General features: G+C 34.4%; 2 protein-coding genes and 1 pseudogene across 2 annotated transcripts; 2 read left to right on the top strand and 1 right to left on the bottom strand.

Moving 5' to 3' along the window:
* Positions 1-26686: 26686 nt before the first annotated feature.
* Cep126 (centrosomal protein 126) lies at positions 26687-98093 on the bottom strand. Its single transcript, XM_026392493.2, has 11 exons — positions 97966-98093; positions 91646-91765; positions 80167-80312; positions 71505-71616; positions 63808-64006; positions 55730-57875; positions 40447-40556; positions 39593-39668; positions 37914-38132; positions 31492-31556; positions 26687-26755 (listed from the first exon to the last, which is right to left on the bottom strand). The coding sequence occupies exons 1-11, from the start codon at positions 98091-98093 to the stop codon at positions 26693-26695; spliced, it is 3384 nt and encodes a 1127-aa protein (XP_026248278.2). The 3' UTR covers positions 26687-26692.
* Positions 48485-48683, top strand: LOC113185378 (small nuclear ribonucleoprotein G pseudogene; annotated as a pseudogene).
* Positions 98094-104551: 6458 nt separating the features above from the next.
* On the top strand, positions 104552-118763 carry Angptl5 (angiopoietin like 5). The gene is made up of 8 exons (XM_026392492.2): positions 104552-104644; positions 106205-106349; positions 108617-108720; positions 109579-109672; positions 111681-111781; positions 113266-113386; positions 115370-115555; positions 118401-118763. Exons 1-8 carry the CDS (start codon positions 104552-104554, stop codon positions 118718-118720), a joined length of 1164 nt encoding a protein of 387 aa, XP_026248277.1. The 3' UTR covers positions 118721-118763.
* The last annotated feature ends 25416 nt before the right edge of the window (positions 118764-144179 follow it).

The raw sequence follows: 144179 nt of genomic DNA, 5'->3' as shown, positions 1-144179 counted from the left end.
CTTTGACTACTTTCCCCCCTTTACTGTCCTACCTCCCATTGTTGGTTTTCAATGTTGTTTTCCATTTCCTCTTCCTGTAATGTTTTGCCAAGGATTTTTTGAAGAGATGGTTTTCTAGCTGCGAATTCTTTTAACTTTTGTTTATTGTGGAAGGTTTTAATTTCATCTTCTAACCTGAAGCTTAATTTCGCCGGATACACGATTCTTGGTTGGAGCCCATTGTCTTTCAGTGTTTGAAATATGTTATTCCAGGATCTTCTAGCTTTCAGAGTCTGTGTTGAGAGATCAGCTGTTATCCTGATTGGTTTACCCCTAAATGTAATCTGCTTTCTTTCTCTTGCAGCTTTTAAAATTCTCTCCTTATTCTGTATGTTGGACATCTTCATTATAATGTGTCTAGGTGTGGATCTCTTATGATTTTGCACATTCGGCGTCCTGTAGGCTTCTAGGATTTGGGATTCTGTCTCAATCTTCAATTCTGGGAAGTTTTCTCGTATTATTTCACTGAATAGACTGTTTATTCCTTTGGAATGGAGCTCTGTGCCTTCCTGTATCCCAATGACTCTTAAATTTGGTCTTTTGATATTGTCCCATATTTCTTGGATGTTCTGCTCATGGTTTCTTAGCAGACTTGCTGAGCTGTCTATGTTCTTTTCCAGTTGAAATACTTTGTCTTCATTGTCTGATGTTCTCTCTTCTAAGTGATCTACTCTGCTGGTAGTATTCTCAATTGAGTTTTTAAGTTGGTTTATTGTATCCTGCATTTCTAGAATTTCAATTTGTTTGTTTTTTATTACCTCTATCTCCCTGTGAAATTGATCTTTTACTTCCTGGATTTGTTTGTCAATGTGATCTTTCATTGTCTGATTTTGCTGTCTCATGTCTTCCTTAAGACTCCAGATCATCTGAAGCATATATATCCTGAACTCTTTATCTGATATTCCATCTGTTGTAGCTATTACCTCTTCTAAAGTTGAGTTGAACTGCATTGCTTGTGGTCCTTTCTTTCCTTGTCTTTTCATACTGCTCGCGTTTCTTTCTGCTTGGTGCAACTGTTGTGTTTTGAAATTCACCCCCTATTTATTTATGTTGCTCTTGTATACTTGAAAAGTCTCCCTTGCAGGTGCGGACGGCGGCTGTGCCCCTACTCCAATTGGGGTGACGTGTCTACCACGCTGGCGGCTCTCTGGGCCTGTTCCGGGAGTGGAAGGCGGCTCTGCTCTGTCCCTATTCCGATTGGGGTGTCGTGACTACAATGCTGGCAGGTCGCTGGGCCTGTTCCGGGCGTGGGCGGTGGGCTTGGCTGGCGGGATTCCACCTAATGGCAGTCCCTAACCTCCCTGCTTGCTAATTAATGGCTTCTCTGAGGCGCCACGCCTTCTGTAGCTGCGGGGCAGGCCGCGCGAATCAGTTGGCCTGGATCTCCGGGGTCCTGCTGCTGGCTGTTTTGATGTTGCAAGCTGTTGAAGAGTGGTGGTGTATTCTTCAGCTTTCCCGGATGGTGGCCGCTGACTGCCTGGATGGAGTGTCCGCTTTTTTGATGTTGCACTCTGAAGGAGAGTGGCGGTGTATCCTTCAGCTTTCCCGGATGGTGGCCGCTGACTGCCTCGGCGGAGTGTCCGCTGTGGGGGATGGGACTGTACCGCTTCCTTCCCCTTCTGAGAACCCGTGCTCGGCCCAAGGGTCCGTGTGGGCTTGGCTGGTGGGATTCCACCTAATGGCCTTCCCTACCCTCCCTGCTTGCCAATTAATGGCTTCACTGAGGCGCCACGCCTTCTGTAGCCGCAGGGCAGGCCACGCGAATCAGTTGGCCTGGATCTCCGGGCCCTGCTGCAGGCTGCTGGGATCCCTGGCACTCTATCACTTTGATTTTTTCTGCTTGCCCCTCCCCCAGCGCTGGCTAGCCAGGTTTCCTTTTGGCTGCTACTGGGAGGAGGGGTTGGAGGTCAGGTGTCTCTGGTTTCCCCCTAGCCTGTATGGAGGCTCAGCTTGATACTCCCTCTCCCGGCAAGCCTAGGAGAGATTTTATGCGAATTCCCGCTGTCTGGGGGGTGAGCTGAATGACACCGACCTGTTTTGATGTCGCACTCTGAAGGAGAGTGGCGGTGTATCCTTCAGCTTTCCCGGATGGTGGCCGCTGACTGCCTTGGTGGAGTGTCCGCTGTGGGGGATGGGACTGTACCGCTTCCTTCCCCTTCTGAGAACCCGTGCTCGGCCCAAGGGTCCGTGTGGGCTTGGCTGGTGGGATTCCACCTAATGGCCTTCCCTAACCTCCCTGCTTGCCAATTAATGGCTTCACTGAGGCGCCACGCCTTCTGTAGCCGCAGGGCAGGCCACGCGAATCAGTTGGCCTGGATCTCCGGGCCCTGCTGCAGGCTGCTGGGATCTATGATTTTTTTTTAAATAGAGAATTTATTTATTTATTTTTTAGTTTTTCGGCGGACACAATATCTGTTTGTATGTGGTGCTGAGGATTGAACCCCGGGCCGCACGCATGCCAGGCAAGCGCGCTACCGCTTGAGCCACATCCCCAGCCCCGACATAGGCTTTCTTTAATGCCGGAAATTACTCCTTCCTCTTCCATCTTTGGAATGAACATATATTATATATATATATAAGTAAATACCTGAGGATATGGCTCAGTAGTTAAGCAATACTAGGTTCAATACCTAGTACAAAAAACAAATAAAACAACAACAAAAAAACTCTTAAAAATTCTATTATTTAAACTTTTAAAAATATTTAGGCATTATAAACATCTCTAGAAGAAAGGCTTTACTATAGTTACTATGTGAACAATAAAATATAAAAAATGGAAGATGTTTTAAAGAATTTTTTAGGTGTTTTACAGATATCATGTAGGCCATGATCCAAATTTTGAAACTATAAGCAACAATAATAATCAACTTAGCTATTTAGTATTGTAATTTATATATATATATATATATATATATATATATATATATATATGTAGTATCTATTAGAACACTACTCTAACAGTGCTTTCATAACCTTGTTTTCAAAAGTACTAGCCAGTGGAAGGAAAGTCTGACCAATGCACTATGGGAAAGCTCTTGAAGAGTTGGTTTATACTGACAGTCATGTGTGAGAAAAAATAAAGCAAATTTATGCTCAGTTACTCATATTCTGATTCTGGTGGTCAAGGAGGGCCTTTTAGGAATAACTGTGGATCAGAAATACCCTGGGAGATGCTGTTGTGACAAGCAAACTTGTCCTCCAATGTGGAAAATCTGTTACAGCAACTGAAATTCAGGTTCATAGGACATCTTGGAAGGCAAATTTAGAGGGATATTCTTCCTTTTCTCATATACACACTTTTATCAAAAGAGATAATCTCATTTGCTCTTTTTTTTTTTTTTTTTTTTTTTTTGGTACTGGGGATAGAACTTCGAGCACTCGACCACTGAGCCACATCCCCAACCCTATTTTTTGTATTTTATTTAGAGACAGGGTCTCATTGAGTTGCTTAGCACCTTGCTTTTGCTGAGGTTGGCTTTGAATTTGTGATCCTCCTACCTCAGCCTCCAGAGCCACTGGGATTACAGGCGTGTGCCTCTGTATGTGGCCTTATTTGCTCTTAATAATGTATTTTGGACTTCTCTATTTAAAAAAATTGTACATATACAATGTGGAAAGTACAGAAAAATTCATTAAGAAAAAATTTAAATCACCTGAAATCCTACTATTGAGGAACCACCATTGCTAATAGTCTTTTAAATTAATTTCCTACCTTTTTTGACATTTGTTTCTTCCAACAGTTGAGAGGCTATAGTTGCCTCTTTTCCACTTAATATGAATCATTGCTTCTCTTTCATTACATATTTTTCAAAAACATGATTTTAATGGTTGCATACTGGTTCTGTAATTTAGCAATTTCTCTTTTGTCATGTAGTATTTTATTAAATATTTTCCTATTATAATGATAAGCTTTATTACATATCTTTATATCTTTTTTGTTATGCTTGAGGAAACTGGGTCTTTAACTTTGAAGAAAAACACAAACAAGTTTTTGTAGAGACTCATTTACAATAATATATGTGAATTTAGGAAAGAATATATTTGGTAATTAGGTAAGTTTTTTATTAGTGTATATTAATTAGACAGAATAATGAGCTTCATTGTGGCATGTTTGTAACATACATACTACATATTTTGATCATATATACCTTATTATTAGAGAAGAAGAAGGGGATTTCTCTTCTTTCCCCTGGTTCCTTTTCTCTTTTCTAATAGTCTCCCTTTTCCTTGGATAAATTTTGTTATTAAAAAGTTTGGAAGCTACCAATTGGTCCATAGAAGAGTTTATTGTGTTAGAACCACTAGAGGGCAGTAAATTATGAGTTTAAAAAAAAAAATCTCAATGCAAGTCGACTTAGTTTTATGGCTGTTTATGATAGACATAACATCACAACTTGTTGTTATGGTTTCCATAACTTATTGTTACTTGAGTACTTGCTACATAATGCACATGGAGTTAGGGATTCATTGGTGAATAAGATGTGTTCTATAGTTTAGAAGGGACAAGGGCAGTCACTTTTTTCCCTTCAGTTGTTTGCCTTTCCAACCTGGCTTCCTGCCCCTCCCCAGCTTGCAACCTGAACTGAAGTTCTGCTGAGCTACTTTTTAGTTAATTTGCATTCAATGTTCTCTCTTCTGGAATATTGTCTCCCTCTACCCGGTGACCCCCAACTTAAACCTCAAACCCCTATATCCTGACAGAGTAAAGTGCAAGTATCGGCTTTCTCTGCTGCACTCCTTTGGGGTAAAATTCAATCCTACTACAGTTAGTTACTTATGTCTTTTTTTTTCCCTAGGAAACTGAACTACAGGAGGGCAGGCATATGTTCTTCTCTTCTATTTCTCTAGCTATGGATTGGTGCCTGGCACACAGCTTAAAATATGTATTTAGTAGACGAACAAATGAAAATGTTACAGAGATGCTGTAATGAGGGCATTTCCTATGTGGTCTCTTCATTGATCTTTCTGTCCTCTCATTTTGTAAATATCACTTAAATTCTTAATTTTTTTTTTTTTTAGTTGTAAGTGGACAGAATGCGTTTGTTTATTTTTATGTGGTGCTGGGATCGAACTCAGTGCCTCACGCATGCTAGGCAAGTACTTTACCACTGAGCCACAACCCCAGCCCCCACTTTAAAAAAAAAATTCTTAAAAATTTTTTTTTTTAGTTGTAAGTGGACAGAATGTGTTTATTTTGTTTATTTTTATGTGTATATCACTTAAAAGTACCATTCAATCTTCAAAGCAAACCAAGACAGACTGGTTTGATGATGGTAAGGAAGAGTTAGGCTTTACTAAATGTGAAAGGGAGAGGGAATCTGGGATGATAATTTAGGTTTCCCTAATATTTCTCCCATGATACCTTGGAGGATGCCTTTCATTTTTGAAATATAGCAGCTCAGACTAAATGACATTTCTTATATCCCTTCCTCACACTAACAATATTTACTTAGGTGAAGAGATTTTGTTTGCCATTTGACCAGCAGGTAATGACTCTGATACCTTTGATATTAAGAAGACAGGATGTCTAGTACATTCCACCTGTGGTCATAAAAGCTTAAAGGATTTAGAGTCAAGTTTCAACATGTTCTAAGTACTCATAAGGCAAATTAAACAATTCTCCAGCCAAGTGGCATGTGCATTTGTTTATATTTTTTGTTATATGTTCACCTTAGTCATATTTGTAAAAAGTTAAAAAATATTTTATTCTTATTCTAAACTTATACATATACTAATACTCACAATCATCTACAAAATTCTGCTCTGTAGAGAGAATTTGGTTTTACATATAGGGGTTGATTCAGCTCTATCCAGGTTTGATTCTTGGATATGTCTTTTCCTACTTTAGTGACCTTGGAGAAATTACTTAATCTAGTTCCTTCTAGTTCCTTCTTTTTAAATATGGATACAGCAATAATATGTAGCTCATTGGGTTGCTATGGGGGATTAGACCACATTCTACATATAAGGAGCTTTGCACAAGATGTGGTATATTATAAGCTTTCAAAAAATGTTAGCTGTTATTGTAAGATAAAGGTCTTTATTGAAAGATAAAAGCATTTCATTTTTCTTAGCATATAGGCTATTTTTTTTTCTTTCAAATATCCAGAACTTGAAGTATTTTATTCTCCCTGACAGTAGAGTCTTTTTTTTTAAAAAAAATCATTTCATAACACACAAGTCCTAAGGAAATAAAGGCTTGCAACCATGAAAACCTTGGCAGTAAGGCCTTTCTTGTGGGATGCTGTAGTCCAGGGAGGTCTCTGGGCACCCCCAGAAAACTCTCAAAGTGTTTTCCTGTCTGCATGTTCTTACTTTTGATGCTGCTGCTCATGCAGTAGGAAACGCTGCTGTGTTATGAAGCACCTTCACACTCTTTCACTATTTTGGTGAGAGACTTTGGTGTCTGTGATATTTAGCTTGGAATGAGGTTTTAAATGATAACTTCTGTGGGCAAGAACATTACTTTGTTCAATCTATATCAAATGCAAGATATGCATAAGTGCTTAATACATTTTTAACAAACAATTAAATGTTATGATTTTATATTTTATATGATTGTAGGGACATTTGTTTTGAACCCAAAATTGGGACATATGATATAAGGAAAGATTTCAAACATTTTGATAATTTTAAAAAATTGTAACTTTTTACTTGAAAATAATTTTAGACCCTGTTATGGTTTGAATCTGGAATGTCCCCCAAAAGTTATATGTTGAAGACTTGGTCCCCAGTGCAGCAATGTCTAAAGGTAGGGCTTTGGGAAAGGAATTGGGTCATGAGAGCTTTGATCTCCCTCATCAGTGGATTCAAATCCATTTGATGGTTTAATAATTTGAATGGACTACTGGGAGGAGGTGGAAACTCTAGGTAGGTGGGGCATGGTTGGAGGAAATTAAGTCACTGAGGGCTTGTCCTTAGGGACTCTATCTTGTTCCTGACTGTTTCCTCTCTCTCTCTCTTTTTCTCTTTCTGCTTCCTGGCTGCCATTAGTGGAGCAATTCTCCTCTTTTCTGCTATGATGTTCTGCTTCACCTCAAACCCAGAGCAATGAAATAGGCTGACTATGGACTGAAACCTCTGGACCCATGAGCCCAAATAAACCTTCTCCTCCAAGTTGTTTCTATCAGGTATTTTTTTTTTTTTTTTTTTTTTTTTTGTGAGAGAGGAGAGAGAGAGAGAGAGAATTTTTAATATTTTTTATTTTTTTTTTAGTTCTCGGCGGACACAACATCTTTGTTGGTATGTGGTGCTGAGGATCGAACCCGGGCCGCACGCATGCCAGGCGAGCGCGCTACCACTTGAGCCACATCCCCAGCCCCTCTATCAGGTATTTTGGTCACAGTAATAAAAAGCTAACACAGACCCACAGAGGTGATATCCATTACCCATCTTTCCCTAATGTTAATATCTTATAAACCATGGTACACTTAACAAAACTAAGAAACATTTGTATAATATTAAAAATTATGGACTTTATTAGGATTTCACAAGTTTTCTTTTTAAAGAGACAGGGTCTTGCTATATTGCCCAGACTGATCCAAAACTGCTGGGATCAAGTGATCCCCTTGCATTAGTCTTTCAAGTTTTTGAGCCTACAGGTATGTGACACAGCACATGGCTCACCCCTCCCCTACCAATATTCTTATTCTGTTTATTTATTTATTTTTAAACTTATTTATTTATTTATTTTTGCATTACGATTTTTTTTATTTTTATTTTTATTTGTTTTAATTAGTTATACATGACAGTACAATGATCTTGACATATCACACATTTGAATCAGATAGGGTATAATTTCTCATTTTTCTGAATGTATAGGTTGCAGAATCACCTTGGTCATATAGTCACGTATATACATACAGCAATAATAGTGTCTATTTTATTCTGCTGTCAATTCTTAATACACCATTATAACCATAATTTATCATATCTCTGATTATATATAAGGTATGTTGACACCAAATTCACATAATGATGAGGGTCTCCTTTCACCATCCATGCTATTCTTATTCTGTTTTGAGGTTCAATTCAAAAGGCTATGTTTTATTTTCATGTACTTTAGTGTCTTCTAATCTGTGTTGGTCTTTATTTTCATAACCTTGATGCTTTTAGAATATCCTTCAATTCATGTGTGATGCTTTTCTCTTCATTAAGTTGAGGTTATAGAGTTTTGAGAATATCGCAGAAATGATGTCATCTCAGTGCATTGTATTAGGGTGTACAAAATGATATGATGTATCTTCTTTTTGATCATTTTAAACTTTGTCACTTGGTTTAGGTGATAGCTGCCTGGTTTCTGTACTATAAAATTACTTTCTCCTTTATAATCATGGATCTTGCTTGCAACAGTTCTGTGGTTTTCTAATGGTAATTTTAACATATTTCCCTTCTTTCACATTCATTAATTGGAATTCTTCTAGAAATTCTTCTAGTTGTTTCTTCTCTATTTGTTCAATCACTATTTGTGTCAGTATAAACTCATGTTTGTTTTATTCTTTGGGTTATAATCTAATATTATCATTATTTATTTTGTTGATCAGATTGTTCCAAATTGTTCTCATTGGCTCTTGTGTTCTTTTGGAATGTTTCTATTTTTATTTAGGATGTCATTACTTTTTATTTTATTTTATTTTATTATTAGTTGTTCAAAACATTACAAAGCTCTTGACATATCATATTTCATACATTTGATTCAAGCAGATTATGAACTCCCATTTTTACCCCATATACATATTGCAGATTCACATCGGTTACACATCCACTTTCTTACATACTGCCATACTAGTGTCTGTTGTATTCTGCTGCCCTTTCTATCCTCTACTATCCCCTCTCCCCTCCCCTCCCCTTACTTTAGACATATATTGTATTTTTCCTCTTTCAGTCCTGAAATCAATCATTGCTCTAAAATCCTTGGTTCCTTTTATTAGAGGAATAATACTTAGAAACCAAGATCTGAATGTTGGATTCTCTCAGTAGACAGAATAAATATATATATACACTAACCCATGTAGATATATTTATTTTTACTTATATACATTTATCTATATATATATTATTAAAAAGTATGAGTTAAAGAAGATACTCCAGGAAAACCAAGATGGCGATGAGGATGAAGGCACAAATGAGTCTCAGATCCAGGGAGATGAGTCAGATAATGAAATCCAGGAATTACCAGGAAATTTTAATAGATTATGTCTAGCAGGACCTGCTCCAGCTATTTAGAATCAGCTGCTTCCAGTTGGGAGAACTGATATTTAACAGAAATTGCAAGGAGATCCTTGCTTGAGGCAGAGAGCACGAGGAGCCATCCCAGAGCTTGGTTTAAAGGAAGCAACCAGATTTGGGGTAGAACTCTTCCCAGGGAAGGAAGAAATAATATGAGACATGCAAAGCTCACTGCCAGCCCTTCATATGACAGACCACAGTATTTCCCAACCCGTCCAAATGACACCCTGTTGGTCTCCCAGGATCATGGATAAGTTAAGAGTCTCTTCAAACACTAGAATATCCTCTGAAGACATGTTATGAAGAAAGTTTAAAATTGTTTTTCATAAGTGTCACCTGGGGAGAAAGTTTTCAGCAGTGTCCTCAGCTCCCCCAGCCTGCACAACCATTGCTGCTGCTGGCACAGTGATAATTGCAGGTCCCAGGGGAGGTGAGGTCATAGAGTCACAGACCCATATTTCAGAAGCTGGCCGCCTCCCTGCAGCACACATCTTGGTCAGAGAGGCCTCTGCCCTGAGGTCACCAGCCTGGCAGAGAAGAAGAGCCTGGTGAGTGACTCAGTGTGAGTCTGAGAGCAGCATCTATGAGAAGAGACCCATTAAGAGTCTGGTCAGCCAGGTTCAAGACCCCTCTGTACACCTGATCAGAGTATGAATCTGGACAGAGACTTAACATCTATGTGCACAAGTTCTGGTCATCAGCAAAGTCATCTCAGCACCTGCCTCATGTCATGAAGATGAATCACCATGTGCTGGCTTCACAACAGGGATTTATACACACTTCCTGCCTTGACTAGTCATACAAACCTCATTAAAACCTGCCAGTGAAAATAAAATCTTAGGGTGGGCAGGGGTATGTCCATTGGCAGCACCTGCCACCTGAGTGTCTTCCAGGCCATGAAGATTAGTGCTGAGAATTCCAGCTGTTCAGAGCTTAAAGTGAAAGTTCCTAAGTACATTGGCTTCTCCATATACCTGAGCTGGATTCTGTACCTGTTTATAAATATTATTATTATTTCATTTATGACTGGAAAAAAGAGCAACAATAATGCCACAAGCCTGAGACATCCTGGATACTGTTTTGCTGTTGATTCTGACATAATCTTATGATCTTTGCATGCAGCATTGGTAACAGTTCTAGATTTCCTGTGTGTGTGGCTCATGCTCTGGGCCAGCAGCTCCATGGTGCTCATCCTGCACAGGGACCAGCAGAGAATGCAGCACCTTCATAAGAACAGTTCCCTCAAGTCCTCCCCTGAGTCCAGAACCACTAAAACCATCCTCCTCCTGGTGAGCACCTTTGTATTTTTTTTGCACACTTTCCTGCATTTTTCAGATTTGTGAGACTGTTATTTATAATCCCCACTGGCTCTTGGTAAAGGTTGGTGCAATGGTTGCTGGGTGTTTCCCAGCTCTCTGCCCCTTTCTGCTCATGAGCAGAGACTCCAGTGCATCCAGCCACTATCTCTATTGGATAACGAATAGGAAAACCCTTGATGTCAGGAAGAACGTGTAAATTGTAGGCTTTTGCACAATTCTTACATGTTTCTCCATTGTCACTCCCAAATTGAAAGAAGAGTGATATAGTCACATCTCAGGAGAATGAGAATCAACACACACATATATTCTTTATTATAGTGTGAGTATGTGTGTGTGTATGTGCGCATGCAGATCACTAAGATTCGTCTTATTCTCCATCCAACAATATTTCTGAAAAATTAGATGTAACATACAAATTTCACATTTAATATACCAATTACAACAAGAGCAAAAATTTTCAGCATAAAATCTGCTTTCATTATTTTCCTGCTATTATGGAATGTAGTTTTTCTGTCTACTCTTTATGGTTTTGTCTAGCTGTGTCATTTGAAAGAAATATCAAACTGAACAGTCTCAAAACATTTTTCTTTTGCAATGAAATGAGACATGTTTCATGTGATCTTGGACATGATGGGAAACAAAGTTCACTGATGCTTTTTATTAAACAGTGTATATCAAAAAAAAAAAAAGAAGAAGAAGATACTCTAACTTCAATCCAGTCTCACAGGTTTGTTTATTAGGTTATTTATTTATTTATGTAGAGCTGGAGATCAAACCCAGGGCTTGCACATGTTAGGCAAGGGCTCTGCTAAGAGCTCAGTATCCACAGATTTTATTTCCGCAGTTTCTTTTCCTGGAAAAGACAAAACTTTAGACACAAAACCCAGATCAGTTGGGCTCAGGAATGTACAAGTTGATATGCAACTCAATGTACTTGTCAGCACTCAGAGAATTGTATTACACAAAGAGGGGATTTTATTGTATGCAAATAAAAATATCTACCAGGTTGTTGGAGAAATCCAACATGGAATGAAGATTAGATAAATGAATCTGGTTGTATAAAAATTAGTGATTAAAGTCATACTGAAGGAGGTAGTGAAGAAGAAGGTGAACTTGGTAATTTTGGTTCTTTTTTTGGGGGGGTGCTGGGGTTTGAATCCAGGGCTTTGTGCATGCAAGACAAGCACAACAGTGTATTGACTGAATTAACTTGGCTAGAATCAAGAAAAATGACAATATAACATGGTACTTTTGCTAGTAAATTTGATTCTCATAGATATATGGCTGAAGCAATTTTGAAACAACTTTTCATGTATCTGTATTAAAATTAAGCAAATTAGTACATGTATTGTGGCGAATAAGAGCTAGTTTTCTTAAGGTCAAAACAGATACAAATACACATTTTTTGGAGTTTTAATTGTAAAAAAGTGATATAAAAATTAAACCATACTTAATTACACATTTAATGAGTGATTTTTATTGAAAATGATAAAATTACATGAAATTGACAAAATCTAGTAATATACTAATATGTCACAATACAAATGTGTGTGTATACTTATATATAGTCCCACCCCCCACAATGCCTTATTGTATGGGTCTTATACAGACTTTAGCAATTTTGAAACAACTTTAAAATATATATATAATGTATATATATATATATATATATATATATATATATGTGTGTGTGTGTGTGTGTGTGTGTGTGTGTGTGTGTGCGCATTTTATTGACAACATGGATATAAAATGAGGCCATGTTAAAATCATTCCAGGTGCCAATTTTAAAGGTGAAGTTTGTTTTTCTCATCAGTTATTAAAATCTCTGCTTCTCACAAATGAGTCTAAACTTTTTCCCATTATCTGATATCTTTTGCCCATGAGATTACTATTTTATAATGAGTTTTATAAGTATATCAATTGGGGAAAGTGATATTTTCTTTGATTTCCTCTAAATTTACCTCTTCAAATTGGAAAGAGGACTCTATTTCTTAGAACTTGAAGATTAAGTGTATAAACCCATTTTTCCTTCTTATGTATGTACATTTAATTACATTCTCAGTTTTCACTTTTTTGAAATTTGAATTTATTTTTAGCTGATACATTGAAACAAACATTATACATATTAGCGGGGTAATGTGTAAGGTTTTGATGTATGTATTCATTGCATAATGTTCAAATTAAGTTATATCTATCCCTTCAAATATTTATAATTTCTTTATGGATAAAACTTTCAAAGTCCTTTCTTTTAGTTGTTTGAGATGTACAGTACAATATGGTTATCTACGTTATCTACAGTTATCCTACTGTGTAACAGCACACATACTACTTGCTCCTATCTGTGACTTAGTACCTATGGATCAACCTCTCCTTATCCTTCCCTCCCTCCTACTCTTTCCATTCTCTGGTAACCACCATTCTACTTTCAATTTTTATGACATCAGCTTTTTAAGAGAGATATTAGGTGGTACTTGTTTTCTATGACTGGCTGATTTCACAATGTTCTCTGGTTTCATCCATATTGTTGTAAATAACGGGGTTTCATTTTTTGACTGGATGGTATTTCATTGTGTATGTGTAGCACATTTTAATTATCTATTCATCATTTGGTGAACACTTAGGCTGTTTCCAGTTCTTGACTATTGTGAACAGTGCACTGAATTGAACATGGCAGGTGCAGGTATTTCTTTGACATACTGATTTAATTTCTTTAGAATATATACATAATAGTGAGATTGCAGGAAAACACAATTTTATTTTAATTTTTTGAGGACATTCCATATTGTTTTCCATAATGACTGCACTAATTTACATTCCTGTTCACAGTGTGCAAAAGTTCAGTATGTGCTGCTTCTTCTCTTCCTTCTTCTTGTGCTGGCGATTAAATCCAGGGCCTCACACATGCCAGGCAAGCACTCTCCCACTGAACTACACACCCCTCTTTTTTCAATTTTATTTTGAGATAGAGTCTCATTAAATTGCCAAAGCTATCTTCGAACTTGTGATCTTCCTGTCTCAGCCTTCTAAGTTGCTGGGAATGTAGGCGTGTACCATCACACCTGGCTTCATCTCTGGTTTTATTTGAGTCTTCTCTTTTTCTTGGTTATTCTAGGTAGGGGTTTATCTATCTTATCAAAGAACCAATTTTTTGTTTTGTTGATATTTTGTGTGTGTTTTAGTCTCCATTTCACTTAATTCTGCTCTGATGTTTATTTTTTTCCTCCTTCCTATGAGTTTTGGGTTTGGTTTGTTATTGTTTTCCTGGTCCTTGTAATATAGTGATAGGTTGTTTGAATTTTTTTTTTTGGTATTAGGGATTAAATGAAGTGCACCCTACCACCAAGCAAGATCCCCAGCCCTTTTTATTTTATTTTATTTTTTTTTAAATTTTGGGACAGTGTTTTGCTAAGTTGTACAGGCTGGCCTTGAACTTGTGATCCTCTTGCCTCAGCCTCCTGAGTCACTGAAATTACAGGTGCTTGCCAGCTCACCTGACTCTGCTTTTTTTTTTTTTATTTTTTCATTTGTTTTAATTAGTTACACATGACAGTAGAATGCACTTATATACTTTGATGTATCATAAACAGATGGGATGTGATTTCTCATTTTTCTGAGAATACATATTGTAGAATCATATTGGTCATACAGTCACATTTATACATAAATAATGTCTGTTTCATTCTCTTATCTTTCTTATCCCCACATCCCCTGCCTTCCCCTCCTTTCACTTCCCTCTACCTAATTTAAGATAATGCTATTCTTTTTTTGCCTTTATACATGTACTTTTTTTTGCATTACAATTCTTAATACATATATGTATCACAATTTTTGTATCTGTTTGTATATAAAGTATGTTGACACCCAATTCATGCCTTCATACATATACTTTGTATAATGATGTCCATCACATTCCACATCCTTGCTAATCCCCTGCCCCCTCCCCTTTCCTTCCCACCCCTCTTCTCTTTCTAGAATTCATCTATTCCTCCCACGTTCCCCCTCCCTACCCCACTAAGAGTCAACCTCCTTATATCAGAGAAAACTTTCAGCATTTGTTTTCTTGAGATTGGCTAACTTCACTTAGCATTATCTTCTCCAAGGCCATCCATTTACCTGCAAATGCCATGGTTTTGTTTTTTTTAATGCTGAGTAAAATTCCACTGTGTATATATGCCACATTTTTTTTTATTCATTCATCCACTAAAGGACATCTAGGTTGGCCCCACAGTTTAGCTATTGTGCTTCTATAAACATTGATGTGGCTGTGTCCCTGTAGTATGCTGTTTTTATGTCCTTTGGGTAAAGTCCGAGGAGAGGAATAGCTGGGTCAAATGGTGGTTCCATTCCCACATTTCCAAGGATTCTCCATACTGCTTTCCATATTGGCTGCACCAATTTGCAGTCCCATCAGCAGTGTATGAGTGTACCTTTTCTCCCACATCCTCGCCAACACTTAATTGTTGTTTGTCTTCATAATAGCTGCCATTCTGACTAGAGTGAGATGATGTCTTAGAATGGGTTTGATTTGCATTTCTCTGATTGCTAGAGACAATGAGCATTTTTTCATATATTTGTTGATTGATTGTATATCCTCTTCTGAGAAGTACCTGTTCAGGTCCTTGGCCCATTTGTTGTTTAGGTTATTTGTTTTTTCGGTGTTTAGCTTTTTGAGTTCTTTATATATCCTAGAGATTAGTCCTCTATCTGATGTGTGAGGGGTAAAAACTTGCTCCCAGGATGTAAGCTCTCTCTGTTCACTCACAGATTGTTTCTTTTGCTGAAAAGAAACTTTTTAGTTTGATTCCATCACATTTATTGATTCTTGGTTTTAATTCTTGTGCTATAGGAATCTTATTAAGGAAGTTGGGGCCTAATCCTACATGATGAAGATTATGGCCTACTTTTTCTTCTATTACATGCAATGACTCTGCTTTTTATTGATATGGACATTGGTTAATATAAACTTCCCTCTTAGTACCATAGGTTTTGGTATATTTTATGTCCATTTTCATTTGGTTTAAAACATTAAAAAATTTCCATCTTGATTTCTTTCTTGAACCATTGTTCAAAAGTAAGTTATTTAATTTTCATATGTTTTTGTAGTTTCCAAGTTTTTGTTGTTATTGAATTGTAGTTTTATTTCACTGTGGCAAAATTTCCCCCTCCTTCCTTCTTCAATAGCCTTTTCATTTGGTTATACTAAAAGTAGATATTTTACTTGATTTCCTTAACTCTTGTGAATGAAGATTGGTGTACATGTGGAGAGAGGATCACCAGAGGCTCCTAGCCACTATCTATCTTGCTCTGCCTCCCAGTTTTCACTTTAATAGCAAACAAAATGCTGTTCTTTTCCAGAATTTCTGTTCTTTGTCTTCCCACTTTTGTCATTTTTAATGAACACATTTTGGATCACACATTCTAATATCTTTCTCTGGAGGGGTTCTGGACAATATTTCCCAAGAATTCTGGTTATAACATAGTTTCACAAAAGGACAATATCATAATATACAAGTATGATAAAATATAAATATTGCTTTGTTTTACTAGTTACTAGAATTTTTGGTTTTGGCTTTAACTGACTTTGGATTTAACTATCTTTTGTAAAGGCATTCTTTAATATACAAGTAAAAGATGTGGAAGTTAGGGATTATTAACTGTGAAGTTGGTTTGGCATGCAGAATCCTGCTTGCGTATATTTGCACTAGTGAATAAGTACAAATACTTTTTTTTTTTTTTAAATAAGTGAGTGCTTATCTGAGGTGCTGAAATGTTTTACAAACAACATGGCACAGTGCTTTTGGCCTGCTTATTCCCATTGAAATGTCATTTTATAAATTATATTTTAAAACCTTTTCTTTTAAAAAATTTTTATTCTAGTTTGTTATATATGACAGAATGTATTACAATTCATATTACACATATAGAGCACAATTTTTCATATCTTTGGTTATATACAGAGTATAGTCACACCATTTATGTCTTCATACATGTACTTAGGGTAATGGTGTTCATCTCATTCCACCATATTTTTTACCCCCTTTCCCCCTCCTTTCCCCACTCTCCCCTTTGCCCTATGTAGAATTTGTCTAATCTTCCCATGCTCCCCCTCCCAACCCCACTATGAATCAGCCTCCTTATATCAGAGAAAACATTTTGCATTTGTTTTTTGGGATTGGCTAACTTCGCTTAGCATGATATTCTCCAACTCCATCCATTAACCTGCAAATGCCATGATCTTGTTCTTTTTTATTGTTGAGTAATATTCTATGGTGTATATACACCACATTTTATTTATCCATTAATGTACTGAATGGCATCTAGGTTGGTTCCACAGTTTAGCTATTGTGAATTGTGCTGCTATAAACATTGATGTGGCTGTGTCTCTATAGTATGCTATTTTTAAGTCCTTTGGGTATAGATCGAGGACTGGGATAGCTGGGTCAAAAGGTGGTTCCAAGGAATCATTTCCAAGGAATCTCCATATTGCTTTCCATATTGTCTGTACCCTTTTACAGTCTCATCAGCAATGTATGAGTGTGCCTTTTTTTCCACATTCTCGCCAACACTTATTGTTGTTTATATTCTTAATAGCTGCCATTATGACTAGAGATGAAATCTTAAGATGAAATCTTAAGAGTAATTTTGATTTGCATTTCTCTAATTGCTAGAGATGTTGATTTTTTTTTTATATATTTGTTGATTGTATATCCTCTTCTGAGAACTGTCTGTTTAGCTCCTTGGCTCATCTATTGATTGGATTATTTCTTTTTTTGGTGTTTAGCTTTTTGAGTTCTTTACATACCCTAGAGATTAGTGCTCTGTTTGATGTGCTTCCAAGCTGTAGGCTCTCTATTCACCTCACTGGTTGTTTATTTTGCTAAGAAGCTTTTTAGTTTGAATCCATCCCATTTATTATTCTTGATATTCTTATGTTATAGGAGTCTCTGTGTCTTCTGTACCATTGGTCTACATGTCTATTTTGTGACAATACCATACTGTTTTTGTTACTATCTTTGTTGTATAGTTTAAGGTCTGGTATTGTCATGCCTCCTGCTTCAGTCTTCTTGCTAAGACTATTTATATAAGAAATGATGACAGGATTTTAATTGGAATCACATTAAGTGTATAGCACTTTGGGTAGTATGGCCATTTTGACAAAATTAATTTTGCCTATTCAAAAGCGTGGGAGATCTTTCCATCTTCTCAGGTCTTCTTCAATTTCTTTCTTTGGTTTTCATTGTAGAGGCCTTTCACCTCTTTTGTTGATTCCCAAGTATTTTTTTTTTTGAGGCTCTTGTAAATGGGGATAGTTTTCCTAATTTCTCTTTCAGAGTATTCATCACTGATATACAGAAATGCATTTGATTTATGGGTATTGATTTTATATCCCTCTACTTTGCTGAATTCATTAATTAATTTTAGAAGTTTTATGGCATGTGGAGTTTTTTGGATCCTCTAAGTATAGGATCATGTCATCAGCAAATAATGATAATTTGAGTTCTTCTTTTCCTATTCAGATCTCTTTAATTTCTTTCATCTGTCTAATTGCTCTGATTAGGGTTTCAAGGACGATGTTTAATAGAAATGGTGAAAGAGGGCATTCCCTATCTTGGTCCAGTTTTTATTGAGAATACTTCCAATTTTTCTCCACTTAGAATGACGTTGGCCTTGGGTACATTTTTGGAGTAAATTTTTGCCACACGCACAACAGATAGAGCACTAATCTCCAGGATATACAGAGAACTCAAAACAATTAACATCAAAAACACAAACAACCCTGTCATAAATGGGCTAAGGAGCTAAACAGACACTTATCAGAAGATATACATTTGATTAAAAAATACAAAAAAAAGTTCTACATCTCTAGCAATTAGAGAAATGCAAATCAAAATTATTCTAAGATTTCATCTCACACCAGTCAGAATGGCAGTTATCAAGAATGCAGACAACAATAAGTGCTGATGAGGATGTGAGGGATAAGGCACACTCATTCGTTGCTGGTGGGACTGCAAATTGGTGCAACTAATCTGGAAAGCAGTATAGAGATTCCTTAGAAAACTTGGAATGGAACAACCATTTGTTCCAGCTATCCCACTCCTCAGTTTATACCCAAAGGACTTAAAATTAGCATACTACATGATACAGCCACATCAATGTTTATAGCAGATCAATTCACAATAGATAAATTGTGGAACCAACCTAGATGCCCTTCAGTAGATGAATGGATAAAGAAAATGTGGTATATATACACAATAGAATATCACTCAGCATTAAGGAAGAATTATGGCATTTGCAGATAAATGGATGGTGCCGAAGTCTGGCTGGGCACAATTCAGGAGCCACTTGTCAAAAGAAACAAACTTTATTTTTAGAACCACACACGCCAAACAAAACAGCTCCTCAGGAAAACCTTCAGAGCCCAACTGCCACCACCGGCTTCCCACAAGCCTCTCCACCTCCCCCACTCCTCCTGCTCTTGAGGCCGATTGGCTGGGTCACGTGGGTGGAGCCAAAAAAAGTCCCCCAATGAGCAGCTCTGTAGTCTGAAAGGGTAGGGAAACAGCCCAATGAGCATCACCACAGAGGAGCCAATCAGCTAGACGTTGCTGGGGCCGCTGTGAGCCAATCATCAGCTGGCAGTCTGAAAGTTTGCTGGGGCCCCTTCGGCTGTGGCTCTCAACAGATGGAGTTGGAGAATATCATTCTAAGTGAAGTAAGCCAAACCCCCAAAACCAAAGGCTGAATATTCTCTCTGATAAGTGGATGCTAATCCATAATGGGGGGGGATGGGAAAAATGGAAGAACTTGATGGGGCAAAGGAGTGGGAGGAGTGGGGAGGAGGTCATGGGGGTAGGAAAGATGGTGGAATGAGATGGACATCATTACCCTAGGTACATGTATGACTGCACATATGGTGTGATGCTACATCGTGTACAACCATAGATATGTAAAGTTGTACTGCAATTATGTACAATGAATCAAAATGCATTCTACTGTCATATATACCTTATTAAGATAAAAAATAAAAAAAATTTAGAATTTACCTTATTTCCTATATACTCATATGATTGGGAAAGTTAACACTTCACACTAATTTATAAGTGAGTGCTTCATTTTGTGTCACCTACATCAGAATATATTGGTCAGGAAAAACAAGCCATTAAAAGAGTTATGGGACTAAGGTATTTACTATAGGAATTATATTTTACTAAATATAAGAAGATCTGGGAGTATGGCCTGGAAAGGGAGAACTGGTGCATTAGCATGGGGTAAGGAATGAAAATCTAGTCTTCTCTACTGAGGAATGTCAGTCAGGATCAGAGAAACAATTACCAAGGAGGTTGCATGAATAACTTGTGTGGGTAGGCAAATCAGACCTTGTAGAGAAATTTGATCACCAAAGCATGCCTCACTTAAGTGAAACCATGAAGAGAGAGCTTGCTGGAGAAATCCATGGAAACTGCTACATGTGAGAAAATTCTGCTTTTGTGAATCTCTTGTTTTTGTGAGTCTGAGGCCTAGTACCTAGTGATGGGTTACTGGGTCCACAGTCAGGAAGCTGCTGTAGAGTGGATAAGTGTGAGGGCAAGCTGGGAAATGCGGGCCATCTCTGTGTCTATCCATCACTGTGACTAGCCGTGGTGGTCTTGCAAGAATTATGACTCTGCCCACTTCCACCTTCCTCTTTTGACCAACTCTAACCTGGAAATGTGGATCCGAGCCTTAGCAATGTTGACTATTTTATCCTTATGAATGTATTATTGGAAGTAGCAAAGCTTTTGGCATATAGATAGTACTTAATATTTTGTGAATGAAAGGAATGGGAAGACTATTTACATAATGCAAATGAGAAGCAAAACAAAATATGTTCCAGAAATATACTTGACTATAAATAACCATTAAATATTATGTAGCACTGCTATTTTATTGTTAGATTTGTGACTAAAAGGAGTTCAGGAAAAGAATGTCCAAAGAAGAAACTGCCTATAATTTCCAGCATTATCAGTGGGAGAGGATTTTAGATCTACAACTTTACAGGCATTCCTCACCACTGCAGGCTAGAACTTGATCCATGTTTTGGGGGAAGTACAAGGGATTGAACTCAGGGGCACTGAACTACTGAGCTACATCCCAGCCCTATTTTGTATTTTATTTAGATACAGGGTCTCACTGAGTTGCTTAGAGCCTCGCAGTTGCTGAGGCTGGCTTTGAACTCGAGATCCTCCAGCCTTATCCTCCCAACCCTCTGGGATTACAGGTGTGTGATACCACTCCCTGCTAGACCTTGATCCTCTTTAACCATCTATTTGTAATTCCTCCTCAGTGCTTCTATGTAAGTCCAACTTTTCTCCTTGCACTAGAGCCCCATTACCTACACAAAGACTTTGGTTCTGTAGATAGTTTTATATAATTTTCTATAATTATGCTGTGTGTAATAAAGCATCTGATTCCACTTAGATTTTATTTTATTTTTTTGTAGTACCAGGGATTGAATTCAGGGTCTTGTGTGTGCTAAGCATGCATTCTAACACTGGGCTATATTCTTAGCTTTGACTCCATTTTTCTGTTTGTTTTTGGTGCGGGGGCCTGATTCTACTTTTTGATGTTTTAACCGTTGATAGCTGTTTTAACCTTTGATAGCTTTTAAGCCTCACCCCTTTATTCCCCCTTCTGTTCCACATCTGGGCATACTGATAAGAGAGCCCAAATGCTTTTTCCTTTGTCTCTGCAGAAAATTCAAACAAGTAGATTCTTCAGCTTGCATATGGGAACTCTCATTCTGGCTACACCCTCTAATCACAATTAAAAACTCCAAGCCAGATTTCTTTCTTTGATCTCCTAAGCCATTTCAGAGCTGCTTGGGAAGCCTGATCTGCTGCCCTAGAGATTTGAATTATGTATGTAAATAACATTTTTCATATGTTAACATTTTTTTATGTGTGTGTATGTGATATCAACAGCCTCCACATCTGAACTAATTTTGGGTGGGAGTTCATCTATTGCTAAAGAATGGTTACAACATTATAATATCTCCCACTTTATTTTTCCCCACAGAATTTTTATTTTTATGTTAAATGATTGAAATAAAAAACAATAAAAAGAACCACTTGTTCTTGCCTATCTTGTCCCTCTCCTTAGGCTTGAATGTAGCCTCCAGTTGCCCTTACATTAAGAGCAGGGTTTCTGGGCTGGGGTTGTGGCTCAGCGGTAGAGAGTTGGCCTAGTATGTGTGAGGCCCTGCGTTTGATTCTCAGCACTGCATATAAATAAATAAAATAAAGGTTCATTGACAACTAAAAATATTAAAATTAAAAAAGTGCAGAGTTTCTGAAGACATCTGTTGATCACAGTATTATTTAAGAGGGCATGACATATTATTACAAAAGACATTTGACCTTTGACCTGTTGGTAATGTTCTTCTTGTATGGCAGCCAGCACTTTGCAGGGATAGTGGTCAATTCCAGCTACCAGGGAATGACTTTTGAGGTGGCATGAAGTGCAATCATCAATGTCAGAATAGCATCTGTTCAGGACTAGTTCTGCTTTTCCTGGGTTTCATGAACTTTCCCATTTCAAAAGAAAACACCTAGACCTAAAGCAGAAGGAAAGCATACTAATCAGAGTTATTTAGAACAACACAATCAATAGATTGTGTGTGTGTGTGTGTATATATATATATATATATATATATATATATATATATATAGTGTGTGTGTATATATATATATGTATATATGTATATGTATATATATATAAATTTTTTTAACAATATTCTTTAAAAAATTTTTTTTGTAGTTGTAGATGGACAGAATACCTTTATTTTAATTGTTTACTTATTTATTTATGTGGTGCTGAGAACCGAACCCAGTGCCTCATGCATGCTAGGGAAGCACTCTACCACTGAACTATAGCCTCAGCCCCTAGATTATATATATATAATATGTATACATATTATATATATATAATATATATATATATATATATATAGAGAGAGAGAGAGAGAGAGAGAGAGAGAAACTTTTTAAACATTTTTCAGTTTTCGGTGGACACAACATCTCTATTTTATTTTTATGTGGTACTGAGGATCGAACCCAGCACCCGTGCATGCCAGGCGAGCGAAGAGGATCAATAGTTCACAATGGCCATCTGCAGGCTGGAGAGCCAGGAAAATCAATAGCTGTTCAGTTGAAGAATCTGGAGCATCAGCACAAGGACAAAGAATGATGCAGCCCCAGTCCAAGGCTGAAGGCCTAGAAGCCAATTGGAGGATTGCTGGTGTAGTTCCACATTTAAAAGTTGAATAATCTGGAGTCTAATGTTCATGGGGGATGGTGACAGCAGCAAAAACGCATCTGCTTAAGAAGAATTGAGCATGTGTGGAACTTCCCCTTTCTTCTGCCTTTGGTTTCAGCCAGGCCCCATGCCTATGCAATGGCACCACTCCTGTTCAGGTGAGTCTTCACTCAGTTCACTGACCCACATGCCTGTTATCTCTGGAAACATCTTCATAGACATACCCAGAACTGTGATTTGCTAATTTTTTAGGTGTTCCTCAATCTAGTCAGGTTGATGACTAAGAATAACATCACAGGAAGGAAGGGCCTATCTCCCACTTTTAAAGAGTATGTTAACTAGGATTTAAGTTAGGCTTTTTCAACAGGATTTAAAATAACAGTAGCTAAATAAATTAGACATTTATGTTTTGTTCACATAAAAGTTGACTGTTATGTAATGCTGTCATGGGCCCAGGTTTCTCTCAGTTTGCTTTCCATGAAATTTAACAATGAGCTGTGTCTGCATGCTACAGTGATACACATTGAAGTCTGCATTCCAGCTAGCATAGAGAAGGAAGAGACAAAAAGAGGAAAAGGAGTGTTTACCCCTTCTCTTTAGAGGCACAGTTTCAAACTTAGTCATATAGCCATCGTTAGTCGCAGGAGAGCTGGGTAACACTGTTTTTATCCTGGTGGCTACATATCTGTAAAACAGATTTTATTACTAAGGAAAAAAGGGGAAACCGAAAAAAATGGGGCCAGCACAACTAGCAATCTCTGTCCCTCAATATCCCTTTGATTTTATATCCCTGTGGTAGGCAGAATAATGACCCCCTCACCCCCAGAACCTGTGAATATGTTAGGTTACTTGGCAAAAGGGAATATAGGTTGCCGATGAAATTAAGTTTGCTAATCAGTTGATACTAAGACAGATACCGAGATATCCAGAGGGGCCCAATGTAATTAGAAAAGGGGGACAGGAATGTAGCTCAGTATAACCACCACTAAACACATACACACACCCAGAAGGAGGAAGCAGGGAGGTCAAGAGATGTGATATGTGGTTTTCATCTTAGATTTGAAGATAGAGGAAGAGAGTCATAAATCAAAAGAATGTGGGTGACCTCTAATAAAAGTTAGAAAAGACAAGGAAGTGGATTCTCCCCCTAGAGCTTCCAGAAAGTAGCATATGGCTATATACACTTTGATTTTAGTCCAGGGAAACCAGTGTCAGACTTCTAACCTTCAGAATTATAATACATTTGTATGTGTGTTATTTATTTTTTACTTTTGTTTGTTTTTGTAGTGCTGGGGATAGAACCCAGGGCCTTGTGCATGATAGGCAAGTAATGTACCTTTGAGCTATATCTTAGTCCTCATGTATGTTTTAAAAGCAAATAAATTTGTGGCCATAAGACACTAACAACAGAATTTTTACTGGAAATGGAGTGCTGCTGTAAATCAATACCTAAGAATGAGAAAGTGACTTTGGAATTGGGCTGTGGGCAGAAGCTAGAAGAATTTTAAGTAGCTTGGTGCCAAAAACCTAGGTTGATTTGAACAGACTATTAGTAGAAATATGAATGTTAAGGATGCTGCTGGTAAAGCTCAAGAGGAAAGGAGAAACATGTTATTGGAAACTAGAGAAAAGGGGATATTTGTTATAAAGTGGCAGAAAATGTAGGGGAATTGTGTTTTGCAATTATGTGGAAAGCAAAACTAAGAACAATGAAACTGGACATTAACTGTGGATATTTGTGGATATTTCCAAACAAAATGTGTCTTATAATAAAATGCCATAGGAAAGAGCTAGATTGAGAGAGAGAAAAAGATAAAGAAAAGGGAAGTATGACTTGATGATTGCAGGATTGCAAATGATGCTAAAATTGAGATTCACTGTCAGGATAGAAAAAACTATGGATGAGGTTGTAAAACATTTTATTAATACCACAGAAAGAACAAAAGGTCAGAATATTTAGTCACAAAAAGGCTATAAAGAGATTAAGTATATGACTCAGATGTCCTCAATTATCTCTTCAGAAGCTGAAAATAGGGGAGTGACTATTTAAGAGAAACCTCTTGTCTAAGAGCAAATTCTCTGACAACCAGGGGAGACCCCATAAGGTTCATGAGAATTTTATATAAGCAGAAACTTTCAGCCTGGAATGAAAAGGAAAATATGAAATGAAATGAAAAAGAGAATATGAAATAAAAAATGCTGTGCAAATGCAAAATTCTACAGGCAAGTAACAGGCTGATAAAACCACTCCTTTACAAACATGTGTTACCTTTTATAAAAAAGAATGGAGAGATCCAGAGGGGAGAGTCCTGAAAGGGAGGATTATTTCTGGACTTTGAAACTTAATGGATTTGTGTGGGTGTATTTTGAATTTTGAGGGGGGAAGAGTGATTCCTTTTTTTTCCCATCCATTATACCTCTTTTTGAGGGGTAGAAAGTGGAATTTTGAATGACTGAATATTTTCTCCTTCATTTGTTATTTTGACCTGCCATTATGTTCCCTATTTTAATTCCTAAGAACATACAAGTGAATGACAGTGTCTGTGTTCCAGGAGCTCTTGCGTTAGGAGAACAGGTGATATGTATGCAAATAAGGTCAGTTCAGGGTACAAGAATAAAATTTGTATAGAAGAGGTGGTAGATAGGATTATTAGGGCAAAATGGAGAAAGTTCAACCTGAACAGTATGAATAAAAATTTACTGGGTAGATTAAGTAGGGCACAAGGGGAAGTCAGTTCAAGCTGAGAGTATAGCATATGTGTAGGCAGAGACGTATGAAATAGTAGGTTTTATTTGGGGACCTATAGGTGGTTTGGTAAAACTGGTATGGTGGGAAAGATGTTAAAAAAGTATGGAAAACTTGGAATATAAAGAGTCTTAGATATCATGCTAAGGAATGAAAATTCTTCCATTAGTGGGAGGGGAGACTTTTAAGATGGAATTGATATGATTAATTCTCACTCTGGACATTTCATTCTCACTTTAGATATGTTATCAGAAAAGTAAAAAAATTAGTTTGATATAATTCAGATGAGAACCTGAAGTAAAAATAGTTGAGGGAAAATAAAACGATGGAGGGATTATTATATCATACAAATTTTGGCTGTTTCATATTTAAAAAGAGCAAACTTCTAATATAAATTGTGTTTCCTAAATAGAAATTCTGTATTTGGAAAAAATATACTGACTAGGAAATTCAAGTTAGTTGGTTGGAATTGCAATTTATTTTTCATGTTTACCATTTGATCCCTCTGAGATTTTAAAAGTATGGTCAAATTTTAAAGACTAATTACCCCTAGAAAAGATGATAATATCAATTGCTGAACATGCAGAGTTGATAAAACACCTATTTGTAACATCTTCAAAGTATAGAGATCCTGTAATGTCTTAAACAAATAGCTATATTATTTATGTAAGATGTTATCAATCGTAGACTTTTTATACCACCATACAAATTTAATAGAATTTATTAGGAATTTCAGAAAACAAAGCTTCATAACTACAACTAATGCATAATTGGAATAACAAAATAGCCTCTTTTTTATTTTTAAATAGAATTAATTTATATCCAGTAGCATGCTTGTTGAAAACAATGAAATATTTCCATTCATTAAAAATGTATTCATCAATAAAATACATAATAAAGTATAATTTATAGCATAAACGTAAACTGATCAATTTATCTCCATTACCTATATTATACTTCATTTTTATGATTATAGTGTTTTGAATCATTAATAAATGCAGAAATATATATTTACAGGATATTCTCAAAAATAATGATTTCATTAAATAGTTACTGTCACACTTCATCAATATTTTCTTTGCAATCTGGATCCAACATCAGGAGATGGTCGAGGTCTTGGCAGGCTGTTCTGTAACAAAGTTTCAGAATATTCCTTTACTAAAGTATTCACCTTTGACAAGTAAATCTCTTTATAGATTACAGATTTTAATAAGACTACGGTCATAATTCAAATTCTAAATGCCATTTACACATCATTTGCAATAAAACAGAGTAATTACATAAGGCATCATATTAATTATAATAATCCATGATCTTCATACTTTGCTACTGGTAACATTTATTTAAGAAGTGCTTAATATAATCTGCTGTGAAAATGGTTAAAGTTTGGGGCTGGGGATGTGGCTCAAGCGATAATGCCCTTGCCTGGCATGCGCGGGGCGCTGAATTTGATCCTCAGCACCACATAAAAATAAAATAAAGATATTGTGTCCACTGAAAACTAAAAAATAAATATTAAAAAATTTTCTCTCTCTCTTTAAAAAAAAAAGAAATAAAATGGTCAAAGTTTAACAATTGTATTTTCTACAGGAAGCAAGTGCTATACCACTGAGTATACTTGCAGCCTTCCTTAAACTTAGAAGATTTTCATTAACACATAACATTTATACATATTTAAGAGACATTGTGTGTTATTTCAATATATGTTGCAATGTAATGATCAATACAAGGTGATATTTCCATCTTCTTATTATTACTTTGTTTTTGGAACCTTCCAGTTCTTCTATTGTTCATAAAGTATGTTATTGTGAACATGATAAATTCTTAAACCAGTACACTGTCACATTTGGAAAGAACTGAATATATTTGAGGTATATTTAGTGAATATGATTAGAAATACTTAAAGACTTTGGGTAATGGAGAATGAGAAGCCTGGTTAGACAAATATTTATGTCTGGGAAATTTGATGGAAGATGATATCATTAATTGAAATAAGGATTATATAAAAAAAAACTAGAACAGATTTTGTGGGAAAGAGAGACAAGTTTAATTCCTGGCTCTGTTACTGAACATCTCTGGGACCTTGGGAAAACTACCTGATGTCTGTAGCTCATTTGATTCAGAATAAGGGGGAAACAATGTAGCATAGCACTTTTCAATGGTAGAAACCCAGTAAGTTAAGTTTCCTTTACTCTAATTATATCTCAACAATATCCACTTGCCACTAAATAGTATTGATCTATTAAACACTAGCACTCATTAAAGAATTTTGGAGTTGGGTGCAGTGGCTCATACTTTTAATCCCAGCAACCTAGGAGGCTGAGGAAAGAGGACTGAAAATTTGAGGCCAGAGTCAGCAATTTAATGAAGCCCTGCCTCAGAATAAAAAATAAAAAATACTGGGAGAGCACTCCTGGATTTAATCCCTAGTACTTGAAAAAAAATGATATTTTATATGGAGTATAAACTCTGCTTCAGACTATTAGAAAAAAATATTCCAACTTCAAGTAAATCACTGCATTTTACTGAAATCTAAAGAAAGGAGATAATTTATCTATTCATAAAAATCATAAAAAGTCAACCAATATTTTCTAAATATTTCATATATGCTTGTTTCTATAAAGCATTTAGGGAAGTGGAAAACAATTTAGGCTTCAAGAACACAGTTCCAAAGAAGATTATTCACTTAGAAAAGCAACTAATAAAAATGCCTGTGTAGTTTAAATACAAGATTTGAGATGCTGTATTGATAAGTTCAGAGGAGTGAGAGAGGATCATAAACTAGAATGATTATGGAAGGTCTCATGAGGGAAGTGACATATGTTTGTTCTTAGATAAGTTGAATTTGCAAAGGTGAGAAAACAAATCTAAAATACTAAAGTGCAGTTAGAAATTGGGCATAAACATATGTAAATCATGAGAAAAACATAGAGACACAACAGGATATTGCAAACGTGATGGACAAAATATTAAACGTGCCCGGCTGTAATGGAAGATTCATAGTGTAGTGAGAAGGACAAGGAAAAGAAGGGGGAACTACAAATGTTGTTAGAATTATTCCAATTTTTACAAGAAAAAGTTATGCTTTCACTTTAATACTTTCACTAAAATACTCACATATGTAACTACTTAAATTTCACTCAAGTGCTATCAGGAATTTTACTTTTTTGGGGGGTGATTTAAACAAGTAAGGTGATCAGAATAATGTCAATAATACTACCAAACACCTATTTAGCATGTTCTATGTTACCGGCACTGTTTTCTCTGTGGGGTAGCTGCTATTACTATTAGAATGATTATGAGTATCATTGAACGGGAGAAGGTGGGTTGCAATTATTATTATTCCAATATCTCAGACTTGCATTTGCTCTAAGCAATGGTAGGGTATGCTACAGGAGATACTGAGGAGATTCTCCCATTAAAAATATTTTCCTAACCTAAGTGTTAGTGTCTGATATTCTACAATTAGAAATTTGTTGTTATTATTTCCATTTATTGTTTTAAAAATTATTTAAATATTTAAAAATGATTTTTAGAATGATAATTTAAAAATTTATCCTAAATACTGTGTCACGAATGACAGTTCATTTCTTTCCCTAAGAGAAGAAACCCAAAATCAATACTACTTAGAACTATAGAGGAGGGGGGAAGAAACTAAAGAATGATAAAATGGGAGAGATAGGCCTCTACCCATGAAATAAGTGTGCATATGTTGGGGTGATGGTGAATATCCTGGGTTTGATCATGGATTAGAAAAATAAAATGGCCACAGAGGAGATTTTATTCAAATAACTGGGATATTTTGAATCTGGAATGTATCAGATAATACTATTGTAATCAACATTAGATTTCTTGGGTATAATAACAATATTGTGGTTTTGTAGGAGAATGTCTTTTTACTTAACAGAACATGTATGCCAAAGTATTTAGAGGGGAAGTATCATTATGTCTGCAGTCTACTTTTAGAAGTCATAAAAATGTATCTTTCTGTGTGTATATTCTACTTATTTATCCATCCATCCATCCATTTTATAAAGCAAGTATGGAAAAATGTCAATAATTTGGTGAATCTAGGTGAAGAGTAAAGTTAAATTAAAATAAGGAAAAGGGAAGACAAGAATAAAATATCCAAATCCCCAAGCAAGATATGACAAACCAAGCAAATTTGGTGTAGCTGTTTAAACAGGTAGTTAACCATTCTTTAGTTTTGTATAATTTTCCCTGAAAATAAATTGTTAATGCTGTTGTTAAAATGAAGGAGAGAAAAATATTTGTCAATAAAGACTGAAGAAAGTTAGTGATTATCAATTGTCATGAAGACTGAAAAAGATGTAAGATAAAAATGATTTTGGGCTGGGGTTGTAGCTCAGTGGTAGAATGCTCACCTCGCATGTGGAAGGCACTGGGTTGGATCCTCAGCACCATATAAAAATAAAATGAAGGTATTGTGTCCATCTACAACTAAAAAAATTAAAAGAGTGATTTCAAGTCTACCAGTGTTCCCCAATGCACAACATTAACTTTTCAGTTATTACATATTTTAGCAATATAATAACAAAGTGAATTAAAATGTATAACAGGGTAATTTTCTGATTAGACAACTTTCTCTCCCTATTGAAGAGTATCTTACTATTCATACTCTGTGGTTAGTACACGGCTTTCAAGTTGAGTTGAAGTGCACAAAAGAGTGATCTCAGTCATTAAAGTGAAATAAGAATCATTATCATAAATAATAACTGTGTCAGAACTGATTAAAAAATGTCCCAAATCTCAGGCACATAAAAATTACCATCATAAACATCACCAAATTGCTGGATATGAAAAATTTAGAGAAAAACTAAGATAGTATGTAAAAAGTAGCCATGGGAAAAAACAATCTATCAGAAGTTAAAGTGACTATTGACAAGAGAGTTATGTCCAAAAATCACAACTCAAAAATGCCAAAAGCCACTTTGAAAAATTACATTCTTAGAGGTAAATGATAAGTTTCAAGAGGGCAGAGATAGCTTCTTTCTTACTATCATTCACTATCATAGCCAGAGCACAACAACACTCTAAAACATGGATAAGAAATATTTAACTTTACTTGCATAATCTTATTTTTCCTGTTAAGATTTCAGAACTGAAGGGGTGTGATGAAGAGTAATTAGATAAGCATCCAATTAATTCTCTAACGAACATTATTTTAATGAATACCTAAATTGAGAATTGTGAAAGTACAAATAATATCTTAGTTTGAGGACACCCTTTGTATAGAACTTAATGTCTCCCAATTACTTCTAGCTAGACATACTTTCCTTCTTCGGTTTCTTAAATTTGTAGTTTTGTATCATAGTTATTTGTATATATATAAATATATGTCTTTCCCCGTTTGACTGGAAATTCTTGAATGTAGGGACTATTTTTTATTTACATATTTTTCTTTACCAGAGTCTAGTGCCAAGGTAAAAAAAAAAAAAGATTCAAGATAGTAATGTTTAGTTTTGAACTCTGAGGACATGGAAGGGATATGGGCCAGGACACAGATCATTACTAAGGTAATCTTAGTAATTTTTCAATTAGGTTACACAACTAACTAAAATTACTTGATGATTGGTGCACTAATGCTTGTTTCTGATCTCATGACTGATAAAATACTCTGTATATAAAAATACTTACATTTTGATTTTCAAAATGAAAGAATATTTGCTTGATTGTAATGAAACATGATAAAAAGAGTTGGTTGGGAGAGTAAAGCTCTAAAAATCAGTATCAAGAAAAACTGATACTAGCAAAGGATTCTTACCTTTATTGATGGGCACATGAAAATCATGACATTTCCTAAAATAAGAAAAAAAAAAAAAGAAAGCTTCTTCAAATACTTACCAGAAGTGGTATTATTTGTAGAGTGTTTTTGATGGATGGATTTTGGCAAATGGTTTCTTGCATATCTGAAAAATTATACCATAACACAAAAATAATTTGTTTACATATACTGATAGAAAAGAATGACTAGAATCAAATATTATGAAAAAGAATCAAATATTACATTCCCAAATGTCAAAATGTTCAAAATTGAGTAAGACTTTTCTTTCCTGTTGACCCTCAATCTTTATTGAGATATTATGTCTTCTTTCTTTTTTTAAACCAAAACAGGAGTTTCATCCTTGGAAACTTTTTTTTTTCCTCAGGAAAAAATATATGTTTATTTAGCTATTGAAGCACAAAAATTTGAGTAATTTTATCAATTCTGGTTTTTTCAATCTTTAGGCTTTGGTAAATACACTAGGAAGAATCTGGGTAAAAGAAAACAATTTATGTAGAATCTTTTATGTGAAGCATTTAAATATAGGAGTACCTAATAGAAATAAAACCTCCAAGTTATTGACTTGAGTTTTTTATTCTTTATCTGCATAATTTTACATCTTAAAGGGATAGCCTTAGTTCTGTGTTTCTTTTGTGTTTTAGTTTTCTGCTTTCTATATCATTTTAAAATTGTTTTAATTTTGAAGTTAACATGCAGAGTATATAAAACATATGCATATTTTAATTAATAATAATAAAGTTAATGTCTGTGTAACTACCTTGAATTTATCATTACTTTAGATAACTTCCTTGGGCTGGGGTTGTGGCTTAGCAGTAGAGAGCTCACCTAGCACGTGCAAGGCCCTGGGTTCGATCCTTAGCACCACATAAAAATAAATAAAGGTATTGTGTTCAACTATAACTAAAAAATAAAAAAAAAATTTAAAGGAAACTTCCTGGAGCTCTCTGCCCCCATACTACTCTATACTGAGTTTCTTGCTTTGTTGTTTTAGCACGTGTATGCATCCCCCAAACAACAATTTACTTTTAACTATTTTTGTAATGGATTTCTTCTTTTTTTTTTTACTCAAAATTATATATTTTAAGATTCACCAGGATGATGTGTGTAGCTATAATTTGTATATCTTTCTTGCTGAATAATATTTCTATCATAAATATACTTTAATTTTTTTTATTTTTGAATTTTATAAATAATGATCTCCACATTCTTATTCATATATCTCCTGACAGGCATGTGCAGGATTTTCTCTAGAGCATACACATCTAGAAGTGAAATTGCTGGGCTGTAAGGTATGTTCATGTTTAACTTAGATGGTGACAAAACTTCCTAAAAGGATTGCACCAGTTTACCCTCCCACAGTATTACATGAGAGCTGCTATTGCTGCACATCTCTCCCAATACATAGGATTCTCAGTTTTTTAACCTTCAGTCTTTTTGATGAATATGTATCTAGAATGCATCGTTTTAATTTGCATTTCTCTATTAATAGTGAAATTGAGCATTAAAATCAATGTTTATTGTTATTTGCATTTCCTTTGTTGTGAAGTTCCCAATCAAAATCTTTTTTGGTTCCATTTTTCTACTGGGTCTGTAAACAAGTCAGGATGGCGTCTGGCATTTTGCCAGAGGGAGTGGTTTGTGAAGTAACGCCAGCGAGCCATTAAGTGTGAAGATTCCTTATTGGTTGACTGCTGTATCTAGTTTATGTTAATTAAGATAAGCTGTGTGGAATGTATATATACCCCTCCTGTCCTACAATAAATGGCTCCCACTCCTGCTGTATCAATGTACACAAGTTGCTCGTCACCCCCTGGTTATTTTGCCCAGCCAGCCGGGCTACGGCACTGGGTTGTCTTTTTTTCCTCATTAACTTATAGGCATTCTTCACATAGTTTAAATGAGTCCTTTATTCTCTGTTATATTTTCTATCACTTTGTGGCTTTTTCATTCTTTTAATTGTATTTTGATATGAGGTTTGTGATTTTAATATAGTCAGATTTATTTTTTTCTTTTATAGATTATATTTCTTGTGCTTAAGAAATCCTTCCTTATATTGAGGTTAGAAATATTTTCTTATCTCTTAAAAACTTTATTTTCTTTTATATTTAATATTTAATTACCTGGAACTGATTTTTATGTCTAGTACACATTTAATTTCTTGCTGTTTAGTGTTATTACACACAATGTTTTTGAAAATAATCCCAGAATTTCTTCATATCTTTTCTGGCAATATGATATCTGGAATTCAAAAGCAGATTTTTACCTTAAGTGAGGGGGACTGTATCTAAATCCAATTTCCTTTGCAATTAGTAGTTCTTCTTTCCAACAAAAAAGGATGTAACTTTTAACATTGGGATTCTAATTGTATGTTCTCAGTCATAGGGTATTTTTGCCATCCAGGGGACATTTGGTAATGTCTGGAGACACTTGGTTGTCATGACTGGGAGGTGCTATGGCATGTAATGGGTAGAGACCAGATAAGCTGCTAAACACTTTATAATGCATAAGATACCCCCTACAATAAAGAATTATCCATTCCTTAGGCTGGGGATGTAACTCAGTGATAAAGTGTTTGCCTAGCATGTATGAGGCCCTAGGTTTGATTCCCAGCACCATTAAAAAACAACCAGAATTACTGAATCCAAAATGTCAATGGTGCGTAGGTAAAGAGGTCCTGATAAAAACATATACTCACAAATATTTTTTATTCTTGTTCACATGTAAATATTTTGTAATTTTTATTATGTATATATATTTTTTGAGAATAAAAAAAATGTGTTTCTTGCCAGGAGTGGTGCTACATGCCTATAATCTTAGCAACTAGGGAGGCTGAGGCACGAGGGCAAGTTTGAGGCCAACCTCAGCAACTTAGCAAGAGCCTTTTTGAAAATAAGAAATAAAAAGGACTGGGAAATAGCTCCATGGTAAAGCATCCTGGATTCAATCTCCAGTACTGGGGGAAAAATGTTTCTTAATGGTAATCTTTTTGTTATTAATGGTTCACTTTTGTTATTAGATTTTATCTAAATTGTATTGCAGCCAGGATATAGCTTGCCTGACTCTAATCCTTTGAATCATATATGATTTATATTATAAATATTCTGTGTGTGCTTATGAAAAATGTGTCTTTCTGATCAAATTTGTTAATTATGTTCAATTCTTTCACATCTATTGTACTTTTTCTATTTGTTCTATTCAAGTACTGACAATGATAGGTTAAAATTTACTACCATTGTAAATATTTCATTTGTTTTTTGGTGCTGGGGATTGAACCCAGAACTTCATGCTTGCTAAATATGCATGGTAAATACATACTCCAACACCAAGCTATACCTCCAGCCTTAAAACATATTTGAGGCTACATTCTTTTTTTATTAAATTATTTATTTATTCTAATTTGTTATACATGATGGCAGAATGCAATTCATTTCATATTACACATATAGAGCACAATTTTTCAAGTCAAGATTGTACACAAAGTACTTTCACACCATTCGTGTCTTCATACATATACTTAGGGTAAGGATGTCTAACTTATTCCACCATCATTCCTACCTCCTTATTCCCTTCTCTCCCCTCCCTCCCCTTTGCTCTATCTATATAGAGTGCCTCCATTCCTCCCTTGCTCCCTGCCCCATCACCATTATGAGTCAGCATCCTCATATCAAAGAAAACATTTGGCCATTGGCTTTTTGGGATTGGCTTGCTTCACTTAGCATTATATGCTCCAACTTCATCCATTTACCTGCAAATGCCATGATTTTATTCTCTTTTAATGCTGAGTAATATTCCATTGTGTATGTATACCAAAGTTTCCCTATCCATTCATTTACTGGAGGGCATCGAGGTTGGTTCTATAATTTAGATATTGTGAATTGTGCTGCTGAGGCTATATTCTTAAATTCATATAAAACATATCATGTATTTCTCCTGTATTAAAACTTTAATCATCATGAAGTAACATGTCTATTTAGCTTTCTACTGTCTGATAATATTACATTTAAACTAGCTTTTCTATATTCTTATGTTTTGAATATGTGGTTTAGAAATAGAATATAATTTTATCATAAAATTCCATTTGACAAATTTTGTCTTTTAAGTGTAGTATTTAATCCATTTACATATATTGTGAATATATTTGTACATACCATCTTATAGGATAGTATTTCCATTTGTTCTACCTCTTCTATGTTTTTCTTTTCTTTCTTGTTTTATTTTGGATTAATATAGTATTTTTTGAATGCCACTTTCCCTTCCTTACTAGTTTGAAAGTTGTATATTATATTTCTAGTCTTTTAGATGTGACTCTAATAATTACTAGAGGTATATTTCAATTATCAGCATTTAAACTTAATCCGTATCTTTACCCTATTCCTTATCAAGAATCCTAGTGTATGTTACCTCTATTTGTTTTCCCAACTTATGTATATTTATAGGTATTTGAATTCTAAATCTTTAAACACATGATGCTTTGTTATACTTTTTAAATAAAATGTTTGTTCAAATTAACTCAGATTAATTTCTATCTGCTAAAGTGCATTTGTTAGAATTTCCTTAGTGTCTATTAACTAAGTTTTTGTCTGAACATATTTTTAATTTGCTCTGATTTTTGAGAGACATTTTCACCTTGAAAGATTTTAAGTTTAGTAAATTGAACACATTGTTCAATACCTTCTGATATCTTTAATGTTTTCTGCCATCTTTGTTACTGATTAAAATTTAAAATGTGTCTTGGTGAGAATTTCTTTTCTTTGTGCTGGGCTCTGAAACCATACATACAAGGGGATTTCTTTTTATTTACTCTGAAATGTGTTAGGTTTTTGAATTTGTAGGTTGGTATTGTTCATCAGATTGGAAAAATTGCCAGCTGTTATTACTTCAGATATTGCTTGTGGTCTACTTCAGACTTTCTTATTCCTTTGTCTTTTAAACTCTTTCAAAATTTCCATCTCTTTGTGTCTTTGTACTTTATTCTGGATAAGTTTATTTGATTTATATTCCAGTTTACTAATTCACTCTTCAGATGTCTGTAATCTGCTGAATTTTGAATTTCAATTATTATATTTTCCATTTCTAGGCATTCTGTTTGGCCCATTGTTTTTTCAAATCTGCTTGGTCATTCTTTATAATAGTTTATTATTCTCTGACTGGATTTTTAAACATAGTTCTGATTACTTTAAAACATATAAATGTAGTTATAGCCTGTGTCTGGTAATATCATTATCTAAAACACTGTTTGGGTCTGTTTATTTGGTCTTGTGGTTTCTTTTGATTTTTTAATGGTGCCTTTTTCTTTGTGGATCAAGTTATTTTATCTTATTTTTATTTTTTTTTAAATTGTGGGCTGCTTATTTTCCTTTGTGAAAATTCTTTAAAAACTAAAATATGAGTATGTTTCTACAGAAGGGACATAAATTTACTTTTTTTCAGATATTTTGGGCTGTTACTAGATTGAGGTCATTCTAAATTAAATTCTTTGTTTGAGACTTTAAAGACTACTCAAGTAGTGTGAATATGGGTTGTAAATTTGTGTGGTAGTTATACTACATGGTGGTTCTAAATTCTCATGGATTTCTCTCTGACCCCTCATCTGCTCAATACTGAAGTTCAAAAATTACAAGTTTCTTTCTCTTTCTTTTCTTTTTTTACCTTTCCCTCCTTTCTGTGTATGTGCAATGCATAGATCCTTGTACGGTACGGCTTTATGTGGGAGGCTCTTTTATGAGACTACTAATCTTCAGTGGGCCCTGGGTTTCATCTTCTGTCCCCTCTATGTTGTTTTTATACTCTCTGAGTCTTACTGTGGGCTGCCCCTTTTCCTTGGATTTCACTTGTGAAATGAAAATATCCTGAGTTAAATATGCTCAGAATATAAGCTAACTGTAGCATTCTCCTTCTCTTTCTGAGTTCTTACAAATTTCTGAGTCTTAAAAATTTGTTATATTCTTGCTAGCTCATTGCTATATTTAGATTTTAAAATACTTAATCAAGAATTTATAGTTGTTTTCATGGATGGTCAATATAGGTACCCTGCCTGTCCATGTTCATATGTTTCTCAAACACAGTAAGGCTTTTGGTATCATCATAAATGATGTCATAAATGATATGGTATACTTGAAGCAGTATGATTTCATTCAGATAAATTCTTAATTTGTGTATACTCCATTAATCTAGATAGATGTTGTATTTTTATTTTTTATTTTATTTTTGGTACCAGGGATTTAACCCAGGGGCAGCTGACTACTGAGCCACATCCCCAGCCCTATTTTGTATTTTATTTAGAGATGAGTCTCATTGAGTTGCTTAGTTGCTTTTCCTGAGGCTGGCTTTGAATTTGCAATCTTCTTGCCACATCCTCCCAAGCCTCTAGGATTATAGGTGTGTGCCACTTTGATTTTTTAAAATTAAATTAAGATTAAAATGAAAATAGTCTAATTTCAAAACACCACATTTTCCACAAAGGATATTCTTTCACACTTACAGCGTAACCTTCCATTCAGATGATTAAGGGATTGTAGGATCTTTTGTTCCTCAGCTGATAGTGTACAGATGTTGAATTGCTGGGCCTTACTTAAATTCAGATTTGATTTCTGTAGTTGCTTGTTATTCATGACAGTTAGAATTTCATCCTCAGGTACTGAAGCTTTCACTAGGTTTTCAGCTGTCAAAAACTCAGAAGTACTGTCTGAAACCACAGAAACTTTATATCAATTATTCTTTGATCCCTTTATGTTTTTGGAATCAGCCCTTATACGTACTAGGATGAATTATGTGTGTATACATTATTTCACAAATAGAAATACAGTAAATATTCTATTACTTTGCATTTTATATGTTAGGATCCTCAGTATGAGCATTTTCCTATCCTTAATTTAAAAAATCCAAAATAATAGAAATGAGGCAATAGAAATCCCTAGAGTATTACTTAAATAAAAGAATAAAATACACTAGGTTTAGATAATTTTTGTGTTATTTTTTTACTCATTGATGGTACAAAGACAATATAAAGGAAATTGTCTTTTTAGTAGCAGTTAAATTAACTATAAACAAAAGAATAAGAGAAAAGGAACTTAGAAGAGAAACAGAATTGATAGCCTAGAAACAGACCCAATTAGATTAAGAGTATATGATCAAAGAAGCATTAAAGACTTGAGAGAAGGGAAAGATGACTCAATAAATTAGTTTGATGCTCAATAAAGAGCTTAATTTAGAGTTTCATTTGCCACTATTCATCTAAGAAATTCCAGTAATTGAAGAGTTAAATTTAAGGAATCAAACTATTAAAACAACCTATATGAAAAGGAAATATCTGTAAATTTCTGTACTGGGAAGTTTCTTTGAATTTAAAAATAATGGAGAAATCCTTAAGAAAAGGTTAACACATGTTTTTCTAAGGTTGGGCCAATCCCTGACATTCTAGAGGGCAAGGCTATTGTATGTTTTGTTCATGACTTTATAACCTAATATTTACTTGTAAGCAGAAAATTAGCTCTCAATAATCATTTATTGAATGAACAAATGAAAATTAATACTTACATATGTAAAAATACAAAATAAGTGTAATATAGTAAAAATAACCAAGCAATGAAAACATTTTATTCAAGAATTTGTAAAAATTATCTAATACATATGGAAAAATAAGATGAAGAGACAATTTACCAATTTACCAAAAAATACATAAAAAATTTAGCATATTATTAATAAAATATAAAATAAAAACTAATATAACACTGTTTCCTTGCCTATCATATAAGCATGATTAGAAGTGACTCTTTAAATTGACATATACCACTGAGAGAATTTCTAAAGGTAATACTTTTTTGGAAATACTTTAGCAATATATATGAAAAGCTATATCAATACATCTGTCCTTTGATCCAGTATCATTACATGCCAGATACTGTAATTTTAATTCTAGGAATCTATCCTACAGAAATAATTGACAAGTCAGGAAATAATTTGCTGTAGAAAAGATGATCAATGCATTGTTATTATGAATGAAGAAAAACTGGCAATGAACTGAGTGTGTAGGGATGAGGAAAAGTTCAGGTTCTAAATGGTATTTTAGCATTCACATAAAATGTAAGCAACTGAGAAAATCCATATAAGAAAAGAAAATTGTTGGAAACAAAGCTCTGAAGAAAATGTACGGACCAATACCTTCTCCATCATTAGAAGTACCCCTTGTAGTTAGTTTTGGCTCATTTGAACTTAGCTGGGCACTTTGTCCAAAATTCTATAAAAATAGAATAGTAAATCAGAACATGATTCCACATTTAAAATTTATGACATATAATGAACTTAAAAATTTTAAAATTGCTGCCTATATTTTCAGCTGTCATTATTCAATAACAAAATCATCACCAATATCCCTTGAAAATTATAAAGCTCATTTGATTTTCCTTTTTGCCATGTCTTCCAGGAAGCTCAGATTCAAGTAGGATGTTCAATCAGATAGGACTGTCTTAGTCTTTATGATTAAAATACATGCTTCCTTTATTCATGATTCTAGTTTTCCTTCCTTCCTTCCTTCCTTCCCTCCCTCCCTCCCTCCCTCCCTCCTTCCTTCCTTCCTTCCTTCCTTCCTTCCTTCCTTCCTTCCTTCCCTCTCTCTTTCCCTTTCCCTTCTTTCTTCCTACTTTCCTCTCATCTTTTCTACCTCCTTTTCTTTTTCTTCTGTATATTTCAAAAACTTTGTTGAATTTTGTTGTGCATGACCTAAGTTTTTTCCAGAATTCGTTATAAACAATAACAGATAAAATAACAATAGTGATTTCTTAAAAGTTGATTTAAAACCTTTATTGGTAACAGATCATATAGGCTAATTACAGGACAGAAAATAAGTACAGTACAAAAGCTTAGTGTAAGATTCTAAGACTGCATCACAAATGACTTTGGCTATATTTATATTTATGTTGTGGTATATAGTTTACAGCAAGCACTGTAACAGCATTCTGTTTCCCACACAATTTTTTTCGCTATTATATAGAAATTTTTACTAATGCTGTACTTACATTTATTTGCTCACTGTACTTCTGTCCTACAGATCCAGGGTTTTTTCTTTTCTGCTCTAAAGGACTTCTCCTCTTATTTTCAATTTGCTTTCTTCTTCTAACAGTAGAATCTTAAACAAATGCCAGCACAATGTCAGAAATTATACAAGGTGAGTATACTATATCAATGCAAACTTTCCAATTACCTTGGAACATCACAGAAAACTTATTTATTTCATCTATAAATTTCATTGAGTTTTATGTTCTTTGAATGGTAAAATTACAAGGATAAATTCAACACAATTCCTGCTTTTGAGGGACTTATGCTTTGGATCAGTGACTTCTGACACTTGGTGCTAGAACACCAGGAAGGTATGTAAAATAAGCCATTGGTGTGCAGGAAGAACATATTAGAATTCTAATTTATGCTTTTTTAAAAATTAGAAATTAAACTTTACTCATGCAATAAATGGTTGACACTGATAATCTAGTTAGTTTGCAAGATAGATTGTTATATATTGCACATAGTAATCTTGGTTATCTTGAAGGAATGAAAGTTACAAATGAAACAAAAATCAACTTAAAGTATATTAAAGACATAAGAATTAGAAAAGAAACATTGGAACCGCTAAAAGAAAATTTAAGTTTAACACTTCAAGATATTGGCACAGGTCACCAACTTTCTGACAAGGCTTCTAAAACTCAAGAAATAAAACCAAGAATCAATAAGTCAGAAGGATTCAAATGAATAATCTTTTGTGCAGCAAAGGAAACAAGAGTATGAAGAGAGAATCTATAGAATGGGAGAAAATCTTTGCCAGCTACTCTTCTGATGGAGGTTAATAACCAGGTTATATGTATAACACAAAAAACTTAACATCAAAACACAAATAATTAATTAATGTGAATATGAACAACATATATCTCAAAAGAAGAAATGCAAATGGCCAAGAAATATATGAAAAAAATGTTCAATATCCTTAGCAATCAAGGAAATGTAAATCCAAACTACACATAGATTTCCTCTCACTCCAGTTAGAATGGCAATCATAAAAAATACAAGTAATAAGTGCTGTGAGAAAAATAAAACAATAATAACATTGAATGTAAATGGCCTAAGCTCATCAAACAAAAGACATAGACTGGCAGATTGGATTAAAAAACACGACCCAACAATATGATGTCCTCAAGAGACTCACCTCATAGACAAAGACATCCACAGACTGAATGTAAAAGGATGGGATAAAACTTACTCACATGATCTTATCCACAAGCAGGGTTTCTATACTCATATCAGATAAAGTTGGCTTTAAGCCAAAGTTAATCAGAAGGGTCCAAGAAGGGCCATTTCACACTGCTTAAGGGAATTATACATAAACAGGACATAACAATCATAAATATTCATGCCCCATTCGGTGGAGCATCTACATACATCAAACAAACCCTTCACAATTTCAAGAATCAAATAGACCACAAAACAATAATACTGAGTGACTTCAACACACCTCTCTCATTACTAGATAGATCCTCCAAATGAAAACTAAATAAAGAAGCTATAGAATTAAAAAAATGCAATTAATAATTTAGACCGAGCAGACATATGTAGAAAATGTCATCCATCAAGGACTGAATACACTTTCTTCTTAGAAGCACATGGATTCTTCTCTAAAACACATCATATCTTAGGCCACAAAGCAACTCTTAGCAAATACAAAAAAATAGAGATAATACCTTCCATTCTATCAGATCATAATGGAATGAAATTAGAAATCAACAATAAAATAAAAAATAGAAGCTACTCTAACATGGTATTAAATGACCAATGCATAGTAGAAGAAATCATGGATGAAATAAAAAATACTTAAAAAAATACTTAAAGGTAAATGAGAATTGTGATACAACTTATGAAAATCTCTGGGACAGTATGAAGGCAGATCTGAAAGGAAAGTTCACTGCATTGAGTACATTCTTTAAAAGATAGAAAGTCACCGAATAAATAATCTAACATTACATCTCAAAGCCCTAGAAAAAGAACAAAAAATCAGGAAATAATTAAAATAAAAGCCAAAAATCAATAAAATTAAAACCAAAAATTCAAAAAATAGATGAAACTAAAATTTTGTTCTTTGAATAAGTAAATAAATTGATAAACCCTTAGCCAAACTAATGAAGAAAAAAAGAGAGAAAACTCAAATCACTAAAATTTGTGATGAAAAAGGAAGTATATGACCTATCCAAATTGCAACAGCAAGACATAGAAAATTTAAGCCTACCAACTAAGAAAAGACCAGGACAATGACACATCAAGAAAAGAAGGTTTTAGAATATCCCTGATGAATACAGATGCAAAAATTCTCAGTAAAATTCTGGCAAATCACATACAAAAACATATTAAAAAGATAGTGCACCATAATCAAGTGGGATTCAGGGTTGCATGGTTGGTTCAACATATGGGAATAAATAAGTCACATCAACAGACCTAAAGACAAGAACCACATTATTATATCAATAGATGTAGAAAAAGCATTTGACAAAATTCAGCATCAATTCATGCTCAAAACCCTAGAGAAACTAGTGATTGTAGGAATGTACCTCAACATTATAAAAGCTGTATACACCAAACCGAAGGCCAGTATCATTCTAAATGGAGAAAAATTCTACAGATTAGAACAAGACAGGGATGTCCTCTTTCACCACTTTTATTCAACAAAGTCCTTGAAACCCTAGCCATAGCAACTAGACAAAGGAAGAAATTAAAGAGATACAAATAGGAAAAGGGCACTTACACTATCACTATTTGCTGGTGACATGATTCTATATTTAGAAGACCCCAAAAATCCACCAGAAAACTTCTTGAACTCATAAATTAATTCAGCAAAGTAGCAGGATATGAAATTAACATCCATAAATCAGCTGCATTCCTGTACATCAACGATGAATTAGCTGAAAGAGAAATTAGGAAAACTACCCCATTCATAATAGCCTCAAATAAACAAACAAACAAACTTGGGAATCAATCTAACAAAAGAAGTGAAAGACCTCAATAATGAATACTACAGAACACTAAAGAAGGAAATTAAAGAAGACCTTAAAAGATGGAAAGATCTCCTATGTTCTTGGATAGGCAGAACATGTCAAAAATGGCTACACTACCAAAAGCACTATACAGATTTAATGTAATTCCTATAAAGGTTCTGAAGACATTCTTCATAGAAATATAAAAAGCAGTCATGAAGTTAAATTTGAAAAATTAAGAGACCCCAAATAGTCAAAGCAATCCTTAGTGAGAAAAGTCATGTAGGTGATATTATAATACTAGACCTTAAATTATACTATAGAGCTCTAGTAACAAAAAATGGCATGATACTGGCACAAAAATAGATATGAAGACCAATGGTACAGAATAGAAGACACAGAAACAAAGCAACATAAATTCAGTTATCTCATACTAAACAAAGTTTCCAAAACCATATACTAGAGAAAACATAGCCCTTTTAACATATGGCGCTGGGAAAACTGGAAATTCTTATGTAGTAATTGAAATTGAACCACTATATCTAACCCTGCACAAAAATCAACTCAAATTGGATCAAGAACCTATGCATTAGACCAAAGACCCTGCACTACTAGAAGAAAAAGTAGGCCCAAATCTCTATAATGTCAGTTTAGGAGCTGAATTCCTCAATAGGACTCCTAAAGTGCACAGGGTAAAACCAAGAAATAAAAGTAATTGTATCAAGCTGAAAATCTTCTTCACAGCAAAGGAAACATTCAAGAGTGTGAAAACAGAGCCTACAGAATGGGAAAAATTCTTTACTACCAGCACCTCAGATAGGAGCATTAATCTCCAGGATATATAAAGAACACAAAAAACTTAACATCAACCCCCCCCCCCCCAAATAACCCAATCAATAAATAGGCAAAGGAGCTAAACAGACACTTCACAGAAGAATAAATACAAATGCCCACCAATTATATAAAAAATGTTCAACATCTCTAGCAATTAGAGAAATGCAAATTAAAACTACACTGGGATTCCATGTCACTCCAATCAGAATGGCAATTAACAAGAATACAAGTAATAATAAATATTGGCAGGGATGTGGGAAAAAAGGTAGGCTCATATATTGTTTGTGGGACTGCAAATTGGTTCAACTACTCTGGAAAGCAGTATGGAGATTCCTCAGAAAACTTTGAATGGAACTACCATTTGCAAGCTATCCCACTCCTAGGTTTATACCCAAAGGACTTAAAATCAGCATACTACAGGGATGCAACCACTTCAATGTTTATAGCAACTCAATTCACAAAAGCCAAACAATGGAACCAATTTAGGTACTCTTCAACAGATAAATGAATAAAGAAACTGTGGTATATGTACACAATGGAATATTACTCAGCATTAAAGAAGAATGAAATTATGGCATTTGCAGGTAAATGGATGGAGCTGGAAAACATCATGCTAAGCAAAGCCAAACCCAAAAAATCAAAGGCAGAATTTTCTCTCAGATAAGTGGAGGCTGATCCATAATGGAGGCAGCATGGGAAGAATAGAGGAACTTTGGATTGGGCAAAGGGAAATTGGGAATGGGAGGGGGCATGGGGATAGGTAAGATGGTGGAATGAGACTGACATCATTACCCTAGGTGCATGTATGATTGTATAAATGGTGCAACTTTGCATTGTGTACAACCAGATAAATGAAAAGGTTTTCTCCATTTGCATACAATGAAACAAATTGCATTCTGCTGTCATGTATAATTAGAAAAAAAAATGTTGTGTTCTGATTAAGGTTCATATGCACATGTTAGTATAGTAATACATATGTACAGCATATATATTTCTCAAAATTTTATTAATAGTGATAATATTTGATGCTGTTGGTTTAGAAGGATGGATACAAAGTTAAATGGATTATTGCAGTAAAGTGCTTAAATTGCATGTAGAATTATAGACAGAACTAAATGAAAGCCCAGAGGATTAGAATGAATTAAAAAATTAAGAAAGCTTTCATAGAGAATATTATATCTGAGCTTGATGTTAAAAGGAGTAGTGGATTCACAAGTAAAAAGGTGTTTTGAGACAGGAAGAACATTATGTGCAAAGACAAAGTTATTGTGGTATATACTTAGGTTTTTAGGGGCTAAGGAGTAGAAAATTTACTTAGTCTGGGGCATAGAATATGAATATTTATGTAAACATATAAATGTCTTGGGGAAGTACATGGAAGTATGAACATATGTTATATTAAGAGTCAGAAAGAAGAACAAAATTAAAGTATTTTGAGCTCTGAGATTAAATTATATACTGGAGAACATGGGTTTGAATATTAAATTTAATTGATGTTAATTATGATCCTATAGCTAATACACATACATATGCACAAATTTATGCAAATGATATATAAATATAAGTATAAAACAACAGACACAAAGAAGCCACCAATTTTCAGGAAAATTGTCCAGGACCTGAACATCTGAATTTTGAGAATCAGAAATAACATAATACTAGTTAATATTTACTTAGCATTTATAAATTTCCAGATATTGTTCTAAGGGCTATAGGTACGATTACTACCACCATCTTTACAGATAAAGAAATTTAGGCACAGGAGATGATAAATAACTTGTCCAAATTTGTAGAGCCAGTAAGGGGTAAAGCTGAGATTCAGCTCCACTTAGTTGGGCTCAAAACTCTAAAATTCTAGCTCTTATACATTATGCTAGTAACTTTCATGCTGATTTGATTGTGTCTCAGAAAAATAAACATATTTGTCATAGTGACCCAGTATATACACGTAGCTTTAGAAAACACATTCTTATAACATACGATGCCCACTGGTAGTTTCTATTCTAGAACATTCCAGCTCTAAAGTTAGACTTTATTTTAAAAATATCGGCTACCAGTCATTAAGTTGATTTCTCAGCACGCTAATGACTTAACCTCTAATCCATATATCTAAATTACAAGTAGACATTCAACCTATGCTTGAATGGTATAGTGATAGGGACCAAATGGGGCATCATCCATCTATCATTGTTGACAAGCTTGAATCCTGCCCCTTGCAACTTTATCCTTTCATTTAGTTTTATTTAGTTCTTTTAAAGCATAATAAACCTTCAAATATTTGTACAGAACTATTATATCTCTTAGGCTGTGTTCCTTTAATTGATCTTTAGATCTCCTCTCTAGTTCTGAGTCTCTAAAGTTTTTCGCATAGCCCTTTCTCTACATTCTTTATGAAGACAGAGTACAGCATTTACATCTAAATTTGGTTATTACTGAAAATAATTCTGAAATTATTGTAAAAAATTTTATTGACTTTGTAACAGTAATAGCAAACTTTTATTTTTGTCTTTGGTCCTTTACATATGTGTTAGTTTGGTGGGTTGGAGATTATTTATCCCAAGAACAGATACAGCATATACTTAAAACTGTTTATGTATTATTTCATTCACATATGTGCACCTAAATAATACCTAATAATTATTATAATAGCCAATAGCTTGGTCTCTTCTTTTCTTTTTTCTCGCCCCCCCCAACCGATGATTTTCTTGTCAATATTGAGGACTGAACCCAGGGGAGCTTTATCACTGAAATCCATCCCCTGCCCATTTTAATATTTTGAGAGACAGTCTTACTAAATTGTGTAGGGTCTTGCTAAGTTGACAAGGCTGGCCTTGAACTTGTGATTCCTCTTGTTTCAGCATCCCAAGTTGCTGGGATTACAAGTGTGTAGCACTGTGTCTGCCTAATTCTGGCATTAGGGTAAGTAATAAAACTTACCCTGGTATCTCTGGCCAAATTTCTAGTGTCATATGAAAATTCTAAATGTGATAGTATCACTACCCAGCTGTCTTTGTGGTTTTCTCAAAGAACAGCTGCCAAAACAGATACCTTCTTCCTTAGAATTGTAAAATGATTAAAAATATATTTTTGTGTTAATATTATATCAACACTAATATAATAAATATAAGGAATTCCTACCCATAATAAAAGATATAAAAATGTACAAAGACAATAGATATTTCAAAAAAGCAAAGCAAAGCACACATAATTATATGAAAATGTTCAAAATGCTCAATTCATTTATACTTAGGGTAATGCAAATTAGCATAATTAGAAACTATTTTACATCCTAATGATTAAAAACATTAGAAAGGGAGTCAGAGCTTTGGTGAGGACATAATAAAACAATTCAGATTACCTAGTAAAGGTGAAAACATACATACCCTAAGACCCAGCAACTTCAGAATCAGTAATGTTCAAAACTGTTCTTAGGGTCATTATTCATAAAAGCAAGAAATTAGAAGTAACCTAAATGTTTAATGATAGAATTAATTTTTTTTGTACATTCATATATAGTAAATATGAAGAAAGTAGAGGTAAATTAATCAATCTGAAAAAAATATTGATTGAAAAAAGAAAACCCCAGAAGAATAGAGATGACATAATTTCATTTATAAAATGCTTCAAAACTAGGTGAATCTAAACAATATTTTTTGGATACATTCATATGATGGTAAAATTATAAAGAAAAGCATGGAATAATTAACATAAAGTTCTGTATGGTGTCTGCTTCTGTCAGGAAAGAAAGGGAAGCAACTTGGAGAAGCATATGGAGTGATTTTCTATTTCTGAAACTGAGCAGTAAATACAGGACTCTTGTTCTTAGTCCCTGTTCTTATAGATAATATACATAATTTTGTATGTAAGATATATTTCACAATTTTAAAAAATCAAATGAATGGTTTGAGAGTTTTCTTGCTCAACCTAACTTCTTTGGTCTTGGTTTATCAGTTCAGTTGATCAGGATGATTTTGAATCTTGTTTCCACCTCTATTTCACTAATGACTTTGTTGTTTTGTGCCATCCACAAATTGAATAGATTGATGTGCTTTTTTTCCATGTATGTTATGGAAAAATCTGTTGTTATTTGGAGAGGTTTTAGAAAACAGTATATAGTAGCTAAGTGGTAAAGAACACAGACTTGTATTTCAAAGCAACTCAGAGACCATGATGTAGACACTGTGAATAAAGCTCTTGTTCCTGAGTTGAAAAATTTATGGATAAGATGTTAACATTGTCATTAAATGGTGGTAGACATGCCCAAAGAATATTGTGGGGATTTGATCCCTTATGAATGCATGATGATAACTACTGGATAACAGAACAATATTGGAATGGTGGTAATAGGAGGAAATATTATCATCATGTTAGAAGCCTTGGAACAAGTATACATAATGACTGTCCAGTAGAGAAATCCATGTCCCCTCTACAAAGAACCTATTTTATTTTACTATGATGTAAAAATTGGGTCATGTACATTTTCATCTTAAACTTTAAGTTAAATAAGCTTTTGTAATTAGTCCAAAAACAACACAAAACACAAGACTCTAGAGATAGAATGCTTTAATCCTGGGCCTCACTTATATTAGCTATGAAAATTATACAAGTTTGTTATCTCTATGTACCTCAGTTTTAATTTTATTTTTTATTAAATTTTTTGGTACTGGGGATTGAACCCAGCTATGTTTTACCATTGAGCTACATCCTCAGCCCTTTTATTTTTATTTTGATACAGGGTCTCAGGCTGTCCTAGAACTTGTGATCCTCCTGCTTCAATTTCCTGAGTTATTGGAATTATGGGCACACACCACTGTGCTTCTCAGTTTTAATTTTAAAACAAGGATAATGATATTATTTACTTCACATTCTTATTGGAGAATTAAACTTGTTTCCATTTGTAAAGTGCTTAGAATAGCACTTAGAATAGTGCTTCAAATGGACACAGAACAAATGCTATCTAATTTTTACACAACAATTTGTTTCTATGTTTCTGATCAAATTTCTGGTCTCATAAAAACTATTTATTCTAGGGTAAAAACGCTGGAGCTACAATTCAGAATTCTAGTTCTCCTTCGAATTTTTAAAAACTGAGTATAACGTACATAGAATAGTGCACAATTATAAGTAAACAGATTCTATTCACAAACCCAGATCACGAGTACTAAAAAACTCCTTTTACCTATTCCCATTTTATTCCCCACCATAGGTTTACCTGCTTTTGATATAAATGGAATATAATTTCCATTTTTATTGTCCAATTTTCTTTTGTAAAACAGTATGGTGTGAAATTCATTTGTTATTTTTTTAGCAATAGCTTATTCATTTTCACTGTGGTATGTCATTAAATGAATGCTTGAATTTCACTTAATTCGTACTATGTAGTTAATATAGATAATTCCCAGTTCTGATTATAAAGGTGCTAAGAAAGTTTTTGAACATGTCTTCTGGTTTCCACATGAATCAATCTCTCTCTGTCTCTTTAACACACATATATACAATTTATTGCTAGGTCATAGAGCATACACATATATTCAACTTTTGTAGATATGAGAATTTCCAGTTGATATACATCTTTATCAATCCTTGGTTTTGTGTCTTTCCAATTTTAGCTATTCTGATGTAGTTGTATCTAATTTTTTAAATGTGCATTTTCCTAATGACTAGTGAAGTTCAGACTTTTGAATATGTTTATTGACCATTTGGATATTCTCCTTTATGAGAAACATATTCCAAACATATTCCATTTTTAATAGAGGGTTGATCTTTTTGATGTGTTACCTAGACTAGTTATTCAGTCAAACACTAATGTTGCTATTGCTCTGATAGTACTATTAGTTATTTCTGCAACTGTATTTTGTAGATATTATTAAAGTCTCATAACCAGTTTCCTTTAAGGATGGTAGATCAATCAAGATATTATAGGTGGTCTTGATTAAACCAATTAAAAGGATTTAAAATCAACTTTAAATAAGTCTTCCTTGAGAAAATAAATTTTTTTTCCTGTGGAGAGTCATGTTAGCCATGCCTATAATTTGTAGCCTGCCTTACCAATTTTGGATTTACCTAGACAGGCCCCATATTAATATATACCAATATCTTGCAATAAATCTCTTTGTAGCTCTTTACTGACACTGCTTTTCTAATTTAATTCTGGCTGATACAATTGGGTTGTCTTTTTCTTAATTCTTCTTTAATTGTAGTTCTTATTTATTGCAGTTCTGGTTAGGAGCTCTTTGTCAGTATTACACAATCCAAATATTTTCTGCCACCCTGGGTGTGCCTTCTCAATCCCCCCTTTTTTTTTTGGATGAAAAACATCTGTAATTTTTTTTTTTGGTCCTGAGGATTGAACCAAGGACACCTCATGCATGCCAGAAAATTGCTCTCCTATTGAGTCACACCCCCCAGACCAAAAGGTTCTAATTTTATTGTACAAATTGTTAATATTCTTCCTCACAGTCTTTGCTTTTTTAATACTGTGTAAGAAATCTTTGACCATCCTAAAATCATAAACATATTCCCTATATCATATTTAGGAGAATCTTATTATAAAAATTTTTTTTATAATAAGAAAAAGATTCTTTACATATTTAGATCTATAGTTCACTTTGATTTTTTTTTGTGTACAGAATGAGGTCAGGATCATTTTCACTAATTTCATATAGTCTTCCATCTGATGAATAATAAGATGAACCTTTATTATCTGCTATCCACTGCCACCTTTACCAAAAATTAAACAGTTGAAAATGTGGGTTCATTTCTATACTCCATATTCTATTCTATTGGTCTAAATATCCTTATGCAAATGCCATATTATACTAATTACTGTATCTTTTATACAATATGTAGTAGTATAAGTTTTACAACTTTATTCACTGAGATTATTTCAGCTATTATTGGCCGCTGCATTTTCACATAAATGTTACAAAGAATTTGTCAATTTTAACAAAAATTCTGCTGAAACTTTAATTGAGATTGTACTACAGTTATAGATTAGCTTTAGGAGAACTGGCTTCTTTATAATACTGACTCTTCTAAGGCATGAACATTTTGCAGGTCTTTATTTCTCTCAATAGTGTTTTATAGCCTTCCATGAAAGGAGCCAGGCAAAACTTTTTATATTTATCCACTTAGGTGTGTGTGTGTGTGTGTGTGTGTGTGTGTGTGTGTGTGTATATATATATATATATATATATATATATAACTTTATTTATTTATTTTTATGTGGTGCTGAGGATCAAACCCAGTGCAGTGCCTCACCCATGCTAGGCAAGCACTCTACCACTGAGCTACAGCTTCAGTCCTCCATAGGTTTATATTTTTAAATGTTATTTAAAAAGTATCATTGTTCAATTTCTCGGGTCTTCCTATATTTATCAATTAGTTTAATTTATTTTCAATTCCCCATACCCATCCAATTACATATTTAGTATGGAATCTGTCTTATTTCTGGAGTAAAACATATTAATATTCATTTTTTCTGTCAGTGTCATATTTCTATAAAATTTCTCTCAAATGATACCTTTTCTCCTTAAGTTTATTCTTTAGTCAAAAAAAGTTTCACAGTCTCTATTCTTTACAAAACTCACTCTTTAATCATGTTCATATACTGTATCCAATCTCCTAATATTTAACTGATGAAACAGAGGCCATCCAAACTCAGTTCTTTCCTTAGCCACTCTAAATATCTCTTCTTTAATTTGCCTTATAGGCTAAAGTTTATCTCAAAGGAAAGAAATATGAAGAGTTATAAAAAATGCTAGAGTAGAATGTCATAGGAAATTAGACATTGAATCAAGAATATTAAAAGAGGATTTGCTCTTAAAAGTTGAATCCATGAATTGTTTCTTCTATTTCTTTCATGCTTTTAACTTTTTTCCTGTTAAGATTATTGATCTATACTAATCCTTCCATAAAAATGTTTCATAATGTACCTATTCAAGTCACTGTCATAGACATTATTATACATGGCTAAAACTGCTTTGGAAGAATGGCTTATATTAATTTAACCCTGCATCCTCACTGCTCATTCTGGATTATTATTTTTTTTTTCATTTGAAATATTATATAGAGCATAGTAAAGAACAGATATTGAACAAACATAATTGAAGTTCCCTGTGTATCAAGGTTGCCTCATGCTCTAATATGAATGGTGCTGTTTGGAGTTTTGCAATTTATAACCTGAACAACTACAATGCAATTGTGCTATTATAGACACTTGTTCTTCTTCCCTCCCTAGAGATAATTTCTATTCTAAATTTATGTTTATCATTAATATGTCTGCTACAATTTTACTACCCATGGATATGTCTAAAAGCCACGTAGTATCATTTTATATTCTTATAAAAATTTATTAACGTATTCTAACTCTACAATTTTCCTCTCATTTGGGATATTTATTCCTATTAATATGTGGTGTGGGAAAAACTAGTAGATGAATATTGGATGAGAAAGGAGAAATGGGGATATTGGATATTTGAGGAGAACAAGGGTTTGAAATAGCTATTGTAAAAGATGGAGAGTGAATTTACCAGAGAAATAGTCAGATTAATGGGTAAAGTTGATAATTAGGGGCTGATGATCATGAATCTACAGTGTAATCAATATACTTGGTACATTGTGTACATTCTCTCTGCTACTTAGAAGCAAACTGAAAGTAGATTAAGTTTTTTTCTTGGAAGATGGAGGGTTGCCTGACTGGTGCAAAGGAGCAAAGAGTTTAAGATATTGGCAGAAGAATTATTAAAATGATGGACTATTAAAACTAAGCTAGATAAGTAGTAGAAAATAGCTGATGGAATGAAATACGAAAGCAGAGAAAATAATGAACTACAGATCTGTGAGATAAAAGAATGGTAGGAGTAAGAAGAGAAAGAATAAGAGTCTGTAGTCATAGTAGATAATGTGATCGAGTTACTGATTATAGAAGTAGAGAAGTTATAATCATGGTAAGGGCCAAGATATCACAAAAAGGAGGAGAATTTATGGATGTTGGCAAGGTTCAGGATGGAGCAAGGGGAATGCGTAGTTGAGGCAGAATGTTATAGAACATCATTTTTTTTTAAAGAGAGAGAGAGAGAGAGAGAGAGAGAGAGAGAGAGAGAAAGAGAATTTTTAATATTTATTTTTTTAGTTTTCAGCAAACAAAACATCTTTGTTTGTATGTGGTGCTGAGGATCGAACCCGGGCTGCACGCATGCCAGGTGAGCTAGCTACTGCTTGAGCCACATCCTCAGCCCCTATAGATTGTCATTAGTAATGAAAAAGGATTGAGGAAGGTCAACATGTTAAGATTGTTCATCCATGTTTATGTTGAATTATCTAGTACGATGGCAAAAACTTTGCAATAGAAAGGAATACTGTGAACCAGATGACATGGTTATCTTTAGGGAGGAAATTACTTGAGACATTGGAGGGGATTATAGCTGAATGTCTTAGACCTCATGGGGATAGTTTTTTTCCTAGAGGACTGTGGAAGATTTAATAAAGAGCAAGATATCATCCAGAATTGTCAACTCTAGGCACATAAGAATGTGAAAACAGAAATGACCTGGCAAATAGGAGTGGGAAAATGAAAATGAATAAATTCTCACTGAACTATAATTTGTTATTACCATAGAAGTAACTTAAAATGTTAGACATTTAGTTTTGAAAAAAATCTTGAATGACTGCTAAGTATTTGGTTTTGTTAGAATTTTTAGATTTTCTAATTATTGTAGTAAGAGGTATAGATATATACAACAGTTTGAATATTTTTACATCTATCAAAATGTGGCTAAAATTCTTTATGTTTCCAGTGTTTCTTATATTCCTGAGAGAAGTACCTCCTTTCATTAAATATCAGGAAAATAGTAGTTTCTCCAGTTGAAAATACATATCCCATTCTTTTATCAGAGAATGAGGATTCTAGTAGGCTACCCTTTATTATATAAGCTATTTGGGAAACTCAGTTTCCAATTATTTTTTCTGATAGCTCAGAGTCTGATACATGATATATGTTTAGTAACTATATTTATTGTATGGTTTTAGTAGAAAAAAAGCACAGGTCTTAGAGCCATAGAAATCTGGATTTCTATGTTCTGTTATTTATTAGTTCTTGCCATAGGGCATTTCTGTTTCCTTCTTTGCAAAATGGGATTTTTAAAAATGTTTATTTTTCAGGGTTACTATAAAGTTTAGTAAGATAATAAATTTAAAGTCCTTAATCCTGTAATTAAAAGAAAATAGAAATTAGAAATAGATAAACATCATTATTTATTTATTATTTATTATTATTACATAATCTGTATGAGACTTTTATTTTTGAAGTATTAAATTAAAGTTATATTGTGAAATAACTGGGTAAAAAAAGAAACTCTAATGAGAGAAAAAAAAATTTAAATTTAGATCTTTGTATACAAGCACTGAAGACTTTTATATTGCAGTCTTTGCATTTAATTTTCTATCTGGCAATGTGTTTGTGCCCGCCCAATTCACAGAAAAGTTGGGGTGCCTATGAATTGTCAGGCACCGTTAGGGCCTGGAGACACAGTGATGAAATACAGAAAAAGTTTATTTTCCCTAAAAGTTTACGGTCTAATTGAAGAAGACTTTGAATATTAAATTTTAAATTAACTCTCTCTTTAATTATAATATTTATTTATACCTTTGGAAAAAGAAGTGTTGCTTTTCTGGATTATTTTCTGGATTTCTCTCTCTCTCTCCCCGCCCTGCCCCCCAGTCCTATTTCTCCATAAGCAACCAGTTCCTACTAGCAAGAAATATGGGCTCTTAGTTCATTCCCTCAGAAGAGGAAAAGTAGCTCATGAGGAGTCAACCAGTTGCTATGGGCAATGACAGTCTATATAGAAGTAATTTTTTAAAAAAAACTTAAGGCAATGGTATCATTCTTTTCCTTCTGTGAAAGTCAATATTTGTAGCAGATAAATGCAGAGCTATCACACTTTTGAAAAGAAATGGTAGGATTTGGTACATATTATTAACATATACAGTTCAATTTAATAGTTTTAAAGAAAAATAAAGGAATTTGTTATAATTACATTTTCTCAACTATTTATGATAATTTAAACAATTATATTCACTGTGCTTAACTTGACAGAAAATATGACTCCAATATTAATGACAGAATAATGTGGGAAAAGAATCAGATCCTATTTCTTACCTACTCTCTTCTAAATTAACAAGAGAAATCATGAAAAACATAAAACACTGGCAATACTTTCTAAGTTTACTTGAGCGTAGGTTGGGTCACTCAAAAGCTTCAGCTACTAGATCAAGTTAAAATATAAAGTAAGGTAAGTTATTTCTATAAGGCTAATTTATAATTGAATATCAACATTTAATCACAATGAAATGTACATTGTAGTGTATATTGCTATGTCTCAATAAGGAAAATTTCATATGAATTTAAAAAGTCGTACATTTTATGTATAAAAAGATATGAATTTATTCTTACCAGCGGCCCTCTCATTTTGGCTCAGAATGTTATTCCCTCTTTTCCACAAGGGAGCTGATTCTTCTTCAGTAGTTCTAAGAGTCACAGACTGAGGGCTTTCTTCACAAACAGGACTTCTTTGGGTGCAATATAATGTCCCATCTTGCTGTGTAACCATTTGAGTATCATTTGAATGATTTGTTTTTGCTAAAGTTTGGCACTCAGAAGAATAATAAGATGGTAAAGATGTAATCATAGTGACCAGGTCAGAACGAGGATCTGAGAGTAGAGGACTACTTTCTTGATTCCACTGATTTAAACTGTGTTCTGTTGGAAGCATGCATTTTGAATTAAAACAGTTATACGTAATAATGTTTTGAGAATTTTCAGTTATGATTGATTGACACTTAGATACATGTATATTTTTACCACTTCTAATATTTGATGTAGGTTTAGGAGGAGGATGAGGTATAATGAATTTACTCTGAGTTTGTAGAAATGTGTTGGCTTTACTTGCAGACCGTGGTTGAATGACAGTGCCTTTTCTGTTGGTATACATAAAGCTGGATTGGACTTTTGCAGATCCTGTTCTTCTGATTACTTTTGTTCCACTTCTATGTGGATTACCTTTCGGTGTTCTAGAATTACCATTACGCATAGTGATTTTATTTTCCTCTTTTTTGGAGGCCAGCCAGGCTTGTTTAGTAAAGTTATAACTTGAAGGTATAAAGCAGTTTAAAGGTGCATGGTCTGTTCCAGGACCTCCTAAAGCAGTGACATTTTCAGAGAGAGAGTCATCCTTGGACTTCTTTCTATTAGAATTTACAGCACAAGCAGGAACACTAGTTAAACTATTGCCAGCACCACTTTTAATGTGGAGTTCTTGAGACCATGGTTGAGTCATTCTTGTTCTATTCTTTAGTGAATGACTGTCTTCAGTGTTGTTTTCTATGTCACCAGTTTCATCAAACCACCTCAATTTTTTGGTAATCTTTGGGATTTCTGCACTTTTTTCCTTTGTTAATTCAATACTATCTCTAATAGCTGCTGCTTTTTGATTTCTGAACTTAAAGCCTTGATTTATAATTAGTGCCTTAAAATAATCATGTTCGTATTTAGATTCCTTCTTTAAAATACTTTTAAGAAACCTCACACCATTTCGCTCATGAATGTTGTATTTTATTTTCTTATGCTCATCAAGTAAATCATAACTAGAAGCTACATTAGACAATGATGTTGATGATTCATACAGTTTTTGTTTTTTATCTTTTGAATCAGAATTTTGAGGTAAATAGGTGGTTTGAACATTGTCTGAAAATAAAGGAAACTCTTTTTTGTTAAAATTGAAATATTTTATCCTTTCATCTTTAACATCTTTTAATTCTTCTAACTTATCAGAACACTGCACTGGGTCAATTTCTTTTATGTGAATATTGTTCTTTGCTAAAGGCCTAGCTGATTGTGTATTAGATGGCAAGACTAAAGGTGTTGCTGTTGGCATGAATGAAGCAGGAATTGAAGTACCTCTATTTTCTTGAGTTAATTTAGAGTATGTTTCTTGGTTGGAAAATGTAGCCACTTCCTGGTTTAGAAAATCTGGAGCTGTCCAGGCTTTGCTGAATTTAAATGTTGGACTCTTAGTAACCAATGGCCTCTCCGTTTTAAGTGCTGCCAAAGTAGAGTCACTTGTCCTCATAGTGCTGGCTTCAGAGGTTTCTTCACTTTTTTTATCTAGTTCAACTATGGGTGGACTATATAAAAAGGCTACTGAATTATTATTAGCAGTACTTGTGACTCTTTGCACAGTTCTATTCAAAGTGGATGGATTTTGTTCTTTATTATTAAAAGCTTCCCACACAGGTAGAACATTAGATTTACTTAACATATCTGAGAAACATGTGACAGATTGAGTCTTTTGAGCATCTAAATTCGTAAGCCAATTATTGATATGCTGAGTTTTAGAGACCAACAGTTTATCTTCATCAAAGCAGTTTATATTAGTTGATTGAAGATTTGCTAGTTTGAGGGAAACAGAATTCTGCTGGATTGATGTAGAAGGCTCCTTATTAAGTGTCAAGTATACTTCTTCATGCTGCCCAGTCTCAAGACTGTCTATACTTGAGAGTGTTTCAGAATTGGTTATACGATTAACTTCATCACAAAAGTTCTGAGAATAAAAAAAAAAAAGAAAAGAAAAAAAGAAAATTTTAAATTGTGAAGGTAATGTCTCGCAACATTATTACTGAGTCCAGTTTTCATTGGCATGTAAAATAGAGCACAATTTAAACAGACCAATATCAAGTGAGGAAATAGAAGAAGCCATCAAAAGCTTACCAACCAAGAAAAGCCCAGGACCAGATGGATACATAGCGGAGTTATAAAAGAACTTTAAGAAGAACTAATACCAATAATCTTCAGTTTATTTCAGGAAACAGAAAAAGAGGCAGTAATTCCAAACTCATTCCATGAGGCCAATATCACCCTGATCCCCAAACCAGGCAAAGACACATCAAAGAAAGAAAATTTCAGACCAATATTTTTAATGAACATAGATGCAAAAATTCTCAATAAAATTCTGGAAAATTGAGCACAAAAATATATCAAAAAGATTGTGCACCATGATCAAGTGGGATTCATCCCAGGGATGCAAGGTTGGTTCAACATACGGAAATCCATAAATGTAATTCATCACATCAATAGACTTAAAGATAAGAATCATATGATCATCTCAATAGACACAGAAAAAGCATTTGACAAAAATACAGCACCTCTTTATGTTCAAAACACTAGAAAAACTAGGGATAACAGGAACATATCTCAACATTGTAAAGGCTATCTATGCTAAGCCTCAGGCCAACATCATTCTAAACAAAGAAAAATTGAAGGCATTCCCTCTAAAAACTGGAACAAGACAGGGATGCCTTCTTTCACCACTTCTATTCAACATAGTTCTTGAAACCCTGGACAGAGCAATTAGACAAAAGAAATCAAAGGTATATATATAGGAAAAGAAGAATTTAAATTAGCACTATTTGCTGATGATATGATTCTATACCTAGAAGGCCCAAAAAACCTCCACCAGAAAACTTCTAAAACTAGTAAATGAATTCAGCAAAGTAGCAGGATATAAAATAAACACCCATAAATCAAAGGCATTTCTGTATATCAGTGACAAAGCCTCTGAGAAGGAAATGAGGAAAAATTACCCCATTCACAATAACCTCAAAAAAATATTTGGGAATCAATGAAAGAGGAGAAAGATCTCTATAATAAAAACTACAAAACCCTAAAGACAGAAATCAAAGTATGTCTATAAAAAATATAAGGGTATAAGTAATCTATATTTCTGAAGTAGTCCTCAATGTAAAACAATAGGAAGATAACAAAGATTTATAATCTGATTGCCTTAATTTCAAACTCCTAAGGTAATTATTTAATTACTCTAGTCACAATTATAGTTTCAAAGGTCTCATAAGGGAAGTGAAATCCTATAAAACAGTTATTTACAAATTGAATTCTTTTTCTGAAACCCTTACTGGACTTGAATGAGGCTTCTAGTAGCTCTGTGACCTTAATATGAACTTCCTGTTGGCAGGGGATACATGCTTTTTATAAAAGTTTATCTTGTGGTCTATAGTAAAGTTTTTAACTCTGGCTGCATCTTAGAAGTCACATAAGGAATTGTCTATTCAGGTTCTTGGCCCATTTATTGATTGGGTTATTTGTTTTTTTGCTGCTTAGCTTTTTGAGTTCTTTATATACCCTAGAGATTAGTGCTCTATCTGATGTGTGAGGGGTAAAGATTTGCTCCCAATATGTAGCTCTCTATTGACCTCACAGATTGTTTCTTTTGGTGAGAAGAAACTTTTTAGTTTGAGTCCATTCCATTTATTGATTCTTGATTTAATTCTTGTGCCAAAGGAGTCTAATTAAGGAAGTTTGGGCCTAATCCCACATGATGGAGATTAGGGCTTCTTTTTCTTCTATTAGATGCAGGGTCTCTGGTTTTATTCCTAAGTCCTTGATCCATTTTCAGCTGAGTTTGGTGCATGGTGAGAGATAGGAGTCTCATTTCATTTTGTTGCATATGGATTTCCAGTTTTCCCAGCACCATTTATTGAAGATGCTTTATTTTCTCTAGTGCATGTTTTTGGCACCTTTGTCTAATATGAGTTAATTATAATTTTGTGGGTTAGTCTCTGTGTCCTCTATATATCAATCAAGAAATATATGAAAAAATGTTTATCATCACTAGCAATTAGAGAAATGCAAATGAAAACTACTCTAAGATTTCATCTCACTCCAGTCAGAATGGCAGCTATTATGAATACAAACAACAATAAGTGTTGGAGAGGATACACAGCTGGTGGGGCTGCAAATTGGTGCAGCCAATATGGAAAGCAGTATGGAGATTCCTTGGAAATGTGCGAATGGAACCACCATTTGATCCAGCTATCCCTTCTCCTTGGTCTATACCCAAAACAGCATACTTCTGGGACAGAGCCACATCAATGTTTATAGCAGCACAATTCACAATAGTTGAACTGTGGAACCAACCTAGATACTCTTCAATAGATGAATGGAAATGTGGCGTATATACAATGGAATATTACTCAGCAATAAAAGAGAATAAAATCATGGCATTTGCAGGTAAATGGATGGAGTTAGAGAAGATAATGCTAAGTGAAGTTAGCCAATCCCAAAAAAACAAATGCTGAATGTTTTATCTGATATAAGGAGGCTGATTCATAGTGGGGTAGGGAGGAGGAGCATTGGAGGAATAGACAAATGCTAGATAGGGCAGAGGGGTGAGAGGGGAAGGGAGGGAGTATAGGGTTAGAAACGATGGTGGAATATGATGAACATTATTATCCAAAGTACATGTAGAAAGACACAAATTGGTTGAATATACTTTGTATACAACCAGAAATATGAAAAATTGTGCTTTTTGTGTAATAAGAATTGTAATGCATTCTGCTGTCATATATAAATAAAAAAATAAAAAAAGTTCCATCTTGGTAAAAAATTCTATTCCTGGGTCCTGTTAATTTAATATATGTATGGGGGTGCTGAGGTTGTGGCTCAGTGGTAGAGCACTTGCCTAGCATATGTGAGGCACTGGGTTAAATTCTCAGCATCACATATAAATAAATAAAGGTCCATTGACAACTAAAAAAAATTTAAAAAAAATACTTGTATGGGTTCATCCATTGGTATTATTCTTATTTTAAAATTTCTTAGGTAATTATAATATGGGTTTAGGTTCATGAACTATTGACTTTGTAAAATGATTCCTTTTGGGAGATGTAGGACAATAATTTTCATAAGTTCCAGCTATTTCACTAAAATTTCCATGGAATTTATCAATCTTTACTTAAAATTTTATGATTACTTAATAATATGTTAAATGTTTAAAAGTATATCTGATTTTTCACATATATCCAGAATGCATTAATCTATATTGGATATCTAGCAATAAATTTTAAGATGCTGAATTATAAATCTAGTAAAAAAACCCTGAATGAATTAAAAAGTAAAGTAGTGTATCTTAAGATTACAAATTTCATAAAATTTAGATATTCTGCTATGAAACAAAAATAATTTTTTGTAGCCCAGAAAGTAAACCAAGAAATCAAGGAAATAAATTATAGGATAAAATATTTTAGTTTATATAGTTAATTCTTTTGATATATTAGTGTGAAATAGGTTTTAAATATTATTCATAAAAGTTTTATATTACTAGTGTTTATCCCTTGTACATAATATGTTTGGAATACTTTGTGTACTGATAGTCACTTAACCAAATCAGAAGAATAAAACAAAGGACAGCTACTTCACTGTTTGGTTTTGGGATTAAATTATTTCAATTGATAACAGTAAGGAAACTAAGGTTGGATGGCTTCCTGTGACACTGAATCCAGTGAGATACAGAAGTCTGGATTAGAAGGTAGAAGGTAGATGGAACTGTGCTATCTAGGCCTCTAAGATTTCTGTTTGCATTAAGTCTGTGATATTCTTATCTCCAAAAGCACCTCTAAAGGTGTCTGGCAAATTTCTTTTGTTTTTGTTTCTTTTTGGTATCAGGGATTGAACCCAAGGGCACTTTACCATTGAGCCGCATGGCCAGCCTCTTTTTTATATTTTGAGACAGGGTCTTACTGAATTGCTTAGGGCCTCCCTAATTTGCTGAGGCTGGCTTTGAACTCAAATCCTCTTGCCTCAGCCTGTGGAGCTGCTGGGATTACAAGCATGCACCCTGAGGTGTCTGGAAAATTTACGATTTCATAAACTGTACATTTTTCCCTACCATTGAAAAATGAAACATTTGTATCAGCTTTTCAAGTTTTGTTCATAAGTTATACTAATTGTCCTCTTGTCTTTGTTCTCCTGCAATGTAAACATATCTATTTTTCCTCTGGGTTAATTTGATTTTTATGTGCCTTTGTTTGGTGTGTATATGTGTTTGAGTGTGTGTATGTGTGTGTATGTAGACTTCTTGGAGTTTGTTGAGTTTCTTGAATCTGTGGATTTATAATTTCATCAAATTTGAAATTCCTCATTGTGGAATTTTAATTATTGTTTTTTTCTGTTGAATGTTGTTTTACAAGCCACTAATGCTATTAATTTTTTCTAATATTTTTTCTCCCAATGCTTCAGTTTGGATAATTTCTATTGATTGCTATGTCTTCAAGTCTGAGGATTTTTTTTTCTGTAATAACTGAATTGTTAAGTCTATTCAGTGAAATTTTCAATTCAGATATATTTGATTCTTTAAAAATATATTTCTTAATTATATTTATTGTATTTTAATTCTTTGAATATATTTATAAAATGATTTTGTTTATTAATTCCATTATCTCTGCCATTTCTGTGCCTGATTATATTCACTAACTTTCTTCTAGGTTATGTGTCATATTTACCTGCTTCTTCACATGTCTAGTAAATTCGGATTGAATTGACATTATGAGCATTATGCTATTGCATGTATACATTTTAAAGTCTTTAAGAGTGTTAAGGTCTTTTTTTTTGACAGGAAGTTGGGTTACTTGTTGGTTTTTTTGAGGTTTATTTAGACTATCTAGGTTAAAAGCCCATATCATCATAAAATTTAGCTAATTCTTTTTTTTAAAGATATTATCCTGTACTGCCTGTTATCCAGTATATAAAAACAGTTGTTTCATATATTTTATTCATAATTATGATTGTTTATAGCAGGAAGGCATATTATCATCGCCAGCAGAAATCTCCTGTTTTGTTTTCTTAGCCTTGACCACAATTGATTAATTGTTGGATAAATCAGACCAATTTAATCTTGATATTGATCTATTAAGATTCTCATAAATGTGTGTAATTCTTCATGAAAGATAAAGTACATGGGGTTGGGAATGTAGCTCAGAGGTAGAGCACATGTCCTGTATGCATGAGACCTTCAGTTCAATCCCCAGTGCCACAAAAGTCAATAAAAAATAAAGTGCAGGAACATTTTGTAAAAATTAGATGCAATCTACATTAATTTATAAAATATGTAACCAAGTAAATTTCTTACTAGGGGTTAGACTAGAAACATCGTTTCTAGATAATTCTGCCATATTTCACATAATCTTGAAAAATAGTGATCCATTACACTTTCAAATAGCTTGCTTGTATCTATCTATTTATTTATTTATTTATACGTGCTGGGAATGGAACTTGGGACACTCTACCACTGCGATACATCCCCAGCACTTTTTATTTTTATTTTGAGATAGATTTTGCTAAATTGCCCAGGCTGGCCTTGAACTTCAGATCCTCCTGCCTCAGCCTCCCAAGTCTCTGAGATTATTAAGACATGCCACTGTGCCTGACCTATAAAGCATGTCTTTTGAAATAGGAGGTGGAAAAAAAGAAAAGACGTGGCAGAGAGAAAAATGAGGAAGAGGTGAGGAAAAATTAAAAAAGCCTTTTCTTCTAGCATCTGTGATGCTTTCTTGCTGATTCATCCACACTTTCTTTTATGGCCTACTCTTAGCTAGTGGCATACATTTCTTTAGCGGAGAAATGAAAAGTAGGATCAAAATATTACTAGAAATTAGAATTTTAATAACATTATAGTTTCATACTTGCAAACTGCTTAAATGCTGATCTTCCAGGAGTTTCTGAGTTTCCTCCAGTTTAAGCTGGAACACATTTTTGTTAGCAGCTAGGTTTGCCATGCTGTTTTCCTTTATTTCTTTATCACAACTGATTTTGGATAAGAGATGTTTCTGATTCTTATGGTCATTTTTTGACAATGTTGAAGGCAAGGAAGAATCTATAGCTCTGTGAACCAGACATAAAAAAACAAAACAAAACATTGAGTACCCTTGAATAAAATTAACTTATTTCTATAAGTATATAAAATATACATTTGTATAATATGTGTGTATGTGTCCAGATAATCACATATAAGGATATTGGAGAAGTATATAGATATATTAGAATGGGAATTTAAAGCAGTCAATAGTAAAATAAAAATGATTATGAGACTATAGTGCTGATTAAACAACTCTTTCATGTAGGAATGCCCAATTACCCATGACTTTATTATATCCCATTCTGACAGGGGTAAAAGTAATTCCTGGAAATGTGTAGAGTTAGTTCTCAGTTCCTTTAAGAGCATTCCTATATGGATAACATTATTCTGCATTACCCTTTGTTCTGAGTTGACGTCATGGCTAATAGGTATTTCTATAACCCTAAGAGAGTTGGTTGAAGATTTAAGCAGATGGAAACTAGGAAAACTGCTTGTCAGGGTAGGCAGGAATTTCCTCTCTACTTAATTAGGTTTGGGAGTGTGGCTCTTAAGGAAGAGTGTACACATTTTTTTTTTCAGTTTGTTTCAGGAATATAAGCATGTTTTTCATGCTACAGAAGGAGTATCTTTAACATAGAGTCTACTTTTAGTATGCCAAAGTGCTACCCCAAAATTATTAATGCATGACATCTTCTATTAGAATTTTGTATCATCTGGAAATGGATAGCATGTTACATTTCAGCATGCATACTGAAGTGAAAAGCAAAGAACTGAGGAAGATTTGTGGGGAAGGACAGGTGGGGATGAGGATGTCAAATAGATGACTGACTGCCTGCTGTACTAGGGCTGGTAATGTGAATTCCAAGGGTATTTATTCCAATTCAGTTAAATTACTCTCAACTAAATGAGCATAAAAATGTTTTGGAAAGTGCCATGGCCACATGTGGCATATACCTATCTCCAATACCCATACATATCTTATTTGGACAGACTGGAATAATCAAGATCAATGATCATTGAATTCCTAATTATCCCTTTATTATCATAGAGAGATCAGAGAGAGCAAGAAAGTATTTAACACAAGTTCCTGAACTTTGAGGGTATGTATCTGCCTCTTCCTTTTACACTTTCCTGTGCTTACATAATCTTTCCCCTTTGGTCACCCTTCCCAAACGGAATAAAGCTAAATCTACAAAGGATCTAATAAACTCAATTGATTTACCTTTAAAGTTGTCGTCTCTCAACTTTTTCTTCTCTATTCCTTTCTTCTCTACTCCACTTTCTTCTCTTCTCTTCTCTACTTTCTTCCCCCAGGGAGGAGGATTGAAGGGATGGATAGGAATAAAAGGAGATGGGGAGGTAGAAATGGAGGAAGAGTGAAGCATGGGGGGAAAGGAAGAAGAGATCATAAAGGAAGGAGAAACAGGAGAAACTGGAGAGGGAAAAGCTAAATAAGTTGGAGGCAAACAAGGAGAAGGAGATGGATGCAAAGGAGAGGGCAAAAGAGGAATAGGTGAAGGAGGTAAGGATGGAGAAGTAGACGAGGAAGGTGAAGGAGGGGACAGAATAGATGAAGAGGAAGAAAACACTGAAGAAGAGGATGTGGAAGTAGAAGGAGATGGAGGCAAAGAAGAGGATGAAGAATGACAGGGAGGTGTGTGGGAGAGAACTGAGGAAGGTGGATGGCCTACAAAGGCCTGGGGCTGATTTGACAACGTGGCTTGTGGAACAGATTGCTGAACTGACTGCAAAGTATCCAATCTAGCAGGATATTCAGGAAATGGAGTGATATGAGAAAGAGCGGGGACTTGTTGATGAGGGGGATGACTGGATAAACAGGAAGGCTTCAAAACTGGGAGAACTTCCAAAGGGGCTGGGGAAACAACCAATCGAGCTGGAAGGGAACGACGAATAAGTGCAGGCATTAGAGTAGCAGGGGTAGAATGCTGTGGTGGGAGGAAATGTTTAGATCTGGAAGTTCTGTAAAATAACTTGTTCTGTGAGTCAGGATCTGAAATGATTGGAGAACTTCGGGATGGGTGAGGTAGATGGTCAGGTGGACCACATGGAATGGGGGTTGGTAAATGAGGGAAACTGCTAGAAAAGCTGGAAGTAACAGGAGCTGGAGGGCGAGGAAGATATTTGATTGGGTAAGACAATGGGGCTGGTATAAAGGTCTTTGGGAGAGTAGAGGGGACAGATGGCAGGGTATGGGACTGGGAGGTGGAAGAAACATTTGGGTAACTAGGAAGAATTAGGGAATGGTGAGATAGTAATGGAGCCCGTGAAGTAGAAAGCTGATCAGATAAGTAGGGATCAGGTGTGGAGACAGCTGGATAGGCAGGAATGGATCTGCACAGGTGGAAAAGCATTTGGACAGGCAGGTATAAAGAGCCTTATTAAGATTTTTTTTTTTTAAATTGGGCTGCCTCTAGGCTTTTTGATTCATGTCACTTTTTTGTCCTTTGGGTCCATGCATGATCTTCCATTGATCAACCAGGGTCTTCTCACAATTGACTGAGAAATGTACATAGCTTATTCAGGTTCCCCTTCTTACTGCTTGCCCCTATTTTCAGAAGTCTGTTAAGTCATTCAGACACATGAATAGGGGCTGAAAGAAGCACTGATAAAAAGGGCAAATAGAAGTCAAATAGACAACTTCTCAGCTCTGGCCAAACTTCTCAGGGTAGCATGTGGTTTAGAATCAGCTGTCTCACTATGAATACATGGATATTGGAGATAGATATCTAACAACAATATTATTTTATTCAAGAATATTCAATATGGCAAAGAATATGTCCTCTTTTACCCTACACCTGCCAGAAGGGTCAAGTCAATGAGCTTTGTGATAAAGATATGGTTGTGATCAAAGTCTGATTACTTCTCTACTACTAACATTTTCTACATAAGAATAATCCTTTATGTGTACTGAAATATTTATGCTTCTTTGGAAACTATTTTCTTGGCTTTATTTTATTCTTTAACATATTTTAGGTTTATATTATACTAAAAATGTATTTTTAATGTCATAATATTTGTAGCTTAATTATATTTATTTGCTTCAAATATTTTCATTAACCTCACACCTGATCCTTAATATTCTGATATCTCATATTTATATAGCATTTAGTTTAGGAAGCACTTTCATATATATTATTGAGTACTATTAGTTATATGTGGAAAGAAGTTGGACTTATTAATAAGTAAACCATAGAGTCCTCTCTAAGGATTATATACATTTGTTATTTTCTAAATACATAACATTTATGTGATATGTGTATATATATATATATATGTGTGTGTGTGTGTGTGTGTGTGTGTATGTGTGTGTGTGTGTATGTATATAAACACACAGATATATACATACCATGAAGTCAGAATCATAATAATATGTTGCAATAACATGAAAACTAATCATTCTAATGTAGGCTGAAGATCATTTTTCATAAAACAAAGATGTGTGATATTTACTTATCTTAGCACAAATTTGCTGTAATAACTATGAGTTTGCTTCAGAGCAATCAAAGTTATTCTGACAGTTTAACTCTTCCATGACTTCAAATTGTTGAATAAGAAAAATATCTATGCTTTCATTTATTGTGCAAAAGAGGTGTTTTTAAAATTGAAAACATCTAATTAACACAAGGACAACTGCTATATAGAAATAAAAACTTGAAAGTGAAGAATCCCTGTATAAAAAATGCATAGTTCTTCCATATTAAATGGTTTAGACATTTTTTAAAGGAATCTAATTTTCTGTCATCTTTATTCCGATGTGACTTTCCTTAGAGAACTCTAATTGTTTTCACTGTTTCAACTTCCATTTGTTTCTTATCACATTGCTATCTGATTCCACTTTGCCATTTCAGTGTATTGCTTTGTTTGTGATTAACTAATTGACCAAATAATTGTAAAAATAGACACTTGACCGTTCACTTCAATGACTTTAATCTCCTTGGTTTCTATTCATCATGTTTTCCTACTTCTCAGATTGTTCTTTCTCAGGATTTTTCTTGGGTTCCTCTTGGCTTGTCCTTTACATGCTGGGATTTTTGAGAGTTATGTGACCCTCTTCCTTTTTTAATATATCAATACTCTCTTTGTAACCTTACTTATACTATCTGTAATCTTATCTGTATCTGTAACTGTGGATGAGTAAAGGACTAACAAAATCCCATCTCCTTCTATATGGACCAATTCAATATTGGTTTACTTTCTAAGTCTGTATCCAGGTTTTTGGTCCACCCACTGTGATCTCACTTTCTTACAGAGGAGCTGTAATTTGTGGAAGCTAGGGACATGACAAAGACTATATGCTTTGGGGCCTGCCCTGAGGATTCTTTTCATTGAAGAATGTTGCCTTTTTTGCAGTGTTTTCTGTTCTCTAGTTAAAGCCAAACATGGTCTACTGTATTTATGGGAGTTTGCTTATTTAGCTCAACTCAAGACACCACTGGTAGATATTGAGCCATGTATCTTTTATTTATCCATTTATTGATGACTGTCACATCTATTCTCATAGCCCAGATTTCTTACCATGAGAAATGATCTCCTGAATATCCCACATCTCAAGCTCACAACTTACCATCCTCCTTTCATTTACTTCCTCTCCTAAAACTATTTATTTCTCCTTCAGAGTCATTAAAACATTTATTTTTAAATTGTGGCAAGAACTTATAACATGAGAGAATCCTGTTATCCTCATAGTCCTTATTTTGATAAATGACTTCACCATCCATTCCCTAAATCCAATCCCTGGAGTCATCCTTGATTCTTCCCTATTACCTTCCAGCTATCTCCTAAATGGCTTTTAAGAATTCATCATATATTTTGCCAGATTTTCCCATTCTTTGCATTCTGGCAATATTTATAAAATATATAAAATGCTGTATGCTTGTTTCAAATCTTTTGGCAACTGTTTGTAGAACACATTCCTTAACAAGGCTCTTCAATGTTTAATTCATGTCTCCCTTTCTAATCCATTTGCCCATAACTCTTGCCACTGTACTCACTAGCAAATTGAACTACATGAAGACTCATTAACATAATATGACCTTTTATACCTTTATACTCAATAATTATTCCTTCTATCTGAAGTTTCCTCCCAGTTTTTGTCTCTGATGAGTACCCTTTTTAGCTATTAAATGCCAGGCAAAGTTTATACCTTCTCTGTTATTTATGGAATACATTCCATATGAGTAGCATTAAACTAAGTGCTAGAGGGAATAATTCCATGTAAAAAATTTAACTACTGTTCCTAATATTACAGTCTAGATGGGGAAACAAAATTACACATACAAATTACACAACTTTTCAGGGAGTGGGAGAAGGGGAGGGAGGTAGGAAGTGTTGGAGAGTGATATTGGCCAAATTATATTGTTATATTGTGTGCATGTATGAATATTTAACAATAAATCCCATCATATGTACAACTATAATGCGCCAATAAAAATATGGAAAGAAAAAAACCCAAAATGTTTTTTCAAATCTATTAACTTTATATAACTTTCAAATCTATTTCTATAGCCTTGCCCTCTTACCTCATCTTTGAGTTTTTTTTGTTTTTTTGTTTTTTTGGTACCAGGGATTGAATTCAGGGGCACTCAACCACTAAGCCACATCCCCAGCCCAATTTTGTATTTTTATTAGAGACAGGGTCTCACTGAATTGCTTAGCACCTTGCTGTTGCTGAGGTTGGCTTTGAACTAGTGATCTTCCTGTCTCAGCCTCCCAAATCCCTGGGATTACAGGCATGCACCCCTGTGTCTGGCCTCTTTGGCCAGTTTTAAAAAACACATTCCCACTCAGATATCTATCCTCTCAATTCAAAGACTCAGATGAAACTTTTTAAAAAATCAACAAATTCTCTTAATAAGACTTGAGATTTCAGTCTCTTTCTTGTATGTGTATGTGTGTTTGTTTTTCTCATTCTCTTTAACCTATCATATAACAACCTTATAATCTTTTCATGAAATATCTTTTTCTTGTGCCTTTCTTACTTCACCACTACCCTTGTAACATAAATCCTTTTAAACTCATGAATGGACACCTTCCTCCTACTATTTTCTCTAAACTCTAATTTTATATTTCTAATTGGTCAATATCCTTAAATTCTTATTTCTTTATGTCACTTCTCTTTCTCTGCATTGTGAAAATGCATTATTTTTATTCTTCTCTTTCATCCTCACCACTCAAATCTATTTCTTCTTTTTATTTCTTCTTCTTTTTCTTAGTGCTGGCACTCAAACTGAGGGATTTGTGCATGATGGGCAAGTGTTCTGTCGCTGAGTGACAACTCCAGCCTTATCTTTTCATTCTTATCAGATATATTCTTTATACATATATATCCTTTATTCCCTGTACAAAACAGTGCTGTTTTAGACTAGGCAGCAATGATTTATCTATTGGATTATCTGAACAATTTTCTCCCTGGTCTCCTCCAAATTTAGCTAATTTACTCTCCATCATTTACATCATTTATCTTTCTAAAAGAATAAAGAGGATGTTATCCTTCCTTGCTTAAAAACCTCCACTTAGCTGGGCATGGTGGTACATGCCTGTAATCCCAGAGACGGGGGAGGCTGAGGCAGGAGGATTGTAAGTTCAAGGCCAGCCTCAGCAACTCAGTTTGGCCCTAAGAAACTTAGTGAGACCCTGTCTCAAAATGAAAAATAAAAAGGTTGGGGATGTGGCTCAGTAGTAAAGCACCCTTAGGATCTATTTCTAGTCCTCAAAACAAAAAGAAAACAAAAAAAAACAGAAAACAACAACAAAAAAACCTCCACTGGATTTCCACTAGTTATAGGATAGAGTTCCAAATCTTTAGCTGGACATAATTTTGCAATCTAATTTCAATTTTCACTTCTAGACCACCTCCTGTCCTATTAGCAACATCCTACAGTCCTTTTACTCTGAACAAGTTTTGTTTCCTTAGAGGGTTGTCTATGACTTTGATAATACTCTGACCTATACATGCCTAAAACCCAATCTATGCTTCTTTATCAGACAATTTTTTACTCATTCTTTAAGACTGATTATCAATTTTCATGTCTTTATCAGTTTGTTAGTATTTAATATATTATGCCATTCTGGAGAGGAACCAGATGCTGTAGTCTTTTCAGGATATCCAGGAAAAAATTTCAGTGAGAAAAACTTTTTCTACCATAAAGTTACTTGAGTTTTTTTTACCTAATTTGTATCACAATAATTAAAAACATTTTTTATCATGAATATAAATAACCAGTATCAATATATTAAAATAATTTTGATTATTCTTACTTCGGAAATATTGTTCAACATAGGCAATATTTATAGTACCAAAGACCTCAAGACAATAAATTAGAATTCTAACTTATTTTGGAGCAATTTTACATTCTATTCTACTTCATTTTAATTTGTGAAAATAAAATAATAACTCTAAAACAGAGGTGAGGAGTAACTGATGAAAAGGCTTAGAAATTTTAAATTATAAAGCTATACAATTATTATATACTAACAATTATACATAATAATAATGTTACTTACCTCCAGTTGATTGTTGGCCTGTGGGAAAGGGGAAGGTTTACTTCTGATTTTAAATTGGATTCCTGAATTTGCTTGAGGGCCTCTTCTAATGGAGGAACTGATTTTGGAAAAACTATGGGATGATAAAGAAAGATCAAATAGTAAAGAATCAGTCAAACCTCAGTGGCTTTTTTTAAATATGTAATTTAGTAAATAAATAAATAAATATGTAATTGGTCCATAAAGAAAATGTTACTTTATATACATGTAAACATATATTTGTAATAGTATAAGTACTATAAATTTTGACATCTAATTTAAAAAACCCTCTTATCTTGAAATTTTCATCATTCTTAAAGTTAGGAATATTTTTCTGGGAAAAAGAAACTCAGAAATGTCCAGAGTTTAAATTCTGTTATATAAACCTCTATATCTGATGTCATAGTCCCTTAAATTTCCAATAAAATTTACACCCATATAAATAAAGGGGGAAGTATATATTAAATTTATCGAATATTTACTGTTATAACTCTTATTTTTAAGTACTTTATAAATATAATAACTAATTTATAAATATATACTAATTTAATCCTCATTATGGTCAATAAACAGATGATATTTGAATTTTATATATGAGGGAACCAAGAGATAGAGAAGGCAAGTAGCTTGTTCAAGGTCATGCATTATTATGGACAATCATCCAGACTTCATCCACATGTTGCTTTGCACAACCTTTAATCCAACCCTGCCTCCAGTATGTATTCACTACAAAGCCTTTCAAATGTGTACTTTGGTATTCAACATACTCTACTTCCCTTGCTTCTCTATGAATAGTCTCTTCACTTTCTTATTCAAGATGAGACATAGATGTCTCCCCCCCCCCCCAGCATTAAGACATAGTTGTCTTTTGAAAACATTGCTTTTCCTGTAGCTCTCTCGAGTGGAGATATTATTCTCATCATATGCTGTAATAACTTAAGGTTCGGAGGTAGGTAGGTAACTTTCTAGCTCTAACTCTCCATTGACACTGTCAAACTTCTTTAAAACACCCACATGTGAAAATATTCCACTATTCCACTATTATATCTATAATTTACGTTAAAATGTTTAAGCAAAAACAGTATATTATTATATCAGGTTTAGTTCAAACTTGAACTCTAGAGTCAGTCCATTTCCCTAATCAATTGGTGATGATATAATATGCTAATGAAGAATGCAGTTATGGGGTGGTCTGCTAATATTCTAATCCTAAAGGACCAATGCTCCTGAAACTGCTAGTATCAAGTTTTAGAGATTATATTAGTTCATTTAGGATGTTATAACAAAAAATTTAGCCTGGGTAACATAGTAAACAATAGAAACATTTCTCACAATTCTGGAAGCTGTGAAGTACATGATCAAGGAGCTAATGGTGTATGGTGAGGGTTCATTTCCACATTGAGGATATCTTCTGGGCTCTGTCCTTATGTTGTGGAAGGAGCTAACTAGCTCTCTGTGGTCTCTTTTAGGAGGGCACTAATCCCAATCATGAAAGATTCATGATATAATCATATCTGAAAGGTCCCACCTCTGATACTATTGCCTCAGGGGTTAGAATTTCACCATAAGAATTTTGGAGAGGACACACACATTCACACCATACCAAATATTGACCATTTTTCAATATTCAACATAGATCATTATTGGTGAAATTAACAGCCTATTGAACAGCCTGATATTAAAAATAGAATTCTGGGCTAGAGATATAGCTCAATTGGTAGAGTGCTTGCCTCACATGCACAAGGCCCTAGGTTTAATCCCCAGCACCACAATACATTCATAAAAAATGAGATTTCTTTGTTGAAATTAGATGTATTCAAGATAAGTGGATGTTCCTAAACATATTTTAATCACCCTTTACCCTTGCATGAGCAGAGCATGAGAATCCAGGAATATCTCTATCCTTTATCCTTAGGGGTAGCATCGGAAGCTTGCTTCAATTTTTTTTTAATATTTTGCTATGAGTTTATTATGATATAACCCCATCGGAATTTGAATAGCATCTGTAGTAGTCTTTTAAAATCAGTGCAGTAGTCTTTTTAAACAATTGTTATTAAAAACATTATTTTAGCTAGGCACAATGGCACACACCTATAATCCCAGCAAGTTGGAATGCTGAGCAGGCAGATGGAAAGTTCAAAGCCAATTTAACTGAGACCTTGTCTCAAAATAAAATTATAAATAAGGGCTGCTGGTAGAGTCTGGGTTCAATCCCTAGTACTGCAAACAAAACAAAAATCTGAGGCTTGATTCATCATCAGTATTGTGAGTAGTCATAACATAGGAAATTTTCTGATTGCCCAATGCCAGAAGTCACAGAATTCTGTCCCTCTAATGTATGCCTCTGTGGTTCTTTCATGAAAGATAGAGAACCTAAAAACACAAAGATCTGGGATGTTTTTGAGATCACTAAACAAGTTGCATGAATTGTTTTGCTAACAAATGTGTAATTGTGCTAGACTATAGTCTGAGGCTTGTCTTGATTAAAACTTCCTGTTGTCTATCAAAAAGGACTTAAAAAGTTATATATGACAAAACTTAGATCAACTCACAAGTACCCATGACTGCTTCCTGATGCTGTTATCTGATGATCTCCCAGTTACTACCTCTCATTCACTGATGATTATCTAAGCTTATATGTTAGAGTACTTACTGGATATTAGGGTTTTATTATTTCATTGAATCTACTAGAGCTCTAATCCTTTCAATTTTTTTGCCCTACTATTTTTCTTCCAACCATTTTCTGACCTTATTGAAACCCCCAACCTACTGCCCTTCTTTGTACCAAGAAGAGTAAGAGGTGAATATAAGGTGATTCTTTGGTTTAACCCTGGTAATTTGGGGATAAATCAAACTAATAAACAACTAAATAAATAGTTGTTTTTCATAACTTTGTTCTTGTGTTTTATTCATAGGATAGAATTTTCTTAAAATATCTTTTCCTGCAGGCTATTTTTAAAGTTTTAATTATGAAAAATTTCGATTATGTATATTAAAGATAAAAACATAATGCCCCTATGTCTCCATCGACCATCTTCAATAATGGTAAAATATTCACTTAATATATTGTATAGTTAATATATTCATATGGTTCAGAAATAAGATCTCTTCATATTTGTATGTACGTGTGTGTGTGTGTGTGTGTGTGTATGATATATATTTGGAAGTCTTGATCTCTAATCACTTGTATATTCCTTCACTGTTTCTAGATGCAAATAAATGGAAATTAAATTCACATTTTAATTTTTCCTTTCTTAAAGAGAAGGTGAAACATTATATATTTTTTCTGGACTTTATTTTTATATACTTAACAACATATTCTAGAAAAAAGATACAGTTCCAGATTTATGAAGATATAAGTATCATATAATTTGGGGACCTTCATTAAAAACAAATAATGTGCTCTCTCTGCTTTGTGGTTCCATGTCCTGAGCTGCTCTCCTCCACTATACTTTCTGCCATGATGTGCTGCCTCAACTTAGGCCCAGAGCAATGGAGTTGGCTACCTGTGGACTGAGACCTCTGAAACCATGAGCCCCCAAATAAAATTTTCCTCCTCCAGTTGTTCTGGTCAGGTCTTTTGATTGCAGCAGTGAAAAATCTGATTAAAATAGAAATTGGTACCAAGAAGTAGGGTTGCTACTGTGACTAAACTGACTATGTGGTTTGTAAGCTCCTGGAGCATTTTGGAATCTGTGGGAGTAATTTTGGGAAAGTTAGTGATTTCTGGAAAAACTTTAAAATGTTATAAGTGGACCTTAATGAACAATTTTGGTGGGAGTTCAGAAGACAAGAATGCTGATAGGACTGTGGTCAATAAAGACTGGGCTCATGAGGTTTCAGAGGAGAAGGAGGACTCTATTGGAAATAGGTTCAAGGCCATTCCTGTTATATTCTGGCTAAGAAGTTGTCTGCATTTTGCCTGTGTTCTGAGACTTTCTGCAAATTTAAAGAGACTTTCACTGAATTTAAAGGTGATGGACCTTTTAATCTGGCAGAAGAAATTTTTAGGCAGCATAGCATTCAAGTAGTGGCATGGATATTGCTGGTGGCTTTTAACCAAGTTTATCATGATAACCAGTTGCAGAAAGCAGAGGTAAAAGATTTGAAAAACTTAGTTTGGATGGAAGTAAAACTGGGGCTAAGGAAGTTGTGGTTGTTAAAGACAATACAGCCACTAAAGAAACACCAAATTCTTTACCAAGAAATCACAGGAAAGATGCCTTGAAGGCATCCCATGAATTGGCAAGATAATACCCATTTTCAGGCTCAAGGTGTAAAAGTAAATATTCCTTTGAGAAGAGACCAGTGGGGCATCCTGCCTGCATAGAGGGGCCTAGGAACTTGTTTCACATGGTGCTGGTTCCCAAGGCTTGCAGGATACTGGAGTTAGGGGGTCATGGAGGCTTCACCAAGATTTCAAAGGAAGGCCTGGGAGGCTGGGCAAGATGCTGCAGGGTTGGAGTCCCTGTGGGAAGCCCATGAGAGGGCCATATAACAAGGTGTGTGAGAAGGAAGTCAAAGTTGGAGCAAAGACCCCTGAGATTAAGAAATGCCAGTAACATGGGATATCTGCTAAGGAAAGCTGCAGGAATTGATGAAAGATAAGTCAAGAGAGAGGCCATGTAGACTGTAACTGGCAAAGTCATAGGGGTAGAGCTACATAAGCCCTTTGGAGAGAACATCATGATGCCATGTGCCCAAGATGCCTGACATGGAACTACAAGACTTGTTTGCTCAGCTGGATTTTGTTCTTGCTTTCATCTCATCTCTTCTTCTGTGCCCCTATTTTTCCACTTCGGAATAGAAATATTTAATCTCTACCTTTAAACATTGGATATGTAAGTTGCTTTTGATTTTTACAGGGACTCACACTGAGAGTTTGCCTTGAGCTTGGACTTCTGGAACTGTTAAGGACTCTTGGAAATGGAATAAATGTGTATTTCACATTGCAAGGTGGGCCTGAGTTTTGGGGGGCCAGAGAAAGAATACTATAGTTTAGATATAAGGTATCCCACAAAAGTTCATGTGTGAGACAATGCAAGAAAGTTTAAAGGTAAAATGAGTAGGTTATGAGAGTCTTAATCTATTTAGTACATTAATTCTGTAATAGGGAGTTAAAGAGCTATAGGAGGGTAGGGCGTGGCTGGAGGTGCTGGGTTGAGGGGGGGGGGTTGTCCTTGAGGTTTATATTTTGTCTGTCGTGAGGGGAGTTTATCTCTCTGCTTCCTGTTACCATGCCTTGAGCTTCTTTCCTCTGTCACACCCTCTACCATGTATTTCTGCCCCATCTTGGGCCCAGAGAAATGGAGTTGGGCACCTATGAACTGTTAAGACCTGTGAAACCATGAGCCCCCAAACTTCCCCTCCTCAAAACCAAAACAAAACAATGACAACAAAAACCAAATAGTGCCAAATTATCAATGTAAAATTAGATGTAGAGGCTGTGACAGTAATGCATCCTGAAATTCAAACCTCATTAACTTTATGATAAATCTATCTCTGCTGTAGTTCCTTTCATATTTGTTTTCTTCTTCTCTATCTATAGGAAATGCTAGTTTAATTTAAGGTTCTACTTTAGCCCTATTCTTAATCTGTGGCCTATACCTTATTGTTTATTTATCTTATCCCATTACTTCATTTATCATTTTTTTGTTAGTCACTCTTAAACATACATTTATAACCCATAGAAATGGAAATTCCATCTTTCTTTTGAGTTTCAGATCCATATTTCTAGTTGCTGATTTGGTTTCTCCATGTGGATGAGGGATGGGTAGCTCCAAAATAAATGCAACTTTATATATAACCATTTATATTTCTAACTTATACTTTCTTATTCTTAATTTGTATTCTTATACTTTATTTGTATCTTTGATTCATATTACTAAAATAATTTATTTCAAAAGTATTTATTGAGTACTTAAAAGTGTGAGGTTCTTTGCCAAGTTGTGGAGACTGTTCTCATAGCCTTTCCTCAACCACCTTGATGAATTAGAAATAATCAATAAGCTAAGCAATCATGTTCATTGTATCTTCTGAGTATATTACCCCTTACCTTTCTATATATTGCACTGCTTTAATTTAGGAACTTCTTACCAAAGTTTCTCAAAAAATATCCTCAAGTCTTATCAACTTTAGTATGTCTCAACTTCAAACCATATTACATGTTGTTACTGCAATTATCTTTTTAACAAACAGATCTAATTATAACAGACATCCCTAATATCCATTTTCCCCTTTATTGTTATCCACATTCCTTCTATTGTTAGGCATAGCCAATGCACCCAATGCTAAGCAAACAAACAAAAACAACAGCTATACTTTTCAGCTTTTCTTCTAAATGAAGTTGCCAATCAGATTAAAACATATAGAGGAGAGCTATCTAGGGAGGAAAAAAATTTAAAAGACCTTTCCCAATGAAACTGCATAACTTCAAATCAGTTTTTGACTACCTATTTTGGGACTTCATATTATATGACAGAAAAATAAACTCCTATCATTCTTCAGCTTCTGTTATTTGGGGCATTATTAACTAACTTATTTATAGTAAGGTCCCTTAATGACACAGTATGGTTTGCTTTCCAGTGTAGTGGCACCCCCTCCTCCACAGAAAATCTTCTAAGCTTCTTCAGAAATCTTCACCATAATTGATTTTAGGACTATCAGCAAAAGAGTATCTACAAAAGAGTTCAATGTAGGTAAACTTCCTATTTTCCTGTTGCTCTATTTTACTTGACCACTGGCCTAGAAGAAATTGGCACTCTAGGTGCTGGATGCCCCCTTATTATTTTTGCACAAACATGTATCCAGTAAAGTAGTTTGTAGAAGTGTGTTTGCAAATGCAAAATGTGATTAAAAAAAAAAAGACAGATTCTTTAACAAAATCTCTGACCTTGAGTTGGAGCTTCACAGAGATGTCTACATTTCTGAGATAAGAGTTAAGTTACCAATTGGGCTCCATAGTAACAGCGGGCAGGGGGAGGAAAAGAAGGGGAGAAGAAACTCTTCCCTTCTCAGGTGTTGTCCTTGAAGGGTTAACTTGCCCAGAACAGTGAAAGAAAATGCTGCTTTTTTGTGAGCTTCTGCAGACTGTGAACTTCTGAGACCCTCTCCCTACATGCTGGGTATAAAGTTTTGAAACTACCTGAACTCAGGGTTCGGGGGATTAATTGATTACTGCAAAAACTGTGCCCTCTGAACCTGGCTGCAGCCAAATAAACCTGCTATCTTTGCTGCCCTGCCTCATCTGTCTTCTACAACACTAGTTTAAAAACTGTAAGTGGACTGCATTTTGCATCAAGATGAACTTCCCAGCATTGCATTCAAAGCTCTTCAACTATTGGTTCTAGTCTCATATCAATATTCTCCCCCCACCTGCAATTTTGGTTTCAGATACACTAAAATAATTTATTTGCACAAGCTGCTTCTTCTATCTGGGATGTTCTTTTATTTTCTCTTTGCTTGGAAAAATACTGATTGTTTAAGATTCAACTTAAGTGATTTTTCCAGGAATGGTGTTGTCCCCACATAGCCTCAGTGTTCCTTCCCTTGTGCTCTCGCAGTACTTACACATTCCACTATAACACCAATCATCATATTATCTATATTGTATATATTACTTTCATCTTCAAAATAGGTTGTGAGATTTTTAATGGCAGGGTACAGTTAGATTTTTTCTGTATCTCAGATTAACCCAGACTAAGAACAACACTATATAGCATATGATGGATGAATATATAAAGTGCTAAGAGCCACAGCCAAGTAAAATGATGCATGGCACTTTGGTTGAAAGGTGACGGCCAGCTAGCCACTGAGATGATATGATTATGTTAAGATTTGCATTCATAAGGATATTGGACTCCTGCTGTTCACCTCGGCCTGCTACGGGACTCCTGGAGAGTTCCCATTGGTTGGGGAAGTACAGTAGGAGGGAATTCCGGGGGAGGGACTTGTTCTGGGGTTCCGGGAGAAGGCCGCGTGGGTGGATCGGCTTCTTCCTGGACGTGTGTGGGGGGGTGGTATTGTCGGCATTTTCAAAAATAAAGTTTGTTCCTGCTTGAGTGGCTCTTGATTTTGTGCCCAGCCAGACTGTGGCAATAAAGTTCTGCCTATCCTTTATCTTTATGAAGTCTTGATATATTGTTAATTATATTTAAGATATAAAAATATATATGATATTAAGGAATCAACCATAATCATATACAAAATTTTAATTGGTTATAAGTCTTAGATTGTTAGATTTTAATACAGTGTAAACTTTCTTTTTGTTCTCCCAGTTACTCAAATAAGAATTTAAACCAATCTGTGAAAAAAAATGCTAGAATGAATGTGACATTAATTCCTGAACTCAAATGCTAAAATTTCTTTTTGTTGAATTACTTACTCCTTCAATTTGAAAAAGACAAAATATTTTAAGCCAGTTTGAAGTTAAACTTGTGAGCTAATAGTTTACTAACAGAATCCACAAAATATTCTCTAAATTAAATCAAATTACTATTTTTCATTTGATTACAGTCTGACTTGCTCAAAAGCATATTGCTATTTTTATTCTACTCCATTTATTAATTTATCATTTTATTGTTTACTCAAATTAAATGTGATAACTTTAATTTTTGTTCTAATTTTGCTCTAGAAATTAAGGTACCTGCTCTTCTCCGCTGTGAGAAAGGAATATGGGCACGCTGAAATTTTTCAGTAACTTCTTCAAACTTCTGTTTTCTTTGTTGAAGTATTTTTTCTCTAATTTGGTGTTCTTTTTCTTCTTGCTCTTTACGTTTGTCTTCAAAAGCTCTATATTTAAAACAAAATAAGTGATAGAACTCAACACAGGAAATAGTTTCAAAACAATGCCATTTATTACATAATGGTGTTTGGATAGTTCAAAATTTTACTATTTTACTTAGAAACAACATATTTTATATATTTTTAAAAACAGGGACTTAGCTAAGAATTTATCTATATTTATAAATGGTAATTTCAATATCCAGACCTTTTGCAACTAAGAAAAGGCTATGGAATTTTTAATTTTTGAAGACCTGCACATCTACTTTACCTCCCACGTCTTGATGTGGAAAGATCCTTTCCTGAGAGCTATGCTATGTCTGGTAATTGAAGAACTAATTCATTGTTAAAAAGAAGCAGACTTGCAAATTATGAGGCAGTTAAATTTTTGTTTTAGATTGAAAGTATAAAATTAGCTGTTATGTTAAAAGTGAACTGTATTAAAAATCCAGATAATTTATATAAAAATGTTAATTCCTAGCTTCTCTTGTAAAATAGGAAGATTTGACAACCTCAAACTCTTCATCAGACATATCTGTAAACATCTGCCCTATAATCCCTATTTTTCTCAACTTTCTTATATAATTTGTTTCTGATTGCCCCTGAGTACTTGAGTTTATTTTCTCTAGTTTAAATTATACTGTCTCAAAGAACTAATTTTGTCCTTGAACAATGCATGTGTGTGTGGATGTGATTCAATAATTGTTTGCTAGAAAATAAGAAAAAAATAAAAAAACATTGGTAGAAAAGCCTCTAAAGGTACTCGTTTAAAATGCATGAAGTTGGGGGATTGTTGATAAGTTTCAAGATTTTTATTGCCATATGTTATTATTAACAACCTTTCTAAAGATCTCCCCTGTCTGGATCATTATTATAGTCTAAATAACTCAGATTTAGGCAACTATACTTCTGTGTGGTAGGGAAACAGACCTTCAAGTGGTCTAACCTGTGTGGTGGATAGAAGGTAGTGATGTAGCACCACAGGTAGGAAGAAGACTTACTTCTCCAATCTATCCCTTTCAAAAATACCCTCAACCATGTATGGTGGTGTCTGCCTGTAATCCCAGCAACTCACTATGCTGAGGCAAGAGGATCATAAGTTTGAGGCCAGTCTTGGCAATTTAGAAAGACTCTGTCTATGGGCTGGGGATGTGGCTCAAGCGGTAGCGCACTCGCCTGGCATGCGTGCGGCCCGGGTTCGATCCTCAGCACCACATACAAACAAAGATGTTGTGTCTGCCAAAAATTAAAAAATAAATATTAAAATTCTCAAAAAAAAAAAAAAGAAAAGAAAGACTCTGTCTAAAAAAAATAAGGGTTAGAGATATGGCTCAGTGGTAAAGCACCCCTGGTTTCAATCTCTAGTACTGCAAAAAAAAAAAAGAATCCCCTCAAGACAAAGAGTTGCTGTCAGTGCTTGATTCAATATAGTACTGGAAATCCTAGCCAGAGCTATTAGGCAAGAAATAAAAAAGAAATAAAAGGCATCCAAATTGGAAAGGAAAAAGCAAAATTATCTGTTTATAGATGACATGATCTTCTAGAAAGCCCTGAAGATTGCACACAAAGCCCAGTACTAATACAAAAGCCACAGGCTATAAAATAAATCACAAAATCAGTTACCTTTCTGTACACTAAAAATGAAAAAAAAAATAAAAACCACAGGCATAAACCAAGGAGGCAAAAGACTTGTACACCAAAAACCATAAAATATTGTTGAAAGACAAATAAATTGAAAGATATTCCATGTCCATGGACTGGAAGAACTAATGTTGTTGTCAATACTATTCAAAGCTAACCACATAGATAGGCACAATGGCACACATCTGTAATTCCAGTAATTCATGAGGCTGAGGCATGAGGATAACAAGTTGAAGGCCAGCCTATACAATTTATCAAGACCTTTTCTCAAAATAAATACCATAATGTAACTCACTTGCAGAGGACTTGCCTCACTTGTGTAAGGCCCTGTGTTCAATCTCCAGTAATATGCATATGCATCTGTGCACAAACACACAACACACACACACACACACACACATACTATTTATAGGTTCTATCCAATCACTACCAAATACCAATGACTTTTCTCCTCCCAGAAATATAAAAATTTTCAGTGCTGTGACACATGCTTGTAATCCCAGTTACTTTGAAGGCAGAGGTATGAAGGTCACAAATTCAAGGCCAAGCTTGGCAAATTAGGGACATCCTATAAAAGGTTGTATGTATAGTTCAATGAAAGAGTATTTGCCTAGCATGAATGAGGTCCTGAGTTCAATTCCCAGTATGAAAAATTAATCCTAAGATTCATATTAATTTATTTTACTTTTTTGTCAAAGAATAATCAAAAATTTATTACATAAAAATGATATTTCCTTCTTTAAAAAATTTTAATTGACCCTAATATTTGTACTAATTTATGCTTTGAGAGAATTTTTATTTCTCATGTGGAATTTCAAGGGATGCTAAATATCCAATCAATTTTTTTTGTGTGTGGTGCTGGGGATTGACCATAGAGCTATATCCCCAGTCCCACAAAGCTTGAAAACATAACAAAATTAAAAATTGGAGGTTGCACCCTTCTTGCTTTCAAAATACTACATACACATCTGTGTAGTATTGGCATATAAACATTGAAGACAGACATTTAGACTAATGGAAGATATTAGAGAGCTCAGAAAGAAGCCTCCTGGTTGATTTTCCACAGCGGGTAAAACCATTCAATGAGGAAAGGACAATCTGTTCAGCAAATGGCACTGGGAAAAGTGAATATTCACATGCAAAAGAATGAAGGGACACCCTTACCTTATATCATATACAAAAATTAATTCAAAATGATTGAATATTTAAACATAATAACTAAAACTATAAAACTCACAGAAGGAAATATATGGGGAAATCCTTCATGACACTGGATTTGGAAGTAATTTTTTGGTGGGGTTCTTTTTTTTATCTTTTTTTGTTTTTGGAACTGGGGGTCGAACCCAGGGCTTTGCGAACGCAAGGCAGATGCTTTGCCACTGAGCTACATCCCAGCCCTGGAAGTAATTTTTTGGATATAACATCAAAAGTACAGACAACCAAAGAAAAAAAGAGATAAACTTAACTTTAAAAATTAAAAACATTTTTTTCTATGACCAACCTCCAACGAATATTTATTCAGTATATGAGAGTAATTGTCTTATGCAATTATGTAACCCATTACAACATAGCATCAATTCTGAAATACATTTCAATTTCTTTTTTTATGTAAATTTTTTATTTATATATGATAGCAGAATGCATTACAATTTTTATTACATATATAGAGCACAATTTTTCATATCTCTGGTTGTATAGATAGTATATTCACACCAATTTATATCTTCATACATGTACTTTGGATAGTAATGATCACCATATTCCACCATCATTAATTACCTCATGCCCCCTCCCTTCCCCTCCCACCCCTCTGCCCTATCTAGAGTTCATCTCTTCTTCCCATGCTCCCTCTCCCTACCCCACTATGAATCAGCCTCCTTATATCAAAGAAAACATTTGGCATTTGTGTTTTGGGGATTGGCTAACTTCACTTAGCATTATCTTCTCTAACTCCATCCAGTTACCTGCAAATGCCATGATTTTATTCTCTTTTATTTCTGAGTAATATTCCATTGTGTATATATACCACATTTTTTTAATATCCATTCATCTATTGAAGGGCATCTAGGTTGGTTCCACAGTTTAGCTATTGTGAATTGTGCTGCTATAAACACTGATGTGGCTGTGTCCCTGTAGTATGCTGTTTTTAAGTCATTTGGGTATAGGCCGAGGAGAGGGATGGCTGGGTCAAATGGTGGTCCCATTCCCAATTTTCCAAGAAATATCCATACTGCTTTCCATATTGGCTCACCAATTTGCAGTCCCACCAGTAGTGTATGAGTGTACCTTTTCCGCCACTTCCTCACCAACACTTGTTGTAAAAACTTTTTTTTTTTTTATATCAAAGGACACTAACAACAGATTAAAAGGCAACCCAGGAAATGGGAAAAAAATGTTTGAAAGCTATGTGTTTGCAAAGGATAGCTATCCAGAATATATGAGGAGCCCCTACAACTCAACAACAAAACAATCTTATTTAAAAATGGGCAAATGATTTGAATACACATTTCTTCAAAGAAGAACAGTGTGTATGTTAGCACATAGTATTGTGTTTGGAACTATAGTGTTATAGGGTTAGCAGACAGTAGAATTGTTGAATAAAAGAATCAATTGAATTTTAACTGTTGCTGTCATCATTAAATGCAGGGACTGAAATTTTAATGGCTGAATGCCTGGTTCTTATGCAAAGCCTTGCACCTGGTAGATGTTTAATAAGTAATCCTTGAATGAATGTTTGACTATATGGCAACTTCTAATGTAATTAGAACACTTTTAAAAGCAGTTATTTACTATTTTTACTTGACAATTCATCTGCTGGGAGATAGCATTAACTAAAAGAGCTATGATCCATGTAGTAAATATTATGTAATGAGACAAGCTAACAAAACCAAGTAAACAAAGAATTGCTGTCATAAGTGAAACTCTAGTTTGAGATAGTGAACCAGGGGAACCTGTATTAACTAAGGTAAAAAATATTTATCTGTTTTTTAATTTTTGCAGTACAAGAGATTGAACCCATGGCTTTGGGCATGCTAAGCAAACATACTACCACTAAGCTACATCACTCAGCCTGATAAATATTTCTCTGAAGACAGACAAATAAGCTAAAAATTTCAGTATGCAGAAGTCGGTCATGATAAATATGGAGGAAAAGGTGCTTTAGAAGAAGAAATACTATGTGAATACCCTGAGTTGGGTAAAAGGAAAAAAAGAAAAACAACTTAATATGTTTGAGAAATTGAAAAAATAGCACTAGTAAAGTTTGGCAATGAGGAATGATAGACTATTGAAGCTAAGATATTTACATTGATATATCAATGAAAGTAGGCTGAGCACAATGGTACATGCCTGTAATCTCAGATATGTGGAAGGCTGAAACAGGAGGATCACAAGTCTGAGGCCAGCCTCAGCAATTTAGTTAGACCCTAAGCAACTTAATGAGACACTGTCTCAAAATAAAAAATAAAAAGAGCTCAGGATGTGATTCATTTGCAAAGCTTCCCTGGGTTTAAAGCCCAGTACAAAAAAAAAAAAAGTAATTTTGCTAGGAAATTACCATCACTATCATTTCATATTTTCCACAAATATAGCCCTGTTCTCTGGGCTAAAATATATATAGAAAGTAATAATTTCACACATTATTTTACAGAAATATATAAAGTCCATGCTAAATTGAGTCGAATTGCATCTCAGATGGAATGTGACCAATAAGCAGATGTTTCCACTCCTGAACTCAATATTAAGTCTAATAATACAAACTTCTAAGAATTATAATGATGATTACTATAGTTCCTTCCTTACTCAGTGATGAGTTACTGAGTTCCTTTTGTACCTATTAGGTGCCAAGCAATGTGATAAATGAGATGGGAATAGAAGGAACAGGTGGTATAAATGAGAAATTTGGTTTCTCTACTATTGTAGAATTCAGGCTTGAAAGAGTATGTTATGGCTTCCCATTAACCCTGGAATTAGTCTTTTGCACAGAAAAAATAGTATGGCTTGGGAGCTTCCAAAGGGTCTGTTCAACATGTGCAGCTGTGCCTCATGAAACATGCAGAACACTTTGGTTCAGAGTGAGCCACCTCATTAAATGACAGCCATATTCTGTTCATGTTCTATTCATGTTCTGTTTTCCCAGGAGTCTGCAACTATGGAGCATGTTGTTATTCTGTTGCAAATAACCACCACCACACAGTTTTCTTTAACAATAGAACCTAAGCAATAGTATTAAAAGTACCTGAGGTCCCAAGACCTTACACAGATTGGAGAGCTTGACTTTTGCGACACATTTATTTTTTCTGGGTGAAACCACATTTCAGTTTTAGGTAGTTACAACTTTCTAGAAATATGACAATATATAACTTTAAAACTCAACTATATTTTGAGACAATTAGAAATTTAAAAAATTAAAAATAAGAATAAATAGTCATTCAAATGAAAAATGCAATTGGAGAAAAAATAGTTTTTAGAAATAAAACGTTTCAAACAATTGTGCCAACAGCTTACAAGAAATAAAATTATGCCCAAGAATAATTATAAATTTTCACTACTTAGCAACAAAACTTGTGCTCCAAAATTAGTCCTGTGCTTGTCAACACTTAAAATTTTATTTGAAATTCTGAAGATCTATATTGCAAAATCTTATTTTCCACTGTGTGTGGTGGTACACATCTGTAATCCCAGCAGCTCGGGAGGCTGAGGCAGGAGTATTGAAAGTTCAAAACTAGCCTCAGCAACTCATAAACAGTGAAACCCTGTCTCTAAATGAAATATATGTTTTTTATTTTTTTAATTCTAATTTGTTATATATGATAGCAGAATGCATTACAATTCATATGACACATATAGAACATAATTTTTCATATCTCTGATTGTATACAAAGTATATTTACACCATTCGTGTCTTCATACATGTACTTAGGGTAATGATGTTCATCTCATTCCACCATCTTTTTTACCCCCTTGCTCCCTCCCTTCCCTTCCTTTCCCTCTGCCCTATCTAGAGTTCGTCTAATCTTCCCAAGCTCCCCCTCCCAACCCCACTATGAATCAGCCTCCTTATATCAGAGAAAATATTTGACATTTGTTTTTTTAGGGATTGGCTAACTTCACTTAGCATTATATTCTCCAACTCTATCCATTTACCTGCAAATACCATGATTTTATTTTCTTGTATTGCTGAGTAACATTCCATTGTGTATATATGCCACATTTTCTTTATCTACTCATCTACTGAAGGACATCTAGGTTGGTTCTAAATGAAATATTTTTTTTAAAAAGGGATGGGGATATGGCTCAGTGATTAAGTGCTCCTGGGTTCAATCCCTAGTAACCCCACCCCACAAAAAAGAAAATCTTATTTTCCAAATGATTGTCTTTTCCTTGACTAGAAAATAAATGAAAAGTAAAAAATGACCCTTAGCTGGAAAGGAAAATGCCCAAACACAAAACATTATTAGCCATATGGAAATGTGAATTAAAACCACAATTACTGTTATTATAGTTCAGATATAAAGTGTCCCCCCTGCCTCAAGTCTCCTGTATTAATGCAGGAGGTAAAATGATTAAGTTATGAGAATCATATTCTTTTTTTTTAATATTTATTTTTCAGTTTTCGGCGGACACAACATCTTTGTTTGTATGTGGTGCTGAGGATTGACCCGGGCTGCACACATGCCAGGCGAGCGCGCTACCACTTGAGCCACATCCCCAGCCCCGAGAATCATATTCTAATCAATGGATTAATCCACTTGATAGATCAATAATTAGAATGGGTTACTGGTTGGTTACTGTAGGCAGGTAAGGCATGCCTTGAGGATTATATATTTTGTCCCTAACTCCTCCTGTTCTCTTTCTGCTTACTGTCTTTCATGAGCTAAGCAGCTTTCCTCTGCCACATCCTTTTACCATGATGTTCTGCCGTACCCTGGGCCCAGAGCAATGGGTTTCAGCAACCATGAACTGAACCCTTGAAATCAAGAGCCAAAATAAACTTTTCTTCCTCTAAGTTGTTCTTGTCAGGAATTTTGGTCACAGCAAATAAAAGTTGACTAACACAACCTCAAACTTATCATAATGGCTATAATAATAATAAAAAACAATGATAACACCAACGTTAGTGAGTACGTAGAAAAACTACATCCCTTGTACATTGGATCCTACCTTAAGCTTTACTAAGTTATACTGTCTTCATGGTTTTCAGAGACTGACTGAAATACTAATTGCTTTTGGGCTATTTTTGTTTACAAATGCTTTCCTCTCCTTTATAGTCTAGCATGATCCCTGCCCTACATATGCCTTATCTACTTACCTGCCAACTACCACCATGGGCCTCTGGACTGTCCTGATGCTAAAAACCTTTAACTGTCCATACCCTACCTAATAGAGAACAAGGAATTCGGGTCACTTCCCCCCAATTTTTCTCTTAGTAGGAAGAGCTTGGAGACATCATCACCAATTGTTCCATAAAAATGGAATATAGAAATTGATAGTGGGGAAATGTAACAGTGGTCCACTTTATGCTTTAAATGTAGTCCTTGCTTCTGTGACTTATTTTTTAAAAATTTTTATTTATTTTATTTATTTATTTTTTTAAGCAGCAAAGACGTGTTTATTGTGAGCTAGCTCGGTCCTCTGCGTGCACACAGCAATTGGTGATGCTCAGAGGCCCAGAACCCAGGGTTTGCAGCAGTTTTATACACTCTTTGGGAAAGGCAGGGACTTCACATACATCATAGCATCTCTTAGCAAATCATCACACACCATGGGAAAATCATAAAACAACTCTAAAACATGATTAGCACATTCACTGGCAGGAACAAGTTGGGTAGGCGTGATTGGTTACTACAAGAGGGGGAGTCATTTGAACTGATCTGTGACTTATTTTTTAAATGGACATTTTTTTCCTCTCTCCTTCCCCACTCCCTAATTTTTCCCCTCTCTAATCTCCACTCCCTAATCTGGTGTGGGAGTTACAGATAGCACCAGAAGATATGATTATCTCCCAAATTAACAAATGAATGATAATAACGACTTTTGTCAGAGAACAACTAAAATGTAGCCTTTGAATCTTTAAAAACCCTTTATTCCCCCTTATGAGCAGAATCACAGACTCTGGGACAGGAATCCCCTGTTTCTCCTTTGCTAGCAAAGCAATAAAACAACTTCTTCTTCTTCTTTTTTAATGGAACAAATAAATAAATAAATGTATTCCAATTCTGACAATTCTCTCCATGCATCACATATGATTGATCCTTGACTCCTTACTTACTTAATCCCAACCCCATTTCCATATACATTTTTCTTGCCTAGATAATTATAGTAGCTTTCTGTGTAACAATTTGCTCCCGTCTGTGCTTTCAGTTCATCTTCTACAGTTTATCCTCTATCCCTTTGCTATAATAAGCTTAAATATAAATCATGCTTTATGGGAAATGCTAAACTCCATCATTCTCACAGATGGATAATGAAGCCACCCCATACTTCATGTTCCCCATATAATTAATTTTTAAAATTCTCTAGATAATTATTTCTGCTTTTAGGATATTTATGTATTTTTTCTTAGTTATATATTTTAGTGACTCCTACAAAGTACTTGTCCTTCATATATTAATTTGTAGTTTTCTCACTTGTTCTTTGGGTAATTTTTCCAATTTGGTCATTGTCTTTGTTATTTTGCTACTTAATTACTTAAAAATTCTGTCTCATCATCTGAACTTCTAGGTCTATGTGCTCATATTATAGTGTTTTAAAACTATGTAAAGTCTCCCATTGGGTCCCTTCTGAAAATTTTATTTCAATTTCTTTTCTTCATGAGTTGAATTAAATAAGATTATTACTATTGTCTAAAATTTAATAGAAATATATTAACAAAATAAGTTCTTCTGACATAATGTTGAATCATTGGTATGCAATTAACTATGCATGTTGGGTGAATAAATTTCCATTCACTTGTTTACCAAAAGGTAGTTCTGAGTAGTGGACTGAAAACAATGTAGGAAACAAGTTAATTTATTTCCTTTGTGCAAACCTTAAAATTACTTGGTCTACAAGACAGCATATTATAAAGTACCTTTAGGATGTACTCCAGCAATACAGGAATGGTCCAAGATGCCAGTTATATAATAGGCCTGAAAGGTAATCAGTACTTATGGGAGCAGAAAGATAAAGGGAGAAAGCCAATAGAAGGAAACAGAGGAGACTGACTCTTTATAGATATTGAGAAAAAGGAAAATGAGAAAGTGACAAAAACATACATGCAAGAAAACTATTGGCTAACAGAAGGGCAAGAAAATAGTAAATAAGAAGAAAATAAACATGATTTTAATTAACCAATGGAAATAAAGAGCATTTGATGCTAGGATGTTTTACTTGGACTACTGCTGGGGACACAACACTGGCAAAGTAGCAGATGGAGAGTACCCCTGCCTGAAGGAAAAAAATACTTTTAAAAGTTATATAAATACACTGTGTGAGTGGACAGCATGAATTTAGATGACTATCTATAACCATCTTTATTGAACACCTGTCATGTGCCTTTTACAGGCTTTAAGAACCAAAAGATAGGAGATAAAAAGAAACACATGCATACACAACAAAGACAAGAAGCTTCATTGAATCTTTTAAACAGTGTTGGACCAAGAAAGAGTTAATCTAAAGAGAAATAGAATGTCAGAAGAAAAATTACAGGTAAACAATTATGTATTCCCCAACTGGGATTTGCAGCATATGCCCAACGATGTAGTTAATAAACTCTAGGGATTTTCTGCTCTTCACGTATTATAGGAAAATGAATAAAGCAGCAAAAACAACAATAAATAATGGTCCATCTATCTTTAAAAAATCTAGTAATTACAAAAATCCTTAAAATGTTAAGCAAATGTTTGAGTAGTTCACATTATCACTTTATTTTAATGTTCATGAGAAAGTGTTAGTTCCATGAGAAAGCTTTTTTTTTCCAATCATTACAAAAATCTATCACATCTATTTACCATTATTCACATTTCCCATTTTTACAAAAGAATGAATAAGGGGAGCACATACAGGAAAACTATATGAAGTGAATAATGAGTAAAATCAAATTAGATTCTATTAGAAACTAAGTAATAATTGCAGATCTTCTGCTTTTCTTTCTTCCTTCTTTCCTTCCTTCTTTTTCTCCCTCCTTCCTTCCTTTCTTCTTTCTTTCTTTCTTTATTTATTTGGTGTTACTTGGGATAGACCAGAGCCTCTGCATACTAAGCAAGCACTCTACCACTGTTATATCCCCAGACTTTTGTTTATTTTACTTTTGAGATGAAGTCTGCATAAATTGCCCAGGCTGGTCTTGAACTTGTGATCCTCCTGCCTCATCTTCTGGAGTAGCTAAGACTACAGGTATTTGCTACTTTGCCCAGCTATAATCACTAATCTTTTAATTCATCATGAAATGATACAAAAAATAAAAAAGATATTTTATAGTTATTTTAAGAAGTGTACAGGACACTGTAATAAACTGTTCTATCACAAAAAAAGATTGTAAAAAAAAGTCACAAGTCAGTGAACTAGGCAATATATTACTATATTTGTACTTTAGGTGGAAAACAATAATAAAATTTACAAAGTCACAAAAATCTTGATCAGCGTTTTACAGATAAAGCACTGTCATAACTTTGTTTCTAGTATTAATTGATATTGACCTTGAATTTCTTCAAGTTACTTACTTTTTTCTCCGGTTTGACTCCAAAAAATATTTACGTGCTCGATTTCTACATATTTTTTGTTGCTGCAGTAATATTTGGCGCTCTTCTTCTAAATTTTTCTCTAGGTGGATTTTCATATCTCTAATGACAGCCTTAAGTTAAGAACAACAATTTGTCTTTAGAGGAGCAGTGTCAGAAGTATGATAAATATATTTATAGCCTCATGCTTATGATGTAGTGATGTTTTGGGGGAACAATTAGTATGTGTACACATCTGTGTTAGTATATGATCCCAATATATTTTATATAAAAATTCTGACTTGGTTTAGAATTTAAGATATACTTCACTTACTTTAGGGGGAAATAAATCTCTCTTTGAATTCATGGAGCTCAGTTAAGGGGACTGTATATTTTCATTTATTACACTTATACTTGAGTACTTACTAACAAGTTGGCTTCTTAGGCATGTATATAAGAAAAATGAAAGAAGGTTGATTTCACTAATAGAAAGTAGATGAATTAAAAGCTTTAATAGATTCTTTAATCTGTAGTATGAAAGTAATATTCAAACATTAGAGAATAAAATATCAATATACTTGGAATGTTAGGGAATATAATTATTTACCTTAGTGATTTACTTTTAGATTATTAAAAAAACCACCAAGATGACATGCATAACCATCTGTTTATCCGGAAATTTTCTAGACAAGAAATGGAAGTTGGTTATCTTAATCATTCATTCATTTGAAATATATGAATTAAACTTTCTTTACATAAGTTGTATTGATATGGTTAATTGTTTTCCTAATTGCATTTTGACTGTCATTATGAAGTATCTTAATCAAATGTCATAATATTTATAAAAAAATGATCATTGAATTATACTCAACCATTCAGTGCATCATTAGATATAGATGTTTGTGAAATTACATTAAAGTTATAGATTACAGGTCATGTCTACTTGTCTTTTTTCTTTCTTTCTTTCTTTCTTTCTTTCTTTCCTTTAGAATAAATAACTGTTTAAAATATTTTTCCCAAAAAATTGAAGTTCAAAATTCTCTTTAAGAGATCCGTTTAATCAAGGTACTACAAACTGTCTATTGATGGTAATATAGAATACAAGAAATATGCTCAACAATAAATTATGCTGTACATGACTTGTTAATTTAAAATATGTTAATTTCAGTATCCTATACTGCTTTACATCAATATTACAAAGAAACTATTACAAATTTTAAAATAATCATATTTATTAGAGTTTTTTGGTTGTTTGACCTTGTGCTAAGTGGAAGCTTGTTTGTTTTTAATTATGTTGTTACTTAATCATCTACAATAGGCCATAATAATTTTTAATCTTCATTTTTTTATACAATTTTGCACTACTTCAATACAAATACCCCAAACACATTCATACACGATATTTTAACTTAAAGATTTCTTTTGAAGGATTTATAACAATGAGACAAAAATTGAAGGAAATATGGTTATCTGGTTCTTTGCTAGCACAAATATATGCTATAGATATATCTTGTCCTTCTCTAACAGAATACTTTATTAGGAGGCAAAGCTCAACAAGATAGTTAGCTACTAAAAGTCACAATTCATTAGTAGAGGAAGATTCAGTTTTCTTTTTTCAGGGTACACAGGAAGAACATGGTGTGGGTGGCAGGGAGAAGTTGCTTTGGGTCAGGTGAGAAGCAGGGGTTATCTATGCTGCTGGTAAAGACAATTCTGTTCAATGTTTGCAATCTCATAAGAGCACATAACAATCACAAAATGCAATGTTTGTAATGGACCTGCAACTGTATATTCTTAAATGTAATCAAGTAACTTTACTACATATAGTGTTTGTGTATGTGTGTGTGTGTATGTGTGTGTGTGTGTGTGTGTGTGTGTGTGTGTGTGTGTATAGACATAGTATAGTATAATGTAATTATTGTCTGGTGAATTATAATGTGGTGCCTTTGTATCTTTTAAAATATGGTATTCAAGAGTTAAAAAATAGTTAAATTTTTATTTTTTTAATAAGCTGCATCATGAGGGTAGTTTCCATAAAAACATTCCTAAACATCTACCTAAATGACAACAATTTTTATATGCTTAACATTAGAAGTATAAAACAAAACCAAATGAAGACTACTATGGGTATCCATCCATGTTCCAATTTAGTTTTTATCCAATTAGTTTAAAATGTTAGCATCACAAATAACTGTTCATCATACAACCTATTTTCTTGTCAAATTTATTAAAGCTATCTTGATTCTATTTCTTCTTTCCACTGGCCTTGCTCAGTCTCTCTAAATCCCTTGCTTGGACTACGTCAATATTCTTTTAAATCATTTTACTCCTAAACTGAACATCCTCCATTTGAGACTTCATGAAGCCAGCTAAATGCAAATATTATTTTCTCACTCTTTGTTGTTCTCCCAAATCTCCTTATCATCTTCATGATAAATCTCAAATTCTTGGACTCTATAATCTGGTCTGTTTTTTTTTTCAACTTAATTTCTCAACATTTTTCTATATGAACCTTATGCTCAGCCACACTAAGGTAATTAAGAGAACAGCCATGATGTGTCATACTACTATCTTGGTATGGACTTGTCTAAGTCTACTCAACATTTAAGGGACACTTCAAGCAGTTCCTTTTTGTGAAGCCTTGTCTTATTCCCACCAGATAACCTGATAACAACTTTGTAAGTACTTCACACGTGTCTCATGTACATTTCTATAACCCCAATGCTTAGCATGGTTCTTAAAATATAGTAATGGCTTAATAAAAGATAACTAGAGTATTTCCTTGAAGAAAATTCTCTGAGGTCAATATAAAGGAAAAAAGTTCTGATTATTTTTATAGCTTTTTACGCATTAATGAAAAATTGGCTTCTCGTGGATTTATATGCCTATAGAAATATACTTTATGAGCATAGGGTAGGACTTTTTTTTTGAAAGGTAAGGTGCCAAATTAAGTTTTATTATGTCTGCACTAGCAAAATAGAATGCTTTCTATTTTGATAAAAATTTAAATTTTCATCTTTGGAAGACCATTAGTTCAGAGTCTTTGGTCCTTTATCTGAGAAACTGATTTTTAAAAATCAGTTTTGATAATCAACTAGAAGAGTATAGATATTAATCCTCTATCATAGGTAGTGCTAGCATTTTCTCAGATATTTCAAGTTTTATTATACAATTTCTCCCTAAAGTTTTAAATTAACATTAGCTCTAAGATATTTTTCTTTTGAAATTTATTCTTTCCCTTACAAAGATAAAACTATTATAAGTTTAAACAATAAAAATATTTTCTTTTATAATTTTACATTTATCCTTTTTAGAAGCTTGAGTTTATTTTGGAATGTAGAATAAAATATGACTCAGGGTAGAGATAGTAGACATGGAATATTCATTTTTATAGGTTTAATAAGAAGAGGCAATACTAGAACATAGCCAAAAGGTATGTTGTGATGAAAGGTTTGATTGTTCATTTCCCTGATTTTAAGGATAGTCAAAACCTGCACGTTTTTAGGCTGTAGAGGAAGAAGATCATTAAGAGAAATTGAAAATTAATTATAAGATTACAGAGAGAATAATTTGTAATTCAGGTCTATTGAGGAAAATAAGGGGGGGGGGTAGAAATAAAACAATTTAGTGGGAAAAAAAGACAGGTGGGTAGGAGTGTGTGGGTTTGTGTTATTTGTTGGGAGGAAACCTGAGGCAGTTCATGGAATCTATGTTCTATGGTAGTCACTATAAGAGTGGTGGGAGGAGATAGAGATGTGGCACAGGCATTAAAAGGAAAAAGAACTCTGTTCCTATCCAGGTAAATCTGGAAACCATTAATCTTTCATGGTGCCAATCTGTGTTGTCTTATGACTTTTCTCTGACAACATTTTTATTATACACATGAAGGCATAGAAAAGCAGGACTATGGTAGTTTCTGGGTGACTGAAGCAGGATAGGGGTGCAAAGAACAAAGAATGTTGGTGAGAGAATATGTATAAATAATCAAGAATATGGTATAAACTGGGTAAGACAGAAATGTGGGGTGTTAGGATAAAATTGAAGGTAAGGACTGGAGGTAATACAGGTATGACGATGTGAGGGAAAAAAGAAGTGGGTCACATTAGACTGGGTAGAGAGAAGTGATGGGAGGGGAGGGAGGAGAAGGGGGGAATGAGAGGACAGCAGAATAAAATAGACATTATTATTGCTTGGGTATATACGTGACTGCATGACCAATGTAATTCTGCAACCTGTACACTCAGAAAAATGAGAAATTATATCCCATCTGATTCAAATGTTAAAAAAAGAGGCATAGTATGAATGGTGAACTTTTTCATTATTGTCTTTTTTCTTTTTCTTAACAAATTTTGTTCTATTTCTATTTGAATTCTTGTAAGAGATTCAAATGTTAGAAACTTAGTTAATTTTGATCATATAAGGTTTATTCTTTTATCATCTTTAGAGGAAATTCTGACTCCAGTTAGAACATCTTCAACAGAAAGCCGGAAGGCCTCTGAGTATTGCTTTTACTTTTGAAATCACTCCTAAAAGTTTTACCATTACACTTGCTTATTTTAAGATTATGATTCTTTTTTGTTTTTCTTTTCATTTAGTCATTAATTTAATAAATTTGAGCCCCTACTACTGTATATTAGGAGTCCAATGGGAAACATTATAGACACATCCAAAATAATAAACTATAAAAAGATGTATTAGTGTATCTCTATCTATGAAAAAAGTCTTGATTTAGTGTTACAATCTTTATTATGTCCAGATTCCCTCCATCTCAATATATGTTTCTAAATATAGAAACATATATTATGTATACCAGCCATTTACAATGCTTCCCTATATTTTGATTTAGAGATATATTAGGCACAGTATAATAGGTGTTCAGTGCTCAAGAAAATAAGTTTGAAGAAGGAAGAATTATATTCATATAGATGACAATGCTGTTTATTTCAGATTATATTTTTAGAAAATTTAGAGCAGCAAGGGCAAAAGACAAACTCAATGAGATTAATAATGAATAAATTAAAGGAACTAGAAGCTGCTATTGCAGACTAGTGTTTTGAGAACTTGGCTAAAGAAAAGGAAAGGCTGGGATTGTGTCTCAGCAGTAGAGCGATCACCTATCATGTGTGAGGCCCTGGGTTCGATCCTTAGCACCACATAAAAATAAATAAATAAAATAAAGATGATGTGTCCAACTACAACTAAAAAATAAATTAAAAAAAAAGAAAAGCGAGAATGGATGGAAGTTTGAGGAAAGCATGATCAGAGGAGGGATATTTTATCATTAGTGAAGTTTTGTACATACCAGTCTTTCTGCATAGATTTGGATCTCTGTAATCTAGAACAAAGTGGGCCACAAAGCAGACTCTCCCAAAAAATTGTTTTGTAACTTGATTTTTATATTCCATTACATAAAGCTGTAATGGAATATAAAAAAATGTCCTGGAAGAAATTGGAGACAAGAGAGGAAGAAAACAGGTATAAGAAAATGGGAATGGGGAGCCTTAGGGGTTAACTTGGAAAGAGAAGCCACTCCATTTCCTAAGAATGAAGATGATCATTACACAGCACCATCACTGCCAACCAAAGTCCTTTGAGAACATAAAGGTTAAATTCCAAATATCATATTCTCTGAAGGAATAAGCATGGTTTATAATTTTGAAAAGCAAACTCACTTCTTCAATTTTCTACAATGTATTTAATTGCAACATCGAAAGTGGGCCAATTCTTGCGAGAAAATCTGAAATGGTCCAGATTGTGAAGGTCCAGGAATTTTGCTTCTCATTTCCTCTTTGCCATCTCTCTGACAACCGACTGGGCTAAGAGGGAAAACAAATGACCAAACTGTCATAGGGTCTAGTAGCTCTGGCAAATAGATTAGGGGTGTGCTAGATTGATAGCTAAAACGGCCTCCTCAGGATAGGAAAGCATTTTACTTATTTGTGCAATCTCTCCAAGTAGTATTATTAATCAGGAAGTGGTTAATATGCAAGAACATCCTGGCATAATTCTAGAGGGCAAAAAATTATTCCCACAGACTACACTGTTGATGTATTTAAAAAAATATTCACAAAAATTTGAAAAGAAGTTGAAGAATGGGGGTGGTCGTGGGGGAAACGGTGGCAAGGAAAGCGCCTATAGAATAGGATAAATGACATAATTTTAGGTCCAGAGGGGTAAAATGACAGTTGCTAAGCAAATATCTCTACTAAGATGACTTGCTAGTTTGAATCACCTTGCGTCAGAAGTAATGGGAATCTAATGGATAAAAGACGGGCCCCACTTCGAACACCGCTACCCGGACAGCCACAGGCTGGGAAGGATACAGGTAAGCGCCAAGTCGATGGTGCCCGCCCCTCTCCCGAGGGCTGACAGGTGCTCTGCCCGGCGAGTCCGAGGATTCAGTGCCCAGACCAGGGACCGCGCTCTGGCCTCCAGGCCTCCGGGTCAGCATCCTTCACCTCAGCGCCGCCTCCCGGCTCACCCCCAGCGCCTCCCTCATGGCGGCTCCGGCTTCCTGCTCTTCTCCTCGGCCCCTCCCTACAATCCGTCTCTCAGGCCCCGCGTCACGGGCGCTGGAGGGTTGGTCGCGGCAGCCCTGGCTCCCGCGCAGCGGCGTTGGTGACTGTGGTGGCAACTGCAGCTGCGACGGCGGCGTCCTTGCTTGGCAATAGCAGAGGTGGCGGCAGAGACCCCGCCGTTGCCATCTTGACAACCAACGGACGCCGCGTCCTTCGCAACGGAAACCAGGGAGGAGGGCGTGGAGGGGCGGTGCGCCCGAGGCAGCCAATCAGAGGCCCCGGCGGCCCCTCGGAGCTGAGGCTCCAGGGTCGTCACCCTACCCAGGGTCCCTGAGCTCCATCCGGTCCCTGTCCCGAAACCTCAGGCCCCGCGTGGTTGCAGAAGAGGACAGTTGACCTATACGTTAGAGCCAGATTCGGTTCTCCCTCCCTTGAGGGTGCTTCCCTGGCGGGTACTGAGAATGACGAAGAACAGTGAGATGGAAAATCCCCAGATACAGGCAGATGCCACAGGCGGACCTGGAATGATTATTTCGGGGACAATTTGGGGTTTGGTTTGTTGTTTAATTAGAGAATCACGTTGTAGAGGGTTTGAGACGTGAGGTTCAACTGGGGGAGTCTCTATCCTCAAACACCATGTCTTTTAAAAAGCTTTGTGGAGTGGGAATTTTCCTTCCTTACATTCTCTCACCCACTTTATGATACACCTCTCTCTCTCTCTCTCTCTCTCTCTCTCTCTCTCTCTCTCTCTCCCTCCCTCCCTCCCTCCCTCCCCCTCCCTCCCTCCCTCCCTCCCTCCCCCTCCCTCTCTCCCTCCCTATTTATGAAGTTTACGTTTCAAAATCTCCTTGCTGCCCGATTTTGGAAATGGACCATCACAGCAAAAGCAGCTAAAAAAAAAAAAAAATGTCCAGCTTTAACCTAGTAGTAATCTCCTGGAAATCGATGCCCAAGGGGATCATCGCATTGAAATTGTTTCAGGGGATATAGAAAATGGAGTTTTGAGCCACTTGCAAGCTAAAATTTGGAAAAGGATGAAACTTTTTGTTGGAGCTCAACATACAAACATATAAAATTTGTATGTTAGCCTGGGTACATGTGTGTGTGTGTGTGTGTGTGTGTGTGTGTGTTTGTGTAAAAACACCCATGGTGTACAAACCAAATAAATATGACTCACCTATCGTTCAAATCTCTTTGCCTTTGTGAATCAATTTGTTCAGTTTTAAAGTTCAAATAATAAAATTTCCCCTGAAACTATTTTAAAACAGACCTTTTGCAAACTTGAATGTAATGACTCAAATAGGAATATGTGCTGGGGACATATTCAACACAAATCCAGTTTTGATTTTAAATACAAAATGTCTTATGTCTGGTTGAGGACAATACCAAGAAAATAAAATATATAATCCTAACAGCAAAAACTAAATGTGTATACTTTGGCAATTAGCTACCTTGGTAAGTTTTTAATTGACCTAGCCACAGGTATTGTCCTTGATTCTATTCTCATTGCTGTCATTACAACTCTTGTCTCTCCAGGCATGATTTGAGACTAAGCAAAGTAGGGCAGTGCAAAGGGCAAATAAAAGTGAGATGATTGTGGTTGCTCTTTGGGGGCATTTAGGTTTTCCTGAAAGTTTAGCTTTTGATAAATTATTAGTGTGGTAACAAGTAACACCTAGCCATGTTATTGCTTTGTTGTATGGCATATTTATTAAGAAGCATGATTTGGTTTCTCATTTGGCTACAAATGCTTATGTAATGAGTCTTCATAAAAACCAAGAAGAAACTTAAGGTTATCAATTTTTAAAAATCATAGATATTTTTATTTTAAAAATTCTTTCTTCAAAATATTGTTCAGGTTTTAGATTCTTAAAAAAAGTTTTATAGTTAGATTTTATAAAAGATATCTTTTAGCAGGAAAGGCAAATATGATGTAAGCAATAATAATAGACTAAAATCCCTATATTTTATCAAAGAAAACATCTGAATTAAATATAATGTTTATTCTTTTTTTTTTTTCAATGCTGGGTATCAATCCAGGTTCTTCAGCATGTAGGTAAATGCACACTCACCGACCTACATCCCCAGCCATCTAATGCTTAATTCTTTCACACTTCAAAACCATAAAATAATTTTAAGATAATTATTAATAATAATTTTAAAGAATAAATTATTTTATTAAGGAAATATATGTTGAGCACTCTATGCCAAGCATGCATAGAGTGCTCAACACTTTCTAGGTACTAGTAATATAGTGGTGAATAAAGCTTAAAAATATTACTCTCATGAAACATTTATTTTTCTTCCATAAAAGAATAAACATATTAGGTAGTAAAAAGTGCTATAAGGAAAAAATAGAGTAGTGTGGGTGTTACAGGTTAGTGTCTGTTCTATTTTAGCTAGAGTTCTCAGGAAAGGCCCCTAAGGAACGGAAATTAGGGCAGAGGTTTGAATGAAGGAGAAAGGTTTCATGGAACTATCTGGATGAAGTATATTAGAGTCATAAGGCGTTATAAGAACAAAAGGCTCTGAGGGCAGAATCATGTTGGTCTGTTCAACATCAAGAAGACCACTATGGCTGGGGCAGAATGAGGTATGGGAAGAATGCTAAAACATAAAACTGGAGAAACATATGGCTCAGATTAAGTGAGGACTTATGTTATACGCAAGGACTTAAGATAAAATCCAACTTCCAGTGGAGGGTAAGCCATTGAAGAGTTTTGAATTAATTTAACCTTTAATGAGGGTCATGCTAGCTGCTATATGGAAACTATAGGAGATAAGAGAAATATTGAGGATCTATAGAATATTTATATATAGAGCAGATTAGGTGAAAGATGACAGAGACTACTACTATTATAGTGTGATAGAATTGTTTAAAAATTACTGTTTAAAATTTGAGCCTTGGGTCAATAAAATGTGTTGATAGATGGTTGTAGCAAGTCTAAGAAAGAAAAGGAGTCAACTGTCATGCTCAGATTTAGGGCTGGAATAACGTATAATGAGTATTGTTATTTACTAAGATGGGAAGGAATAAGTAGGGAGAAGGAAAAGAGGATTCAAATGAGTTAAATAAGATATTGCTATTAGACATCCAACTTCATTAACATGGTTTCATAAATGTTCTGCTAACAAAAGATATTTTACTTACAAAACAATTAACCATTTTATAGTTACAAGGTAGGTTCATATAACATCTAATTTGAATACTGTGTTAATAGAAAACCTTGAGATGAATTAAACTTAATAGTTTGTTTAAACAAAGAGCAATTTATGAAATCAAGCAGGATTCAGAACCAGAAGAAGTTCAAAGAGCTTTTCAGCAGTGTGAGCTGCAAGCCTTTATAGACTCAACACAGAAGCAAAATAGAGAAATATCTGATTGGCTATAGCTATGCTTTTGTCTTATTTGGGCATGGTCTAATACGTTGGCTTCTTCTGATTGGCTGAAGCTCAACTGTTTGTGATGGACTGAAAACTGGTTATTTGTTACAAATATACACTCTTAGGTTATGGTTTTTTACAAAGGAGCTTTGAATATGAGACAGCTTCACCAATGGTTTTCTGCTTATTTAATTTAACAATGCTTACAACTTGGCAAGTCATGTGGCAGCCTGTGATGAACAATTTTTTTGTTCTTTCATTTTTATCTTGGCTGAGTCATTTTTTCTCCCATCTTCTGCAAAAGTATTTTCTTGCTCAAACAAGAATTTCCTGAATTTATATCTCTGTGAAATAAAAAACTGAAAGAACAAAGATTTTTAATGTCTGGTTGATTCAAATTGTCAGAGTCCTGTCATCTTCATTTCAATTTCATAAGACTTCAACTAAAGATTTATAATTAATGAGATATACTCTTCTCCAAAAAAAGATGACAAAGGTCTTTAATATTGTGACCAGTGTTGGCCCTGCATATAGATAAAATGAAAAATATCTATGAAACAGGTGAAGCTGTTTCATAGATAAAATGAAAAATGACACCACCCAACATTCCATTGTTGTTTCCTACACATTGTGTTAAGGGCTTATGTACATTAAATCAGTCAATCCAGACAACAATCTCCATTCTACAAAGGAGTAAATGAACTATAACAATATTGGAGAGGTGAAATCAAGATGTAAACCAGGTAGACAGCGCTCCCACACACTTCACACAGCCTCTCTGGAGAAACTCTGGGAAAGAAGTATCAGTCAATAAGAGTTTGGGTTTAAGTAGCAGGTAGAGGCACAAAGAGATAATTTAAGATTTCTTTTTCAGAGTAGATAACTTGCATGCCTATTGTGTGTCAGCCACTGCATTACTACTATAAAAACTCTCAGAGGAGGACATACAATCAATAAACAAGTACATGAAAAAATGCTCACCATCTCTAGCTGTCAGAGAAATGCAAATCAAAACCACCCTAAGATACCATCTCACTCCAGTAAGATTGGCAGCCATTATGAAGTCAAACAACAACAAGTGCTGGCGAGGATGTGGGGAAAAAGGTACACTTGTACATTGCTGGTGGGACTGCAAATTGGTGCAGCCAATTTGGAAAGCAGTATGGAGATTCCTGGGAAAGCTGGGAATGGAACCACCATTTGACCCAGCTATCGCCCTTCTAGGACTATTTCCTGAAGACCTTAAAAGAACGTACTATAGGGATACTGCCACATAAATGTTCATAGCAGCACAATTCACAATAGCTAGACGGTGGAACCAACCTAGATGCCCTTCAATAGATGAATGGATAAAAAAAAAAGTGCCATTTATACACCATGGAGTATTACGCAGCACTAAAAAATGACAAAATCATGGAATTTGCAGGGAAATTGATGGCATTAGAGCAGATTATGCTAAGTGAAGCTAGCCAATCCCTAAAAAAACAAATGCCAAATGTCTTCTTTGATATAAGAACAGAGCAGGGAGGAAGAGCATGAGGAAAAGATTAACATTAAACAGAGACGAGTGGTGGGAGGGAAAGGGAGAGAGAAGGGAAATTGCATGGAAATGGAAGGAGACCCTCATTGTTACACAAAATTACATAAAAGAGGTTGTGAGGGAAAGGGGGGGGAAACAAGGGAGAGAATTGAATTACAGCAGATGGGGTAGAGAGAGAAGATGGGAAGGGAGGGGAGGGGGGATAGTAGGGGATAGGAAAGGTAGCAGAATACAACAGTCACTAATATGGCATGATGTAAAAACGTGGATGTGTAACCGATGTGATTCTGCAATCTGTATTTGGGGTAAAAATGGGAGTTCATAACCCACTTGAATCAAATGTATGAAAGATGATATGTCAAGAGCTTTGTAATGTTTTGAACAACCAATAATAATAAAAAAAAAAACTGTGACATGGTTCTTGCTTTCCAGTTCTTAGGCTAGTAAAGGAGAAGGGAAAAACAGTAGTTTGAACCAGAAAAAAGACTCAAAAAAGTTTTACTTTGCCTCAAAACTTTAGTATAATGAAGTCTAAGGTATGATTCTAAGATGAAGAAAAGGAACCACTATAAAGGAAAATTTGAAGACTCATTATACACATTCTCTATCAACTTTCAGAGTGGTCATTTTATCTATTATTTTTTTAGTTGTAGTTAGACACAATATTTTTATTTTATTTATTTACTTTTATGTGGTGCTGAGGATCAAACCCAGTGCCTAGCACGTGCTAGGTGAGTGCTCCACTGCTGAGCCACAACCCCAGCACTCCCCACAGTGGTCATTTTAAATAACAATATTTGTTACATTCAAAATTTTGAATTTTTAACAATGAAGCTGAAAGATGTAAAAATCACCTGAAATCCTAGAAATTTGGCAATTATATAGTTATTATGATCATTAATAATAGCTATATTCAGTTTAAAAGCATATTTTAAATCTGAAATATCTGCTTTGGATATCCATACTGAACAATTTTTTTCTTATAACTTGGAAATAGTTCTAATGTAATATTCTTCCCACTCTTTTAATCATTTATACTTCCCTTTTTTGTGCAAACTATTTTACAGTTTTTGAGATATAACTTTTCAAAGGCATTTTTCAAAGGCAAAAAAAATCTGCCTCATTAAAACTAATTGAATTTATAAATTCATGTTGTGCCTATTTATATATCTACTTATCTATGTATTTTTTGCCTAGAGAGCAAAATCATGGATTTATGAAGCAGGCATGACAAGATAAAAAAAGGTTTTGTATAACTTAAAATGACAGGATCTCTAGAGGATTCCTTGTTTTTCATATGAAGGGTGTTGTTTCAAACGAGGGCATGGAAACCAGTAAGTATTGGCTTCTGTTTTTATTGTACAACTTCCAGAAATTTTTAACTGAAGACTCTATGCACTGTAGTTCTTTCCACAGAGAGCTGACTGATATTTGAAGAAGTGTTTTCATTTATCGAAGAAAAATATAATGTATCCATCACAAACTTCATTCTTATTTTTAAATGTATGTATTTTTATTTGTGGGGAAGCTGTACAAGGTAATTGTGTACATCATTCTAAGGTAAGAATCCTAGCAATAATATTTTAACTAAGAAAGCATGATTAGCTTTCAAGATATAAACTATAAGTTTGAAAAGACTAATCATAATACCAAATGTAATTTATAGATTAATTTAAATGGTTATTTTGAAATGTTGAGATTGCTTAAAGGTTACTGTTTTTAAACTGAAGAAACTATAAACTTAGAGTTGACTGTTAACAATTTTCTCATAAAGTTTTTTTTTTTTTTGAAAAAAATCTAGGGCTTAGCTTAAAAACTAATTCTCAACTTTCCAACTAACTTTGATAATGAAGTATCTCAGAGGAAATTGAAAATGACTTTGCTTTTTAAAAAAGCAATTTTATATCATTTTGAAGTTCAAATATAGTGCTGTGGATGGTTACTTAGGCCATTAAAAATTTCATCCACAACAATATCAGTGATAGCTGGTATGGTTTATTAAATATTAGGAGTTCTTAGGGGATTTGAGTTCCTCCACATTGCTAAATGTTGGTTTTTGATTTTTCAATGTCATGAAATGTATTTATCATTGTCTCAAACAAAATTCCAAAGTTCCATGGTTAAAACAAGAATTAATTCTAAGAATGCTACAAAAATATTGATTTAACTCTTTAAAATACTTGCTACAAATTAACAAACATACTGAAAAAAGGATAGCTATTATCTAGATTTTTGAAAGCATGTTAGTCATTATAGAGGTAAAAAGAAACAGCAAGAAGTTTAAAATAGATCTATGTAAAAAAAATGTAAGCATCTTTTGAGGGGCAAAGATTTTTTTAACTTGGTTAAACCTGTAATTTTTTCTCAATATCCAGGAAAAGCAGGGAAGAACTTGTTATTATTATTTCATTTAACAACAGAGTTATTAAATTTATGTGACTTTTACCAAACAATGTTTTATATTGAGGAAAGCAATAGGGTGCCAACAAATATATAGCTTTGGAATGACAACTATAGTTGGCCTTTTAATGTTGATTTTGGAAATCAAAAGTCTAGACTGTTTTCTTTTATCACTAGTAACTTTCAAATCTATAAACACTTAACCTTTCATATTTTTGGATATTTTAGCTTATACAACTTTATTCCAGCTTCCTACACATTTTTTAAAAAATATTTTCTAACAGTGGTGGCAGAAAGTCCACTTGGCTAGAAATACTGTAGATATCTTAGGAAAATATTTAGTCCTTTTTCAAAGAAGTTCAAATTGCAAGATTCTTGGAAGAGAGATGGGTCAGCTCTGTATTACACATATAAATTTGTAAAAGTTAAATGTTAAGACCATAGAGTCAGAAATGAAAATAAACCCTAAATAGATTATTTCAGAATTTAAAAAGAAAAGAGGACAGTGAAACTATTAAATTAACATATGTTTATTGTCTGTATCTGAAATTTACCTATAAGGTTTATTTGTGGGACTTTGAACTAACCAGTTTGTTATATTTTTTTCTGCTGATCATCTTCGTCCTGTATTCCAAGCTTTCTTTTTTCTATAAGGCTTCTTATTTATTATATCGTACAACATTTAATATTTGTCCTTATTTCTATTTTTTTAATGTAAAGGATTCTCCAGTAGTTAATGTTATAGAAGATGTATCTAATGCAAAAGATGGAATTCAAAGTAATGATACTGTTTATAAGGAAGACTGTGAAGAATCATGTGATGCTAAAACTAAAATTACACGAGAAGAAAAACATTTCATGTGTAGTAAGTATTAAAATAACCACAATTGTAAAGGGATACAACTTGTTACTTATAGGTGGACATCTGGGTCATTTTACATACATCCCTATCACTCTAGGTATGTAAATATGTATGTATTTGACATGTAGTAGGTACTTAATAAAATAAATATTTGGTAAATGAATGGATTCTTCTACCATATAGCTTGTGACATCAACTGACCACAGAGGGAGGGACAAAACAGAAGATTCTGATAGGGATATATTAATTTTTCCAGGGATATTTTCTTCCTTTCATTAGATCCCTAGGAAATTTCACGTAGATTTAGATTTTCTTCTTTCTTTTTCTTTTTCTTTTTTTGTTTTGAGAGGAAGAAAATTCTAAAACTCAATACATTAGCATTGAATACTATTATAAGAACTAATGCAAAAGGTATAAAACAAATCATAGTTGATTTATGTAGCAAAGCATAATAAATAAAAAGTTTTAGTCTTAATTTAAAAAGTTAGTCACAGTTCAGGTTTTTTTAATTTACTATGTATTCATAAGAAACAGGATAAAGAAGGGAGATTGGAAAGGGTGGAGCTGATGATCTGATCCAGATCTTATAGGACCATCATGGCTACATCAGGAAGTATGAAGTTTCTACTTTAACATAATAATTCTGTGTATAACATAAGGGTTACAAGCTTCTCAAACCAATGAGTGCAGTTTTAGTCCCATTAAGATAGATATCTAAATCCAGAAAAAAGCTAATAGACTTTTGTATAATAAGTTTTTAAAATAAGTTTTTAACAATTATAATTTTTTTTTTAAGAGAGAAAGAGAGAGAGAGAGAGAGAGAGAGAGAGAGAATTTTATTTATTTTTTAGTTTTTTCGGCGGACACAACATCTTTGTTTGTATGTGGTGCTGAGGATCGAACCCCGGCTGCACGCATGCCAGGCTAGCGCGCTACCGCTGGAGCCATATCTCCAGCCCCTAACAATAATAATTCTAATTTTTAAAATAATAATGAAAATTAAAAAGATAAATCTGGATGAGTCAGAATTAAAAATAATCAGAAATTACTAATGTGATTCTATCATTCAGGTGAAATAAACTTAGAAATAAAATATTTTTAAAAGGATAATATATGCAATCATGTCAGGGTTCCTTTGTTATAGAGGTCAATATCAGTATCATAGGTAATACTAAGGTGTGAGAAATATAGTAAATATTTTTCTTGATTCTGATGATTATATTTACTACGGATGTCTTTGGTGTAGGAAATATTAAAGATAATAGAATATTATGGAAACATGATCCCAAATATATTAGGACAAAAACTACTTGCAATTTTTTTCAATTTATCTTTAAGAAATATTGAATATAGAATATTTTCTATTTAAAAAGTTTTTTTTTGTTAATAGGTATTGAACTCAAGAGTTCAATACCTATTAACCACATCTCCAGCCCTATTTTGTATTTTATTTAGATACAGGGTCTCACTGAGTTGCTTAGAAGTTCTTCAAAGTTGCTGAGGTTGGTTTTGAACTCTCAATTCTCCTGTCTCAGCCTCCCAAGATGCTGGAATTACAGGTGTGCACCACTGTGCCCTGCTAAAAATGTTTTTTAAAAAGAAAATATATGCAAAATTTCCTTCAGAAACTAACTGACCAAAACCTTTGACTAAGGTCTATCCTATGTGCATATATACTAGTAATTTAATTATATGAAAATATAGTTTTAGGGCTGGTGTTGTGGCTCAGTAGTAGATCGCTTGCCTAGCATGTATGAGGCACTGGGCTCAATTCTCAGCACTGCATATAAATATATAAAAGTAAAGCTCCTCAACAACCAAAAAAAAGTTAAAAAAATATAGCATTATAAAAAATTAAAACAAAGATTTATCTTTAAACTCAACTTGCTTGGTACGCCAGTGAACTGTTATTTTTTTACCTTCTTGCATGGTAAGAATTGAAGAATCCTGAACCTCTTGCTTCCTTTCTTTTAGAAAGTATTAGCTAATATTCAGAAGGTTGTCTTTTAATTAGAAAAGATTAGATTAATTATTTCAGATGATCTACATTATTAGGAAACACAGTTTTATTAAGAAATGTTGAAACAATTGTTTCCTTGGTTAATAATGAATGAACAATATGAAGTAACAAAAATGTATGGTTCTGAATGCTCAGATAAATTGAGATATTATTGTTTCCATATTTATCCAAAATCATGTTAACCTCATTATTTTTCACTGTAGTTTTCTATAATAACATAATATTTAGCATCCATTTTATTATGGTTAAGGAAATCTGCAAAATTCTATTGTTTCCTACACACGAAGTATGAAAAAACTATTAAGAAATATAATGGATGAGCAACAAGCCTCCCTGGACTATTTATCTAATCAGGTATGGAAGTTTCAGTATTATGTTGTTATTCTATGTGCATAGACACTGATTCATAGGTAACTGCGGGCATAATTATTTTTCTTCATTTATATTCAGATATCTATTTAGTTCCTACTATGTGAGAGGCAAAATAGTAAGTCTTATGTAAACAGAAAGCAATAAAAACGCTGGGAGCATACAGTGTAGTGGGGCAGATAAATTCATTGGAAAAATGTGGCTGCTGTTAGAATACACAAAAAAGAAATTTGAGATACAGGAAAACTTCTCAGAGGAGCAAGCCTGTGAGCTGAGTCATGAGAGTTAAGTACATCTTTTAAAAGTCATGAAGGTTCTGTAAGTAGGGGAGTATGTTCCATTGTGGGGGAAGCTTCTTGGAGATAGTTCAGGGATGAAGTGGCTGATGAGGTAGGTTGGAGAGTATATAAGAAAAACAGGCTAAAGGAATAATCAGAAGCTAAATTATGCCACCCCATGAGGCCACTGAATTGCTTGAGCAAGGACATGCCGTGATGCAGTTGATGGTGGTGTGGAGGATGACTTGAAGAGCAAAGGGAAGCAATAGCAACAATTCAGATTCAGGCACAATCTGGTAAAGCAGTCAAATGCAAAACAGGGTCAGGAAAAATCAAGGTTAGGGACATAGACACTACTGAATTTAATGATTGTTATTTAACTATGACTTTATTGTTTTGGCAAAGCAGTAAGAATTCAGTCTAGGAAAAGGGGCCTCATTATGTATTTCAAAGCTGGGCTTAAAAGCGGTTTAGAGATAACTTTTCTATAATTTAGCTAAAGGAGTTTTGTTCAAACACAAATTTATTTAAATGTTTATGTGTGTGTATGTATATGTGTGTTTAGGTTAATGAACTCATGAATCGAGTTCTCCTTTTGACTACAGAAGTTTTTAGAAAACAGCTGGATCCTTTTCCTCACAGACCGGTTCAGTCACATGGTGAGAGCTTTGGTATTTCAGCCTTTTCATATTTGTCTTTTATTACTTAAAAATTTCCTGGACCGCTTGTGCATTTAAAAATTTTGTTTAAAAAATGCAGTTCCTTATTCTCTAACAGACAGGAGGACTAATACCTGCCATTAAGTAAATTACACCATAGACAAAGTGTATTTTCCTAAACTGGAAAACTTCTCTAATCCATGGCTATAAAAATATAACCTGAATTTGTTGAAAAGAGAATAATTTTAGAGTAGCTTTATTCTCGGCTTCTCCCTTTGGTTTCTTATTAGTAATTATTTTTTAGACAGAAGAAAAGAAAGTTTTAGAGTTCCTCCCACCTGTTAAAAATGTTTTTGACATGTATGAAATGTTTCAAACTGGGATATGAAATTTGAAAAGAAAAAGAAATTTAAGAGAAATAAACAGAAAGCAAGCGCTTTCATACTTAAATACAGCACATTGATTTCTCTGGATTTGGACTTCTAAGAAAAAAGCTCTATAAACTTTAAAAATATAAATTTATACCAAAGAGTTCCAAGCAAATAAATATCATTAAGGGCTTAGTATACAATATTTATTTATTACTTAGGAAGGGAAGAAAATAAATAATGCCCGGGCATCCCTTATGTTCTAGGTACAAAGACAGGTGATTTCATGTTATTTTATTATTTTAAACAAAATGTATTTTCCATAACTGCCTCTTTGTAGGTAGTGTAACACAGTAGTTAAGAGAATGGACTCTGGTGTCAATCTGGCCTCAAATCGTTGATTTGCCATTTTTTTGTTATTGGTTTCTTCAACAGTAGACTGATAGTACCTACTGTCACATAGTTGTTGTGAGGAGTAAATGGATATATACATGAAAATTCTTAAAATATTGCCCAATGCATAGTAAGTATGATATAAAAGCTTGGTATAATCATCATCATATGAGGAGTATACAGCCCAGAAAATATAAATAATCTGTTCACATTTATTTGTATGGTAGACAAAGCAGATACTCCAGCCTAGATCAGTCCTTCAGTGTGAACTTCTATCATAAGTCAATATAAGAATGTCTCAACAATTTAGAACATAGGCAACTAATCTGTTTCCTGGAAATGAAGAGCAAAGTGGGCCATCTTTTATAGCTAACTTTTGAAGATATTTTCTATATATTAATAAGTGATAGGCCCTGTGCTCGGGGCTTTATATAATTCCTTGCTATGTAAATTGTTAGAATAACACTATTAAGTAGAAAGTGTTATTTTTGTTCCAATATTAAGCAGAGAAAGCAAGACTTTGAAAGGTTAGTTAATGGTTCTTGGCTAGAAAGGAGTAGAACCAGGACTCAAAGGCAAGCATCTAAGAAACTGATGCTGTAAGAGCATTTACAGAAGATACCATAGATTGTCTTCAAGTAAAATGTAATACTTGTTGTACAGTATAACATCACTTCCACATTCATATGCTTACAGTCCCCTGGGAACTGAATGCTTTGTAGAAGGTGATTATGAGCCATGACAGCACTAACTGCTGTCCATAGAATGAGTCCTAACTTCAAGCTTAATTTCTCCTTGGTGAAGAAAGTGATCTCTCCTTTCCATCTTTTTGGCCATTGTTAATAGTGACCTGCAACACATTAGAGTCTCTGAAATTTGAAATAGTGTAGTCAAGGATGTACCAACAGTAGTCAATACACTTATTCTGAGTTTTATCCTCTCCTTTCATATAAATTTCCTTTGAGCACTATACCCTCTAAGAAAAACCTAGTTTCCTGAAAAGATATTATGTATTTTATAAAAGAAGGAATACTTATAAATATATTAAATAAGTGTTTATCCCAAATAAAATATTTAAACAGAATTGAGTGCAAATCGCTTCCTCGTTTCTAAATCACTTTTTATTTCAGATCATTAATGAAATTTTTAGTAATAATTTTAGATAGCTGTATTAGTTCTCTACAGTGAAATGACTTTCAGAAACATTCAGTTTAAAATATCCTAAATAACTAATTTTATTTTTCTAGGATTAGATTGCACTGATATTAAAGATACCTTTGGCTCTGTGACCAAAACACCAAGTGGTTTATATATAATCTACCCAGAAGACTCTAGTTATCCATTTGAGGTAAACTTTTATCTTATTATTTGGGATAAGATAAACATCTGACCAATTTAATCAATATTAAAAATTTAATTGTTTAATATTTTTTGGAAATTATAAATTAATAATTTTTTTTGGTTTTCTATAATACTAATACCCCATCATAAACTTATCTATTTGAGTTTCCATGATTGCACACTAAAAGTAAATCCATTTGGTGCAAGATCTTATATTATCCTTACAGTAAGCAGAACTGTGCAATATAAATCCATTCCTTAAATTGTCTCTAGAAAATACTGGTCTCTTTTGCCTTGGAGCCTACTAAAAATACTTTTGATTTACCTCCTATTAATTATTATACTTTCTTTTGATGACAAATGATTGTATAAGAATTTAATAATTTTTTAAAAAACCTTTTGATCTGATCTATTCACTCTTAATTTGAATAAAATGAATTTCTCTTATGTCTATTCTTAATAGTCATGTTGGGATTTCTGGTAGAAATTTCTACTAGAGATAATGTACATGTGTGTGTTTATACATATATGTGTTTTATCCTAGGTACCTTTTCTTAGTGCAAAAGAAAGTCTATGATACCTTTTCCTTATTGATAGTGTTTATTGCTCAGTAAAATAAGTTTTTTTTTTCTAATTAGATTCTACCAGTTTCTCTTCTTAGAGTTACTACCATTACTTCTTTTGTAATCTATTGACAAGATGTCAAAAATTGGGAATTAGGTGGGAAATAATTTTAAAATTACTTAAATTACTTTGCCTACAGATTCAAACATGGATCTGAACAGCCGTGGCAAAGAAGGCTTCTAATTTTGTCAAGAGTGGGATGTATAATTCCCTCTTACTTGGGGAAGTGTTGGTTCCCTAACTTCCTCCACACTGCTTTCTCTGTCTCTGTGTGGGAAGTTTCTTTTGGAGAGGCTTGGACAAGTTCCCTGCAGGTACCCTTTTAGGGGCATTTTACATACCATCAACACATGTGTCCCTAAGCGCCTGCTGGGAAGGCACAGATCATGCCTTTCTATCTGACAATGCCAGGCTGAACAGCTTGTGGGAAAGAACAATCAAGGGCAGGCATAAAGGCATTTTTAACACAGTAAAAAAAGAAGGTTAGTGTTTTAGTTCAAAGAAAGAGTTAGTTTGTAAATTAATATATTCACATCACATCAGAACAGTATTGTTATTACTAAACTGGAAGATACTTATAGAGTTGAGGCATAATAGGATAATCTTAAAATGACACAATTATATATTTTAAAAGGTGACTGATAAGGGGACTATAATTTGGTTAATTATAAGTTGGTTTTTATAATAAACAGTATTATTTCTAGGCATATAAGAAATCTGAATATGTTAATGACATACAATTGCATTCACAGTGTTTAATGAAAGTATCATCTTTTTCTCTAGGCCTACTGATGAAGCATGAGTTTTATATTGTCACATAATGAAAATAATGATGTATTATTTTGGTATTTTCTTGGCCTGTTTTAGGTAATGTGTGACATGGATTTTAGAGGAGGTGGATGGACCGTGATACAGAAGAGGATTGATGGGACAATTGATTTCCAGAGGTTATGGTGTGATTATCTGGATGGATTTGGTGATCTTTTAGGTCAATTTTTATGTATTTGTATTCTATCTTTTGATATTATTTTGAAAGACTATATCTGTATTGGTAAAAATAGCAAATATATACGATTATAAAAATATGAATCAAATACCCTATCTTCATGGATAAAATGTTCTTCAGTTGAGGTCTAGAAATATTTATATTTAGTTATTGTTGAAATGTGAGTTTATTAAAAACTCTAAGCTGGATATTTATTAAGTATCTATTATGTATCCGGTGGAGTTCTTGTCTTCTGTACTAAGAAGATGTAAATGGGCAAGATTGCATATATCTTAAAAGTTTTGATATGCTGTGTCCACACAAGCAAATTAAACAAAGAATTAAGGTATGATCAAATTCAGATGATTTGAATTGAACACAGTGTTTTATAAAATATTAATAAGCATTACCTTTGCTCAAAATTTAAAAATTATAAAACCCTGTTGAATTGTAAAATCTGTGTACATTATTGCCACATCGCAGCATCAATTTTGCTAGTAAACAGAAACACCAGTATTTTTGAACCATTTATATTAGTTGGAACTTCTGCAGGCGGTTTTGTTGATTTTTAAGTTATTTTAATGGTTGTTATTATAATGTAAAATGTTTATCCTTCCATAAGAATATCATCTAAAGATTCAGTAAGTGGTAGTGATGGTCCTGCATGCTAATAATTTTAGAAGGCATTTGGCTTACAGATAATTGCCATGCAGTTAAATAATTGCATGCAGTTAAATACTTGTATTTTTTTTAGCATTATTTCTAATCTCTCATTGAGTGCTTCCTTCTGAATTAAGTAGTCATAGATTGATATATAGACTTCCTATTATCTTTTTCTTTACTTCTTGCTTATTTCTATAGGGAGGTGATGTGAGTTTTGACTAATAAGGTCTTCATGCAGGTATTTTCATGCAAACTCAGACTGCCTTGTACCTGATTCACTTTAAAAAATAAATTGGGGATTAAGGAAAATGTACAGTTCAGTCTTAAATATGAGGTTGGAGCAAAGGGGAAAGATGACAGAGATGCTTAAGTTGAAAGGTTATAACTGTATGAGACTAAACAGACCCTGTAGGGACCCAGTTGATAGTGCTCACTTTCTTACCATACTTATTCTGGATACTTTTCAATTCTAACTGGATGTTAGCTAAAATACCTCTGTAAGCCCTGGAGGAGTATTTAGTATCTTAGTTACAGTTTTAAGAGTTTTATGCTGTCACATTATGCTCTAACTCTTTGAAGTTTGTTTTGACTACATTCTTAAGTTCTTGGACAATTTCATAATTCAAGTAGAAGGGGTGTCCACATGTAGGCTACATCATGGTGGGTAGAGGGAGGTAGAAAATCATTAGCTAGAAATGCATGCAGAAGTACATTGCCTGAATCAGGGAATTTGATGAGTCATCTGGATCTACAATTGTCTTGGAAATATTGACCCTATACCTGGGATACTTCAGTGTTGCTAGATTGTACTTCCAGTCATAGGTAATTGACACTGTATTATAACAACTATTTGTTTAGAAAGTACTCTCTGAGAAAGAAAATGTAACTTCAAATAATCATTGTCATGAAATATTTCTTTAGGAGCAGCCAATTTGGAAGTTAAACCTCTGACTTTTATTGGTATACATAATTTTGTAACCTGCCATAATATTTCAACAAAGTTTCTGTTCACATTTCATGGAAAAACTGTACTTTGTATTTAGTTTTTAAGTGAAATTTTGAATTTAATATGGAGAGATAAAATGAACCAGTTTTATTTTCCGCAGTCCGGTGAAACATAAGTAGGAAGACTTTTTATTTTTTATTTTTTTGTAAATTAGATAAATACTAATTATTTGAGCTAGGCCATATAGTCTCTGTAATTATTTGTGTGAGTCATCTCAGAGTTAATGACACACTAAATAACACCCAACATTCAATAAGGAAGGATTGTTTTAATTTGTGTTAAAATATAGTAAAACAAAGTGTTTTTTTTTTTTACAGGAGAATTTTGGCTAGGACTAAAAAAGATTTTTTATATAGTAAATCAGAAAAATACCAGTTTTATGCTGTATGTGGCTTTGGAATCTGAAGATGACACGTTTGCTTATGCATCATATGATACTTTTTGGCTAGAGGATGAAACAAGATTTTTTAAAATGCACTTAGGACGGTATTCAGGAAATGCAGGTAAGTTTCTTATTCCTAAAATTTTACAGAAGATGGAAATATTACCAACTTAGTATATAGGTAAAGATAAAAACAATGCATGTCTCTTAGTACATGCTACATTACTCATAATAGATTAGAAATGAGAAAGCTGGCCAAGTCTGGAGTTTTGAAACTCTGTTATGAACATTGTATCACCTCATGATTTTAAAATACTTAATAAAATTCTTTAAAACATTTACCATATGTAATCCCAGTTGACTTTTTGGATGGAGATCCTGTGAGGGTAGTCTAGGAAGGCATTATTCCTGTTTTTGTATTCACAGAGGCTGACATTTACAAGTCAGAGAATGTTAAAGCTGGTCTGTATTCTTTTCACTTTACCAGAGAAGAAACCTAAAACATTAAGTAATTTGCCCAAGAGTTCCAGCTCATCACACCTGAGCCAGGGCAATAATCCAAGCTGATAGAAACAAGAACTTATTGTTCTTTTTACCCCATCTGGATGCATCTCCTCATTTCCAAAGAAATTAAATTTTCTAGAACTTCAAAATACTTGATGATAAATCTATGCTTTGGTACTGAAATTTTAAAGTCATTTTAGTCAAGAAATACTAAAGTAAATGCCCCACCCACTTGTTTATTATGTATATTCAGTGTTAGAAATTTAAAAAAATGAAAATTATATGATTCCAGCTCTTTAACCAATCACAATATAGAGGAGAAGATAACAATGAAAACACAGACTACTAATAGAGCTCTGGGGGCTAAAGAGAGGGTGAGAATGATTTCAGTTGGTTGCACCAGAAAATTTTCATGGAAGAGTAGTTTTCAACAAGGGGTTAATGTTAAAAGCTGAGAAGTGTTTTGAAAGTACATTACTCTTTCACAGTCTGATTCAGTGACTTTTGGGCAGATGGATATGTTGGCATACTTACAGTTGAGAACCATGGACCTGGTCTTGGAGCAATGGATAGGTTTTTGGCAAGTGAATGTTGGCAAATGGAACAGCTCAAGTCAAGGCATAAAGGGAGGAAAGTTACAGGGCCCAGAGAGTTGTCTGGTATGGATGGAATCTATGACATCTGAGGGGGTTTAGTCTTGAGATATTGGGTGAAAGTCTGAAATTCAAATCTGGATATATAAGGAAAATTTTAAAGAGTTACAACACACAGTTTTCAAAGCTTCATCTCTAAAAGTGTAAAGAACTATCTAAATATGGAATATGCTATGTTGGGAAGTTTATGTGGGGGTTCTCTACAAGATGATTATGATCTAGTTAGAGGATAAAATTTAAAATGGCAATTTTTTTTTCATTACAGTACCCTGCCATTCTACATTTTCCCAACAAGGTTGTTAAATAACTTTTAGCTATTGATAACATAATATAATCACAACTGTGAAAGAAAAAGGTGTCAGTAGAATGTAAAAAATAGAAACATGAGTAAAACTAGGGGCTTAATTGTAATTAGGTATGTGGTAGAAATGGGCCACTAATTTGACTTTGAGCTCAGAGCAAAAATAGAATATAAACTTGACCATTTGAGAAACACAGATGTTCCATAAGAAATCCAAATATTCCTGATGACAAAACTTGAGATAAATTTCTCTGGATTCTTAGAGATAACAGTATCATGTTCTCTAATTACACTTTCTCAGGATATGGGGTGAATACATTTAATGAACTATTTCTCAAGAAATAGACATGCATATATATTTTTTTAAAATATGTTGTTAAATATAATCCATTGAGGTGCCCATATGACGTGTGATTCTTCTGATGGTTTCACTTTGCTCAGGGAGAGTATTCATGAAGTGATCACAAAATTCAGGCAATGCTCCATAGGTGGTATTTCTCTCTTATGAACTTTTGAAAGGTATTGCATGGTGTTCATGTTGAAAATTATATTCTCTCTGGAAAAAAATACCTGCAGTGTGTGTATTTTGTTTTCCATCAAGTGAGGAGCCAGAGACTTTAATAACCATCAGACTCTGGGATTTAGGATAGGCCATACCACTAATGAAGTTCTTAAAGCACCTTGAAAAATTATCTTGAAAGATGCCAACCATTCAGAAATATAATGAAACAAATGTAGGCCTTGGTTTCTATATACATGTACATAGCTTCTTTTATAGTGTTTCAAAGCTTTTTAATCAAAATTTATGTTTAGGGAAATGGAGGTATTATAGATTTACTAAGAATATGTTAATTTCATGGAACTTTAGGAAGCAAACTATAATTCCTGCTTCTGCGACTTAAATTGGGTTGTCTTGGTCAAGATTCTTAATCTTTGAAGGGATATTGTGGATATCAGGCATGCTATGCAAACAACCATCTATGAAGATAAATATAACCTCAGGAGTATAGCTAAATTTTTCTTGAGGGTATTAGGAATTCTATATAAACTTGATGATCCCTAAATAGCATCCAACAACTTTTGTAATTATAAATCTGAGTAAAAATTTCCCCTTCATCTATTCGTAACTATTTAAAGTGAGGCAAGTTGTAGGTATAAAAATCTACAGTGCGTAAGCTATTTTCTTCTCTTTATTTACCAATTGCCATATTGGTATGACAGGTCTATACACCATCATTTCTGGCCTAAATTATTTGATTTTGTCTGCACAGCCAAACTTCCATTTTGATTTCTGACTTTTATATCTAATATTTTCATTTAAAGATGCATGTCATGTTGAGGAATTTATTACCAGATTTGTGAGAGATTTTAAGCATGCTGAACAGTAGAAATATAAATTAAACCCTATTTCTAGATGCTATGCTCTTGCATAGTAGGTTGGTAGTGGTTAATTAGAATAATAGAAATTGTCTCTAAATTCAGTCACTTAAAAAATCTGTTTTACTCAGGTGATGCATTCCGGGGCCTCAGAAAAGAAGATAATCAAAATGCAATGCCTTTCAGCACATCAGATGTTGATAATGATGGGTGCCATCCTGCATGCCTGGTCAATGGTCAGTCTGTGAAGAGCTGCAGCCACCTCAAAAATAACACTGGCTGGTGGTTCAACCAGTGTGGCCTAGCAAATTTAAATGGCATTCATCACTTCCCTGGAAAATTACTTGCATCTGGAATTCAGTGGGGTACATGGACCAAAAACAACTTACCTGTCAAGATTAAATCGGTTTCAATGAAAATTAGAAGAACTTACAATCCATATTTTAAGTAATTATATGTTAAATTGTAGTGCAAGTTCCACAGCTATTTTTTGTTATTAAATATTTCACAAAGTTCCTTTTTTTTTAAACTTAGGGTTTCAAACATATTAGCTAAAATTTAATTATAGATGGCATTTTTGTTATGACTTTAATTAGAAAACTTAAAATTTCATAGCATTTTATAAAAGAAATCATGGCATATTGTTTGTTTTTACTACTAATTATATAAATGATATATAACAAATCTGTTTTAAGTGAAACAACTTGAAATTTATGGTGCTTTCAAAGGATTTTTGCCTCCTCTTTGAAGTTTATAAATCATAGTACATTGTTAGGAAAATTGAGGACAGTACTTTACTTATTTCTACATTCATTTTATAAATTAATAACATACTCAACTGAAAATTTCCACTGAAGATAGTTACAAACAATACTTTTTATGCAGATTACTATATAAACTTCACATGTTTAAAAATGTTATTTGTTGGTGAAGTTACAATATATTTTACAAGTTTGCTGCCAAAAATAAACCCCTTGTTTTTCAATTTTATCTCGGTTAATATTTTTGTTCTTGCTTGTAATAAATTTATTGTACATTTATATCCTGATCAGTCACGTTCTGAAACACATCTATGTCTTAACTCTTTAAACCCATAGAATGGTAAGAACTTTAAGTGAAGGACAGTGGAGAAAGAGTGATGAATCAGTGGTCTAGTTGTGCTTGGAAGCAAGTTGACCCTTTCTATTCTTCCTGAGTTAGAAGGAGTTGGATGGTAAGGATTTCATGGGAGAAGACATCAGGGATCATCCTGGGCCAAGTGCTAGTTATTAATAAGAAAGACAAGAGAAGCAATCAAGAAGTAGCTTTGAACAAATAAGTACTGTGTCCAGAGTTAAGATTATGCAATGCACGAAGGAGGAGACAAGTGGTTGAAAATGAGGTAGGAAGAGGGTTGAATTAAAAGTAGTTAGGAGGGGATTGATGTCAGGGTGAGCTAGCTGAACTCAGAACAGGATTAAGCTTGTTCAGAATGAAAAATATGATTTGGGTTCAGAGATGATAAAAAATGACAATGAGGTCATTGTTTCAGATTGCTTTCATTTTGAAATCCTCTCAAGGCAGTGAGTGACTAAATCATGAGCAGGATATACATGAGATAAAGTTGCAGATGGGTGCACATGGTTTCACATGGCCTCCTCCCCATGTGCATCTTGCAGAGGCACAGTTGAGGTTCTGTGTCTTAGTGATGGAGTAAAGTGCATTCCAGGCTGGAGGAGTACAGAGCTGTGGGCTCACTGCCTTTTATACCTATAGTGATGATATAAGCACCAAAAAGCAACCTAACCTACAAATTAAAGTATTTGCTATTTAGCAAGTCAAACTTGCTGTCTAGAGTCTGGGCCAGAATCCAACCTTCCGTATGGCACTGTAAAGTCTAGGAGCTTTTACATTTTAAATCCCACTGTAAAGACTAAGGAGGTGGTGAAAACATTGAAGGATTACTGCCCCCACCCCTTACCTGAGGTTTAGCTTTCTGTGTTTCTTCTTTCAAAGTTTTCAGTTACTTACACTAAATACAGTATAGTATAACAAGATATTTTGAGAGGGAGACCACATTTACCTACTTTCTAGTACAGTATGTTGTTAAAATTGTTCTACTTTATTGTTAGTTATTGTTGTTACTCTCTTAGTGGGCCTAATTTATAAATTATACTTTATCAAAGGTATGTATGTATACAAAACCCCATAGTATATATAGGGTTCTGTACTATCTATGGTCTCAAGCTTCTCCTGGGGTCTTGGAATGTATTCCCAGAGATAAAGGGGGCTTCTAGACTTCTGGTACTTGGGAGAAGATGTGTATGTATCAGTTGCTAGATTTCTTTTTCTTGGAGATCTCAGAATTCTGCCCCTCACAATAAAGCTATAAAATCAAAAACAGTTAGGGAGCTGGGATTGTGGCTCAGTGGCAGAGTGTTTGCCTGTGTGAGGCACTGGGTTTGATACTCAGCACCATATAAAAATAAAAAATAAAGGTATAGTGTCCATTGACAACTAAAAAAAGAAAAAAGCAAAAGAAAAAAACATCAAAACAGTTATAATGAGGAAGAAAAAGAACAGTAGAATATGGATTCTATAACTTAGTAAAATATGTAAAACCTTACAGTATTTGGAGAAAATAGAGTATTATGTCAGCGGGAGAAGAGATAAATAAATGGTAATCAGGAAAATGGCTAATAATTTGAATATTACAAAGGAACATTTTATTGTATAAAAATTCTAGATTCACTAAATATGTTAAAAAACAAAATTACTTAATATTAGGCAAACATATGAGTACATCTTTCATTTGATTACTTGAATATTTGAAGATTCCATATACCCCAAACACAACAAGCAAAATTAGAGACATAAGAAAAACCAGAAAAAGTATTTTAACAAATGACAAATTCTATTCCTTATATATGATGCATCTTAAAATATAAGTAAAGAATATTCTTAGAAGATAGGCAAATGGGAACAGCAATTGATAATTGGTAATAAAGGGTCAATTAACATAAAATTATCTCATGAATCCTCATGAAAATTAAGATCTCAGATTGTCAGCATTTACATGAGGTAACACTACTCAGTGTACAGAAGCTGAGAAATGGGATTATTCATACTTTTAATATAAATTGATATAAACTGGTTAAAAATAGTCAGGAGGAAACAGCTTATCTCACTTTTATATAACACATTAATATACACAAAATTATGAATATCCAACCATAGCTAACATTTAGAGTTTACTAGGTGTCTGACACTGTGATAAACATTGTGGATCTCAGTCCTTAGAAAAATCCTGAGAGTTAGAGTTATTTTCCTTTTCTTGATGAAGATAGTCAAATCAAACATAGAACCACAACAACATCACTTATGTATAAGTGAAATGAAATCTGAACACAGGTATTCTCAATCCTGATGTCACATAGCTGGTGTGGTGGGAAATGTGAAGGTCACAAATGTGTGGCCTTGCTTAGTCTGCTTCCAAACACTCTGGGCTATCATACTGTGCTATGAATGCTCTGTAAGGGCAAATAAATTCTTATGTCAGTTCTGAAATAGTTCTTCAGTGATGTTATAAAGGAAGAGTTTGGAAAGCCATATGTTAATAACAGGAGATATGAAGGCAGGTAGGTGAAAAGAAAATTTACTGTTTATTAAAATAAGCCTAAACCAGGCTTACAAACAGCTTGGGTAGTTGCTCATTATCCAGGGAATGAGGTAAGAGATTCACAGGATCTGTGCTTTCAATTCAAATAAACAAGCATAACAAAAAAAGGTTTTGAGAAACAGAAATGAGAAAAATTGGTATGTAGAAGCATGTAAAAGGCTATTTTCATTTCATTATTACTAGTATTATACACGTAACATACTCGTGCTTTTTGTTTTGTATAAAAGCTGAGTTTAAGAAGTCAAATACTTGTTATGTGGCACTCAAAAATTTAATGCATTAAACAGATGGGAATAAGACTTAAGGTATTTCATTTTCCACAAATGCTAAAACACTTCAAATTTTTAGCAAGGCTAGTCTTCTGAAACTGAAACAAATGGCTCAAGGAAAACTTTGATTTCTTCTAAGTTATACAAATTTCTTAGATGCACATTTGAATACATTAATCTTTAACTGCACATTTGGATGTAAATTTTATTACAAAAAAGAATTTTAAAAACTGCACAGATGTCTTAAAGTAGAACTCTTAAAACCTGTTCAAGGCTATTTAGAAGAAGTAAAAAGACTTACTACCATAGAAGATATTAATGCAGCAGATAATCTGACAGTTAAGTACTTTACCAGTATTCTACCATCTGGACAACAGTGCTTAAATTGAACTTCTAATTCTAAATAAATACGCATATAAACAGATACAGATTTCTTTATCATGCAGCTGATATCTATGCAAACTACTATCTTGTTTCAGCTTAAATATGCTCACTTTAGTCAGACCCCTGCTGGCTATCTGTGCTCCCAGGGTGTTTAGTAAATGTTTGCATTTGCCTAGGTAGGTGGAGGAGGTGTCCCCTTGGGGACTAGGACTAAGACCAGAGCCTGTTCCTGGGAGAGAGTCTTTTCCTTCAAGGCCTTGTCTTTTAGCTTTTACCCTCTGCCCAAGGAGACTGGTGATCCTGAAGGAAAGTCAACTGGATTTCCCTTCCACCCCCAAACTATCAAATAAAAATAAAAGTTAAGAGAAAGTGTTTTTCTTCTCTGTGTTTTCAGCCTTTCCTCTTTAAAATATCCAAAGGTATTTTGGAGAAAAAGTGAATCTATGCATCCAAAGGAGTTCCCGCAGGCTCTGAAAATTATCTGGAAGGAATTCCTGCCCTGGGGCTCTTGCAGGCTGTTGGCAGCCCCCTATCATCTGAGCAAGTGGAAAGAACCTATGGCTGGGGTTGGAGTATTGCGTGAACCTGTGGCTCTTAGTGCCATGTGATTGATAGGTGTAGGAGGTGGCCATGAGAAGTCTCTGCTCTTGGGAAGGTGAGGATGTCCGAGAAATGAGGCACCAGGATATTTTGTGTTGAAACTTTCCAAAGTGAAAGAAGGTCTTAGGAAAGAGGAAAAGTAAGTTAGATGGTTAAGTCTTGCAAGAATGAAGGTAGATGATAAACTGGTTCAACAACTAAGTGGAGAGTGGTATGTAGGTCTGGGAGTAAATTGTAAGGATTGGTTGTTTCTCAATGTAATGAAATTGTTAGAATATTGTTGCTCTATGCAGGAAAAAATATAATGGCATGATCTCAGAGTTTATTTACAGTGATTATCTTTTTTTAATCCTAAATAAACTACTTATATTAAAGTTCATTGCTTTAAGGTAAACCCAAGCTAAGAGAGAGAATAAATAAGACAATTTCACCACATTGTGACCTTCACATGTTAGATTTTAAGGATTGTTAACTTGTGAGGTTAACTAGGTCATCTATTGGATTGAGTCAGACTATGCTTTCACTGCAGTCTCAGAAATGAGCTCCAATACATGGCAGTAAAAGTTCTGAGACTGACAGAAAACTAAATTTCTCAGACATTTTAGCCAGAAGGTAAGTAAAGTTGACATCTCTTCCATTTTCCCTTAATACTTTTTCTTACTGAGAGCTTGGACTAGGAAGGCTCCTAGACTTTCCCATGTGAATAAGGACATGCCAGGCCTGCCCACACTAGACCCATCCTTGCTCCAGATAGGCCTAAGTTCAGATGTAAGAATGGTTAAAATCGGAGGTTGGCAAAGTGGGGTCCACAGGCCAACATCCTCTGTAAGTTTTGGTCAGTAAAGTTTCATTGGAACTCAGCCATGCTCACTCATTTATGTATTGTCTATATCTTCTTTCATGCCACCCCGCAGAGTTTAGGAATTCACACCAAGGCTGTACGATCTGTAGAAGGGAAAATGCTTATTATCTTTACCTTTTAAATAAAATATTCACCAAATTATGGATTAGATTTAAGAGGAGGAATTGGAAGAGGATCCATCAGAGGTTAAACTCACAAGGAAGAGAACAAATCAGAATGGCACTTGCTGCGGCAGCTTAGGTGTCTTGTCCTAGGCGACATGGATTACCAGGACTGGTACCTTCAAGGCTCAGCTTCTGGTCATAAGTTACCAATTTCTTTAAAAGAGGTATCCAATATGGTAAAAGGGCACCCAAATAAAACCTTAGATGATCTGCTGCTCCAGCCCTTCATCCCTTGAAGAGAAGGTGAAGGAATTCTTTATGAGGCTTGTGAACTTAGTAGCAGGGCATCTGGGGAAAGGTTCTTTTCTGCACTCAGGGAGTCACTGTTCTTTCATAGTTTCCTCATGACACACACCCTCAGAGCTGCTGTTTGAAATTCCATTAGATGCCCCTATATTTAACCATTTCATCCCTTTCTATATATTAGGACTTGCATGCCCATTTGTCTGGAGAACAATTCCAAGCTTATGGGGAGAGAGGGGTCTAACCAATGGACACTAAGTCATAGTAAAGGGACGTCTGAAACTCAGGCCAGAACCTGATTCCACAGCAAAGTTCCTCTATCCCAATGTCTCTCTTTATCAGAAGAAACAAGGGGCCCCTCCATTCCCTGAGGAATACCCATCATATATATCTTTAGCTCTCGTGACAAAAAACTGACATTCAAAGACTGTTTTCAGGGATCATAAAGCAGTTATGCTAGTTTCTAAGACTTGTGTGTGATCTTGGGAAAGATTTGTCCTCTAATAAGATCCAATCAGATCTTATTAACTCCTTAGAGGCTGCTTAGAGTCCCTGGTTCGAAGATTTCTCCATATGTGATTTAGTTTACCTCAGTTTACACAGTTCTCCTTCTATCTACTCCAGATCTTTATGGCCCACCTAGATGCCTCATCAACTTCAACCCCCCTGCCCTCGGATTAATTTATGTTCAGAGGTTCAAATTATTTTGCAGCTTTATGAGGGCTACCACAGGACTCTCCCTTGTAAACCTTGCTTATTTTCTAAGCAAGTAGGAAGGACTCACTGCTGGTTGAATTCATGGGTATAAGAGCTGAATAGCTCCTTGTAGAGAAGTCCAGAATTCGTCCAGGGATGTGGGTGAGAGAGGGAGGTGAGTGACTAATATAAACCCATAGGTAGTCTTTGTTAGAAAGAAGTTCAGAAAACTGAGAGCCTTGTTGAAAATCTCTGGGGTGGTGTTCAAGTGGTCAAACTTTGGAATAGAGAGTATGGCAAAATGAATGAGAGTGGATAACCAGACTGGTTAAACAGCCACCAGAAGAGTCAGGTCTGGTAATTAGGTTCAGGGAATGGTGCATTTCCCTGGGTACTTTCTTGATAGTATGAGCTAAAAACAAACAAACAAACAAACAAACACTCCCAAGGAAATCATCAAACCATCTAAGTCCTTCTCCAAAGCCATGAGGATATAGACCCATGTGTCTCTTGTATTTTATCAGTGGTGGGATTTGAAGAAATTCGAACATCTGTCCCACAGAACAAGGATTATATGCCAAGAAGACTCTGGTGGTCTACAGGAGCTGCTTGAGGGTTGTGTGGGTAGAAATTTTGGAGGAATTTTGTCCTTGTGAATTGGCTGTTCAGGCTCTAGGGTGGTTCTGGTAAATTTCCACCTCAAATCTTTCTCTGCTTGTATATTATCAGAGGGTGTTTGTGATGAATTTGCTGCAGTGCCTGAGCAGGTTAGGAGAGTCTCTGATTAGATGATGTGGGGTAGTATGCTGGAGTAGATTTTTAGATTCTGTGATGTTTCCTGAGCCTTGCTTCAAGGACTTTGTGAGAAAGTTCTTGAGCATCATGAATTTCTCTTCCACAAATATAACTCTTGCCTTTGTCTGTGGAAAGGGACTGATTTTGATGGTTTCAACTGCATAATCAAATAGTTCAGGTTTGGGAAGAGGCAAACGTTCTCTTTGTATCTCTTTTTTTTTAAAAGAGAGAGAGAGAGAGAGAGAGAGAGAGAGAGAGAGAGAGAGAGAGAAATTTTTTTAATATTTTATTTTTAGTTTTCGGCGGACACAACATCTTTGTATGTGGTGCAGAGGATCGAACCCAGGCCGCACACATGCCAGGCGAGTGCGCTACCGCTTGAGCCACATCCCCAGTCCCTTTAGTATCTCTTTTCAAGAATGATTTCTGGGTATGTTGGCACTGTCCCAGGGATGGAGTAACACTTGGCTTATATTTACTCAAAGTTTTTTTTTTTTTTATACTTTATTTTGTTTATTTATTTATTTATTTTTTTTTGTGGTGCTGAGGATTGAACCCAGTGCCTCACACATGTGAGGCAAGCAATCTACCACTGAGCCACAACCCCAGCCCATATGCAAAGGGTTTTGAGGGCCTTACTGGAATAAGATTTTCGAGGCCGCTGCCCTTTGTCTTTTACAAGATGGCTTGCAGTATGGAATGCATTACTCATGGAAACAGTACATTAGGTTGGAATAATTGAAAGACCCACAAGGACTCACAGAGCTTTTTCAGTAAAGGCAAGAGAGAATATAGCAGGAGCATTAGAGGTTCCAGGAAATTCCAGGTGCAGTTTGCCACTGTCTTTCTGATTTGAATTGTCAAGAATTGTGTGATGACAAATCTTTGTCTTGGGAAAGGTACTTTTTCTATCATGATCTTTTATGTCTCTCTTGGTCATGTTAGCAAAGCCAGGCTGTTCAACTCGTTATACCAGGTATAAACCATCAATAAACAAACTGGTCCCAACTGCTAGCAAGAGAATTCAAACTTTAAACAGCTTATCATAAATCACTAGTTTACTGTACTTATCTTGGCTAAGAGTCAGTGCCAGAAATCCCAGGCATTCCTGGAGATAAGCAGAGTTATCCTGGCCCAGATGGAAGATAACTATCCTATACAATCTACCCTCTGACACTTGGCCCTGTTTTTTAAATTATATATTCCTCATTCTTTTTTCTTACAATGTTCTTTTTTTTTCTTTTTTCTTAGGAAAAGCAAAGCAGAAAAAGAAAGAACATTTTCCAAGGTAATAATTATCTCCAAATAAGTATAGGTATTGTTTCAAAGAAATATTTCAGTTTACCAAATCTCCAACACAATGTGCTCATAAACACGTACAAGCTTAACGATCATTTTACCTCTTGCCACAACTGAAAACTTTTTATGAGAAAGGAACTGCTGTTTTAAAAAATTGAGATATTGTCTACATGTCACAAAGTTTACCCTATTAAACTATACTGTTGAGCTAGTTTTTTACTATTTTCATAAGATTGTACCATTGCCAATATTTAATTGCAGGAAAATTTTATTACCCTAAAGAGGAAACTCATATCCATTATCAGTCACTCTCCATTGGTCCTTCCTACCAACCTCTGCAACCATAAGTACACTTCCTTTCTCTATGAAATTGGCTGTTATGAATATTTCATATAAATAGATTGATATAATATGGCTTTTTTGTGACTGGCTTTTTTCACTTGACATAATTTTTAAATTTTTATGATTTTATTTTATTTTTTATTGTTTCTTTTCAATAAAAGAATTTATTCTGACAGAATTATAAAAGTATGGAATATAATTTGTTGTAATTTAGTCACCAATACTTCCCCTTTTTTCCCCATTATCACCCTCCCCTTGTTCTCTTCCTCTACTGATCTTTCTGCTATTTACTTATAGTTTTTTCTTTTAATGAGTGTCTTGTGTATGTACATTATGGTAAGATTCACTGTGGCATATTCACACCTGTACATGGGAATGTAATTTCATGTTCACAGAACTGTCTTTCCTTATCTCATCCTCCTCTCTTCCCTTCATTCCCTTTTGTCTAATCCACTGATCTTTCCTTTATTTTTTTATCCCCCCTTATTTTAGATTTACTTCTACATATCAGAGAGAACATTTGAACTTTGAGTATTTTGGGGACTAGCTTATGTTACTTAGCATGATGGTATCCAGTTCCATCTATTTTCTGGCAACTGCCATAAAACCATTCTTTATGGTTGAGTAATACACCATTGTGTATTATACCACATTTTATTTATCAAACCATCTGTTGAAGGGCATCTAGGTTGGCTCCATAGCTTAGCTATTGTGCCACTCTAAACATTAATGTGGCTGTGTCACTATAGTATACTGACTTTAAATCACTTATATATATATACTGAGGAGTGGGATAGCTGAGTCAAATGGTGGTTTCATTCCTAGTTTTTTGAGCAGTTTCCATACTGCTTTCCAGAGTGGTTATACCAATTTGCAGTCCCATAAATAATGTATAAGTGTACCCTTTTGCTCATATCCTACTGATATTACTTGTATTCTTGATAATTGCCATTCTGACTGGAATGAGATGAAATCTCAGTGTAGTTTTTATTTGCATTTCTCTAATTGATAAAGATGTTGAACATTTTTTTTCATATATTTGTTGACCATTTGCATTTCTTCTTTTATTTATTTATTTTTATTTGTTCTAATTAGTTATACATAACAGCAAAATGCACTTTGATTCATTATATATAAACAGAGCACAACTTTTCATTTCTCTGGTTGTACACAATAAAGAGTTGCACCATTTGTGCAATCATACATGTACCTAGGGTAATGATGTCCCTCTCATTCCACCATCTTTCCTACCCCCATGTCCCCTCCTATCCCCTCCCCTCCCCGCCTTTGCCCATCCACAGTTTGTCCATTCCTCCCATTCCCCTTGCCCCCATCATGGATCAGCATCCACTTATCAGAGAGAACATTCAGCCTTTGGTTTTGGGGGATTGGCTTATTTAACTTAGCATGATATTCTCCAACTCTCTCCATTTACCTACAAATGCCATCATTTTATTCTTATTTAAGGCTGAGTGGTATTCCATTATGTATATTTACCACAGTTTCATCTATTAAAGGACATCTAGGTTGGTTCCATAGTTTAGCTATTGGGAATTGAGCTGCTATAAACATTGATGTGGCTGTGTCACTATAGTATGCTGATTTTAAGTCTTTTTGGGTATAGACTGAGGAGTGTTATAGCTGGATCAAATGATGGTTCCATTCTTAGTTTTTTGAGCAATTTCCACACTGCTTTCCAGAGCGGTTGCACCAATTTGCAGTGCCACCAAAAATGTATGAGTGTATTTTTTCCCCCAAATGCTCGCCATCGCTTATTGTTGCTTATGTTCTTGATAACTGCCATTCTGACTGGAGTGAGTTAAAATCTTAGAGTAATTTTGATTTGCATTTTTCTAATTACTAGATATTTGTTGAACATTTTTTCATACATTTGTTGATCAATTGTATGTCTTCTTCTGAGAAGTGTCCAGTTCCTTAACCCATTTATTGATTGGGTTGTTTGTTTTGTTGGTGTTAAGTTTTTTGAGTTCTTTATATATCCTGGAAATTAATGCTGTATCTTATGTGTGTGTAGCAAAGATGTTCTCCATGTTATCGATCCTTTCCTTTGCTGAGAAAAAGCTTTTTAGTTTTAATCCATCCCATTTATTGATTCTTGATTTTATTTCTTGTGCTCTAGGCGTCTGGTTAAGGAAGTGAGGACCTAATTCGACATGATGGAGGTACAGTTCTGTTAGGTACAGTGTCTCTGGTCTAATTCATAGGTCCTTGATCCACTTGGAGTTTTGTGCATGGTGAGAGATAGTGGTTTAATTTCATTTTGCTGTATATGGATTTCCAGTTTTCCCAGCACCAGTTGTTGAAAAGGCTATCTTTTCTCCAACGTATGTTTTCAGTGCCTTTCTCTAGTACAAGATAACTGTATTTATGTGGGTTTTCTCTGTGTCTTCTGTTCTGTACCATTGGTGTATATGTTGTATTTCTTCTTTTGAGAAGTGACTGTTTAGTTCCTTTGCCCATTTAGTGATTGGGTTATTTGTTTGGTGTTAAGTTTTTTAAGTTCTTTGTCTATCCTGGATATTAATGCCCTATATGAGGAGCAGATAGCAAATATGTGCCCCCTATATTCTGTAGGCTCTCTCCTCATGCTCTTGATTATTTCCTTTGCTTTGCAGAAGCTTTTTAATTTGGTGCCCTCCTATTTATTGATTTTACTTCTTGTTCTTTAGAATTCTTAATAAGGAATTCAGTTTCTGAGCTGAAATGTTGAAGGTTAGCTTACATTTTCTTCTAGCAGGTGCAGGGTTTTTGGTCTAATTTCTAGATCTTTGATCCACTTGGAGTTGAGTTTTTGGCAGGATAAGAGATAGTGGTTAAATTTTATTCTATGGATTTCCAGTTTTCCCATCACTATTTGTTAAAAAGACTATCTTCTCCAATATATGTTTTTAGCACCTTTGTCTAGTGTAGATAACTGTATTTATGTGGGTTTCTCTCTGTGTCTTCTGTTCTACTGAATTAGTCTTCATGCCTATGTTGGTGCCAGTACCATGCTATCTTTGTTACTATGCCTCCACAGTATAATTTGAGGTTGGTATTATAATGCTTCCTGCTTCGCTTTTCTTACTAAGGATTGTTTTGGCTATTCTGGACCTCTTATTTTTTAGCAAGTTCATCACTGGAGTATAAGAACATGATTGATTTAAGGGTCTTGATTTTGTATCCTGCTACTTTGCTGAATTAATTTATGAGTTACAGAAGTCTTCTCGTGGAGTTTTTTTGGTTTTTATAAATATAGGATTATGTTGTTGGCAAACAAGAGATAATTTGAGCTCTTCTTTTTCTACTCATATCTCTTAAATTTCTTTCTCTTGCCTAATTTCTTTGGCTAGAGTTTGAAGGGCTATGCTGAATAGGAATGTTAAAAGTGGGCATCCTTGTCTTATTCCTGTTTTTAGAGGAAATGATTTCAGTTTTTCTCCATTTAGAATAATGTTGGTATTGGGTTTGTCACATATAGCCTTTATAATATTGAGGTAAGTTCCTTCTATTCCTAGTTTTTCTAGTGTTTCAAACATGAATGGGGACTGTACTTTATCAAATGCTTTTTCTGCATCCATCTAGACAATCATGTAATTCTTGTTTTTAAGTTAAATTATGTGTTCAATTACATATATTGATTTTCATATGTTGAACCAACTTTGCATTCTGGGATGAAATGCACTTGATTATGGTGTATGATCTTTTTAATATTTTTTTTGCATGCAGTTTGCCAATATTATATTCAGAATTTTTGTATCTACATTCATCAAAAATATTTATCGGAAGTTTTCTTTCCTTGATATGTTTTGGTTTTGGTATCAGGGTAATACTGGCTTCATAGAATGATATTGACAGCATTCCTCATTTTCTATTTCATGGAATAATTTGAGGAGTACTGGTGTTTGAAGATCTGGTAGAAGTCAGCTGATAATTTGTCTGTTTCTGGGCTTGTATCATTGGTAGGTTTTTGATTGAGTCTTCAATTTCATTGCTTGAAATTGATATGTTTAAATTCTCTATGTTCTCCTGATTCAATTTGGGTAAGTAATGTGGTAGGTCTAGTAAGTCTAGAGATCAATTTGTTGATGTCTTCAAGATTTTCTATTTTATTGGGGTATAAATTTTCAGAATATTTTCTGATTATCATCTGTATTTCAGTAGAGTCTGTCATGATATTTCCTTTTTTATCACCAATTTTAGTAATTTGAGTTTTCTATCTGTCTTCATTAAATTGGCTAAGGGTTTATAAATTTTATTTAATTTTTCAAAGTTTTTGTTTCATTGATTTTTTTGAATTTTTTTGTTTCGATTTCATTAAATTTGGCTCTGATTTTAATTAGTTCCTATCTTCTACTGTTTTTGGTGTTGATTTCTTTTTTTTTTCTGTCTTTGAGATTTAATGTTAGGTTATTTATTTGGTGACTTTCTAGTCTTTTAATGAATAGCTCAATGAAATGAACTTTCCTCTTAGAACTGCCTTCATAGTATCCTAGAGATTCTGATAAGTTGTGTCATTATTTTCATTTACCTCTAAGCAATTTTTTATTTCATCTCTGATTTTTTTCTGCCATCTGTTGATCATTCACTAGTGTATTATTTAGTCTCCAGATGTTTGAGTAGCCTTTATTTTTTATGTTATCATTGATTTCTAATTTCATTCCATTATGATCTGATAGAATTATCTGTATTATTTTTTTTTTTTTGCAAAGAGTTGCTTTGTGGTCTGTTTTAGAGAAGAATCTGTGTGCTGCTGAGAAGAAAGTGTATTCAGTCATTGATGGATAAAATATTCTATATATGTCTGTTAAGTGTAAATTGTCTGTTAATTGTATTTTTTAGTTCTATAGCTTCTTTATTTAGTTTTTGTTTGGAGAATCTTTCCAGTGATGAGGAAGGTTTGTTGAAGTCATCTAATATTATTGTGTTGCTGTCTCTTTGATTCTTGAAATTGAGAAGGGCTGTTTGATGTATGCAGATGCTCCATTGTTTGGGTCATAAATACTTTTGATTGTTATGTCTTGTTGGTGTATAATTCCCTTAACAAGTATAAAATAACTTTCTTCATCCCTTCTGATTAAATTTGGCTTGAAGTCTATCTTATCTGATATGAGGATAGAAACCTTTAGTTTGTTTACAAGATCCATGTAAATGATGTGTTTTTCCCCATCTTTTTATTTTCTGTCTGTGGATGTCTTTGCCTACGAGGTGAGTCTCTTAGGGACAGTATATTGTTGGGTCTTGTTTTTGAATTCAATCTGCCAGTCTATGTCTTTTGATTGATAAGTTTAGGTCATTTACATTCCATGTTATTATTGAGAAATGTTTTTTATTTCTCACATTTTGATTTATTTCTGGTTTTTTATATGAGTTAGTTTTTACTTTGATTGATTATTCTTCTAGTGCAGTTCCTCTCTTTGCTGGTTTTCACTCTTTTTTTTTTTTTTGTACTGGGGATTAAATTTAGTGGTTCTTGACCACTGAGCCACTTCCCCAGTCCTATTTTGTATTTTTTCACTGAGTTGCTTAGTGCTTACTTTTGTTAGGGCCACGATCCTCCTGCCTCAGCCTCCTGAGCCACTGGGATTATATGTGTGCGCCACCATACCCAGCTCATTTTCACTTTAGTTTTTCATTTCTTCTTCATTAAATATTTTTTGAGTATGTTTCATAGTTGTCTTCATTGCCTGAAACTCTGTCTTCCAAATGGTCAAGTCTGCTGGTGATGTTTTCTATTGAATTTGTAATTTGGATTATTGATTCCTTTATTTTGAGGATTTTTGTTTGATTTTTTTCTGAATCTTTCTCTTTTTTTTAAGTGATTTTCATTTTCTGTATTTCCTCTCTGATTTCACTCTTTACATCATCCTTTTGTAACAGTGTTCCAATTTATGCTTTGAATATAACCGTTGCTGTGTTGCCACTGAAACTTATTTTTAAATTGTACATGTTTCTTTTTTTTCTTCTTTTCCTGCTCTTCTATAATATATCCCCTCCTTAATTTCAGGAGAAACAGGATTACCTTTCTTCCCCATCCTAGGCAGAGTTATATGTCCTTGAGAACACACCCACCATAGGAACAAGTAATCCAGACTTTAGGAATGGTATTAAAAGATCTTAGAAATGTCTACTTCCCAAATTAAAAAAAAATGAATTACAGTTCTGACAGACAACACATGGAATGTAGGCTTTAAATGACCTCTTAAAATGCCCCCTGTTCTTGCTGATGGGCAGAATCACAGCCTTTGTGACAGGAGTCCCATGTGTTTCTTTTGCTAGCAAAGCAATAAGCCTTCTTTTTCCTTTTTCTCAATACTGTGCCCTCATTATTGGATGGGTATTGTGGACAAGAACCCCCCATGTTTGTCAGCAACAGACAAGGAGAGAACAGAAGTAATGTAGGATGTGATGATTATGAGGGATGAGGAGAGAAAATAGAAATAAAAAACTAAAGAAAGAGTGAAAGACAGAGCAATAGAGATTGGCTGTAAGCAGAATAAAAGAGAGAAAGAGAATCAAAGAAAACAGATAAGTGAGAGAAAAAAATATATAAAGTAAAAATTTTAAAAAATTAGAAATAAAAATAAAAATAAAAGAATTCAAAACAGACCCCCCCCCAAAAAAACCTGAAATATTCTAATCAAATATCATAATCTTCAAAATACTGATCTATGAACAATAACTGACTTCAAAAATGCTAGAGAGCTGGGGTTGTAGTTCAGTAATTGAGCACTCACCTCACATGCATGAGGTATTGGGTTCTATCCTCAGCACCACATACAAAAATAAATGAATAAAACAAAGGTATTGTGTCTATCTACAACTAATTTTTTTAAAAATGCTAGAAATGAGAAAAATAAAACAATATGAACATGCATAAATGTCCATGAACCATTCAAGTCCCAATTAGACAGAAACAAGAAAAAAAATGTCTTGATGAAAAGTTAAAGAATTGTTTCCATTGGAGTTCAAATGATTCTCAGCTTCCATTCTCAGCAGTGTTAAATTGGTGGCCTGAAATGTAATGTCTGCTGTACCCTCAGGGTGGGGTTCCTGGAGTGTAAGAGAAAATCCTGGAGGTGGAATTCCTGAAAGTGGGGTTTAGATTTAAGTAGTCTCTAGGTTCTTTGTTGAATGGTGATTGTTCTGAAGATTTTAAATCAGTGCATCTCCAGGGCCCAGCAGTTAAGGGTCCGTGCTGGTAGACTGCACCCTAGAAGTCTCCCCTGCATTCCATTCAAGTGGTGGAGGAGCCAATTCTTAGTTCCCTCTGTCACCTGCAGACCCCACATTTCCTGTTCTCTTGGGTTCCCTCTCCAAACTCAATCTTTCTTGCCCAGTCCTTTCAAATTCCTGGCCAGGCACGTCTCTCCCATTTGGTCTTGCAAGATCCTGATTGGGAGTGGAGGGAAGTCGGGTGGATTTCCATGACAGTATTCCCCTGTATAAACCTTTCTCCATGTTTGATTTTTCTCCTGGTCACTTAGGCACACTCTATGTCATGCAGGACGGGTATGCCAGGCCTGTATTTGGGGCCCAACCCAGGTTTGCCAGGAATCGGCTACCCCAGCTGCAGGCCTCTGTGCAGCTGCTTAAAAATAATTTCTTCCTTTGTCCTCTGCAGGCAGCTGGGAGAGATGTTGTTTCTTTCTTGCACAAGGATATTGTGCAGCCTCCTTTCAGTGTAGTCAGGCAGTGTCTTTGATCTCTAATCTCTACATACCAAGATACACCTCAGGACTCCTAAAAATGCAGGTTCCTTTAATTCCCTTATCCCTTCACTTTGCTTGCAGAGGGACTGCTCTGGCTAGTGCCTCCAGCTTCGACAGCAGCAGTGGTGCTGGGGATTTCTTTCTTATTTTATTATATCCAACCACCTGAGTGCCTGATCTACTTTGAACGTCCAGTATTAAATCCCATTAAGTTCCCCCAACTCTTCTATTTCACTCACCTTGCTGAGAAGCTGCCAATCTGCTTTCTTGTTTTCATGTCACAGAGCATCCTGAAAAGCAACCTCCTCTATTCTGCCACCTTCTAATCTAGTTCATACTTTCTGTTTCTTTGTACATCTTATAATTTTTTTTTGGTTGAAATTTGAACATTTAAAATAATACAACATGGCAGCTCCAGAATTCAGATTTTGCCCATTCCACAGGGTTGTTGTTTTTCTTTGTTTAGCAAGTTTTTAGAACTAATTTTGTTAAGTCCTTATTTGCTTTTTCTGTGAGGCTACTGAAATGTTTGCTTGGTCAGCTTAATGGAAAATTAACGAGTGGCTAGAGATTTCCTTCAATGTGTGGAATTGATTTTTTGTAGTTTTTGCTAAGTCTTAGCATGCCTTTGAAAGGCAGCCAGGTACTTGACAATTCTGCATTAAACTTCACTTCCTATTTGGGCAGAATCTCAAGATCAGCAGAAGGTGAGAGTTTAGGACTATCTCATGTCTTTCCTGAGCATGTGCTTATTGCTGTGCATATTGCTGTAAATGCACATAGCTCTAGGCATATGAATAGGCTTCTTGATTCCTGGAATATGTCACAGCTTTTCAAAATCCCTATGGACATCTTATTCTCCAGCTTTTCCTTTGATGTTATTTAATTAGTTTATTGCTTGTCCCAACTGTTGCCTACTGCTTCTAACAGCTCCAATGCTACACAATTTTATTTCTAGGTTTTTTTTTTTTCAACAAAAATTTGGGGAAAGGATTCCTGCCTCCCAATGAATGAGGTCTAAGCAAAGTAAAATAAAGGCAGATTTATGAAAGTGGGTTCTTCTAGAGAAACAAGAGGCTGATAACATAATTATATTTCTCTCTGAAGATGCTTTGTTTTTTTGTACTAGTATTGAATCCAGGGGTGCTTTGTTACTGAGTTACATCCCCAATCCTTTTTATTTTTTAATTTGAGACAGGGTCTCACTAAGTTGCTGAGGCTGAGGCTGATATTGAACTTGCAATCCTTCTGCCTCAGCCTCAAGTTGCTGGGATTACAGGTATGTGCCACAGTGTACATCTCTTGAATTTGCTTTGAAGGAACTTTAACTCCATATTTCCTTCACCTACATATGATAGGGTGCTTGTTTTCATATTGATTATAGATTATTGGTTTGCAAGTCTATAACTGAGCCATTGTAAGGAGATGGGAATGGGGCAAATTTTAAAATTATAAAATTCACTGTTTAGTAACATTTATCTGTTTTTCTTGAATAAATTATCTTAAGATAATTTATTATCTTGGGTTAATTTCTATGATTCTACAAAAATTGATCTTGGCATTTTTTTTCTTTGCCAGTATTCATTCACATTTATTTTATAGATAAGTATCTTTTCAGATCAATTAGGTTCCAATAAACCTGATGCTTTTAATTCAATCTCTAAATGCATTGTATCATTGATATCAGTAGTATTATAAGCTTAAAACTTTCCCTTTCATTTTCTAAGAATCATCTATGTTCTGCAGTAGCTAAATCAGAAAATTAAATAGGGATGTGCTATAAATGCTTATCCCTGAATTTCTTCAAGGCTTTAGAGAGATAGTACTGAAATGGACAAGGCATTGCATTTGATGTATTCTTGATGAAGTTTGAATGCTAAAAGGGCATTTATTTGTTTATTTATTTTCTTACTTTAATGGTCATTACTCCATGTATCCTAAATTATTGTGCAATTTTTTTTTCATTTCCTGAGGATACATATTGCAATGAAACACTGAGGAACTGAGGGAAATAAACATGTAGTATCTTCAGATCCCAGTGGGCTTATGATGAGGGAGTTTTGGGTCAATGATCCAGCTGGTTTTTGATCCCTTCAATTCTCCTCTCTGACAAGAAGACTACAGTCGTATTCTGGTTTCCTAGGAATTAATTATAAGAATCAATGTCTAGTAATCTCTGAAAGGTTTGGGTATTTCTCTTTCTCCAATGCTTAATTAGCCTTAAAAAGTTTTAGTAGTCTCATTTAGGAACACCAAGAGGGTTGATAACCATTTAAGTTGAGATGTTAAGATGGAGTTCTCCATCAAGCATATATGGTTTCATTACTGACTTTGGATAGATTAGAAAACAGCACTCAGTCCTCATGATACTCTATTGCCTTCTGCCAGAAACTCATCATAACATTGAGTGCTGCCCTCTGAAGTTGTGCAATGCACAAATCTGGCTATCTCTGTGTGGTAATCCTGCTGACGTCCCTTATATCCAATGAGTTCTTGTTCTATGAACAGACACAGTCCTCTTTACATTGGAAGCATAAATCAGACTCTTGTTCTCAATGCACTGAATGTCTGTTACACAAATAAAGTTGAACATTATTAGAATGTTCAAATATTTTGATCCTAGTAATCTCAAGTTAAAAAAATTGGCAGAGTTGAAGAGGCATGATTTTAATAAATGGCAGCAGGGTTTTTTTGGGTACAGAATGGTTTGAACAATAGGGATTTCTGTGAAGTTTCATTCACTATTTTCAGAATCATTTTCTCACTATTGAAATGAGGGAGTCCATTTAATTTAACACATTTTATCAGCATTCCAATCTATAGAGAACCACCACTGTAGTGCTTCAGAGATATTAGCATACTCCTTTCATTGTTTTGATGGAGAGGACATGCCTCCTGCATCTTTTAATAGGATACAATGGAGGGTAGATGATGATTGTCTGGTTCCTATATAATAATCCACTACAGGATTTCTATCTTGTAAAACCCTTACTTGACATAAATTATTTATGTACAACATAGAAGCCAGAAACTAGCTCAGGCCCCCTTTGAGTTTGAATTTCTATCAGTTGACTGAGAAGCAAGAAATTAACTTCAGCTGCTTCACCTTTTATAGTTGAGCCCATAATGTTCAACTTTGTCACTAAATCATTATGCCCACATCACTAAATAAAGCCTGAGGTAAAATTTAGCACTTGTTTGCTCTAGCAGCTTTATATTTTCTAATCCAATTCCATACATCTTGTCCATATTTTGCCAGCTTTAAATAGCAATTAAAATATCCTGTAATCGTTTTGGCAGATGAATTTTTCCTTTCCTCCACTGCCACCATGTGGTTGAGGTAGAGATGTGCTGCTCCGATCTCATGAGGATTTACTGCTCAGATATGTGAGTCTGGTGCAAGACAGTGTCTTAACTGTGAGCTCCCTCAGGCACAGCCTCTGTGGTAGAAAGCACACTCACCCAGTGTCACATCCTTGTTGGGGAAACCTACAGTAAGCAGGGTAAGTTAAAAATGCCTGGCTGCAGCAGCCTGCAACAGGACAACTTTGGTGTGCAATGCTGTCTGTCCTTCTGATTGCTTAGATTTGTTGTCTTGCATTGGAGTTTTTTAAAAAATCAATTATATTTTTTATTTGTTTCATTAGAGTTTGACCTATCCTTCTTCCCAAGACTGTGTCCTTCTGGTTCCCTTCATAAATATTAATCCCTACAGCCTTTCTTTCACCCTAAATTCAGTCTCAGAATGAGCTTCTGGTAAACCCCATCTACAATAATTGGTACTAAGAAGTGGTATGAATTTTGAAAAGCAGGTGGTAAGATGGGTTTTGGAGCTAGTTCACTGTTAGAAGGAATGCATTCAACTTTCATTGGTGGTATATTTCGATGGTCTCTCATGGGGAAGGAAAGCACTGGGGTATGTAATGTGGCAGGTGTTTGAGACAGATGCAGGAAAAGGAAACTGTATGAATAATGGATGTTAAGAGTTTTGTGCCACAGAAAAGATTGAGAACAGGCATCTAAAATCCAGAGAGGCTCTTTAATTGTCCATAAAGAAATTTTTTCTCCTGCATGCAAATATAAGTAAAGATGAGGACAAAACCAAGGATCCAATAGTCAAAGTGATTAAAACTCAAAGATGGTTAACTGTCTCATCAAAACAGGTCTTTTACATCATGTTCAGAACTCTAGATGGGAAAACCACATATCATAGGGGCATAGGAATGGTGGAGATCTTAAAGATCTAAACAATATAGGAATAGGTCCTATCTTATATTTATTTAATTTACCACTTTGGCCCAACAGAAGCCATATGTATTATGGAGGATAACTTTAGACCAATACAAACTGAACCAAGTCCCAGTTGTTCTGTTGAGTATAATATTTACACTGCACTAGATTAGTAGGGCTTCCATCCAAGTCAGAAAAGTGGACTCGAAACAGTTGTCATTGCATGGAGAAAAATACATATTTGTGTTTTTCTCTAGGCTATGTTAACTTTTTCTTCCTTCAGTCATCTCATATTTCAAAGAGGTATGTCATCTGGACATGCCAAAGAACACCACACACTAATATATCACAAGGATGACAGTATGTTGATCAGTGCCATAGATTGAATGTTCATGTCCCTTTCAAAATCATATGTTGAAATCCTAACCCTCAATGTGTTGTTATTAGGACATAAGGCTTTTGGTAGGTGGATAGGTCACCAGAATAGAGCACTTATGGATGGGATTAATGCCATTATAAAAGAGGCCAGAAACCCCTTCCCCACTTTCACCATGTATGTACAAAGTGCTAAGGCAACAGTCTGCAATGTGAAGAGAGCTCTCACCAGAAACGAACTATGCTGGCACCCCGATTTTGGACTTACAGTTTACAGAACTGTAAGAAATGAATTTCTGTTGTTTATAAGCCCAATAGTCTATGGTAATTTGTTATAGAACCCCAAACTAAGACCCTCAGCCAGAATGAGCAAGAGGCAAGTATCATCCAGGAGGTCTTTGAAAGACATGTATCTCAGAAGGTAGGAGATAAACTCTGTGAAGATTCGGGGCTAACATGAAATTTTAGGAGCCCAGTAGCTGGAGTCTCCTGGGACACCCCCTCAAAAGTAAAAGATCAATTATTGAATCTTGGACCTTAAGACAGAGAAAAGAAAGTGCAACATCTGATGTCCCTTCATCAAACCATTGAGAAGATGGGAAGCAGGTCGTTACCAGAGCATGTGTCACTTTGCAGGAGAGATTTCTCTACATTGTCTTTCAGTACAAGGAAGTAATAGCAGAATGACTAGCTTTAAAAAAGGGCAGTTGTGTAGTATATATAGCAAAATAACCTCACTGTGATGTTGAGTGCCAAGAATATTTTAATCCTCATAGTCATCAGTCTCTCTTTCTGATCAATATGCCTTTCTGATTTAGCTTTATTAGTTACCTGAATTGGGCGGAGTGTTAGGGAATAATATGCCTCATTTTAACCTATATAGGATTATTCTTTATAATTTGAGCTGATATTAATGAATTACCATGTGTCTTAGTCAGGGTTCCCCAAGAAACAGAACCAACAGGATATATTTGTAGGAAGAGAGGGAGGGAGGGAGTGAGAGAAAGATATTGAGAGACTGACTGAGGTTAAGGAGTTGGCTTGTGTGATGATTGATGATTGTGGAGTTGTGAAGGCTGGCAAGTACAAAATCCACAGTGAAGGCTGTGGATTAAAAGGTCTGTTGTATCATGTTCAGGACTCTAGATGGGAAACCCACCTGTCACAGGGGAGTAGGGAATGGTGGAGATCAGTGGAGAATTGATGCTGGAGTTGGAGTCTGAGAACAGTGCTGGCAGAAGTCCATCTTCTTCTGGAGAAGGTCAGTCTTTTTCTTGTAAGGCCTTCAACTTATTGCATGAGACCTGCTGTGTTATGAAGGGTAATCTGCTTTACTCAAAGTCTACTTATTTAAATGTTTATCTCATTTAAAAATATCTTTGCACAATACCTAGAATAATGTTTGATCAAATACTTGGGGACCCTGGCCTAGCCAAATTGACAACTAAACCTAACCATCACACTATGAAACCTAGCTGCCTTCTTTAGTTTGGTTGACTCCTTCATTTTATAGATGAGAAAACATTGAGATGAAGTGACCTGCACCAGACTAGGTTACAGGCTGGCACCCTCAGCTTTTCCCAAGATACCACAGTCCATGGATTCCCATGTGAGAATGCTGGAATGTCAACATGTTCCTTTCCTGCAGGAGAGTTATTTTCCTACTGTATGATGTCACCCAGCTCACATGTGTAGATTTCCAGCATAGGGATAACAAAATCAAACCCACAGTTTATGAACTAAGATTCTTAGTTCATAGCGTATTAAGACATTGTCTTCATCAAATCTGTGTTAATGCCTATGAATATTAGTCATCCCTATTCATATCAACCAAAATTTGTGATTTTTATTGCTGAACATGTATCTAAAAATGGCCATAAATATAAGCTCTGTGGCTCATGCTTCATTTCTAAGGTCAATAACTTATTTGCAAAATTCCACTGATGACATGTAGTAGGCGATATATCCTATGTAAGAGTCTCTAAGTTGGAGTCTTGGAGATCCATCCCTCTTTTTGGAAGCTGAAACACATGTTGGCTTTTTATACGGGTTCTATATACTTTTTTTTTTTTTTTTTTTAGAAACAGGATTCCAACCACATCCAAAGGGATACAATGATCTCCTATATGTTTCTGTGTAAGTCCTAACTTTCCTCTTAATATTTCTATGTATATCTATGATTCTGTATGTGTATTATATATATGTCATATATACATATATATGTGTGCATATATATATATACATGCACACAACATTTACATGATTTCCTGCTTCTCTCTGCCTTGCTTTCTGTTTTACTGACAGCTGTTTTTATGTGAGCATTGCATATTATGGTTCTCAAGAGTCGGAATTTGTCCACTTTCTCTTCTTCAGTGCCTTGGCCAAAATTAATCTCTATCCCCATTTCCTGACAACCTTAGTTTTAGTGACATGGTTGTGTCCTGTCTCCTTGGAACTGAGATGACAAGGGGTAAAACACAGCATGTCAATGAACACTTCTTACAAATCCTCAGTTGGTGCATTTCTGCAATATTTATTTTGTAATACATCTTAACTATGTTTCAGAAATATGTAATGGTTCAATGTTTTCATGTTTTAAAATGAAACAAACATTAATTGAAAACAATAGCAAAGAGTAAAGTTTAAAACAAAATAAGGATTACATTGTTATGTGAGAGTCTTAAAATGTCTACCAGCAGGTGGCAACATGCTCTTAAATATTACTGGTAATGGGAAATTAAATACTTTGTAAAAGATGGAGGTAACATTAAATTCATAGGATAAATTCAGTTTCACACATATAACTTTCTTGAACCAAGACCTTTCTTTTAAAAATATATTTAAAAGATATAAAATTAATTTTATGACCTCAAAAAAATTAGAATACATCTTTAAATCAAACTAAATTATACATTCTAATTCTGGATTTATGATAATTCATATATGGTCAATATGTAAGTATTATTAATTTATAAGGTTTAAAAAACCCTCTTTTAAATGTTAGGACCTTATTTACTAGAGTATTCCTTCTAAAATCAGATCCTTTCTCCAACCAGTTAAAAACGTCTTAGAAAACTTCTGCAGCTAGTAGAAGTTTTGTTTTTTTGATCTGGAGACTTCTATAACTCTAAAAGCTCACATACATTGTTAACTTCTATTTTTCCCTTCTATAATCTATATTACAAATAAGCATGCAAACATGAATAAAATATGAAGTTAATAAAATATGAATTTATTTAAATTTATATATTTTAATTCAAATTTCTTCTTTTTGAGATAAGGAGAACATTTCACTTAGATTAACATACAAAGTAGGAATCAGGAGCACTGGAAATTGCTAAGCAGTGATTCATAAACTTTAGTGTCTTTTACAATCACTAGGCAAGTGTTTAAAACTCCTGTGTCCAGGCCACACCCATACTAAGTTAATAAGAGTCTGAGGGGAAGATCAGTAATTTTTAAAGCTTACAGTGTGATTCTAAACTGAATCTGGGGTTAAGAGCTGCTGGTTCATATTAACTCTTATAAAAGTTAAATGTCCATATGAGTTACATGGGGATATTTTGGATGTATAGAATAGGGGAGGTTCTGAGACCCTATGTTTCTTTTTCTTTTGGGGGGGGGGAGTTACTGGGAATTGATCTCAGGGGCATTAGACTACTCCAGCCCTATTTTGTATTTATTTAGAGACAGGGTCTCACAGAGTTGCTTAACGCCTTGCTTTTGCTGAGGCTGGCTTTGAACTCGTGATCCTCCTGCCTCAGCCTCCTGAGCCACTGGGATTACAGGTGTGTGCCACTGCACTCAGCAAGATCCTATAACTAGTTCAAAGGTGATGCTGCTGTTGGTTGTGGTCCACATTTTGAAAGACAGTGACTTAGCTCCTTCAAATCTTGTATGTAACAGAATCACTTGGGAAAGTTGATACAAACAGGCTCAGACCTTAGACTCCTTCAAAGAACCTGGGCTGGGCTGGCCACTGTTTGATTTCTTAGCTTTCCAGATGTTGCTGATATACCTCAAAGTTCAATGCTGCTGTAAGACAACCAGATTTCCTGTAGTTTAGCAATCCTAAAGGTTTACACAGGAGCAGTTTGTTGCTCTGCAATAACTTTAAACTTGACTGGCAAGTTGATCAGCCTGATTTGATGATCTGTTCACTAGTTGGAAAGTCCTTTCATCTCCCCTAGATGTAGCAATTCCATCCACCTTAAAAGCTCAGCCTTGCCTGGTTGCAGTGGCACACACCTGTAATCCAAGTGGCTGGAGAGGCTGATGCAG

The sequence above is a fragment of the Urocitellus parryii genome, chromosome 4, assembly GCF_045843805.1.
Source record: "Urocitellus parryii isolate mUroPar1 chromosome 4, mUroPar1.hap1, whole genome shotgun sequence".
Classification (NCBI taxonomy): domain Eukaryota; kingdom Metazoa; phylum Chordata; class Mammalia; order Rodentia; family Sciuridae; genus Urocitellus; species Urocitellus parryii.
Note: the sequence above shows the minus strand (reverse complement) of the source record. Positions and strands in the feature narration are given on the sequence as shown.

Excerpts from the sequence above, each read along its gene's own strand:
- Cep126 (XM_026392493.2), bottom strand. The coding sequence starts at position 98,093 with ATGCTGACCCGGAGGCCTGGAGGCCAGAGCGCGGTCCCTGGTCTGGGC. Across the intron at positions 64,007-71,504 it reads AGGCCAACAATCAACTGGAG|AGCTATAGATTCTTCCTTGC; the intron begins GTAAGTAACATT and ends TCTGGTTCACAG. Across the intron at positions 57,876-63,807 it reads AGCATTTAAGCAGTTTGCAA|AACTTTTGTGATGAAGTTAA; the intron begins GTATGAAACTAT and ends TTTTATTCTCAG.
- Angptl5 (XM_026392492.2), top strand. The coding sequence starts at position 104,552 with ATGTATCCATCACAAACTTCATTCTTATTTTTAAATGTATGTATTTTT. Across the intron at positions 106,350-108,616 it reads AGAAAAACATTTCATGTGTA|GAAATCTGCAAAATTCTATT; the intron begins GTAAGTATTAAA and ends ATTATGGTTAAG. Across the intron at positions 115,556-118,400 it reads ACGGTATTCAGGAAATGCAG|GTGATGCATTCCGGGGCCTC; the intron begins GTAAGTTTCTTA and ends TGTTTTACTCAG.